Genomic DNA, 143050 nt, shown 5'->3' with positions numbered 1-143050 from the left:
CCCAATTTACAACCATCCAGGTAGTAATCTGTCTTCCTGTTTTTGCTTCCAAAGTGAATAACCTCACACTTATCCAAATTATACTGCATCTGCCATTGATTTGCCCACATCGCCCAACCTGTCCAGATCATGCTGCAGGATCCCTGCATCCTCGTCACAGTTCACGGTCCCACCCAACTTGGTATCATCTGCAAACTTTGAGATGTTACATTTTGTTCCCTCATCCAAATTATTAATATATATTGTGAATAGCTGGGGTCCCAGCACCAATCCCTGTGGTATCCCACTAGTTATTGCCTGCCAATTTGAAAAGGACCAATTAATTCCTACTCTTTGTTTCCTCTCTGCCAACCAGTTTTCTATCCACCTCAATACACTTCTCCCAATCCCATGCGCTTTAATTCTGCACAATAATCTCTTAGGCAGGACTTTGTCAAACGCCTTCTGAAAGTCCAAATATACCACATCGACTGGCTCCCCCATGTCAACTGTACTGGTTACATCTTCAAAGAATTCCAACAGATTTGTCAAGCACGATTTCCCCTTCATAAATCCATGCTGACTCTGACTGATCCTGCCACGACTTTTCCAAATGTTCCGCTATAAAGCCCTTGATAATGGATTCAAGAATTTTCCCCATACCGATGTTAGGCTTACTGGTCCATAATTCCCTGCTTTCTCTCTACAGAAGCAAAGTATGTATTCAATTGCTCAGCCATTTCTTTGCCCCTTATTTTGCATTCCCCTGTTTCTGTCTGTAGGGGGCCTACATTTCTCTTTACCAATCTCTTTCTCTTCACATATAGAAACTCTGAGTGTCAGTCTTTATGTTCCTTGCAAGCTTACTTTCATACTGTACTTTCCCCTTCTGAATCAATCCCGTGTCCTACTTTGCTGAATCTAAACTGCACCCAATCCTCAGACCTATTATTTTTCTTGGCCAATCTGTATGCTTATTCCTTGGATCGCATACTATTTCTAATTTCCTTTGTAAGCCATGGATTGGCCCTCTTACCCATTTTGCTTTTGTGCCAGACAGGAATGAACAGTTGCTGTAGTTCCGCCATACGGTCCTTCAATGTTTGCCGTTGCCTATCCACTGTCATCCCTTTAAGTAACTCTCCATAATCTATCACGGCCAACTCATGCCTCATATCTTCATAGTTCCCTTTATTAAGATTCAGCACCCAAGTCTCCGAATCAACAACTTCACTCTCCATCGTGATAAAAATGATCATGTTATGATCGCTCATAATATTCTTTTTTTTCTAAATAATTTTATTGGAATTTTTTACAGAAAATATAACAAGTATAGCCAAAAGCAGTAATATGCAACTAACAGCCCCATAACACCCACAATTCCCCCCATACCGTAACATCACATGTATCACATTCCCCCCCCCCCCCCCCACAAGAGAACTTAACCATAAATTAAAATTAGATAAATCAAATTTAAATAAAATAAGCCAACATAATCAACGTCCCCCCCCCCCACCCCCCCGGGTTGCTGCTGCTACTGTCCCAGTACCCTATCGTTGAGCCAGAAAGTGGAGAAAGGTTGCCACCATTTAAAGAACCCTTGCACCGATCCTCTCAGGGCGAATTTAACCTTCTCAAGCTTAATGAAGCCCGCCATGTCATTGATCCAGGTCTCCACGCTTGGGGGCCTCCCGTCCTTCCAAGGTAGCAAAATCCTTCGCCGGGCTACTAGGGACGCAAAGGCCAGCACACCGGCCTCTTTCGCCTCCTGCACTCCCGGCTCTACCCCAACCCCAAAGATTGCGAGTCCCCATCCTGGCTTGACCCTGGATCCCACCACCCTTGACACCATCCTCGCCACCCCCCTTCCAGAACTCCTCCATGCCGGGCATGCCCAGAACATATGGCATGGTTCGCTGGACTCCCCGAGCACCTGACACGCCTGTCTTCACCCCCAAAGAACCTACTCATCCTTGTCCCAGTCATGTGGGCCCGGTGCAGCACCTTGAATTGGATGAGGCTAAGCCGCGCACAACGAGGAGGAAGAATTTACCCTCTCCAGGGCATCAGCCCATGTCCCGTCTTCGATCTGTTCCCCCAGTTCCCCCTCCCACTTCGTTTTCAGCTCCTCTACTGACGCTCTTCCACCTCCTGCATAAGCTTGTAGATATCGGATATCTTCCCTCCCCGACCCAGACCCCGAGAGCACCCTGTCACTCACCCCCTTCGCGGGGAACGCAGGGAATCCCTCCACCTGCCGTCTAGCAATGCCTTTACCTGCAGATATCTAAACATGTTTCCCCGGGCGGGAGCCCAATTTCTCCTCCAACTCCCCCAGGCTCGCAAACCTTCCGTCATAAACAGGTCCTTCAGCTGTCTAATGCCCGCTCTATACCATCCCCGAAATCCCCCATCCATGTTCCCCGGGACGAACCTATGGTTCCCCCTCAATGGAGCCTCCATCGAGCCCCCCACTTCTCCCCTATGTCGCCTCCACTGCCCCCAAATCTTGAGGATAGCCGCCACCACCGGGCTCGTGGTATACCTCGTGGGAGGGAGCGGCCACGGCGCCGTTACCAGGGCCCCCAGGCTTGTATCCCCACAGGACGCTCATCTCCATCCGTTCCATGCTGCCCCTCCCTCTCCATCACCCACTTACGCACCATCGACACGTTGGCCCGCCCATTACGCTCATATATTCTAACAGGACTTGATTTTTCCCGATGGGTGGGAGTGTACAGAATAAGAGGTCGCAATCTGAGGATACTGGGAGACCATTTAGACACAGATGAGGAGAAATTTCTTCAACGTGAGAGTGGTGACCTTGTGGAATTTTTTAACACGGGAAATAGTTTGAGGCCAATACATTGTATGTTTTCAAGAAGCAGTTAGATTTAGTGCTGAGGGCGAAGGGGATCAAAGGATATGGAGGGGAAGCGGGATTAAGCTATTGAGTGGGATGATAAACTACGCTCATAATGAATGGCAGAGCAGGCGCAAAGGGCCAAATGATCTGTTTCTGCGCCTATTTTCTATGTAATCCCTTCCCACACTAAGAGCAGGTGAATGGTCTCTCCCCAGTGTGAACTTGCTGGTGTGTCTGCAGACTGGATAACTGTGTGAATCCATTACCACAGAGGGAGCAGGTGAACGGCTTCTCCCCAGTGTGAACTCGCTGATGTTTCCACAGGATGGATGAATCAATGAATCCCTTCCCACACTGAGAGCAGTTGAACGGCCTCACCCCCGAGTGAATTCGCTGATGTTTCCATAGGCTGGATGAATCAATGAATCCCTTTCCACACTGAGAGCAGGTGAATGGCCTCTCCCCAGTGTGACTGTGTCGATGAATCTCCAGCTTAGACGGGACTCTGAATCCCTTCCCACAGTCCCCACATTTCCATGGTTTCTCCATATTTTGGGTCTCCTCGTGTCTCTCCAGATTGGACAATCAGCGGAAGCCTTGTCTATACAGTCTATACACAGAACATGTGCACTGTCTCTCCTCACTGTGAACAGTGTGATGTTTTTTCAGGCTGTGTAACCAATTGAAGCTCTTTCCACAGTCAGTTCACTGGAACTCTCTCACTCGGGTATGTGTTGTGTGGGTCTCGGTGCTTTTCCAGTCACACTGATGTTTCCACAGTCAGTTCACTGGAACACTCTCACTCGGGTGTGTGTTGTGTGGGTCTCGGTGCTTTTCCAGTCACACTGATGTTTCCACAATCAGTTCACTGGAACACTCTCACTCGGGTGTGTGATGTGTGGGTCTCGGTGCTTTTCCAGTCACACTCAGGTTTAAAATCTTTTGAAGCCGACAGATAGGACAAACATTTCTCCTTCTCACCAATGATATTCAGAGCCTGTTGTTTTCAGATCAGAAGGAATCGAGTGAGTTTGTCACATCGAGACGTGATGTTTGAGATTTCTGTCTATAATTCCTCCTCTTCCAATATCCTTTAAAAACAATTTACGAAAGTCTTCATTGTTAGTTCAGGATAGAAATTCAGAACAGACAACTCTAGTTCCTCTCTCATTCTCCAAAAGCTGTAAATCTGTAAATTCCCATACCAGCCTCCCCGGACAGGTGCCGGAATGTGGCGACTAGGGGCTTTTCACAGTAACTTCATTGAAGCCTACTTGTGACAATAAGCGATTTTCATTTCATTTTTTCAAATGTCCATCCCACACAATCTCCCTCCATTCTCACTCTGCTGTATGTACTGTTTACTCTCCCAATTCTCCTGAAGATGCTGATTCATGCTGATTGACAGATTCAAGGTCAGCTCACTGCTTCCTGAACAGGACACAGATTATAATACAAGCAAAAGTAGGCCATTCAGCCCATCGAGTCTGCTCAACGAGACAATAAGACCCTTGGCCGATCTACCTCAGCACCATTTTCCCCACACAATCCCCATATCCGTCAATATCTTGAATATCTGGAAACCTATCAATATTTGTCTTGAACATACTTGGTGACTGAGGCTCCATATTCCTATGGGGTAGGGGACTTAGAAGCTTCACCACATCCTCAAGTGAAGAAATCTCGCTTATTCTCAGCTTTTACGCTATTTTCCTATCTGTTCCCCATAACCCTTAATTCCATTGTCAATAAAATATCTGTCAAACTTGTGCTTCAATATATTCAATGACCCCCAGATACAACTGGTCCCTATGGAAGGGAAATCCAAAGACTAACAACCCTCTGAGGGAAGAGATGACTGGAAATCTATAATGTAGCTAGTTTGATATTATAAGACGAGAAATAATTATATGTTTACTTTATTACAGAACCGTAAATAATATATCAAATCTGTTCCATATAGGAACACGAGACATATCTCTGTCCATTATAATGTCCCTTGAAATATCAGCCAACTCCTGGGGAACTCACCCCTTTAATTGAGAACATTAGGAAAGAGACAATTCTTTTTTAAAATAAATTTAGAGTAAGCAATTTTTTTTTCCAATTAAGGTGCAATTTAGCGTGGTCAAACCACTTACCCTGCACATCTTTGGGTTGTGGAGGTGAAATCACGCAGACACGGGGAGTATATGCAAACTCCACATGGACAATGACCTGGGCAGGAATCGAACCTGGGTCCTCGGTGCCATGAGGCAGCAGTGCTAACCACTGCGCCACCATGCCGCCGACAGGAAAATATTTTCACCAGATAGGCTGGTGAATGGGAGTGAGAAGGGGGTGAAGCTGCAGCGGTTGAACCAGTTTTGGCTGGTTCGACAAGCTGAGCTTCTCGATCGGAATCTGGAAGGTTGGGTTTGGATTCAATTTGTGTGTCTCGGTTGGGCGCTGATGGGAAATGGGAGGGGGCGGGTGGTTGGATGGGTTTGCTAGCTGATGACTATCAAACTGTTTTTGTTTTACTCTGAGGGTATAGGTGTGTGTGGCTGTCACCTTGGTGGACCCTTGGCCCGTACTTTTTGAAGATTTACTGGATAGTCCCTTATGGCTGATTCCGTGATGGGGAGGGGGGGTGGGAGACCTCTGATTCGGGGCTGGTCCCCTGGAACGTAAGGGGTTTGGGTGGACCAGTGAAGAGGTTGAGGCCTTGCTAAATTGCGCTTAGTGTGCAAAATTGCCCTTAGTGTTGGGTGGGGTTATGGGGATAGGGTGGGGGTATGGGCTTGGGTAGGGCGCTCTTTCCAAGAGCCGGTGGAGACTCGATGGGCCGAATGGCCTCCTTCTACACTGTAAATTCTATGATTCTAGACCAGACTGCGGAAGGGTGAGCCAAGTGTTTCACTCGATCTTTGACAAAGGGCTCAAGGCTCTGCAATTCTAATCAATACACTTGTCCCTCTTTCATTCATTAGGATTGGCTTCCTTTTCTTTCCATCTCTGCCACCGCTTTGCATCATCAATAAGACATTGGGACTGAAAGATTAATCCAGTTTGATGGACAAGTTGTCTCCATTCTGAACAATGGGGAACAAGCTCCTCCCACTCATTGAAACATCGGCCCGACAAAGATGAGAAACGCGCATGCGCCCTGATGCATATCCAATAAAGATGGCGGCCGTTAACCTGAGCCGGATATGAGCTGCAGCTCCACTCGGTACAAACTGGGACCCGGAAACTCTTTTCCGAGGCTCGTGCCTCACACAAGGTGCTTAGGCAACGTTTCCGTCCATCCCCGCGATCTTTCGCTCCCTCCATATCGTTAATCGTTTGTTACTAATTTCGGATCTGAAGACACAGTCCTTGTCCATTGCCATTACCCACACTGCGCATGCTTCAATCACAGCGGGCCTCGCCCCTCATTCACTCCGATTGGTTGGAGGACCAGCCGCTCCCAGTCGGTTCTCCAGCCCGCCCCTCCTCTTCCGATTGGTCTGGAGCTGCCGTCAATCACCCGGGCATTTTGACGGCGACAGATGGACGGTCGCGAAGGCTTCATTTCCCGACGGATAAACTTCCTGGAAATGGGCTAGTAGCGCGGCCGCGTCAATTACGTGCGTGATGACGACGGAACACGACGACGACACGAACACGCCCACGTGACGCCGCCCGACGCCGTAAAAAGGCGCGGGCGACCACAGAATCTGTCGGGCAGGATGTCGGAGCCGAGGAGAGCTGCTCCTCGCTTTGTTGATGCTGACGTCGAGGCGCTGCTCGATGCCGTGGAGCAGAGGAGGGGCATCATCCGCCCGCGGAGAGGGCATCGCCAACCTGCCAGCGCGGTATGCCAGGCCTGGCGTGACGTGGCTGCTGCCGTCAGTGCTGTGGGGCAGACCCCTCGCTCAGCAGAGCAATGTAGGAAGAAGCTACACGACCTCACCAGGTCTGCCAGGGTAAGTGCCATGAGGGTGCCCCCTAGTCACAACCATCCCTCCCCCTTAACTTAAGCACCCCCCCCCCCCCCCCCCCCCCCCCCCCCGGGCACGGGAGAGGGGGGGGAGAGGGATTGGGGCAGAGTTATTTGAGGGTGGTTCACAAAGTTGTCGCAGACCCAGCACTCTGGCCCCGAGGAGAGATGCAATCGTCTTATGACAACTTGCCCCCCCCAAACTGTGCCAGTATCTGAACGGACTGCTGATACCTACCGTTTTGTAATGATCTACCTATGTTCCCTCCCCCAACAGGCCAAGGCCGCTCATAACCACCGTGAGCGGCACAAGACTGGAGGGGGTTCGCCCAACCTGCACCCCCTCAGCACCTTTGAACAGAGGGCACTGGACCTTGTTGGGGGGTCTGCCACCCGCGATATCGCGCAATGCGAGGTTGGCGGAACTGCAGCAAGTGAGACAACCCTCCCTGACAAACACTCACCCCTCACCCATCCTCTGTCCCTTCACACACCCTGCCCACTGGGACACCTCCCCCATCCTCTGTCCCTTCACACACCCTGCCCACTGGGACACCTCCCCCATCCTCTGTCCCTTCACACACCCTGCCCACTGGGACACCTCCCCCATCCTCTGTCCCTTCACAAACCCTGCCCACTGGGACACCTCCCCCATCCTCTGTCCCTTCACACACCCTGCCCACTGGGACACCTCCCCCATCCTCTGTCCCTTCACAAACCCTGCCTACTGGGACACCTCCCACATCCTCTGTCCCATCACAAACCCTGCCCACTGGGACCGTCCAGTGGCCTGCCGAGCAAATCGAAATAACCCGTCTCATTCTCTTCCCTAGGACGTGATGCCGAACGACCAGGGCCGTCTGCCTCCAGACGGAGACAGGAATCTGCCGCCACCTCACCCGGGGCCTCACAACAGAGGGTGCCCGATCAGCGGGCAGCCCTATCCGCCCCAACCCAATCTGCGGACCAGGACGCACAGAGGGTTCGAAGTCCACCACCACCACCAGAAATGGCCAGGGACAACCCTCCTGTCGCTGAGCAGCCCCACACCATGGACGAGGCCCTAAACATTGAGAGCGTCGGGCTTGCGGCACTGCTTTCTCCCACCACATCCATCATCCCAGAGACACACACCCCGGCGGGCCTATTTAGTGATGAGTCTCCTGGGGCACAGTCTGGTTGGCACATCACAGCTGAGCAGGTACAGCAGGTGGAGGTCGGAGCAACAGAGGGCCCGGACTCGCGGAGGCCAGACCAGGCCCAGGATGCAGCTGGCTCCCAGACGTTTTCTGAGTTCCTGGAGTTTATCAACCCACCCGCACAGCCGATGCCTCAGGAAACCCAGGGAAACAATGGCGGGAGGAGGGCAGCCTTCCTGGCTCTGCAGACGCTGTTAGAGGAGTCGAACCGCGTCCAAGAGCAGGGAGTGGTGCCGCTCATGGCAGAGACCCAGTCCGACACCGCACGGGTGGCATCCGCGGTGGAGGCAATGGGTCAGGTTATGCAAGACGTTGGAGTTAATGTGCACGCATCATCCTCGGCCCTGGACAGGGTTGCCCTCTCACAGGCAGCAATGTGCCAGAGCCAAAACGACATTGCCGGCGCCCTGCGGGCCATGGCACAGTCCCAGCAGTCGATAGCACAGTCGCAGCAGTCGGTCGCGGAGACCATCAACCGCCTGACACATGTGCTGGATGGCGTCGTGCACACACAGGTTGAGATCGCACAGTCCCTGGCGGGAATGTCTAACTCCCTGGACTCCGTCTCTGCAAACCTTCGGATCCTGGTGGATACCGTTGCAGGCCTCCAGGACTGGCAGCGCTAGGTGTCGGTGGTGCGACGGGGAACCTCCCCGCTCGCACCTCTGTCCCAAAGTGAGGCCCGGGGGCCACCGGGCTCCCCGAGGGAGGAGGAGGTTTCGGGGCCCGTCCCATTAACTCCATCACGGGACGTCCCGGAATTCTCGGCCTCCCCCCGTCCCATCCCTGGTGCATCGGGTGGGCAGCAGGCAGAGCAGGGTGGCACAATGTCACCCGAGACGCCCGCAGAGCAGCCTGGCCCATCAAGGCCGGGTCGCCCCAGGAAATGCATAGCCAAGGAGAAACGAGTCGAGGGGGGCGATTCGCAGCAATCCTCCTCCACTCCTGCTGTATCATCTGGGGATTCACTTAGACGTAGTGGTAGGGCCCGTAAGGCAACTAAGATAGACACTGAGTAAGTTGGCACGGGTGAAGGGCACAGTTTAGTTGTAGGGGCTAGGGCACCTGTAAATAATTGTTAATATTAAACGCACTGTTCCACCTTACTTGTAATACCGTGTGATTGTTCCACAGCCACAGGAATCGTGATGGTGACCGAGTGTCGCTGGGGGTGACGGGTGGTGAAACCTCGGTGCCGGGTGTGCAGTCCCTGCCCCTACCCCCTCCCACAGCTAGCCCACGCGGGCACGTGATGGAGTGTCAGTGACGAACTCAGCGGCCACCAAGGTGGATGGTTCAGCTATTGCCATGGGTCAGACTCTCTCTAACGATTCTGAGCTCACAGCTCTTCGCAGAGCGGGCTGTCATCATTCCACATGGCACTGATTACACCCGCTGACACAGCCATCAATGTTGTGCCATTCCGTCTGTACCCAGTGATAGGCGTCATGTCGAAGTGGAGCAGTGTACACTGAGGGGGGGGGGGGGGGGGTTTGTGGTGGTGGCAGTTGTGTGGTGACCCTCTGCATGACTAGCGATGCAGGTGGTGGTTTGGTGTTCATCGGGGACGTCACATGCGATGCGTGAACCGTGCTGCCACCAGGACGTTGCGTGCCCGCCGTCCTTGCCGGGTCCGTCGTGCCGCCTCCTGGACATCACCAGCACCTGGGTCGTGTCTGCGTTCTGCGCCCGCCACTCCGCCAGCCTCCTCCTCCTCCTCCTCCTCCTCCTCCTCCTCTGTGCTGGCACCACTGCCACTAGCTTCTCCCTCCGCCTCCTGCAACAGGTCATCTCCCCTCTGCATCGCGATGTTGTGCAGCGCACAGCAGACCACTACAATGCGAGCGACCCTGTCGGCCTGGTACTGCAGGGCCCCTCCGGAGCGGTCCAGGCACCTGAATCTCATCTTCAGGAGGCCAAGGCAGCGCTCCACCACACCCCTGGTTGCTGCATGGGCCTCGTTGTATCGTGTTTCCGCATTGGTCTGAGGCCTCCGTATAGGCGTCATCAGCCAAGACCTCAGCGGATAACCCCTGTCACCTAGCAACCAGCCCCTCAGCCGGGGGGGGACGTCCCTTAAACATCGCAGGGATGAACGACTGCGCTAGTATGTAGGAGTCATGCACACTCCCTGGGAACCTTGCACAGACGTTCATGAACCTCATGTGGGGGTCACATACCACCTGGACATTAATGGAGTATGTCCCCCTCCTGTTTGTGAACACTTCCTTGTCCACAGCAGGCGGGCGCATGGGGACGTGAACACAGTTGATTGACCCCTGAACCCTCGGTATCCCGGCCACACTAGCAAATCCACGGGCTCGTGAGTCTTGACTTGCTTGGTCCTCGGGAAAGATGATGTAGCGGTCCGCGATGGCATAGAGGGCGTCGGTCACATCCCGGATGCACCTGTGCACCGATGACTGGGAGATCCCGGAGACGTCCCCGCTCGGAGACTGGAAGGAGCCAGTAGCATAGAAGTTCAGAGCGACCGTCACCTTGATGGCAACCGGGATTGCGTGTCCTCCCCCCGTTCCACGTGGGGCGAGGTGCGACAGGAGTTGGCAGATATGTATCACCGTCTGCCTACTCAGCCGGAGTCTTCTCCTGCAGGTGATGTCCGGCATTGTTAGGAAAGAGATCCGGACACGGTACACCCTCGGCTTTGGTCGTCGCCTCTGGCGCCGTGGCTGCACCCTCACTCTCTCCTCTTCCTCTTCCTCCTCCTCCCCCCCCCCCCCCCCCCCCCCATGCTGCTCGACGACTGGCAACTCCTCGGCCCTTCCCTCTGCTGCTGCAGCTGGCCCTGCAGCCACTGCGGGTTGTGGGTGTGGATGCTGCTGCATCTCCAAATCCAGTAGAGCGGCCCCAACCACTGCGCAGAACATAGCCGTTCTGTTCCCATACATCGTGCTAACCTACAGAAGGGTGGTGGGGGGCAGAGAATCGGGACATGTTAGACGGAGGTTAGTCGACACCTCAGCAGCCGCCAGCCATGGGATACCAGTGTGTCCCGGTGGCCTGGTCGCGCTGCTGACACGCGGTCAGCCTAACCCCTGGTCACTTTCTGCATCCAACGGCCAGTAAACTATGGCCTCCTCACGGGTGCGTCAGTGGCCTGTGGCCGTTAGCCACAGGGCAACCAGCGGCCGTGTCCTCGTCACCGGCACACCATGGCATGCTGGCAGACATTTTGTTACGGGGTTGGACGGCTCACTCTCTACCTAACCCCCCCCCCCTCCGTCGCCCCCCACTGCCTCCCCCGTCGCCCCCCACTGCCTCCCCCGTCTCCCCCACTGCCTCCCCCGTCTCCCCCACTGCCTCCTCACGGGTGCGTCAGTGGCCTGTGTCCGGAAGCCACAGGGGAACCAGCGGCCGTGTCCTCGTCACCGGCACACCATGGCATGCTGGCAGACATTTTGTTACGGGGTTGGACGGCTCACTCTCTACCTAACCCCCCCCCCCCCGTCCGTCGCCCCCCACTGCCTCCCCCGTCGCCCCCCACTGCCTCCCCCATCTCCCCCACTGCCTCCCCCGTCTCCCCCACTGCCTCCCCCGTCTCCCCCACTGCCTCCCCCTTCGCCCCCCACTGCCTCCCCCGTCTCCCCCACTGCCTCCCCCGTCTCCCCCACTGCCTCCCCTGTCTCCCCCACTGCCTCCCCCATCTCCCCCACTGCCTCCCCCTTCGCCCCCCACTGCCTCCCCCGTCGCCCCCCACTGCCTCCCCCGTCTCCCCCACTGCCTCCCCCGTCTCCCCCACTGCCTCCCCCTTCGCCCCCCACTGCCTCCCCCGTCGCCCCCCACTGCCTCCCCCGTCTCCCCCACTGCCTCCCCCGTCTCCCCCACTGCCTCCCCCTTCGCCCCCCACTGCCTCCCCCGTCGCCCCCCACTGCCTCCCCCGTCTCCCCACTGCCTCCCCCGTCTCCCCCACTGCCTCCCCCGTCTCCCCCACTGCCTCCCCTGTCTCCCCCACTGCCTCCCCCGTCTCCCCCACTGCCTCCCCCGTCTCCCCCACTACCTCCTCCGTCTCCCCCACTGCCTCCCCCGTCGCCCCCACTGCCTCCCCCATCGCCCCACACTCCCCCCCGCTCTGGACCCCCTCCCGTTCTCAGGGATGCCTTCCCCGTTGTGGCCAGACTCGAGTGGTGCGCTGAGCGGTGGGCTGAGTGGTGCGCTGAGCGGTGGGCTGAGCGGTGCGCTGAGCGGTGGGCTGAGCGGTGCGCTGAGCGGTGCGCTGAGCGGTGGGCTGAGCGGTGGGCTGAGCGGTGGGCTGAGCGGTGCGCTGAGCGGTGCGCTGAGCGGTGGGCTGAGCGGTGGGCTGAGCGGTGGGCTGACCTCCTCCAAGCAGTCGTCAGCCAGGCCGACTGGTTGACGAATTTAAAAAGCAGGTGTGTTTCACGACGTGCAAACAGGGCGCCATGACGTCGGGACTTCGGCCCATCCGGGCCGGTGAATAGCGGGGGGGGCTATCAGTGGCGATTCTGGTTGTGTCAGGGGCGGGAAGGAGGCGTTTGTCGGGAATGGCGACTCCGACATTTTGCGGCGTTCGGAGAATAGCGGGAGGGCGTCGGAACAGCGTCGCCGTAAAAATTTCCGACGCCCGCTATTCTCCGAACCGTCGTGAGTCCGGAGAATCTCGGCCACAGTGTCTGTTCCAGTAATGAATCAAGCTGCAGTGGCAGTGAACACATCATTGGATCCAATGTAGAATCATAGATCCCAGACACTGCAGAAGGAGGCCATTCGGCCCCTCAAGTCGGCGCCCTCTGAAAGATCACTCTCCCTCGACCAATCCTTCATCCGATCCCCGTAACCCCACCCAGGGACAATTTAGTCCATCTAACATCTTTGGATTGTGGGAGGAAACCAGAACAACTGGAGGAAATCTACGCAGAGACAGGAAGAATGTGTAAACCACACAGACAGTGACCCAGGGTCGGAATTGAACCCAGGTACCTGGCACTATGAGAAAACAGTGCTAACCACTGTGCCGCCCAATACTCTGTCAATGTTACTATTAGACAATAACCTGCGTGTTATTGCAACCCTGGTGTGTGTTTCTCTAACTTATTATTAGACATTATATCTGCAGTGTCAAAATTGGAACACGTTTTGCTTCTCATTGCAACTTGAAAATTCAGTACTTCTGGCTTTGTTGGATGAATATTTCAGGCCGAGGGGAAATCAAATATAATAGCCGGGTAATGTAGGAGATTCGGGGGATAGTCGCCAGAGTCCTTATTGGCCACTGGCTGCTCTCCCTTTTGAGGGGGAGAGTTGTGGGTGGCGATTTAACCTGAGGATCACTACACCTCAGGCGAGGGGTTAAATTGAGAAGACAGGCCCTTCGTGAATAACCTCAGCTGATGCGAGAATTGATCACGCCCTGTTGACCTTGCTCCCCATCAAGAACCAGGTGTCAAGCCAACTGAGCTAAACCGGATGCCGAAATGTTGAACTGAGAGCCAGCCAGGAGTCAAACCTGGATTCTCCTGATTCGTAGTCAGCCGCGTTATCCATTGCGCCACTGGCCCACAGTGGTGCATGGCTTTTGATATTTTTTGTTGATGAAGACCAGTTACGAGATTGAGGTAGTATTCAGCACAGACTAAACCTGAAGCATGTGATGTTTCTGCCCTGTTTCGAACTGGGGACCTTTCAAATGTGAGGCGAATGTGATAGCCACTATACTACAGACACAGCTGCCAGCCAATGGACCAGTGACACATTCATCTGAACTGTCTTGTTGCAGCAGGGGCTCATTTAGCACAGTGGGCTAAATAGCTGGCTTGCAATACAGAACAATGCCAGCAGTGCAGGTTCAATTACCGTACCGGCCTCACCGAACAGGCCCCGGAATGTGGCGACTAGGTGCTTTTCAGAGTAACTTCATTGAAGCCTACTTGTGACAATAAGCGATTATTATTCTCATGGTTCAGCTGAGAGGCGGTGTCACTTCTGACAAAAAGACGTCTGTTTCTTGAAAGCCGATGTCTCAACTTAGAAGACCAGAAGAAATAGAACTTATATTTGTTCAGCAAATATCTAATGGAACCAAGCTTTCTCTTCAATTATTAATGCATCATTCTTATCTTCCTACAGAAAAAATCATCCACCTTTACTCAATATTTGTTTCATTATTCAATGCTTAACATCAGTATTTTCATTTATTATATATGTCTTCATTTTGAATTGAATAAATCTGAAATATACACCATTGAATTGCAAACACAACTGAGCAACAAAAGAAAGTTAACTGGGTAATACAAATCACATGGTGCTTTGCTGCGTTTGACCACAGTTAGCTTTTAAACAAAGTTAAATATAGTTAAATGGAAGTGAATTGAGAATTATGTGTTTCTTATATTTGACCCCTCTGTGTTTTGGTGTGAAACATTCTGCAGCCTAAATACCGTTCATGTATAAGAAAGGAGGGTTGACAGCAAATCTGCACTGAGCCTGGATTTCCTCATCTCCCTGAGCGGCTTTTCCTGTTTCTACATCAAAAAGACTTTTTTTCAACAATATGGTTCAATTAATTCTCTGGATAGCATCTAATTCAGTTATTGATTAGTTTGTGTTATCAGACTTTTAATTTGACTTTTATTCAATTTCAAATCTGTTGGAGCCAGATTCGATCCCAGACCCCCAGAGCATTAACCTGGGTCTCTGGATTACTAGCCCAGTAACAATACCATTACTCCACTGCCCAGCCCACATAGTCTTGGCAGAATATGGGACGGAATTCTCCGACCCCACACCGGTGCGGAGAATAGCGGGACGGCCGTTTTTTCCCGCAACGCCGGTCCGACACGCTCCCGCTATTCTCCCCAACGCGCAAATTTTTCCGACTGCCTTTCCCGCGAATAACCCCGTCAAATTGCCCAAAACCGGCCTCCTGCTATTCTCCGGCGTAGATGGGCCGAAGTCCCGACGTCGGCACGCAAGTTGAGTACGCCGGCTGACACACCTGCTTTTCAAATTCGTCAGCCAGGGAGGAGGTGAGTGGACCGCCGGACTGTGAGCAAACCGGGGCTGGCATCCCGGAGAAATGGCTGCAGGAAGCCACATGTTAGAGGTATAAAAGGGCTTCCTTGACCTTGTTACTAATGACAGTGAATACACTATGAAAATAACTATTTTAAAACTGTGATTACACATGCATACTTACATTACAACAGTGAATACATTTCAAAAGTACTCCATTGGCTTTAAAACACTTTAAGAGGTCCAGTGGTCATGAGAGGTTTTATAGAAATGTACATTTGTTCTAATTGTCCACAAACTCGGATATATTACACTCGGTGTCCTCACCAAAACCATTGATAAAGATTGAGTCTTAATTTTGTGGAATAAGCACATTGTTACATAGAACATAGAACAGTACAGCACAGAACAGGCCCTTCGGCCCTCAATGTTGTGCCGAGCCATGATCACCCCACTCAAACCCACGTATCCACCCTATACCCGTAACCCAACAACCTCCCCCCCCTTAACCTTACTTATTATTAGGACACTACGGGCAATTTAGCATGGCCAATCCACCTAACCCGCACATCTTTGGACTGTGGGAGGAAACCGGAGCACCCGGAGGAAACCCACGCACACAGGGGGAGGACGTGCAGACTCCACACAGACAGTGACCCAGCCGGGAATCGAACTTGGGACTCTGGAGCTGTGAAGCATTTATGCTAACCACCATGCTACCCTGCTGCCCCCATTGTGTTGACACCATTTTGAATACTGTGTGAAACTCCAGACACACCATTTGCACAATTATTTGTTGTAAAACACAGCGAGTTGTTGTGATTTGGAATGCACTGTCTATAAATGGTGCTGGAATCTCATTGGACTGTAACTTCCAAAAGGGAATTTGGTACATTCTGAAAAAAAAAAACAAAATAGTCGAACTATGGGATTAAATGGGTCGCTGTACAGAGAGCTGGCATGGGAAAAATGGGCCAAATAGACTCCTCTGTGCTCTGGGACTCTCATGTACATGTAAAGCGAGTGGTAATGACCTGGAACCTACTGCCTACGAGGGTAAGGAGATGCAGAGACGACGAGAGGATCTCAATAGAAAATTGGACAGGCACTGAGAGAAATGAATTCAGGGATAGAACGGGGCAATGGACAGACTGGCTTGCTCCACAGAGAGCCGACATGGTCTCAAAGGGCTGAATGGCCCCATTCCCCACCCTCCAGATTCTGTGATCTCAGGAGAGAAGTTCAGCTGCTCCAGTCACTCCAACTTACTGGAGTCCCTCATCTCTAGTGCCATTCTTGTAAATGTCCTCTACATCCTCTAAGAACTTCACATATTTCCTAAAGTGTGGGGCCCATATATAGGGTTCCATTCTGGAGGGACAGAATTGAAAAGCACGGAGGAAATGTTCAACTTGTTTAGACCCAGGGTGAGACAACACTGGGAGCACTGACAACATTGGTGATCTCCATTTCGATAAAGGAAATAGAGGCACTGGATAAGGTGCAACAAAGATTCATAATATACAGAACTGAGAGCATTTAACACTCAGGAAAGGCTGGGGCTGTTTTTTTTCTAGATAAGAGAAGACTGATGGGTGACCTGATGGAAGTCTTTGAGATTATGAAAGGATTCAATAATCCAATAGGAATTTCAGTAGAAACCTCTTTATCTAGCGAGTGGTGAGAATGTGGAACTCACTCCCACAGCGAGTGGTTGAGGTGAACAGCAGGAATACATTGAACGTAAAGCTAGAGACATACATGAGGGAAAAAGAATAGAAGGAGATGCTGATGGGGGAGGTGGGGAGATGTAGAGGGGTGGGTGGAGGATCATGTGGAGCATAAATACTGACACAGACGATGGCTAACCTCAGCCAGTTTGGGAATTTAACCTGTGCTGTTGGTGTCACTCAGCACAAACCAGCCATCCAGTCAACTGAGCAAACCGATCCCAGTGTAAATCTGTAATAATTCCTTCAATATTAGTGATTGCCTGTCTCCCACCATACTATTTAATGTAGTTTCCCAGTGCACCTCAGACAACTTGCCCCTCATACCCTGATTGTTTTCTTCTGTGAGAAGAACCAAGATAAATTAAACAAAAGAACCATGTAACCACCATAGCCCATCTTCATGACAACGTGGCATGACTTTTGGGGTTTCCAAACAGAAATGGTAATGAAACATCTTCTAACCTCCAAACCCCCTTTCACTCTTTGTGAAATGTGCAACCAGATATTTGCAAGAAGGCTCAGAGAGAATCAGCCCACTGGGGGAGAAGCCATGAGACCGGCCAGTCCAGCAGAAAGAAACCCTCTGACCATCCCCATTGACCAGCAGAATGAACAAAATGCAGTCCTGGATGAAATTGAGATCAGAAACAATAACAGCAGAATCCAAACCCTGTAATCAGTTGTGAACTTTTGGTGTCTCAGAAAGTGCGAAGGTGAACGGACTCTCCCCAGTATGAACTCCCTGATGTGACTGCAGATGGCATAACCAAGTGAATTGCGCAAATAGACATAAACTGGTGTGAGATAATTGGGATTATGGAGACATGGCTGCAGGATGAGCAGGGATGGGAATTGAATATATTCAGTATTTAGAAAGGACAGACAAAAAGGAAAAGTGGCAGTGCTGGTTAAAGAGGAAATTAATGCAATAGTGAGGAAAGATATTCGCTCCAACAATGTGGAATCTGTCTGGGTAGAGCTCAGAAACACCAAGGGGCAAAAACATCAGTTGGCATCGTATCTCGACCCCCAAACTGCAGTGATGATCGAAATGACATAAAACAGGAAATTAGGCTGATTGTCCAATTTCTATTGGTATGTGCAGAGAAAAAGATTGGTGAAGACAAATGTAGGTTCCTTACAATCAGAAACAGGGGAATGTATAATAGGGAACAAAGAAATGTCTGAGCAAATAAATACATACTTTGGTTCTGTCTTCACAAATGAGGGCACAAATCAGATAGAGAAATGTTGGGGAACGCATGATTTAGTGAGAGGGAGGAACTGAAGGAGATCAATATCAGTAAATATTGTGTTGGGGAAATTGGTGGGATTGAAGGCTGATAAATCCCCAGGGCCTGATAATCTGCATCCCAAAGTACTTAAAGAAGTGGCTCGAGAAATAGTGGATGCATTGGTGGTCATCTTCCAGGATTCTATAGACTCTGGATCAATTCCTGCAGATTGGAGGGTGGCTTATATAATTCCACTCTTTAAAAAGGGATACAGAGAGAAAACTGGGAATTATAGGCCAGTAAGCCTGATATCGGCAGTGGGGGAAATTCTAAAGTGCATTATCATAGATTTTATACCAAAGCACTTAGAAACCAGTGGCAGGATCGGACACAGTCAGCATGGATTTATCAAGGAGAAATCATGCTTGCCAAATCTACTGGAATTCTTCAAGGGTGTAACTGGTAGAGTTGATGAGGGGCAGCCAGTGGATGTGGTATATTTGGACTTTCAGATGGCTTTTGACCAAAGTCCCGCATAAGAGATTAGTGGGTAAAAGTAAAGCACATGGGATTAATGGTAGTGTATTGAGATGGATACAAAAACTGGTTGGCAGACAGGAAACAAAGAGTAGGAATTAATGGTCTTTTCCAAATGGGCAGGCAGTGAATAGTGGGATACTGCAGGGATCGGTGCTAGGATCCCAGATAGTCACAAGACATATTAATGATTTTTTAAAAATTCAAGTCCCAATTTCATTTTTCCAATTGAGGGGCAATTCAGCGTGGCCAATTCACCTACCCTGTACATCTTTGGGGTTGTGGAGATTAGACCCACCGAGACATGGGGAGAACTTGTATCCACACGGACAGTAACCAAGGGCAGGATTGAACCCTGGTCGTCAGCGCCGTGAAGCAGCTGTGCTAACCATTGCACCACCCTATATATTAACGATTTAGATGATAGAACAAAATGCAATTTCTCCAACTTTGCAGATGACACCACTTTGCGCGGGGTGCAGGGGAGATTGGGGGGGGGGGGGTTGGTCAGCTGTGAGGAGGATGCAGAGATCCATGGACAATTTGTGATTTGGACAAGTTGAGTGAGTGGGCAAATTAATGGCAGATGCAGTTTAATTTGGAGAAATGCGAGGTTATCCACTTTGGTACCAAAAACAAGAAGGCAGACTATTATCTGAACGGCCATAGATTAAGAGAGGCGGGGAATGTGCAACAAGACCTGGGTATCCTTGTACACCAGTCACTGAAGGTAAGCACGCAGCTACAGCAGGCGGTAAAGAATATGCTAGCTTTCATTGCGAGCGGATTCGAATACAGGAGCAGGGATATTTTGCTGCAATTGTGCAGGGCCTTGGCGAGGCCATATCTGGAATATTGTGAGCAGTTTTCGTCTCCTTATCTGAGGGAGGTGTTCTTGCTCTCGAGGGAGTGCAGCGAAGGTTTACCAGATGATGTATGAGAGACTGAATAAGTTAGGATTGTATTCGCTGGAGGTCAGAAGAATGGGGAATCTCATAGAAACCTATAATATTCTAAGAGGACTTGACAGGGTAGATGCAGGAAAGATTTTCCCGATGGTGGGAATGTAGAGAACCAGAGGTCGCAGTCGGAGGATACGGGGGAGACCATTTCGGACAGAGATGAAGAGAAATTTCTTCAACCAGAGAGTGGTGAGCCTGTGGAATTTGTTACCACAGGAAATAGTTGAGGCCAATACATTGTACGTTTTCAGGAAGCAGTTAGATATAGCACTTAGGGCGAAGGGGATCAATGGGCAGCATGGTAGCATAGTGCTTAGCACTGTTTTTTCACAGCACCACGGTCCCAGGTTCGATTCCTGGCTGGGTTACTGTCTATACGGAGTCTGCACGTTCTCCCCAGACGCAAAGGGCCAAATGGCCTCTTCCTGCTCCAGTTTTCTATGTAATCCCCTCCCACACTAAGAGCAGGTGAATGGCCTCTCCCCAGTGTGAACTCGCTGGTGTGTCTGCAGACTGGATAACTGTGTGAATCCATTCCCACAAAGGGAGCAGGTGAATGGTTTCTCCCCATTGTGAACTCGCTGATGTCTCTGCAGGGTGGATGAATCAATAAATCCTTTGCCACACTGAGAGCAGGTCAACAGTTTGTCCCCAGTGTGAACTCGCTGGTGGTTCCGCAGGTTGGATGAAGCTCGGGATCTCAGCCCACACTGAGAGCAGGTGAATGGCTTCTTCCCAGTGTGAACTCGCTGGTGTGTCTGCAGGCTGGATGACTGAGTGAATCCCTTCCCACATTGAGAGCAGGTGAACGGGCGCTCAGCAGTGTGAACTCGCTGATGGATCTGCAGGTTGGATAAAGCACGGAATCCCTTCCCACACTGAGAGCAGGTGAATGGCCTCTCCCCAGTGTGGACTCGCTGGTGTGTCTGCAGGTTGGATAAATCACTGAATCCCTTCCCACACTGAGAGCAGGTGAATGGCCTCTCCCCAGTGTGAATTTGCTGATGTCTCTGCAGGGTGAATGAATCAATGAATCCCTTCCCACACTGAGAGCAGGTGAATGGCCTCTCCCCAGTGTGAACTCGCTGATGTCTCCGCAGGGTGGATGAATCAATGAATTCCTTCCCACACTGAGAGCAAGTGAATGGCCTCTCCCCAGTGTGAATTTGCTGGTGTTTCTGCAGGGTGAATGAATCAATGAATCCCTTCCCACATTGAGAGCAGGTGAATGGCCTCTCCCCAGTGTGAAGTCGTTGATGTCTCCACAGGTTGGATAAAGCACAGAATCTCTGCCCACAATGAGAGCAGGTGAATGGCTTCTCCCCAGTATGAACTCGCTGGTGTTTCTGCAGGCTGGATAAATCAATTAATCTCTTCCCACACAGAGAGCAGGTGAACGGCCTCTCCCCAGTGTGAACTCGCTGGTGTACCTGCAGGTGAGATAACCGAGTGAATCCCTTCCCACATTCAGAGCAGGTGAACGGCCTTTCCCCAGTGTGACTGCGTCGATGAGTCTCCAGCTCAGATGGGAATCTGTATCCCTTCCCACAGTCCCCACATTTCCATGGTTTCTCCATGTTTTGGGTCTCCTCGTGTCTCTCCAGATTGGACAATCAGTGGAAGCCTTATCTACACACAGAACGTGTGCACTGTCTCTCCTCACTGTGAATGGTGTGATGTTATTTCAGGCTGTGTAACTGGTTAAAGCTCTTTCCACCGTCAGTTCACTGGAACACTCTCACTGGGGTGTGTGTTGTGTGGGTCTCGGCGCTTTTCCAGTCACATTCACATTTAAAATCATTTGAAGCTGAAAAATCAGACAAACATTTTTCTTCTCGCCGATAATATTCAGAGCCCGATGATATTCAGATCAGAAGGAATCGAATGAGTTTGTCACATCGAGACGTGATGTTTGATATTTCTGTCTATAATTCCTCCACTTCCAATATCCTTTAAAACAATTTACAAAAGTCATCAGTTAGTACAGGATAGGAATTCAGAACAGACAATTCTAGTTCCTAGGGAACATTATTTCCTCTCTCGTTCTCCAAAGTCTGTAAATCTCCATCCCACACAATCTCCCGCCATTCTGACTCTGCTATATCTAATATTCACCCTCCCAATTCTCCTGAAGGTGCTGGTTCATGTTGATTGACAGATCCCAGCTCAGCTCACTGCTACCAGACCAGGACACAGAGATTAGAATAGGAGCAAGAGTAGGCCATTCGGCCCACCGAGTCTGCTCAATCATTCAATGAGATACTTGATCTACCTCAGCTCCATTTTCCCACACGATCCCCATATCCCTCAATATCTTCAATATATAGAAACCTCTCAATATTTGTCTTGAACATATCTGATGACTGAGGCTCCACATTCCTCTGGGGTAGAGAATTCCAAAGCTTCACCACATCCTCGAGTGAAGAAATCCCTATTCATCTCAGCTTTCACTCTATTTTCCTACCTGTTCCCCATAACCCTTAACTCCATTTTCAATAAAATATCTGTTAAACTTGTGCTTCAATATATTCAATGACCCCCAGATACAACTGGTCCCTGTGGAAGAGAAATCCAAAGACTAACAACCCTCTGAGGGAAGAGATGACTGGAAATCTATAACGTAGCTACATTCTTATATTACAAGAGGAGAAATAATAATACGTTAACTTTATTACAGAACGGTAAATAATATATCTAATCTGTACCATATAACAACACTAGACGTATCTCTGTCCATTATTAATTTAATGCCCCCTGAAATGTCAGCCATCTCCTGGGGAACCCACCCCTTTAATTGTGAACATTAGAAAAGAGACAATCCTTTTTTAAAATAAATTTCAAGTGACCAATTTTTTTCCAATTAAGGTGCAATTTAGCTTGGGAAATCCACCTACCCTGCACATCTTTGGGTTGTGGATGTGAGACGCGTGCAGACACGGGGAGAATGTGCAAACTCCACACGGACAGTGACCCAGGAATGGGATCGAACCTGGGACCTTGGTACCATGAGGCAGCAGTGCTAACAACGGTGCGATCAGAGACTATTCTTTTAGTCAGACAAATAAATGCGTCAACCTGTGAAGGAGATGGGTGGGAAGAATTGGAAACACTTTGTGGAGACGTGCACCTACATGAAAATATTTTTTTCCCAATTAATGTGGTTCCAGTTTGGGCTCAAATCATCAATGAGGACTCTGATCTCTGGGAACGAAGGAAACCCTGGCAGGTGGGCGGGGAGGATTCACAAACATCTGCTGGAGGACCCAAACCCCCAATAAAACCCATTGATTTTATTGTCAGTCTGCAGGCTGGAGCTGGAGAACTGAACCCAGGCAGAGGAGAGAGAGGGAGAAAACTGGGAGTGGAGGAAAGAAATGGTGCAGATGGTGAGATGGGTTTGGATTTCAGCCCAGGGAGGAGGAAGAGTGTGTGGGATGGGGATTTACAGCTTTGGGGGAACAAGAGAGGAGAAAATATTCCAGAGAAACTTGAATTGTCTGTTCAGAATTTCTATCCTGGTTTGACAGTGATGGCTTTTGTTCATTTCTAAAAAAATTAGGATTACCCAATTTTCTTTCTCCCAATTGAGGCGTAATTTTAGATAGGCCAATTCACCTACCCTGCACATCATAGAATTTACAGTGCAGAAGGAGGCCATTCGGCCCATCGAGTCTGCACCGGCTCTTGGAAAGAGCACCCTACCCAAGGTCAACGCCTCCATCCTATCCCCATAACCCAGTAACCCCACCCAACACTAAGGGTAATTTTGGACACTAAGGGCAATTTATCATGGCCAATCTACCTAACCTGCACATCTTTGGACTGTGGGAGGAAACCGGAGCACCCGGAGGAAACCCACGCACACACGGGGAGGATGTGCAGACTCCACACAGACAGTGACCCAAGCCGGAATCGAACCTGGGACCCTGGAGCTGTGAAGCGATTGTGCTATCCACAATGCTACCGTGCTGCCCGTTTGGATTTTTGGATTGTCGTGGCCAGACCCACGCAGACACTGGGAGAATGTGCAAACTCCATACAGACAGTGGCCCGGGGCCGGGATCAAACCCGGGTTCTCGGCTAACCACTGAGTCACTGTGCCTGCCCCTAGTGATGACTTTTATAAACTTCTTTTACAGGATATTACAAAGGGAGGATTTACAGATGGAAACTCAAATCAAACTTCACATCAAGATTTAACAGAGTCACTCTATTCATCAGGATCTGAATATCATTGGCCTGTGAATGTGGAAGAAGAAATGTTTGTCTGTTCTGTGCGTAGGAAAACATATTCTTTTGAAAAATATATATTTTGACACACCAGTGAACTGACTGTGGAAAGAGCTTCAACCAGTTACACAGCCTGAAAAACACCACACCATTCACAGCGAGGAGAAACTGTACACATGTTCTGTGTGTGGAAGAAGCTTCAACTGATCGTCCAAAATGGAGAGACACAAGGATGCCGGCACCATTGAGAAACCGTGGAAATGTGGGGAATGTGGGAAGGGATTCAGTTACCCTTCTGAGCTGGAAACTCATCACCGCAGTCACACCGGGGAGAGTCCATTCACCTGTTCCGAGTGTGGAAAGGGATTCACTCGACTAACACATCTGACTGCACACCAACTTGTTCACTCTGACATGAGACCTTTTAAATGTTCCGATTGTGAGAAGAGCTTTAAAAACAAATTTAATCTTCTGACACACCAGCGGGTTCACACTGGGGAGAGGCCGTTCACTTGCTCTGAATGTGGGAAGAGATTCACTCAGTTATCCAGCCTTTTGACACACCAGCGAATGCACAGCGGGGAGAAACCATTCACGTGCACTGAGTGTGGGAAGGGATTTGCTCAGTTATCCAACCTTCTGACGCACCAGAGAATTCACACTGGAGAGAAACCATTCACCTGTCCTGAGTGTGGGGTGACATTCGCTCAGTTATGCAAACTTCTGGATCATCAGAGGGTTCACACTGGGGAGAGACCATTCACCTGCTGTGTGTGTGGGAAGGGATTCACTCAGTCATCCACCCTGCTGAGACGCCAGCGCATTCACACTGGGGTGAGACAGTTCATCTGCCCTGAATGTGGGAAGGGATTCACTCAGTCTGCCCAACTCGCCTCACACCAACGTGTTCATTCTGATACGAGACCTTTTAAATGTTCCGCCTGTGAGAAGAGCTTTAAAGGCAAAATGGATCTGCTGATTCACCAGCGCAGTCACACTGGAGAGAGGCCGTTCACCTGCTCCGTGTGTGGGAAGGGATTCACTCAGCATTCCCTCCGGCTGAAACACCAGCGCATTCACACCAGGGAGACATTATTCATCTTCCCTCTATGCGGGAAAGGATTCACTCGTTCATTCACCCTGCAGAAACACCAGCGAATTCACAAGAGGTTGGATTCTGTTATTACTGCTGTTAATCACATCCACGACTGAGCCGTGTTCATTCTGACAGTTGGAGTTTGTTTCAGTTGATGTTAATCATTCCTGTGACTCAGCCGAAGTTTAATATTCTGGATATAGATTAATAAAATTAGCCTTGTGTTAACGACAGTGTTCCAGTCCTTGATTTCTCTAAGACTACATTTATTGCCCATCATCCATTCCCCTTCAAAAGGTGGTGGTGAGCTGAATATTGTAGTGTATGTAAAATTTAGGAAGGACAGAAATCTCGGAAACGGTGGAAGAGCGGCTCTGTTAATTATTGATGGTGTTGGCACATTAGACAGAGATAATATAAGCTCAGGAAATCAGGATGTAGGAATGGTTTGGTTTGAGATGAAAAATGGTAAAGGCAAGAATTTACTTCTGGGAGTGGTGTGCAGGCCTCCTAATTGTAACGACACAGTAGGACAGAGTGTGACGGAAGAGATAATGGGAGTTTGTCAGAAAAGGTACAATGATAATCAAGGGAGATTTTAGTACACTTATAAACTGGAAAAATCAGATTGTCGAAAGTAGCATAGGTGAGGAGTTCACAATGTTCTTGCAATAGTTTCTACAATCAGCACATTTTGGAGCCAACCAGAGGTCAGGTAACACCAGGCTGGGTATTGTGCAACAAGGATTAATTGATAACCTCATGGTGAAGGCATACCCAGGTAACAGTGATCATAATATGACTGAATTTGACATGCAGTTTGTGGGGAAGAAGATTGAGTCCAAAACGAGTAAGTTCAGCTTAAATAAGAGCAATTATGAGGGCATCAAAGCAGAGCAAGCTAAAATGAACTTTCAAATGAGCTTGGGTGTCAGGTCAATTGAGATTCAGTAGCAGACATTGAACGGGATATTTCAGTATAAACAGAATAGATACATTCTCATGAGAATGGAAAATTCCAAGGGGAGGACCCAACATCTGTATTTAACTAAAAAAGTTAAAGACATATCAATGTTTTTTTACAAAGCATGGAACAGCGCAAAGGCAGATATCAGGTCAGAACATTGGGCAGAATATAAAGGATCAAATATAAACACAAAAATATTAATAAGGAGGAAATAATTAGAGTACCAGAGAAAGCTGGCTAGAAATATAAAGACAGATAGAGTTTCAATAGATATTTGTGATAGTAAATAATTCAATTCTTCTTTCTTCCTTCTTTTTTCAAGTGAGTGTTGATGCTCTCACAAGCAATCTGGGAAATTAACAATGGAAAGTAAGGTTATGACAAATGAGTTGAACAGGTAAAAGGAAATTACTGCGGATGCTGGAATCTGAAACAAAAGGGAAAATGCTGGAAAATCTCAGCAAGTCTGGTAGCATCTGTCGGAAGAGAAAAGAGCTAACGTTTCGAGTCTGATGACTCTTTGTCAAAGCTGACCGAGAGAGTGGGAAATATTTAGACTGTGGCGTGAGAATTGAAGTCATAGCCACAGAAACCCAGGGAAACCAGGTGCTAATGGCCACAGATACCAATGGGAAAGAATGCTAATGGCAGTCCCCAGAGAGGACAAAAGATGTGAAAGGGCAAACAGCAGGGAAACTAACATCAGAGGATGAACTGTAGGTGTGGGGGGAGGGGAAGCAAAGAGGAGAAAGGTGCAGGAAAGAAAGAAATGGTAAAAGACAGTTAAAATGAAATGAAAACAAATGGGTTGAGGTGGGGCTGAATTGAACAGGTATTTGCATCAGCCTTCGCTGTAGAGGAATCAAGTAACATTTCAGAAATATCTGTAAATCAGCAAATGGAAGGGACAGAGGAACTCAGAAAAATTACAATCACCAGGGAAGTGTTAATGAGCAATGTTTGAGTCTGCAGGCTGACAAAACCCCGGATTCGGGTCGACTTCACCCTAAGATCTTGAAAGAAGCAGCTAATGAGAGAGTTGATGCACCCGTTTCATTTTTCAAAATTTGCTCGATATAGGGAGGAATCCATTAAATTGGAAAATAACAAAAGTAAAAGGGGGGGGGGGGCAGATAGCTGGAAACGACAGGCTAGTTAACCAAACATCTGTCATAGGGAACATGTTAGAAAAATTGAAGGTAATCAGGCAGAGTCTACATGGTTTTGTGATTTATCAGTTATTTGATGGAGTCACATGTATTGTGGCTAAAAGGAAACAGGTGAATGCACTGTCCTTAGATTTCCAGAAGGCGTTTGATAAAATTAAATGAAATGAAAATTACTTATTGTCACAAATAGGCTTCAAATGAAGTTACTGTGAAAAGCCCCTAGTCGCTACATTCCGGCACCTGTTCGGGGAGGCTGGTACGGGAATTGAATCGTGATGCTGGCCTGCCTTGGTCTGCTTTCAAAGCCAGTGATTTAGCCCTGTGCTAAACAGCCCCTATTGTAGAAAATAAAAACTCAGGATCTAACACCATAAGATATAGGAGCAGAATTAGGCCACTCATCCCATCGAGTCTGCTCTGCCATTCAATCATGATATTTTCTCATCCCCATTCTTCTGCCTTCTCCCCATAACCACTGATCCCCTTATTAATCAAGAATCCTATCTATCTCTGTCTTAAAGACACTCAGTGATTTGGCCTCCACAGCCTTCTGCGGCAAAGAGTGCCACAGATTCACCACCCTCTGGCTGAAGAAATTCAACCTCATCTCTGTTTTAAAGAATTGTCCCTTTAGTCTGAGATTGTGTCCTCTGGTTCCAGTTTTCCAACAAGTGGAAACATCCTCTCCACATTCACTCTATCCAGGCCTCACAATATCCTGTAAGTTTCAATAAGGTCCCCCCTGATCCTTCAGAACTCCCAACAAGTACAGACCCTAGTGTCCTCAAGTTCTTCATTCCAGGGATCATTCTTGTGAGCCTCAGAAGTACATCCCTGCTCTTGTATTCTGGCCCTCTCGACATGAATGCTAACATTGCATTTGCCTTCCTAACTGCCCGTTGAACCTGCATGTTAACCTTAAGAGAATCTTGAATGGCATTGTCTTTAAGAGAGAGGGAGAGCCCTCGTCCAACCTTTCCAGAGTTGGTTTGGATTGGATTTGTTTATTGTCACGTGTACCGAGGTACAGTGAAAAGTATTTTTCTGCAAGCAGCTCAACAGATCATTCAGTACATAGAAGAAAAGGGAATTAAACAAAATTCAAGAAAATACATGAGAATACATAATAGGGCAACACAAGATATACAATGTAACTACATAAGCATTGGCATCGGTTGAAGCATACAGGGTGTAGTGTTAATGAGGTCAGTCAATAAGAGGGTCATTTAGGAGTCTGGTGACAGTGGGGAAGAAGCTGTTTTTGAGTCTGTTCATGCGTGTTCTCAGACTTCTGTATCTCCTGCTCGATGGAAGAAGTTGGAAAAGTGAGTAAGCCGGGTGGGAGGGATCCTTGATTATGCTGCCCGCTTTCCCCCTGCAGCGGGAGGTGTAGATGGAGTCCATGGATGGGAGGCAGGTTCATGTGATGGACTGGGCGGTATTCACGGCTCTCTGAAGTTCCTTGCGGTCCTGGGCCGAGCAGTTGCCATACCAGGCTGTGATGCAGCCCGATAGGATGCTTTCTATAGTGCAACTGTAAAAGTTGGTAAGGGTTAATGTGGACATGCCGAATTTCCCCCCCCCCCCCCCCCCCCCCCCAGAGCATTGTTCTGGGTTTGGGTCTCTGGTTAATTAGTCCAGCGTAATACCATTACGCCACCACCGCCATTGACTAACATGGATTCTGGAAACTCCTATACAGGGTGAGAAGGGAAAAAGATGTGCACGCAGCAAACTGAAACCAAGAAGAATTTTGGTCCCTTCTGAATGTCTATCTGGGACTGACAGAAATTCCTTTTTCAGGGTGTTTTGGAGAACTGAACTCAGGCAGAGGAGAGAGAGGGAGAAAACTTGGAGTTGAGGAAAGTAACGGAGAAGATAGTGAGATGGGTTTGGATTTCAGCCCAAGGAGGAGGGAGAGTGTGTGCGACGGGGATTTACTACTTTGGGGGAACAAGAGTGGAAAAAATATGCCAGAGAAATTAAAATTGTCTCTTTAGAATTTCTATCCTGGACTGACAGTGATGACTTTTGTAACACCTTCTACAGGATATTAGAAGGTGAGGAGAATTTGCCATCGGAAATCCCAAAACAAAACATCAGATCAACATTCAACAGAATAACTCTATTCTTCGGGACCTGAATATCATCAGCTTCTGAATGTGGAAAGAAGAAGGTTCTCATTTGGAAAAAGATTTAAAATATCAGTTTGACTGGAAGAACACCGAGAAACACGAACACCCGAATGTGTGTTCCTGAAAACTGACTGTAGCGTTTACACAGCTTGAAAAAATGTAACTTAATTGCTCTGGGAAGAAACTGTACACTTGTTCTGTGTGGAGAGACACAAGGACACTGGCACCATGGAGAAACTGTGGAAATGTGGGGAGGTATTCACTTTCCCCTCCCAGCTGGTAACTCATCGACGCACTCACAGTGGGGACAGGCCGTTCAACTGCTCCTTGTGTGGGAAGGGATTCACTCGGTCATCAAACTTAGCAATACACCAGCGGGTTCATACTGGGGAGAGGCCATTCACCTGCTCTGTATGTGGGAAGGGATTCGCTCGGTCAACACACTTAGCATTACACAAGCGGGTTCACACTGGGGAGAGGCCATTCATCTGCTCTGTGTGTGGGAGGGATTCATTAACTCATCCAACCTTGTGTCACACCAGCGAATTCACACTGGGGAGAAACCATTCAGCTGCACTGACTGTGGAATGAGCTTTAGGCTTTCATCCACCCTGCAGAAACACCAGCGAGTTCACACTGGGGAGAAACCATTCAGCTGCACTGACTGTGGAAAGAGCTTCAGGCATTCTAGCAGCTTCATCGTACACCAACGAATTCACAGAGGGGAGCGACCATTCACCTGCTCTTTGTGTGGGAGGGGATTCACTCAGTCATCTAACCTAGCATTACACCAGCGTGTTCACAGTGGGGAGAGGCCGTTCACCTGCTCCGAGTGTGGGAAGGGATTCACTGATTCATGCCAGTTGCTGAGACATGAACAAGTTCACACTGGGGAAAGGCCATTCACCTGCTCCGAGTGTGGGAAGGGATTCACTGATTCATCCCAACTGCTGAGACATGAACGGGTTCACACTGGGGAGAGGCCATTCACCTGCCTTGAGTGTGGGAAGGGGTTCATTGATTCATCCCAATTGCTGAAACACCAGCGACGTCACAAGTGACTCAGGGATTGGATTCTGCTGTTATTGCCGCTGTTACTGACAACCAGGCCCGAATAACATTCGTTCTGACAGATGGGGTTTGTTTCTGCTAATGTTAATCCACTGTTTAGCTGAGCTGGAATTAATTATTCTGGATCTATAGTTGATTGTGTTCTCGGGGCTGCAGAATTCTGGAAACGCTGTCTGTGATCTTTCCCCATAATTCAGAAACTCTCATTGGAAATTAGTTCACAACAATGTTCTGGACTTTTCCTTCAATCACAAAATGACCTTTGGTACAAAATCTACAATTCAGTGTCTGATTTGTTCCACTGATTAACATTTCCGATTAGAAAGTGCTGATCAGCCCTTGCTGCCAATTCTCAGTGATTTGTACATTACACACAGTGAAGCCTCTGTTATCGCCCAGAAAGGGAATGGGAATTGGTGGAGAATTGAGAGTTCAGAATGTTATCCTTCCCATCTTCCATCTTGTCCAGAAATCCCCTCAGACCAGGAATGGAGACAAGTTCAATCCAAGTAATAGATTGTAAGAAATCACAGTTTAATCGACTTATGTAAAATCATCAGAAATTTATGGCATATTCCAGAAATAGCTCTCCCTCTGCATTCTGAAGAAAGCTTCTCTGTCAACTTGCTGACTGACAAACACAGGACAGACCTGTTATCTCAGCCAAGGACAATGTCTTGAGCATAGCCCCTGAAAGAAGACATTTTTAACACTTATACAATTGGACATTATGAGCCAGTCGTTACCCAACTGTGTGCAACAATTAACAATGGCTCTCAAGAACAAGGAGATTTCAAAGTGATTGGCTTCATCCAAACATCGAAATCTGGCTCACACCAGTGAACCGTTCAGAGGGCACTGCAGCCACCAGCCATGGACACCGACACCAGTGAACCGTTCAGAGGGCACTGCAGCCACCAGCCATGGACACCGACACCAGTGAACCATTCAGAGGAGACGGCAGCCACCAGCCATGGACACCAACACTCACTCGGCACCATCCTTCTGTTTGTTCTCCAGGAGCCAGAAACCATCCTCACCTAAAAAAGTGTTCACTATTTCTGTCCATTTAACTCCAGTTTGTTGCTTCCCAATAAACTGTTTTAAAATCACTCCTCAGCTCAATCCTCTTTTCGGGTAATGATTCCTCACTCTGTATCTTTCAAGTGGTGTTAGGAGTGGAATCACATCGCCTCTCGGCCTTTTGGCTAAGGAGAGCGTGAGGTCAGGTGCCACTCGGCCCATCGAGTCTGCTCCGCCATTCAATCATGGCTGATACTTTTCTCATCCCCATTCTCCTGCGTTCTCCCCATAACCCCTGATCCCCTTATTAATCAAGAACCTATCTATCTATGTCTTAAAGACACTCAGTGATTTGGACTCCACAGCCTTGACAGCAATGAGTTCTACAGATTCACCTATCCTCTGACTGAAGAAATTCCTCCTCATCTGTTTTAAAGGATCGTCCTTTAGTCTGATGGTGTCCTCTGCTTCTAGTTTTTCCTACAAGTGGAAACATCCTCTCCACGTCCACTCTATCCAGGCCTCACAGTATCATGTAAGTTACAATAAGATCCCCCCTCATCCTTCTAGTGCCTGGATCTGGGATGTCTCTCTCGTGGGGACCATGAATTGGATTCAATTTGAATTGGTTTTTGGAGCAGGCAAGGAGCTGGATTAGGGGTTTGCCCCTGTCCACACTCTGAGATCTTGCTTTGTAACTCTGATAAAGTAATTTTTAACAAAACAATTTTAAAAAGGAGTGGGATCACAGTGGTCGGGATCATCGACTTGAGAAACAACAGCCTGAATTAAACGTAAATGGAGAATTTGAGTCTGGACGAGTGGAGTTTACAAAACAGATTGTAAATATTTCTGTAGGTGTGTAGATAGGAAGAGATGAGTGAAAGTAAACATACCCCCATGAGAGACAGATGAAGGGGAAATTATTATTGAAATAAGGAAATAACAGACACAAAATATATACTTTTTATCTGTCATCGTCGAAGGAAACAGAAACGTTCTAATTACAAGGGTTCAGTGCAGGGGGCGGACGGCAACCTTAATACACGGAAGAGTCAACTTTTACAAAATTGGTCAACAATACAAATATGTTAATAAAATGCCAGTAATAATGAAAAACCAGTCAGACACATCTTTCAACATCATTTTATAGAATTTTACAGAAAAGTTGTTGATTGAATGATGCTTTCTGACAATTATAATGTGAATAAAAGTTTAAAAAATGAAAAAGACCATTTAATTCCCATTGAAAATGTGTTTGATTGATGAAGAGTGGAAGCTGCATGAATCCTGACTGAGCTGCAGACAGCTTTGCAGATGCAGGTTACAGATTCCCTTATCCAGTCCGAATGAGGAACCTATAGAAATAGTGTCATGTGAGACTACCTTTAAGAAATGGGTGATAACTACTCCAGTGATGTCAGAGAGTGGGTGGAGCTAGGCTGTCTGTCTGCTTTTCACTTTTGTTTTTGAGCTGGCTGCAGGGTGTGTTTTAGTTTTGTTTTCAGTGTTGGAGCTAAAGCCAGACCAAGTAGGCGTTCTGCTGTTCTCTCTGCCATCAAAACACTATCTCTTGATCATTTGGTGAATTCAGAATTATAAATGTTTTCAGTAGTGACTTTAACCTGATCTTTTAAAAGGTTTTTTTTGTAAGTCTTCTGGATGTTAAAAGGACAGCGCAAGCATTACTTAGTGTTGTATTCTTTGGGGGCTGTATTTGAATTAATGGTTGCTAAGATGTTCACTGTATGTTTCAAAAAGGTTAACTTGAGTTCATAGAATAAACATTGTTTTGCTTTAAAAAAATACTTTTCCATTTCTGTTGTACCTGTAGAGTGGGTCGTGTGCTCCCCATACCACAATCTATTAAAAGTTGTGGGTCAGGTGAATTCCATGATACACTTTTGGGGTTCTCTAAACCCTGGCCCATAACAATAGAGAGTGGAGAAATTAATGGGACTAAATGGTGACTACATCCTCTGGTCCAGACACCCTACTTCCTTACTTTCCAAGGACTGAAAAGTAGAAAACATACGAATCCTACACTCACTATTCCAGAAAGTAGAGAGATTAAATGGGAACCCACCGCCCAGTTAGCCAAACATCAAGTGTAGGCGAAATGCTAGAATCTATCTTATTATTCGGGACTTGGTGACTGGGTACTGATAAAATGAGACGGGTCTAAATTTTGTGGTGGTTAGAAAAATGAGAGGTGATCCCATTAGAACATATGATTCATAAAGGTCTGGAGAGGTTAGACGCTGAAAATGTTTTATTTTCCTGACTGGGGAATCTGGAACACTGACTCTCAGAATAAAAGGTTCCCCATTTCAGATTGTGATGAGCAATTTCTTCACCAAGGTTGTGAATTTCTGGAATTCTCTCTCCCAGAGAGCAATGGATGCTCAGTCAGTGAGTGTAGTTAAGACAAATTGATATATTTTTGTGTATAAAGGGAATTGAGAGCTATGGGGAGAGTACAGGGAGGTGGAGTTGGAGTAGACAATCAGTGATGATCGAGGAGGTGGCGGTGTCGTGGTATTGTCACAGGGTCAGTAATCCAGAGACCCAGGGGACTGCTCCTGGGATCTGGGTTTGAATCCCACTATGGCAGATGGTCAAATTTGAATTCAATAAAAATCTTAAATTAAAAATCTTATGATGACCATGAAAACAATTATCAATTGTTGTTCTAACCTATCTAATGCCCTTCAGGGAAGTAAATATGCCACCCTTATCTGGTCTGGCCTACATGTGACTCCAGACCCACAGAAATGACTTCTGAAATGGCAAATCAGTTCAAGGACAATTTAGTAATGGGCAATAAATGCTGGCTCAGCCAGTGATAGACACCTCACCTGGACAAATAAAACAAGAATAGCAGGACAGGCTCGAAGGACCAAATGGCCTATTCCTGCTCATTATGTTCATTAAACCTCAGTCTGGTTCCCCTCAAGCTGCTGAGTGAGTGAATTAAATCTTTCCTCACAAATCACGAAGACGCCAGACTACAAGTCAGGACATAAACATTGTTTATTGGCTACAAATTACCAATTTATGTAGGAACATAGACCCTTTATTGACACAGAATCAGAAGGAGGCCATTCAGCCCATCAGTCTGTACCGACCCTCCAAAAGAGCACCTTACCTGGGACGGCTACCCTGCCTTATCCCTGTAATCCCACCCAACCTTCACATCTTTGGACACTAAGGGACAATTTAGCATAGCCAATCCAGCTAACCTGCACATCTTTGGACACTAAGGAATAATTTAGCATAGCCAATCCAGCTAACCTGCACATCTTTGGACACTAAGGGATAATTTAGCATAGCCAATCCAGCTAACCTGCACATCTTTGGACACTAAGGGATAATTTAGCATAGCCAATCCAGCTAACCTGCACCTCTTTGGACACTAAGGGATAATTTAGCATAGCCAATCCAGCTAACCTGCACCTCTTTGGACACTAAGGGATAATTTAGCATAGCCAATCCAGCTAACCTGCACATCTTTAAACTAAATCCAAATCATGTGCAATCCGAGTTATCCAGCAGTTCAGCACTAATGGGGAGAGATATTTCACAAAACAAGTAACAAAGATCCCACAGAATAATCAGTGATTCACTGTAAATCAGCACTAATGGATGCTGAGTGTTCATTACAGCAGGACCAGAGTCTGAGGTTAGAAATCGGTGAGTTTACTTTCAGAGTAATTCCTTCAATATCTTGCAAGTTAACAGCTTTGAACAGATGTCTATCAAATAGCTCGAACCTGATGATTACAAACATTCAGAGCTTACACAGCTTTATCCTCGAGTTACAGAACAGGCTTTCCCCTGTCAATATACAGCTGCAAGATTGGACTGTGATCTGTTTATTGTTCATGTTCAGTTCAATGCAAATTTAAACCAAGGTTTGCAGAGATGATGATCTATTCACACATGAATGAGAGATGCTGTGGGGCACACACCAAGTCGAATAATGCTGCTTTACATCAGAAATAAACTCCAACTATCAGAATAAACAGTCCTGAATGTGATTAACAGCAGCAATAACAGCAGAATCACACCCCTGTAATCACTGGCGAACTCGCTGGTGTCTCAGCAGGTTGTATGACTGGGTAAATCCCTTCCGGCATGTGGAACAAGTGAATGGCTTCTCTTCGCTGTGAACCTGCTGGTGCCTCAGCAAAGTGGATGACCGAGTGAATCCTTTCCCACACTCAGTGCAGGTGAATAGTCTCTCTCCAGAGTGATTACGCTGGTGTGTGAGCAGAAGTTTTCTGCTTTTAAAGCTCTTCTCACAGTCAGAACATTTAAACAGTCTCTCAGTCATGTGAACATGTTGGTGTGCAGCGAGATGGGATAATCAAGTGAATCCTTTCCCACACATGGCAGGTGAACAGTCTCTCCCCAGTATGGATTCGCTGGTGTAGTTAGGTTGCCTTTTCTCCTGAAACCAGTCCCGCAGTGAGAACACGTGAACGTTCTCTCGTCAGTGAACACGTTGATGACGCCGCAATTCCTCAGAACTTTTATAACACTTCCTGCAGTCTGGGCATTTAAACGGTCTCTCATCACTGTGAGCACGTTGGTGTTTCTGCAGGTTGGATGATCGATTAAATCCCATCCCACATTCAGAGCAGGTGAATGGCCTGTCTCCAGTGTGAATGTGCTCATGTGCCACAAGGTGGAAAGATGTCCTGAACCCCTTCCGGCAGTGAGAGCAGCTGAACGGTGTGGAACCGGTGTGAATGTAATGGTGCTCCCTCAGTATGCGTGGTCTTTTAAAACTCTTTCCACAATCAGTTTAATCAATTAAACTCTCTCTTGTTGGTGTGAACTCACTGGTGTTTCTGCAGAGCAGAGAAATCAGTGCTTCCCTTCCCACACACAGAGCAGGTGACCGGCCTCTCCCCTGTGTGAATGTGCCAATGTATCAGCAGGGCCGATGACTGAGTAAATCCCTTTCCACATTAGGGGCAGGTGAACTGCCTCTCCCTGCTGTGAATGCGCTGGTGTATCAACAGGCCAGCCAACTGAGTGAATCCCTTCCCCCACACTGAGCAGGTGAAAGGTCTCTCTCCAGTGTGTGTGTCGGTGACTTTCCAGGCCAACTGGGTAATTGAATCCTCTCCCACAGTCTCCACATTTATACGGTCTTTCCCCGTTGTGATTGCGCTTGTGTCTCATCGGGCCAGATGAACGGTTGAAACCTTGTCCACACACACAACACAGATGCAGTTTTACCCCACTGTGAACAGTGCTTTTTCCTTCCATGTTCAAAAGCTGATGATATTCAGATATTCAGAAAGTGGCTCGTTGGTTTAGGGATATGATTCCCGCTTCGGGCTTTTCAGTGTTGAAGCTTGCGAGAGGTCCCGGGTTCAAATCCCGGTGGAGCCCTTTAGTGTTGTTTAGGGGCTTGTTTAGCACATTGGGCTAAATAGCTGGCTTTTAAAGCAGACCAAGGCAGGCCAGCAGCACGGTTCAATTCCCGTACCCGCCTCCCCGAACATGCGCCGGAATGTGGCGACTAGGGGCTTTTCACAGTAACTTCATTTGAAGCCTACTTGTGACAATAAGCTATTTTCATTTCATTTTTTTCATCCTGAAGAATCAAGTGACTGGGTCAGATCTTGACGTGGTCTTTGATTTATGATTGTCTGAAATTTCTCATCTTCTAATACCCTGAAAAATTAATTGAAAACAGAAAGAGGGAAACATGAGAAACAAGCCACAAAAACAAGTTGTGAAATTCAGCCGAACACATCTGGTAAATTGTGGGGTTGGAACTAAGGTGAAGTGCTAAGCAAGTTGCTGGAATTGTTCCAAATGTTCACTAACGTCCTTCCAAAGATTTAAAAAAAAATCTATATCAAACCTGCAATAAAATAAAATCCATGACCACTGCCACCGAGAAGGATAAGGGCAGCAGACACTTGGGTAAAAACACCACCTGGAAATTTCCCTCCAAGCCACTCACCACCCTGACAAGGAGATATATTGCCATTCCTCCAGGAAATTCCTGGAATTCTCCCTAACAGCACCGTGAGTGCTCCTACACCACATTTTAAAATTAAAAATAAATAAATTTAGAGTACCCAATTCAGTTTTTCCAATTAAGGGGCAATTTAGCGTGTCCAATCCACCTAGCCTGCACATCTTTGGGTTGTGCAATAGTGCTAACCATTGCACCACCGAAATGCTTCACTCAAGTCACCCCACCTTCTGCGTTTGCATTGGACTCTGTCATTGCTGCTGCTTTGGAATACTTTGGGGCATTTGAAATTCTCCATCAATTACCACTCCATCTTATGGGAATTGAACCCACCCTGTTGGCCTTATTTTGCACCACAAACCAGCTATCTAGCACACTGAGCTGAACCAGCTATATAGCCCCTGTATAATCACCTGAGGAAGGAGCAGTGCTCCGAAAGCTAGTGTTTGAAACCTGTTGGACTTTAACCTGGTGTTGTCAGACTTCTTACTATGCTAATCCCAGTCCCACACCGGCATCTCCACATCATCACTCCATCTTTCTGATGGATAATGAAGGGTCTGTATACATGTGTTTATGTATTACTTGGTTCCTAATTTTATAAATTTCCCATTTCCCCCCAATATCCACATCACAGCAAAAAAGATCACGACTAATTAGTATTTTCGATTAGTATTTCCAGCTTTGACAAAGGGTCATCTGGACTCAAAACGTGAAATGAAAAAAGGAAAACGTTAGCTCTTTCCTCTCCATATGCTGCCAGACCTGCTGATTTTCCAGCACTTTCAGGTTGGTTTTAGTATTTTCGATGGCGAGTTTTTACCCAGCATTCCCCGCGGTAGTGAATGTGTCCTATTCACAACAGAGCAAGGTACTGCACAGGCGCAGCATCGCCCACTATGGGAGCATGCGCAGTGTAAGTAATGGCGATGGGCAGAGTCGCTCTTTTGCCGTCTCTGCAGCGGGAAGGATGTGGAAATTCTGAGGGAGCGATGGGGACGGATCTGGATAGGGAGGGTTTCTGAACACCTGGTGAGGGCCTCAAACCCCGAATGAGACTCTGCAAGTCCCGCGTTTCCAGTTCTGGGCTTTTTTCCCCCAGGCACAGTTTATGGATAACAGTCGCCATTCTGGTTCAGCGCGGAGCGCATGCGCTGTGGCCTTAAGACGCAATAGAGAGTAGGCGGGGCTTCAGGTTTCTGTTCTCACCGGGTCCTAGTGTCCGGGGTAGAATCAATCCAGGACAGCACGTTTTAAAACATATTTCCCACTTTCGGGTTCGGCATGATGTTCGCGGCCTAGACGGGTATTTGGGTCATATAATTTTATTTTTTTTAAATGAATTTAAAGCATCAGTTCTTTTATTCCAATTTAGGGCAGCACGGTAGCATGGTGGTTAGCATAAATGTTTTCACAGCTCCAGGGTCCCAGGTTCGAGTCCCGGCTGGGTCACTGTCTGTGCGGAGTCTGCACGTCCTCCCCGTGTGTGCGTGGGTTTCCTCTGGGTGCTCCGGTTTCCTCCCACAGTCCAAAGATGTGCGGGTTAGGTGGATTGGCCATGCTAAATTGCCCGTAGTGTCCTAAAATGTAAGGTTAAGGGGGGTGGGGGGGTTGTTGGGTTACGGGTATGGGGTGGATGCGTGGGTTTGAGTGGGGTGGTCGTTGCTCGGCACAACATTGAGGGCCAAAGGGCCTGTTCTGTGCTGTACTGTTCCATGTTCTAAGGGGCAATATACCGTGGCCAATTCAGCTCCCCTTTCTTTTGGGTTGTGGGGGGAGACATACGCAGACACGGGGAATATGTGTAAACGTCACATGGACAGTGACCCGGGGCCGGGTTTTTGGCACCGTGAGACAGCAATGCTTCCCAATTTGGGCCTCATATTTATTTTCAGTCAAAGGTTACAGCCCCTAATAATAATCTTTTATTGTCACAAGTATGAAGTTTCTGTGAAAAGCCCCTAGCCCTAGTCGCCACATTCCGGTGTCTGTTTGGGTAAGCTGGTATGAGAATTGAACCCACGCTGTTGGCCTTATTCTGCATCACAAACTAGCTATCTAGCCCACTGAGCTAAATCAGCTATATAGCCCCTGTATAGTTACCTGAAGGAACTGCTTCTCCATTTGGTTTACACTTCAATCCCACACTCCGAATCAGTGCCTGCCCAGTGTGGAGGGACTGAATAAGTCACAGGATCTGCTCCTGGACCTGCTCTTGGGCCTGATTAAAACAGCAATTTACAGAGAGGTAGGGGATAGCTCTGGCTGTCGGTTCCTCTTCTGTGGTCTTGTCAATCCCTGGGTGGTCCTGGAGAGGGGGCGTACGGTGTCTACCGGAACTCGTGAGACCTTCCACACCGGTGGACACCTCAGGGTACAGGATGTCTCATAGACACTGGAAACAACATTCTGGTTTAGTTGAGAAGGACGTTTGATTGGACCACAAGTTTGGGGAAACAAGAGAGAGAAAAAATCATAGAAACTGGAATTGTCGGTTCTAAATTTCTATCCTGCACTAATGGTAATACTGACACTGTCAATGTCTTTTACAAGGTACAAGAGGACGATGATTTGCAGATGGGAAACTCAAACCAAACATCATATCGAGATCTGACAGAGTCACTCAATTCATGAGCACCTGAATACCATCCATCTTTGAATGTGGAAGGAGAAATGTTTGTCTGTTCTGTCCGTGGGAAAAGATTTCAAACATCAGTGTGACTGGAAAAGCACCGAGACACACACACAACCGAGTGAGAGTGATCCAGTGAACTGACTGTGGAAAGAGCTTTAACCAGTTACACAGCCTGAAAAAACATCACCCCATTCGTGTTCTGTGTGTGGACGAGGCTTCCACTGACCATCCAAACTGGACATACACAACAACACCGACACCACGGAGAAACCGTGGAAATGTGAGGACTGTGGGAAGGGATTCAATTACCCATCCCTGCTGGAAATACATCGACGCAGTCACACTGGAGAGAGGCCGTTCACCTGCTCCATGTGTGGAAAGAGATTCATTCAGTCATCCCACCTGCGGACCCACCAGCAAGTTCACATTGATGAGGGGCTGTTTAACCAGTCAGACTGTGATAACAACTCTAAAAGCTCAGAGGACCTGGTCAAGCACCAGGTTGTTCGCACTGAGAGACAGTTCAGCTGCTCTCACTGTGGGAAGCTATTCAAACGATCACAGAATCTCATTGAACACGAGCGCACTCACACTGGGGAGAGACCATTCACCTGCTCTGTGTGTGGGAAAGGATTCACACGATCATCCCACCTCGCTACTCACAGACTGGTTCACAGTGATAACAGACCTTTCAAATGTACTGAATGTGAGAAGAGTTATAAAACCACAAGTGATCTGCTGATACACCAGCGAGTTCACAATGAGGAGAGGCCCTTCAGATGTACAGTGTGTGGGAAGGGATTTACTCAGTTATCTGGCCTCCAGAAACACCAGCGAGTTCACACTGGGGAGAGGTCATTCACCTGCTCCTTATGTGGAAAGGGATTCATTTATTTAACCAGCCTCAGATCACACCAACTTGTTCACTCGGATAAGAAACCTTTCAAATGTTCTGAATGTGAGAAGAGTTTTAAAACCACAAGTGTTTTGCTGAGACACCAGCGGGTTCACACTGGGGAGAGACCGTTCACCTGCTCTGACTGTGGGAAGGGATTCACTCGCTCATCCAACCTGCAGACACACCAGCACACTCACACCGGGGAGAGACCGTTTACCTTCTCTGAGTGTGAGAAGGGATTTACGTGGACAACTCATCTGGCACAGCAACAGGTTCATAAATGTCTGCAGGGTTTGGATTCTGCTGCTGTTAATCACATCCAGGACTGAACCATGGTCATTCTGACTGTTGGAGTTTGTTTTTGCTGATGTTAATAATCTCTGTAACTGGGCTGGAGTTTAATCCTCTGAATATATGTCAAGTGAACTAATATTATTTCAGACACACTATCGAAACCTTCATTTCACTGGGGTAGAGGCGATTAATTGATGTCCTGTTACTGAATGTTGCATTTTTGTGGCCTTTCCTCCTTTCTAACTCCAGACTATTTCAGTTCTTACACCTTCGGTTACTCTCAAAGCCATGTCCCAGCTCCCTATCGCTTCCAGCGTGTCTGTCTTAGCTTTGGCATTCAGGGGAGGTATTGGTAGCAAACCCAGGATCACTTAACACAAAACCCAGTCATTTGTACTGGAGACCTGGTCAAGCAGCAGGTTGTTCGCACTGAGGGACAGTTCAGTTGTTCTCACTCTGGGAAGCTGTTTAAATGATCACAGAATCTAATTGAACATGAACAAACTCGCACTGGGAAGAGTCACATGAAAGTGGTCAGTACAAATGATACAAGGACATCCGAAAAAAGGATCATTACAAACAGTGCAGAAGAACTGCAAACCACCTAGAATCATATCATATCTCTGGGAAAAGACGGCAGTCGACCAGCCCATATGGAGGCAGCACTGAAATTGGTTCAGTTTGTTTCAATTTGTACTGATGTGCTTGTCTCCCCAATCACCGAAGATGGTGATGTTTGTAGAGCCTCCTCCTCCTGTGATTTGTTTAATTATTCACCACCATGTGGATGTTGCAGGACTGCAGCTTTGATCTGAAACACTATGAGTGAGATCGCTTAGTCCTGCCGAGAGCTGCTTCTGCTGTTTAATACGTTTATCGTCTCCTGTTATAGGGTCACCAGATTGGAATCTGTTTCAGGGAAACCTGGTGCTGCTCCTGACATGTTCTCCTCCACTGCATGGTGAATCAGGGTTGGTCCCTTGGCTTGATGGTAATGGTAGAGTGAGGGATATGCCAGCCTGTGAGGTTACAGATTGTGTTTAAATATTGTGCTGCTGATGGCTCACAGCACCTCATGAATGCCCAGTTTTGATCTAGATCTGTCCAATTTTTTTGTGCACTCCCAGAACTGGTTGATCTCCCTAAATGCATGACCTCACACGTTTCTGTGTTAAATTACCTATTGCCCCTGGATTGCCCACTGCACCAATCCATCTCTATTGTTTTGGAGATGATAGCTATCCTCTACAATGTCCAGAATTCGGCCAATCTTTGTGTCATCTGCAAATTTCCTAATCATGCTCCCTTGGTCCAAACTGTTACTATATAGCCCACATAGTAATGGTCCCAACACCGAGCCCTGTGGCAGACCGCTTGAAACAACTTTTCCAATTGCAAGGGCAGCCAATGAACATTACCCTTTGTCCCCGGTTACTGAGCCAACGTTTTATCCAGTTTGCCACATTGCCCTGTGTCCCACGGGCTTTCAGCTTTTGCCACATGCGACTTTGTCAAACGCCTTGCTAAAATCTATGTGCACAACATCTCACTGCACGATCTTTAGCAACATTTATTGTCACTTCCTCAAAGAATTTGATCAAATTTGTGAGGCAAGAACTTCCTTTAACAAATCCATGCTGCCTATCCCTGACCAGTCGATGCCTTTCTATGTGACAGTTAATCCTATCTCTCAGGATTCATTCTACTAATGGTGAGAATCAGCTCACTGGCACAGAGAGTGGGTGAAGTGAATAGTACAGATGTATTGAAGGGGAAACTAGACAAACACAAGAGGGAGAAGTGAATAGAGGATTACAATGAGAGATTTAGATGTGGAAAGATGGGAGCAGCTCGAGTGGAGCAGAAACTCCAGCAGGGACTGGATGGGCTGAATGGTCTGTTGCTGTGCTGTATATCCTGTGGAATCGAGCTCTGAATCCACTGCGTTATTTCTGTTTGAGTCGGGAAGCAGCATGACGTTAAACTGAGGACTATAATCAAAATCTCCCAGGCCACTGCCCTTCCCACCCTGCTGTGTGGAGCGGAATCCTGGGGATGCTATAGGAGCTACAGCTCTGGAACTCTTTCAGCAAAGACTCCTGAGGACCATCATAAAAATTCAATAGCAGGAGAAAAATCTCAAAACAACCAGGTTCCCCATTGTGCTGGGCTCAACAGCATAGAGACCATCCTCCAGAACATTGAACTTGGCAGCCAGGTCATGTCTCCCACATGGATGACTATAAAATCCCCAAGCAGACCTTCAATGGGGATTGTCTCAGGACAAACAACATCACAGTGGTCAGTACAAATGATACAAGGATATCCAAAATAGGATCCTTACAAACGTCTGCACTGCAGACCACCTCTCTGGGAAAAGACTGCAATCGACCAGTCCATGTGGAAGCAAGATTGAATTTGGTTCAGTTTGTTTCAAGGACCATCAACAACAAACTCATAACATCTGACATTCCCAGACAAAGACCAGAAGTGGAACAGCTACAAAGGTTTCCCCTGAGCACCAACAACAACATAAACTGCCAGTTATGTGGACGTCCATGTCGTCCCACATCAGACCCTCAGTCACAATAGGATCCACAGAAACCAATGTAATTAATGTCAGCTTGGACATACTCGAACAATGAGGAGTTGACCCCAACATTATCCCTGTTCTCCGGATGGGATCACTGTACTCTGTATTATTGCAGAGCTGTTAATGAAGTCAGCAAAAGACAATCTGTTGTTGGGAGCTTGATGATAGAAATATAGAAAATTGAAGGAGTGGCCATTTCGCCCTTCGAGCCTGCGCCTCATTCATGATGATCATGGCTGATCTCCCAATTCAGTAACCGATTCCTGCTTTTCCCTCTTTTTAAAAAAAAATAATTTTTATTGAAATTTTTACAAAATATAAACATCTCAACTCTATTAACAAAACAACCGCGGTAACACCCCAAGAACAACACCCACCTAACTTCAAAAACAACTACAAACAAAAGAAAAAAAAACACAAAAGAACACCCAAACAACAAAAGGGAAAGAGATAACACCCGCCACATCCCCCAAACCCATGTACACAGTTCTCCCTCCCACCGATCCAAACCACCCCCCCCCCCCCCCCCCCCCCACCCCCGGGTTGCTGCTGCTGCCGGCCTATTTACCTACCGTTCCGCCGGGAAGTCTAGGAAAGGCTGCCACCGCCTAAAGAACCCTTGTACTGATCCCCTCAGGGCAAATTTCACCTTCTCCAATTTAATGAACCCCGCCATATCATTGATCCAGGCCTCCACGCTTGGGGGCCTCGCATCCTTCCATTGGAGCAAGATCCTCCGCCGGGCGACTAGGGACGCAAAGGCCAGAACACCGGCCTCTTTCGCCTCTGCTTTTCCCTCATATCCTTTGATCCCTTTCGCCCCAAGCTCTATATTATCTGGTATCTGAAACCACAGGATTCAATATTTAGAGTCAACAAGTTGAAGAAGGATGTGTTCATCAGGGCCCAATTATCCAGCTGGATATTCACAGGCGAAAGTCAGTCTGTTATCGAACACATTGAGGGAATTGAACAGAGAAAAATCCCGATTGTAAGAAACCCGCAAATAATTTGTAAATATCTGTCAAATGTTGGCAGGTTCCAACTGTCGATTTCCATCACACTGAAGTCAATGAGAGGCGGGAGGGTGGTTATTCTGGACCTAAAAAACACCAGTTTAGCACAGCTAGAGTATGAAGTATAGTTCTGGTCACCATATTACAGGGACTAGGGAATAGCTCATTCTCAGCCAGTACAAACATGGTGGGCTGAATGGCCTCCTCTGTGCTGGAAACTTTTAGGATTCTGTGATGACAAGTGATCCTTGTGTTTTTATCCAAGATAGACCTCAGCCCAGTCATTCACTCCAAGTGCTGATGTGATGGTTCAAGCCAAGAGGTGTGTTTTGGAATCTTGTATTTTTAGAGACAGCCACTCATTGAAAAGGAAAACAGAGAAAAGAAACTGACTCTCAGCTACCAAGGAATCTAAGACTGAAACTGAGTAGAATTGTATAATAGGACAAAGAGAACCCTCAGCGCTCAGTCACAGATTGTGGGTTCAGTGGTGCAGTACAGGCAGGTTGAGGAGTCTGAAATGAAATAAAAATGAAATGCAAATCGCTTATTGTCACATGTAGGCTTCAAATGAAGATATTGTGAAAAGCCCTTGGTCGCCACATTCCGGCGCCTGTTCGGAGAGGCTTGTATGGGAATTGAACCGTGATGCTGGCCTGCCTTGGTCGGCTTTAAAAGCCAGCTCTTTAGCCCTGTGCTAAACCAACTCCTGGATTCAGAAGCTGAAAATAAGCAAAGATGCATTTTCGGAAGATAACATTGGTGGCGATACACCATCCACACCATAAGATATAGGAGCAGAATTAGGCCATTTAACCCATCGGGTCTGCTCTGCCATTGAATCGTGGCTAATATGTTTCTCATCCCCATTCTCCTCATTAGCCAATCAGAGGGCTAGGTAGTGTTGAGGAAGCAGGGAGGCTGCAGAAGTGTAAAAGTGTGAGATTGTGCACTTTGGAAGGAAGAATAGGGGCATAAACTATTTTCTACAAAGGCTTCGAAATCAGAAGCGCAAAGGGAGTTTGAAGGTCTAGTTCAGGATTCTCTAGGTTAACATGCAGGTTCACTTGGCAGTGAGGAAGGCAAATGCAATGTTAGCACGCATGTCGAGAGAGCTCGAATACAAGAGCAGGGATGTAATGTTGAGGCTGTATATGGCTCTGGTCAGACCCCATTTAGAATATTGTGAGCAGTTCTGGCCCCATATCTAAAGAAGGAAGTGCTGGCCTTCGAATGGGTCCAGAGGAGGTTCACAGGAATGATCCCTGGAATGAAGAACTTGTCACATAAGGAGCAGTTGAGGATTCGGGGTCTGTACTCGATGGAGTTTAGAAGGATGAGTCTTACAGAATACTGAGCAGCCGAGAAAGAGTGTACGTGGAGAGGGTGTTTCCACTAGTAGGAGAAACTAGATCCAGAGATGACTGCCTCAGACTGAAGGGACGATCCTTTAAAAGAGATGAGGAGGAATTTCTTCAGCCAGAGGGGAGTGAATCTGTGGAACTCTTTGCCGCAGAAGGCTGTGGAGGCCAAGTCACTGAGTGACTTTAAGACAGAGATAGATAGGTTCCTGATTAATAAGGGGATCAGGGGTTATGGGGAAAAGGCAGGAGACTGGGGATGAGAAAAAGATCAGCCATGATTGAATAGCAGAGGAGACTGGATAGGCTGAATGGCCTTATTCTTCTCCTTCTATTATGGTCTTAATGTAATAAAACATCCCTCGGTGCTTCCGAAGTATCAGAAAGAAGAAAATGACATTGAGTCACGTCGGCTGTTATTAGGGTAAATGGACAAAATCTTTTTATATATATATAAATTTAGTGTACCCAATTAATTTTTTTCCAAATAAGGAGCAATTCAACGTGGCAAATCCACTGACCCTGCACATCTTTGGGGTGTGGGGGCAAAACCAATGCAAAGACAGAGGGAGTGTACAGACTCCACACGGACAGAGACCCAGAGCCAGGATCGAGCTTGGGACCTTGGCGCTCTGAGGCAGAGTGCTAACCGCTGTGCCACCGTGCTGCCCATAGGGGCTGGTTTAGCTCACTCAGCTAAATCGCTGGCTTTTAAAGCAGGCCAGCAGCACGGTTCGATTCCCGTACCAGCCTCCCCGGACAGGCGCCGGAATGTGGCGACTAGGGGCTTTTCACAGTAACTTCATTGAAGCCTACTCGTGACAATAAGCGATTTTCATTTCATTAAATGGATACAATCTTGAATGGAGAGGGAGATTTTAACAAGTATCTTTAATCAGTGCTGAGAGGTGGAGACGGCAGACAGCTTGAGGGAGGCCTTCAAAGAAACTCTTACAACACCAGGTTAAAGTCCAACAGGTTTGATTCAAATCACTAGCTTTTGCAGCACTGCTCCTTCCTCAGGTGAAAGACAAGGGCAGCAGACTCTTAGGGAGCAGCCTCCCCGGGGAGGTGGCGTTACTGGGATGGGGTGGAAGTGTGGGCTTAAGTAGAGTGCTCTTTCCAAGGGCCAGTACAGACGCAATGGACCAAATGGTCTCCCTTCTGCACTGTAAATTCTATGATTCTCTAACTGGGCAGACAGGAAATGTCACCATCTGAACAAGGAGTCTCCCTGGTCAGCAGAAGGGTTAGGCTAGGTTAGGGAGAAGGTTGATACTGTCATCATTGTGAACAACACAAACTATCTCTTGTAGCTTGTTGAATCAGATTTAACGGGGTCAATTTCTATATGTTTTCTGGACTGGACAATCACATTTAAATCTGGGACTCGGGTGACGATATGAATTTGTGTTAGGTGACAAGATGTAGAACTATGTTTTATCCCAGGAATACCTTACACCCAGAGTGATAGTATTTCAGAACCAGGTGTGAAGCATGATTTCATCCTCAAAAGGACCACAAAAGTTCTATCATGAGATCATCCAAAGGAAGAGTAGCTGATCTCAGTGGGTGTAGTGAGGTTATCGATGGGTTTTGAATGTAAATCCACACAATGAAGATCAGAATCGGGTGAGTTTTTCCTGCTCCACCGTCTGATCCAATAAACACTCGGCACCTGTTCAGTTACCTTGAGTCAAATAGTTCGAATTCTCATTTTGGAAATGGAGTAAGGGGGTTTTCCTTTTTAAATAAATTAACAAAAACATCTTATTTACAGATTCCAATTTAAAAGATTTAATATGTACAGTCTTTAGTATTTGTGCTATCTTATCCACAAAAATAAGTAAACTCAAAAAATACTCAACACAAATACAGACGGTAATGTGATTACGTGACTACATCACTTAATAAAGGTGTCAGAGTGGAAAAGAAGATCCTGGAAACCTAAATTTAACTCCTGAAAATCAGGTTAGCACACAGGGATAAATTGCTGGCTTTTAAAACAGACCACGGCTGGCCAAGCAGCACGGTTCAATTCCCGTACCAGCCTCCCCGGACAGGCGCCGGAATGTGGCGACTAGGGGCTTTTCACAGTAACTTCATTGAAGCCTACTCGTGACAATAAGCGATTTTCATTTCATTAAATGGATACAATCTTGAATGGAGAGGGAGATTTTAACAAGTATCTTTAATCAGTGCTGAGAGGTGGAGACGGCAGACAGCTTGAGGGAGGCCTTCAAAGAAACTCTTACAACACCAGGTTAAAGTCCAACAGGTTTGATTCAAACACGAGCTTTCGGAGCACAGCTCCTTCCTCAGGTGAATGGAATGAGGTGAATTCCTCATTCACCTGAGGAAGGAGCTGCGCTCCGAAAGCTCGTGTTTGAATCAAACCTGTTGGACTTTAACCTGGTGTTGTAAGACTTCTTACTGTGCTCACCCCAGTCCAACGCCGGCATCTCCACATCATAAAAAAACTTAACAGACTACATTTAACACAAAACAGATGTTTGATTTTTATCCAGAATATATAACTTAGCTGAAGTTTATCAACATCAGCAAAACAGACTCCAATGAATATGGTTTAGACATGAATGTCATTCCCAACAAAATCCAATCATTGTTATTTGTGAACTGGCTGGTGTTTCCGCAGGTTCGATTATTGACGGAATCCCCAGAGTGAACTCACCAGTGTGTCAGCCTGGTGGGTAACTAGTCAATCCCTTCCCACACACACAACATAAAAATGGTCACTCCCCAGTCTGAATGCGCTGATGAATTTCCAACTGTACCTTTGCCCACAGTCCCGACATTTCCACGTTTTTCCCCCCGATTGAACACGCTAGTGTTTCTGAGTTTATGAATTAGCAAATCCTATTTTACACACAGAGCAGGTGAATGGTCTCTCCTCAGTGTGAATCCGCTGTTGTTTCTGTTGGTTTAATGACTGAGTGAATTCCTTCCCACACTCGGAGCAGGTAAATAGTCTCGCCCTGGTGTGACTCTGCTGTTGTTTCCGGAGTGTGAATGAATCAGCAAATCCCTATTTAGACCCAGTGCAGGTGGACGGTCTCTCCCCATTGTGAACCCGCTGGTGTTGCCGTAAGTTGGATGAATCAGCAAATCCCATTTTACACACAGTGCAGGTGAATGGTCTCTCCCCAGTGTGAAGTCGCTGGTGTGTCTTCAGGGTGGATGACTGTGTGAATCCCTTCCCACACTGAGAGCAGGTGAACGGTTTCTTCCCAGTGTGAACCCGTTGGTGTGTCAGCAGGTGGGATGAAGTGGTGAATCCCTTCCCACACTTGGAGCAGGTGAACGGTCTCTCCCCATTGTGAACCCGATGGTGTTGCCGTAAGTTGGATGAATCAGCAAATCCCTTTGCACACACAGTTCAGGTGAACGGCCTCTCTCCTGTGTGATGGCGCCGATGAAGTTTCAGGCGAGATGGGTAACTGAATCCCTTCCCACAGTCCTCACATTTCCACGATTTCTCCCCAGTCTAACTACACTTGTGTTTTGACAGGTCAGATGATCTGCTGAATCCTCGTCCACACTCAGAACATGTGTACGGTTTTTCCCCACTGTGAATGATACTTTTTCCTTTCATTTTTAAACTTTGTTGATGTTCCGATGATATACGGGCGATGGTAAATTGTGAGGCTCCGTGCGATCTTGATGTGATGTTGGTTTGAGTTTCCCAATTGTAAATCCTTTGAATCTCCTGTGAAATTGATTGAAAACAGAAAATAGGGAGTGAGAGAGAACGACAAAAACACAAAGGCAGGTTGTGAAATTGAGCTGAATGAATCTGGTCATTTGTGGGGCCGACACTGAGAAAAGCGACCATGAAAACTGCTGGATTGTCACAAAAACCCAACTGGTTCACTGATGTCCTTCAGGGAAGGGAAGCTGCCAAACTGGAGTCCCACTCACTCACTCATCACCCCTATGCTCACTGACCTACATTGGGACTCGGCTAAGCAACATTTTAATGGAACATTCACATCCTTGTTTGCAAATCTTGCTCTTCGCTATTTCCAGCTACACAGGTGTTTAATTCTTGAACCGCAGATCAAACATAAATACTTACATTCAGGTCTCGATGAACTAAGTCACTGCCAGATTTTAACGTGAATCTTGGTTTTCCAGAGGGGGGTGGGGGAGGGGGAGAGCGAGAGAAAGAGAGAGAAGGGATTTTATATGTCGACAGGTGGTTGTCCCTCTCCCCACGGAGTTTTGCATTGTTTTCCAAGGGTCACACCAGCCCCAGAGACATGGAACCCCTCACAGGTAACAGAGCAGAGCACTAAAAGCTCAAAGGTATTGATAAATGCTCAGACATACTTAGCTGTGAAGCAGTTTCACTGTTTTCCATATTAAAATCTCCCACTGTCGCCTGCAGCTGGAAAGATATCAGAAGCTCTAGAGTCGGAGGAAAAATCTCCCAGTTGAGAACGGGGATGATGTCGTCACGCAACTGGAGGTGCCTGATGACATCACAGACAGGAAGACTGAACATCTGGATCTGTGCAAACCAGTGATCACCACACATTATGGAGGATGTGATGGTCCTTGAGAGAGTGCAGGGGAGACTTACCAGATTAGTTCCAGGAATGAGGGATTTTAGTTGCAATGTTAGGTTGGAGAAACTGCAGTTGTTCTTCTTGGAGCAAAGGAGAATGATAGAGGTGTTCAAGTTTCTGATTGGTCTCAGTAAAGTAGCTAAAGTAACGTTGCTCCTACTAGCTGATTGTAAAAAGGATTTCAGGACACAGATTTAAGATTTGGAGCAAGATCTACAGGGCGATATGAGGAAGACATTTTACAGTGAGTGGTAATGTCTTGGAACTCAATTCTTACACTGAAAGTGCGATAATATCCAGGACCTGATGAATCGAGTGATGCTGTCAGAGTTTGATGTCAGGTTTTCTTTATGTTTCCTGCCTGCAAATCCTTTTCTAATACCCTGAAAATGAAAGTAACAAAAGCCATCTGTCAGTCCAAAATCGAAATTCAGGAAAAAAATAAACCTATTGCTGGTTTGAGTTTGCTTTGTGTAAATCCTCCCTTTCTAACCACCTGTAAAAGGAGTTTTCAAAATTCATCCTTGTCAGTCCAGGATAGAAATTCATTACATTCTCCCCTCCTGCTCCCTGGGCCAGGATGACAGCTCATACTCCCTGCTGCACTTTACCCTCATTGTCATCAGCCATACCTCAATTTCAGGATGGCCTTTACTCAAGGTTGTGAGTTTCTGAGGTGGTTCTTGATATGACTGGGCATGGTCGTAGATCTTTAGACACATGGAGGAGGATGTTCCAAGAGGTAGTGAGAACTGAAAAGCAGAATGTCTTTCTCTTCTTTTCCATCTCTGCCTCAACAATAAGACATTGGGACTCAAAGGTTTGATGGTTGTCTTGGGTAGGAAAGGAGAGGTCACCCTGTTGGGAGTTTTCTATAGGCCACCTAATAGTTCTAGGGATGTAGAGGAAAGGATGGCGAAGATGATTCTGGAAAAGAGCGAAAGTAACAGGGTAGTTGTTATGGGAGACTTTAACTTTCCAAATATTGACTGGAAAAGATATAGTTCGAGTACATTAGATGGGTCATTCTTTGTACAATGTGTGCAGGAGGGTTTCCTGACACAATATGTTGACAGGCCAACAAGAGGCGAGGCCACATTGGATTTGGTTTTGGGTAATGAACCAGGCCAGGTGTTAGATCTGGAGGTAGGTGAGCACTTTGGAAACAGTGACCACAATTCGGTGACCTTTACGTTAGTGATGGAAAGGGATAAGTATACCCCGCAGGGCAAGAGTTATAGCTGGGGGAAGGGCAATTATGATGCCATTAGACATGACTTAGGATGTGTTGGTTGGAGAAGTAGGCTGCAAGGGTTGGGCACACTGGATATGTGGAGCTTGTTCAAGGAACAGCTATTGCATGTTCTTGATAAGTACGTACCAGTCAGGCAGGGAGGAAGGGGTCGAGCGAGGGAACCGTGGTTTACCAAAGAAGTGGAATCTCTTGTTAAGAGGAAGAAGGAGGCCTATGTGAAGATGAGGCATGAAGTTTCAGTTGGGGCGCTTGATAGTTACAAGGAAGCGAGGAAGGATCTAAAGAGAGAGCTGAGACGAGCAAGGAGGGGACATGAGAAGTCTTTGGCAGGTAGGATCAAGGAAAACCCAAAAGCTTTCTATAGGTATGTCAGGAATAAAAGAATGACTAGGGTAAGAGTAGGGCCAGTCAAGGACAGTGGTGGGAAGTTGTGTGTGGAGGCTGAGGAGATAAGCGAGATACTAAATGAATACTTTTCGTCAGTATTCACTCAAGAAAAAGATAATATTGTGGAGGAGAATGCTGAGACCCAGGCTATTAGAATAGATGGCATTGAGGTGCGTAGGGAAGAAGTGTTGGCAATTCTGGACAAGGTGAAAATAGATAAGTCCCCGGGGCCGGATGGGATTTATCCTAGGATTCTCTGGGAAGCCAGGGAAGAGATTGCTGAGCCTTTGGCTTTGATTTTTAGGTCATCATTGGCTACAGGAATAGTGCCAGAGGACTGGAGGATAGCAAATGTGGTCCCTTTGTTCAAGAAGGGGAGTAGAGATAACCCCGGTAACTATAGGCCGGTGAGCCTAACGTCTGTGGTGGGTAAAGTCTTGGAGAGGATTATAAAAGATACGATTTATAATCATCTAGATAGGAATAATATGATTAGGGACAGTCAGCATGGTTTTGTGAAGGGTAGGTCATGCCTCACAAACCTTATCGAGTTCTTTGAGAAGGTGACTGAACAGGTAGACGAGGGTAGAGCAGTTGATGTGGTGTATATGGATTTCAGTAAAGCGTTTGATAAGGTTCCCCACGGTCGGCTATTGCAAAAAATACGAAGGCTGGGGATTGAGGGTGATTTAGAGATGTGGATCAGAAATTGGCTAGTTGAAAGAAGACAGAGAGTGGTAGTTGATGGGAAATGTTCAGAATGGAGTTCAGTTACGAGTGGCGTACCACAAGGATCTGTTCTGGGGCCGTTGCTGTTTGTCATTTTTATAAATGACCTAGAGGAGGGCGCAGAAGGATGGGTGAGTAAATTTGCAGACGACACTAAAGTCGGTGGAGTTGTAGACAGTGCGGAAGGATGTTGCAGGTTACAGAGGGACATAGATAAGCTGCAGAGCTGGGCTGAGAGGTGGCAAATGGAGTTTAATGTGGAGAAGTGTGAGGTGATTCACTTTGGAAAGAATAACAGAAATGTGGAATATTTGGCTAATGGTAAAATTCTTGGCAGTGTGGATGAGCAGAGGGATCTCGGTGTCCATGTACATAGATCCCTGAAAGTTGCCACCCAGGTTGGTAGGGTTGTGAAGAAGGCCTATGGTGTGTTGGCCTTTATTGGTAGAGGGATTGAGTTCCGGAGCCATGAGGTCATGTTGCAGTTGTACAAAACTCTAGTACGGCCGCATTTGGAGTATTGCGTACAGTTCTGGTCGCCTCATTATAGGAAGGACGTGGAAGCTTTGGAACGGGTGCAGAGGAGATTTACCAGGATGTTGCCTGGTATGGAGGGAAAATCTTATGAGGAAAGGCTGATGGACTTGAGGTTGTTTTCGTTAGAGAGAAGAAGGTTAAGAGGTGACTTAATAGAGGCATACAAAATGATCAGAGGGTTAGATAGGGTGGACAGCGAGAGCCTTCTCCCGCGGATGGAGGTGGCTAGCACGAGGGGACATAGCCTTAAATTGAGGGGTAATAGATATAGGACAGAGGTCAGAGGTGGGTTTTTTACGCAAAGAGTGGTGAGGCCGTGGAATGCCCTACCTGCAACAGTAGTGAACTCGCCAACATTGAGGGCATTTAAAAATTTATTGGATAAGCATATGGATGATAAGGGCATAGTGTAGGTTAGATGGCCTTTAGATTTTTTTCCATGTCGGTGCAACATCGAGGGCCGAAGGGCCTGTACTGCGCTGTATCGTTCTATGTTCTATGTTCTATGTTGGGTAACAAACTCTTCCCAAACCATTGGATAAAAGCAAATTACTGTGGGTGCTGGAATCTGAAACCAAAAAGAAAATGGTGGAAGATCTCAGCATATCTGGCAGCATCTGTAGGGAGAGAAAAGAGCTGACGTTTTGAGTCCAGATTGTTAGCATGTACTAGATGCTGTTGTATGAAGAGACAAGAGTTCAGCTCCTTTTTCACCAACATACCTTTAATGGTTCAAACTCACTCTGCACAGAACTCTACAGATCATCACAGGCTCCAGAGTCCACCTAAAGCCCCTTTACATATCAGTGTCAATCACTGAACACTTAACATAAATGAGACAATCATTGAACACTTAACATAAATGAGACAGCTAATTGCAATGTCTCTTAACCCATTACTTAAAACAGATGACCACTCAAAACGTTAGCTTGTTTAGAACATACAGTTCAGGAGGATGCCACTCAGCCCATCGAGTCTGCACCGACCCACTTAAACCCTCACTTCTACCCTATTCCCGTAACCCAATAACCCCTCCGAACCTTTTTGGTCACTAAGGGCAATTTATCATGGCCAATCCACCTAACCTGCGCGTCTTTGGACTGTGGGAGGAAACCGGAGCAGCCGGAGGAAACCCACACAGATACGGGGAGAACGTGCAGACTCCAAACAGACAGTGACTCAAGCCGGGAATCAAATCTGGGATCCTGGTGTTGTGAAGCCACAGTGCTATCCACTTGTGCTACGGTGCTGCCCTCTTCTCTCCCTACAGATGCTGCCAGACCTGCTGAGAGTTTCCAGCATTTTCTTTTTGGCTCCTCCCAAAACAGTCTCCTTCTAAAAAACATCCCAAAAGGGGCAGCACGGTAGCATTGTGGATAGCACCCCCTACAAAGATGGTGGCTCCGCGTGCACCCTGGTGCGCTACACCCCGCCGTTCGCCCAGACCGAACATGAGGAGCTGCAACTCCGCTCGGTACAAATTGGGTCCGGTAACCTCTTTTCCCGGATTTGCGGCTCACACAACATGTTCACGGAGCGTTTCCGCCCACCGCGCGGCTTCTTCGCTCCCTCCGCCCCGTCAATCTGAACTGGGAGCCGCTGTCCATCACCATTACCCACACTGCGCATGCTTCAATCACAGCCCGGCCCCGCCCCTCATTCACTCCGATTGGTTCGAGGACCAGCCGCTCTCGGTCGATCCTCCAGTACAGCCTCTACTCTTATTGGTCAATCCACAAAGGGTTTCCAAATCCTCCCATCCCCCGCCTGACGCTGACTCCGCTTCTCCGGGACAAACAAGCGCCGACGTCACCCTTGCTCCAAACTGCACCTGCGCACTAAAATCAAGCAACTGCATTGCCCATGCGCCAGATCACAATGTCGGTAAGTGATTGACGGCAGCTCCGGACCAATGGGAAGAATCTGGAGGACTGAGCAGGAGCGGCTGACCCTCCAACCAATCAGAGTGAATGAGGGGCGGGGCTGAGCCCGGATCTCTCTCATTGGCTGACACTCTGCATCATTTTGAAGCTGATTTGTCTCAAACTCCAAGAGAAAACTGGACCTTTCTGTTTGTGGCTTTAAACAGATGACACCCTGACGGTCTGGAGAAAACGTTTCAACATTTGTCACTGAAATGAGGCAAGTCACCAAGCAGGAGCTTCCAACCCCAGGCCACCACCGTCTGTAAAGACAAGATGTGACGGAGTTGGACTGGGGTGAGCACAGTAAGAAGTCTTACAACACCAGGTTAAAGTCCAACAGGTTTGTTTCAAATCACTAGCTTTTGCAGCAATGCTCCTTCCTCAGGTGAAAGACAAGGGCAGCAGACTCTTAGGGAGCAGTGAACAAGCAATCCAGTTAGCCAGGGACATGATTTTGGGATAATAAAAGCAAAATACTGCAGATGCTGGAAATCTAATAAAATCAGAAAGTACTGAAGGAGATTCAAAACGTTCATTATTTTTCTCTCTCCAGATACTGCCAGACCCGCTGAGTTAATGCCACAAATCATCTTTTTTTATTATAATGGTACCGGAGTTTGAATCCTACCACGGCTGAATTTAATTTCAATAAAAATATTGTGATCATGGATCAATTGTCGTAAAAACACATCTGGTTCTCATGTCCTTTTGGGAAGGAAAACTGCCATCCTTACCCAGTCAGGTCTACACGTGACACAATTCACAAACAATTCAAGGGCTTAAAGGAATATGGGCTGCATGGTAGCAAAGTGGTTAGCGCTGTCACTTCACAACTCCAGGATCCCAGGTTTGATTCCCGACTTGGGTCACTGTCTGTGCGGAGTTTGCACGTTCTCCCCGTGTCTGCGTGGGTTTCCTCTGGGTGCTCTGGTTTCCTCCCACAGTCCAAAGATGTACAGGTTAGGTGCATCGGCCATGATAAATTGCCCTTAGTGTCCAAAAAAAGGGTAGGTGGGGTTACTGGGATGGGGTGGAAGTGTGGGCTTAAGTAGAGTGCTCTTTCCAAGGGCCAGTACAGACGCAATGGACCAAATGGTCTCCCTTCTGCACTGTAAATTCTATGATTCTCTAACTGGGCAGACAGGAAATGTCACCATCTGAACAAGGAGTCTCCCTGTTCAGCGGAAGGGTTAGGCTAGGTTAGGGAGAAGGTTGATACTGTCATCATTGTGAACAACACAAACTATCTCTTGTAGCTTGTTGAATCAGATTTAACGGGGTCAATTTCTATATGTTTTCTGGACTGGACAATCACATTTAAATCTGGGACTCGGGTGACGATATGAATTTGTGTTAGGTGACAAGATGTAGAACTATGTTTTATCCCAGGAATACCTTACACACAGAGTGATAGTATTTCAGAACCAGGTGTGAAGCATGATTTCATCCTCAAAAGGACCACAAAAGTTCTATCATGAGAGCATCCAAAGGAAGAGTAGCTGATCTCAGTGGGTGTAGTGAGGTTATCGATGGGTTTTGAATGTAAATCCACACAATGAAGATCAGAATCGGGTGAGTTTTTCCTGCTCCACCGTCTGATCCAATAAACACTCGGCACCTGTTCAGTTACCTTGAGTCAAATAGTTTGAATTCTCATTTTGGAAATGGAGTAAGGGGGTTTCCTTTTCAAATAAATTAACCAAAACATCTTATTTATAGATTCCAATTTAAAACATTTAATATGTACACAGTCTTTGATATTTATGCTATCTTATCTACTAAAAGAAGCAAACTCAAAAAATACTCAACACAAATACAGACGGTAATGTGATTACGTGACTACATCACTTAATAAAGGAGTTAGTGAGAGTGGAAAAGGAGACCCTGGAAACCAAAAATTAACTCCCTAAAATCATCAAAGCAGCTCTCGAGAAAATCTCAAGAAGAGCCATTGAAAAAATATATTTTGAGCTCTGCAGTTGGATCTTTCAGACGCTGAATTGTAGATTTTACATCAAAGATTGGTTTAGAATTGAAGCAAAAGTTCATAAATTTATTCTAAACAGGTTTCTGCTGAGAGTTCTTGAATTAAGAGCAAAGATCACAGATGGAAATAGACATTGTAGCCCCCACAATAAATGACATTTTCAGCATATTAAGTTCCAGCAGTTATAGGGGTTCACACCAGCAGGAACAAAATATTGTCAGACCGTCAACACTAAACAACAGCAACAACAGCAGAATCCAATCCCTGCAGTCATTGATGAACTTGCTGATGTCTCTGGAGGCATCGTGACTGAGTGAATCCCTTCCCACACACACAGCAGTTGAATGGTCTCTTAGTGTGCGTGCGTTGGTGTGCCAGCAAGTTGAAAGACTTTGCGAATCCCTTCCCACACACTGAGCAGGTAAACGGTTTCTCCCCAGTGTGAACGCGCTGGTGAGCAGTGAGGTTGGACGACCGATTGAATCCCTTCCCACACACTGAGCATGTGAACGGTCTCTCCGCAGTGTGAGTGCGTTGGTGGGCAGTGAGGTTAGATGACTGCCTGAAACTCTTTCCACAGGACGTGCAGCTGAATGGTTTCTCTTCAGTGTGAATTCGCTGGTGTCTCAGAAGGATGGGTAAAACTGTGAATCCCTTCCCACACACAAAGCAAGTAAACGGTCTTTCCCCAGTATGGAGCCGCTGGTGTGCAATGAGGGAGGATGCCTGTCTGAAACTCTTTCCACAGGAAGTACAGCTGAATGGTTTCTCCTTAATGTGAACACGCTGGTGTGACAGTAAGTGGGATGATCCAGTGAATCCCTTCCCACACACAGAGCAGGTGAACGGCCTCTCACCTCTATGAACACGCTGGTGAGACAGCAGGTGAAAAGACTGAGTAAATCCCTTCCCACACTCGGAGCAGACGAACGGCTTCTCCCCAGTGTGAGTGCGTTGATGTACAGTGAGTGCTGAAGAATGCCTGAACCTCTTTCCACAGGAGGTGCAGATGAATAGCTTTTCCTCAGTGTCAATCCGCTGGTGAGACCAAAGGCCAGATGACTGAATGAATCCCTCCCCACACACAGAGCAGGTGAAAAGCCTCTCCCCAGTGTGACTGCGCCGATGGTTTTCCAGCAGGGAAGGATAACTGAATCCCTTCCCACAGTCCTCACATTTCCATGGTTTCTCCATGGTGCCTGTGTCCTTGTGTCTCTCCAAGTTGGATGATCAGTTGAAGTCTTCTCCACATACAGGACACGTGTACAGTTTCTTCTCGCTGTGAAGTTTCTTCAGGCTGTGTAACTGGTTGAAGCTCTTTCCGCAGTCAATTCACTGAACTTTGTGCTTTCTTATCTACAAAAAGAAGTAAACTCAAAAAATATTCAACACAAATACAGACAGTAATGTGATTACGTGACTACATCACTTAATAAAGGAGTCAGTGAGAGTGGAAAAAGAGATCCTGGAAACCAAAAATTAACTCCCGAAAATAAAAGGCATCTCTCGAGAAAATCATAGATTATCATAGAATTTACAGTGCAGAAGGAGGCCACTCAGCCCATCGAGTCTGCACCGGCTCTTGGAAACTGCACACACTCGGGTGTGTGTTGTGTGGGTCCCGATATCTTTCCAGTCACACTGGTATTTAAAGTTGTTTCTCACAGGCAGAAGAGACAAACGTTTCTCCTTCAACATTCAAAGTCTGAGGATTTTCAGGTCCTGATGAATTGAGTGACTGTCAGATGACATTTGGTTTCAGTCTCACATCTGTAAATCCTCCTTTCTAATATCCTGTAAAAGGAATTTACAAACATCATCACTGTCAGTGGAGCATATAAATTCTGAACAGACAATTCTAGTTTCTCGGGAACATTTTTTCCTCTCCATTCCCCGAAGCTGTAAATCCCCGTCCCACACACTCTCCCTCCTCCCTGGGCTGAAATCCAAACCCATCTGCACCATTTCTTTCCTCCACTCCCAGTTTTCTCCCTCCCTCTCCTCTGCCTGGGTTCAGTTATCCAGCTCCTGTCTGCAGACTGACAATAAAACCAATGGGTCTTATTGGGGGGTTTGGGGCCTCCAGCGAGTGTTTGTGAATCCTCCCGCCCACCTGCCCGGGTTCCCTTCCTTGCCAGAGATCAGATTCCTCATTGATTTGAGTGCAAAGTGTCAGCTCTTATTTATTATCCCCCCTCCCCCCTCCTGTGATGTGAACCATCCTCCAGTGTGTGAAGCAGGATGGTGCCCGTTAACCTGGGCCTGTTCCCGGGAGGGAGGGAGAAGCTCCGCAGCTGCAAACCAGGGAGCTGACAATGATGGTGATGGGTTTGCGGATCCACAAAGTGTTTCCAAATCTGTTTCTCCCGCCACAGGTGTAACATGGTGGCACGGTGGTTAGCACGGCTTCCTCACAGCTCCAGCGACCTGGGTTCAATTCCAGGGTAACCGTGTGGAGTTTGCACATTCCCCACATGTGTGCGTGGGTTCCCTCCAGGTGCTCCAGTTTTCTCCCACTGCTCAAAGCTGTGTAGGTTTGGTGGATTGGCTATGCTAAATTGCCCCTCAGTGTCCAAAAAAGGTTAGGTGGAGTTACTGGGTTATGGGGATAGGGTGGAGTCATGAGCTTAAGTAGATTGCTCTTTCCGAGGGCTGGTGCAGGCTCGATGGGCTGAATGGCCTACATCTGCACTGTAAATTCTATGAATCTGCAGGATTCACTCTGATCCAATGGGTCTGTCTGGTGGTATTTCCCTGGTCCTGTCCATGTGTTTGGGTATTTTAGGGAGCCGGTACAACTCCCTTGGTTCCAGCTGTTGTTTTTGGTTAATGTGTCTGGAATATTTGAGTTCTTCCAGTCTGTCTCCAATTCTCCTTCCTGTCTCGGGTAGATTGATCGAGGGAGCTTGGTGTTGTGATTTGTGTTGTTTAGTTGTCTGTCCGTCTCCAGCAGGTATTGTTGTCTCTCGATAATGACTGTGCTGCTACCCTTGTCTTCTGGTCTTATTAACATTTCTGTGTTGGATCTAAGTTCCCAAATTGTCTGTCTTTCTCTCCAGGTAAGATTCTGTTTGTCTCTTGTATTTCATTACTGTGACAGGGCAGAGACCTGATTGAAGGGATTCAAACATAGGAGTTCTGGGAAAGATGGGCAAGGATTTGGGAGGTGACAACATATTCAAAGCGTTTGGAGAGGAGAGGGAGGTTGAAGATGGGGCAGTAATTTGTAAGGATGGCAGGGTCAAGGGTTTGTTTTATTGAGGGGGTGATGATGGCAGATTTGAAGGACAGAGGGACAGTACCTGAAGAGAGAGAAATGTTGACAATATCCGTGGACACAGGGTAGTTGGCTGATCAGTAGCTCAGTGGGAATAGGGTCGATGGAGCAGGAGCTGGGTCTCATGGACAAGAAGAGCTCTGAGAGGGCATGAGGGGAGATGGGAGAGAAACTAGAGAAAGATGTGGGTTCAGGGCTCGGGAGAGGATGAAATTTAGAGACAGTTTGGTCTGGTGGGCACGTGGAAGGGAGGGAAGCAGCAGAGGCAGCTGATCGGATTGACTCAATCTCAGTCACAAAGAAGCTCCACAAGCACCTCACACTTCATGTTGGGGGTGAGGATGGAAGAGACAGGGGAGAGCGAGAGTACTTCAAAAGGAGCTAACTTGTGTCAGAGATATTAAAAAGTTTCAACAGTGCCCATTTAACACAAATTTAATTTTTTTGACTTTTAGCCAGAATATTAGCCCCTGCAAATGAGCAGAAAGAGACCCAAATGAACATGGTTCAGTCCTGAATGTGAGTAACAGCAAAATTCAATTACTGCAGTTATTTGTGGCACTGTTGGTGTCTCAGGAGGTGGGATGAAGTGCCGAATCCCTTCCCACAATTGGAGCAGGTGAACGGTCTCTCCCCAGTGTGAACTCGCTGGTGCTTCTGCAGGGCAGATGACTCAGTGAATCGCTTCCCACACTGGGAGCAGGTGAATGGCCTCTCCCCAGTGTGAATTCGCTGGTGCTTCTGCAGGTTGAAGGACTGAGTGAATCCCTTCCCACACCAGGAGCAGGTGAATGGCCTCTCCCCAGTGTGAATTCGTTGATGTACAGTGAGGTGAGATGATCGCCTGAAACCAGTCCCACAATGAGAGCACCTAAACGGTCTCTCATCAGTGTGAACATGTTGATGATGCATCAGTTCCCCAGAACTCTTATAGCTCTTCCCGCAGTCTGGACATTGAAACGGTCTTTCATCAGTGTGAATTCGCTGGTGACTTAGCAGGTCGGATGACTGGGTGAATCCTTCCCCACACTTGGAGCAGGTGAATGTTCTCTTCGCAGAGTGAATTCGTTGGTGCTTCTCCAGGTCAGATGATCGCAAGAATCTTTTCTCACACTTGGAGCAGCTGAATGGCCTCTCCCCAGTGTGAATTCGCTGGTGCCTCTGCAAGTCAGATGATCGAGTGAATCTCTTCCCACACTCTGAGCAGGTGAATGGCCTCTCCCCAGTGTGACTTTGCTGATGCACAGTGAGGTCAGATGATTGTCTGAACCCAGTCCCGCAGGGAGAGCACCTAAACGGTCTCTCGTCAGTGTGAACACGTTGATGGCGAATCAGTTCCCCAGAACTTTTATAGCACATCCCGCAGTCTGGACAATGAAACGGTCTCTCATCAGTGTGAACTCGCTGGTGACTCAGCAGGTGGGTTGAAAAAGAAAATCCCTTCCCACACTTGGAGCAGGTGAATGGTCTCTCCCCAGTGTGAACTCGCTGGTGTGTGGACAAAGTGGATGACTGAGTGAATCCCTTCCCACACTTGGAGCAGGTGAAGGGTCTCTCCCCAGTGTGACTGCGTCGATGAGTTTCCAGCTTGGAGGGGGAAGTGAATCCTTTCCCACAGTCCGCACATTTCCACGGTTTCTCCTCGGTGTGTCTGCATTTGTGGCTTGCGAGGTCTGATAGAGCGAATCCTCGTCCACACAAACAAATCATGTACGGTTTCTCCCCACTGTGAACAATGCTTTTTCCTTCCATGTTCAAAATCCGCTGATATTCAGGGGATGATGAATTGAGGGCTCTGTCAGATCCTGATGTGATGTTTGGTTTGAGTTTCCGGATTTTGAATCCTCCCCTTCGAACACCCTGTGAAACTGATTTAAAAACAGAAAATAGGGAATGAGAGAGAACCCACAAAAACACAAAGGCAGGTTGTGAAATTTAGCTGAATGAATCGAGTCACTTGTGGGGCCGGCTCTGGGAAAAAGTGACCATGAAAACTGCTGGATTGTTATAAAACCCAACTGGCCTCTTTGGGAGGAGAGAGAAAGAGGCGAAGGTGGATTTTGTATATCTACAAGACATATTAACAGAGTAGTTGGCAAAGCAAATTCGATCTGAGCTTCATCAAGAGTAATATTGATACTGAAACTATGCTTCTGGTGGCACGGTGATTAGCACTGCTACCTCATAGCGCCAGGGACCCGGATTCAATTCTGGCCTTGGTGACTGTGGAGTTTTCACTTTCTCCCCGTGTCTGCGTGGGTTTCCACCCGGTGCTCAGGTTTCCTCCAACAATCCAAAGAAGAGAACGTTAGGTGGATTGGCCTTGATAAATTGCCCGTTAATGTCCAGGGATGTGCAGGTTAGGTGGGGCTATGGGGTTACAGGGACAGGGTAGGGGTGTGGGCCTAGGCAGGGTGCCCTTTCAGGGAATCGGTGTAGACCCGATGGGCCGAATGGCCTCCTTCTGCACTGTTGGAATTCTATCGTTCTAATTCTATTCTATGAATCTTTATACAGCTCTGGTCACCACTCTTCAGGAAGGATGTGAAGGTTCTTGGAGAAGGTACAGAGGGGATTTACCAGAATGGTTCCAGCAAAGGAGGTTGAGGGGAGATCTGATTCAGGGACACAAGATTATGCCAGATTTCCATTGGGTGGACAAAGAAACTCTGTTTCCATTCACTGATCGTACAAGCAATCGGGACACAGATTTAAAGTTTTGGGTAAAACCTGGATTGAACAATATAAGACCCTGAAGGGTTTTGACAGGGTGGATGTGGACAGGATGTTTCCTCTTGTGGGAGAATCTGGGACACGGGGGTCACTGTGGCAAAATAAGGAGTCGCCCATTTAAGATGGAAATTAGGATTTTTTTATTCTCTTGAGGGTTATAAGACTTTGGAACTCGCGTCCTTAAAAGGCAGCGGATGCAGAGTCCTTGAATAGTTTTAAGGCAGAGCGTGATGAGCAAGGGGGTGAAAGGTTATCAGGGGTAGGCAGGAATATGGGGTTGAGGTTAGAATGAGATCAGCCACAATATTTTTGAATGCTGAGCAGTCTCGAGGGGCCGAGTGGCCTGATCCTAGTTTGTATGTAAAAGGTACAGGAGTAATGAGGTGATATGAGATATGTTTTTACACAGCGAGCGGCAATTACCTGAAACGCTGCCTATCAGGGAGTTTGAAAATAGACACAATGAATCATTTGATTTCAAAAGAAAACAGGGATAGAGCAGGAGAATGGGACCGACTGGATTGCTCCAAAGAGCTAGCATGGATTCAATGGGCCAAATGCCATTCTCTGTGCTATCATGTCTAATATAACCCCGGGGGTTCAGATATCACTCAGGTAAATCTGTGCTACACTCCCTCCGAGGCCATTCTATCCTTCCTCAGGTTTGTTGCCCAGAACTGAACACAGTTCTCCAGGTTTGGCCGAACCAGGGTTTGTGAATCTCGGGGATTTTCCAGTCACCCTGAGACCTGAAATCTTCCCTCACAGACAGAACAGACAAACCTTTTACCTTCCACACCCAGATGCTGCTGATATTCAGGTTCTGATGAATCGAGTGACTCTGTCAGATCGCAATGTGACGTTTGGTTTGCGTTTCCCGTCTGTTCAAACTCCACTTCCAGTATCTTGTAAAGTTACAGAAACCTCACTGTCAGTTTAGGATAGAAATTCACAACATTCTCTCCTCACCAACTTTGATCAAATGTATTCCTGGAGATTTGATCACATGACCTGCCCCCCTCCTCCAGCCATTAATCGGTCAACACATCCATCCTTGTGACACACTGCGTTCCTCGGCCAATTGGGAAGCAAAAGGACTCATTACCTTACAGGACAGTGATTGACTGTCAGCCAAACGACCTTTATCCCATTTTCAAAATTTTTATATCCACTGAAGAGAAATGGTCAAAGAAAATTACATAAAAATCTTCTTTACTGTCCTAATGATTTTCCAGACATGAATCTTCTTAAGAAGGAAGGTCACATTTGAATTCATTAAAGTCTACTGAAGACCCTGAAACGATTGTCAATTGCTGTAAAGACCCATCTGATTCACTGATGTCCTTCAGTGAAGGAAATCTTCTATCCTTACCTGGTCTGGCCTACACGTGACTCCAGATCCACAGTCAGCTTGTTGACTCTTAAAGTGCTGTCTGAGATGCACTCAGTTTAAAGGCAATTAGGAAGGGCAATAAATGCTGGCCCAGCCAGCGACACCAACATCCCGTGAATCAGTGTTCTTCAAAGTCGGGGGTGCAACCCACGGGGTGGGGGTCGCGGGCGTATGTCGGAAGGGTCATGTAGCCGTTGATCGCGACGCTCCTGATCGCTCAAATTCCTGTGCAGCAGCCGGCTTTGAATAATGCCGGCTGCAAGGGGCCGCAAACCTGTTAAAAAAAGTTGCTGCACGATGACCGGCGCGCATGCATATTCTGCGAACATGTAAAAAAAAAATCGGCTGCATTGCACATGCGTGCCTGATCATCGTGCGTGCATGCGCAATGCGGCCGATGTTTTTACATGCTCGCAGAATACGCATGCGTGCCGATAAACAGGCATGCATGCGCAGTGTTGCCTCCATTTTTAAAAAACCGTTGCAACTTTTTCTTTTACAAGTTCTGGAGTGGTTTTTATTCATTTCATTTTTTAAAATAAGTTCAGGGGGATTTATTTTGTAAAAATTTACAGAAAAAACATGCAGAACTTTGGACAGATGGAGACTCTATATTTTCCGACACCGGAAGGCTTCACCTTCATCCAACAGGTTCCATTGGAGGAACGTGTACGAGGGCCAAAGGGACCCAAAACTATTTCCTCCATTTTTGTCAGCAGCAAACAAGGTAAGAGAAAATGGTGGGTCGTGCAGGTCGGCTGGCGTGCGTCACGAAGGCCGGCTGGTGTGCAGCGCGAATATCGGTTGGGTTGGGGCCCGAAGGTTGGCCAGTTGGTAAAAATGGATCCGCGGAATAAAAGTTTGAAGAACACTGCCGTGAATGAATGGAAAACAAAATTTCCATCCTTACCTGGTCTAGCCGACACGATTCCAAACCACAGCAATGAGGTTGACTCTTTAAATGCCCTCCGAGATGGTCTAGAAAGCCATTCAGTTCAAGGGAAATTAGGGATGCGCAATAAATGTTGGCCCAGCCAGTGACTCCGAATAAAATAAAATCCTGGAGACTCCAGTCAGTCAATCCTGGAGAGTTGGCATCCGGTCCAGGCTCGCAGCACATGCATCCTGCAGCACCTTGTCCTCTGTAAAGATGGCGGCCGGTAACCCGGGCCTGTTACCAGACTCCTAAATGACACTCTTATGGACTGACCTCATTAACACAACACCATGTATGCTTCATACGATGCCGGTGTTTATGTAGTTACATTGTATACCTTGTGTTGTCCTCTTATAAGACCATAAGACATAGGAGTGGAAGGCCATTCGGCCCATCGAGTCCACTCCACCATTCAATCATGGTTGATTTCAACTCCATTTACCCGCTCTCTCCCCATAGCCCTTAATTCCTCGGGAAATCAAGAATTTATCAATTTCTGTCTTAAAGACACTCAATGTCCCGGCCTCCACCGCCCTCTGTGGCAATGAATTCCACAGACCTACCACTCTCTGGCTGAAGAAATTTCTCCTCATCTCTGTTCTAAAGTGACTCCCTTTTATTCTAAGGCTGTGCCCCCGTGTCCTAGTCTCCCCTGCTAATGGAAACAACTTCCCTACGTCCATCCTATCCAAGCCATTCATTATCTTGTACGTTTCTATTAGATCTCCCCTCAACCTCCTAAACTCCAATGAATATAATCCCACGCTCCTCAGACGTTCATCGTATGTTAGGCCTACCATTCCTGGGATCATCCGTGTGAATCTCCGCTGGACCCGCTCCAGTGCCAGTATGTCCTTCCTGAGGTGTGGGGCCCAAAATTGCTCAGAGTATTCTAAATGGGGCCTAACTAGTGCTTTATAAAGCCTCAGAAGTACATCCCTGCTTTTATATTCCAAGCCTCTTGAGACAAATGACAACATTACATTTGCTTTCTTAATTACGGACTCAACCTGCAAGTTTACCTTTAGAGAATCCTGGACTAGGACTCCCAAGTCCCTTTGCACTTTAGCATTATGAATTTTGTCACCGTTTAGAAAATAGTCCATGCCTCTATTCTTTTTTCCAAAGTGCAAGACCTCGCACTTGCCCACGTTGAATTTCATCAGCCACTTCTTGGACCATTCTCCTAAACTGTCTAAATCTTTCTGCAGCCTCCCCACCTCCTCAATACTACCTGCCCCTCCACCTATCTTTGTATCATCGGCAAACTTGGCCAGAATGCCCCCAGTCCCGTCATCTAGATCGTTAATATATAAAGAGAACAGCTGTGGCCCCAACACTGAACCCTGCGGGACACCACTTGTCACCGGTTGCCATTCCGAAAAAGAACCTTTTATCCCAACTCTCTGCCTTCTGTCTGACAGCCAATCGTCAATCCATGTTAGTACCTTGCCTCGAATACCATGGGCCCTTATTTTACTCAGCAGTCTCCCGTGAGGCACCTTGTCAAAGGCCTTTTGGAAGTCAAGATAGATAACATCCATTGGCTCTCCTTGGTCTAACCTATTTGTTATCTCTTCAAAGAACTCTAACAGGTTTGTCAGGCACGACCTCCCCTTACTAAATCCATGCTGACTTGTCCTAATCCGACCCTGCACTTCCAAGAATTTAGAAATCTCATCCTTAACGATGGATTCTAGAATTTTTCCAACAACCGAGGTTAGGCTAATTGGCCTATAATTTTCCATCTTTTTTCTTGTTCCCTTCTTGAACAGGGGGGTTACAACAGCGATTTTCCAATCCTCGGGGACTTTCCCTGATTCCAGTGACTTTTGAAAGATCATAACTAACGCCTCCACTATTTCTTCAGCTATCTCCTTTAGAACTCTAGGATGTAGCCCATCTGGGCCTGGAGATTTATCAATTTTCAGACCTTTTAGTTTTTCTAGCACCTTCTCCTTTGTGATGGCAACCATATTCAACTCTGCCCCCTGACTTTCCTGAATTGTTGGGATATTACTCATGTCTTCTACTGTGAAGACTGACGCAAAGTACTTATTAAGTTCCTCAGCTACTTCCTTGTCTCCCATCACTAGATTACCAGCGTCATTTTGGAGCGGCCCAATGTCTACTTTTGCCTCCCGTTTGTTTTTAATGTATTTAAAGAAACTTTTACTATCATTCCTAATGTTACTGGCTAGCCTACCTTCATATTTGATCCTCTCCTTCCTTATTTCTCTCTTTGTTATCCTCTGTTTGTTTTTGTAGCCTTCCCAATCTTCTGACTTCCCACTACTCTTTGCCACATTATAGGCTCTCTCTTTTGACTTTGTCTATATATATGTTTAGAGAACATACCTCTTTATTCACCTGAGGAAGGAGCAGTGTCATTGATTTGAAACAAACCTTTAACCTGGTGTTGGAAGATTTCTGTCTGTGGGATGAAGCTGAAGGGTTTGCTCCAGCCCAGGGGGCGGGGCTGGAGGACTGACCGACAGCTGCTGGTCCTCCAGCCAATCAGAGTGAATGGGAGGCGGAGCAAAGCCAGGCCTCTCGCTCCCTACGCATGCGCCCAGCCAACGGGGCCTGTCGGGGAAAAGCCCGAGCAGCGTTCGCCAGTTCAACTGTCGTATCCGAGCTTCGTATTCGGGGATTGGGGCCCACACAGAGTGTTTATGAAACCTCCCGACCCATCCACCGGCTCCATCCCTCCCTCATACCTCAGCGGGCGGGATATGACCAGCGGAGTATTTCAATCATACCGCCTGAATCGTCACCTGTCATCGGCACTGCGCATGCTCCAATCACGTGGGAAAACCGGTGCCCAGCCCCGCCCCTCATTGACTCCGATTGGTTGGAGGACAAGCCACTCCGTTCGATCCTCCAGTCCAGCCCCTCTCTTCCTATTGGACAAGAGCTGCCGTCAACCACTCCCTGGGCATTGTGAGCTGGGGCATGCGCAGTGCCGATGCTGGGCTCGGCTGGGAGGTTTCACTGAAGCTGTTTTGGGCCTTCGCTACTTTAGTTGATGTTCGGTTTTTTTTGTCAGTTTTGAGACCGGCACATTTATGTTCATGTGCAGGATTAAGCCAGCATCTGCCTTAGCATGATGCTGGGTGTGAAAAGAACTAAGCAAAAGAACATAAAGTAAATAATGGATAAAACAAAAGAAGGGAGTGCTGCTAAAACAACGAGTGAAGCACAACCCAAATGGAACAAGAAAGGGAACAGAAACTTATCTAAAACCCGTCAAATTAGAGTGTGAAAATCGGGGTCGATAAATCAATCCAACCCCTGCGGTGCCCACCGAGCACGGAAATCTTCCAGTGTGCCCGTGGACACCGTATGCTCCCTCTCCAGGGACAGCCGGCCACGAACAAGGCCTCGGAAGAGGAGCAGACAGTCGGGCTGGACGACCCCCTTGCTCACCTGCTGCCTGGACCGATAAATGGCTAGTTTGGCCAGGCCCAGGAGCAGGTTCACGAGGACGTCCTCCGCCTTCCCTGCCCCTCGCCGCACCGGATGTCCATAGATCAGGAGCTTGGGGCTGAAGTGCAAACAAAACCTCAACAACAACGTTGTCAAGAAATCAAAGGGGGAGTGCAGCCTGGGACAGACAACATAAACATGCTCCACAGTCTCCACCAGGCCGCAAAAGGAGCAGGTCTCTGGCAGAGCCGCGAAGTGGTGAATCCGATAGTTGTACGGCACTGCCATGTGCAGCACCCTCCACCCCAGGTCCCCAAGTTTTATGGGGATGACGCCTCAAGAGAGGGACCCCCAGCAGGGACCTCCGCCGCCAGACGGCAATGAGGCACGCCAAGGCGTCTCCAGACGGCGGGCAAGAGGAAGGAGGTGGAAGGTGTGCAACAGCAGGCCATACAGGCAACCCCTCCGTGCAGTGCAAAATGCCACGGAGGGTATTTGCATGAGGCAGCAGTGCCGGCGCCCGGCGGGTGCGTAGGGGCCGGGGACCAATGTGAAATTCTGTCCGAGCAGGGGTCCGCTCAGACGGGATGCCACCGCACAACCACACCGTCTTTAGCTCCAGTATGCCCGCGGGGACGAGCACGGCCGTTTTGAGGCCTTGGATGGCATTGGCCATGTACCAGACAGACACTGCCCCGCGCTCGGCTAGCTTGTGGGGTGTCAGCCAGCCTGCCCTCCGCCGCCCAGCGCGTCCCCAATCCTGGTCACCCCGGCATCCACAGCCCTCCCCTCCGCCAGCCACTGGAATGCAAATTGGTGGAGGTGCAGATTCCTGAGCAGCGACTCCCTCGCGAGGGCCAGTGCTCCTGACAGGGGAGAGCTGCGGCGCGTGGCGACCATGTTCCAGACTTTGAGGAGGTCCTGGTACAAGATGAGCAGCGCCAACAAAGAGTTCCGAAGACCCTGCTGGTCAACGAACAGGAGCTGCACGTCATAGTTCAGGCCGTGCACCTGGCAGAAGAAATACGTCGCCAGGGCACACCATCGTGGAGGAGACTCGACGTACAGGTATCGCTGCAGAGTCTGAAGGGGGAAAGTCGCAATCTGGGTGCGAAGGCACACCAGCGCCTGACCGCCCTCCGCAATCGGGAGATTCAACACCTCCGCAGCGACCCCGTGCAATCGTTTGTCCCAGAAGAACCGAAGCAGGGTTCTCTGGATGCGTGGGACAAAATCAGGGGGAGGGGTCAAAGTGACCAGCTGGTACCACAGCATGGAGGCAATCAGCTCGTTTATGACGGGAACTCGACCCCTGCAGGACAGCACTCGGAGCCGTCCTGTCCAGCATCCCCGGCAAGGGGTGACCTTGGTCTCCAGCTCCTGCCAGTTCGCCGGCCAGGCTTCCTCTGCCGGGCAAAGATGGACTATCAAGTACAGGATATTGGTCCGACTCCAGTTGAAGGGCCTGAGCTCCTCTGGGAGGGGGTCCATCTGCCACGGACCGACCAGGAGTCTAGAACATTTAGCCCAGTTGATCCGTGCGGAAGACGCGGCGGAGTAGACAGCTTGGCACTCTTGCATCCTCCGCAGGTCACCATGGTCAGTGAACATGAGAAGCACGTCATCAGCGTAAGCTGAGAGGACCACCTCCATGTCCGGCTCGCGCAGAACCAGCCCCGTTAACCTCCTCTGCAGGAGGCACAGGAAAGAATCCAAGCAGAGAATAAAGTTGGCCAGACAGGGGGCAGCCCTGACGCAGTCCTCTCCCAAAGTGAAGGGGCGCCATCAGGGACCCGTTACCCTTAATCAGACACTCCGAGGCAGCGTACAGTAATCGGATCCGGGCGGCAAAATGCATCCCGAACCCGAAAGCTCGCAGAGTCCCGAGCAAATACTCGTGCCCCACCCTGTCGAACGCCTTCTCCTGGTCAAGAGACAAGAAGGCGCCCGACATACCAGTCCTCTGGGAGAAATGAATAATGTCCCGGACCAGGTGGATGTTATCAAATATTGTGCGGTCCGGGACTGTGTAGGACTGGTCAGGGTGGATCATGTGGTCCAGCACGGGGCTAAGGCATAAAGACAGCACCTTGGCAACGATTTTGTAGTCTGTGCTGAGGAGGGAGGCCGGTCACCAGTTCTTAATTTGGCGGAGATCCCCCTTCTTGGGCAGCAGGGCAATGACGGCCCTGCGCCACGAAAGGGGCATCTCCCGGGTCACATACATTCCCCCAGGACCCCCACGTAGTCGCTCCCCAGGACGTCCCAGAACTCCACGGTCAGCCCGTCCAGCCCTGGGGTTTCCCCCCGTGACAGACTGTCCAGGGTGCTGGTCAGTTCTTGGAGGTTGATGGGATCATCGAGCTTCCCGGCGCCGTCCGGGCCGACCTGCGGCAGGTCCTCCCACAGAACTCTGCAAGTGTCCTCGCTGGACGGATCCGGAGAGAAGAGGTTGGAATAAAAATCCCTAATCAGGGTCCTGACCCCCTCCGGATCCGAGACGAGGGACCCGTCATCGGCCAGCAGCGTAGAAATCTGCCGACGGGCCCAGTGTCCTCTTTCCAGCGAGTAGAAGGGGGAGCCGCGGTCCATATCCATCAGGGCACGGATCCGCAACCTCACCTACGCGCCACGGGACCCGGCAATTTGCAGGTCCAGCAGTGGCCCCTCTTCTCTCTGTACACCAGCCGCAGGGCTGGGTCCTCATCGGGCTGAGCAAGACGTGACTCCAGATCGAGGAGTTCCTCAGCCAATTTGGCGATCGTGGAGTTCCGCCTCGCCATAGACCCCTTCGTGTACCCTGACAGAGGGCGCGGACGTGAGTCTTGCCCACATCCCACCATAGCCTCAAGGAGGGGAAGCCACCCCGCTTCCTTCTCCAGCCAGCCCAGAAATGACGGAATGAGTCCAGGAACTGCTCGTCCTCCAGCAGGAGGTTGTTAAAGTGCCAGTGCGTGGACCGTGTCTGAGCGCGGGACGGAGCGAACCCCGCCCACACCAGGTGGTGATCCGAGCACGGCACCTGCTCCATGGAAGCCGTCGGAACGCTGGGCAAGTACGTCTTGGAAATGTAAAGACGGTCGATTCTGGACGCTCTGAACGGAGGCTGCACATAGGTGTACGCCCGCAATTCAGGATGGAGAGTCTGCCAGACGTCCACCAAATCAAAGGACCTAACCAGGTCCCTCAACTTCACCACCGCCGCCGAGCTGCGCTGGACTCCACCACGGTCCTTGTCCTGGAGGGTGCAATTAAAATCTCCTCCGAGGACAATGCACTCGCCCACCGCAATGGTACCAAGAAGAGTGGACACTTTTCGAAAGAAAGTCGCCTGCTGCGGTCCTTCTGCCGGAGCGTACACGTTTATAAAGTGGATCAGCACTGCCCTGTCACGGACCTTCAGGCGCAGCAGACGGCCTGGCACTGGCTCCTTGACCCCCAAGATCTCCGGCTGAAAATGTGGAGCCAACAAGATAGCCACCCCGCCCGAACGTGGGGCCAGGTGACTCATGAAGACTCCTCCTTGCCACTCCAGGGTCCACTGAGCTTCGTCACCCGGAATGGCGTGGGTTTCCTGCAGGAAGCACACCCCGTACTTTCCATCCAGAAGGATAGAAAAGAACTGGAAACAAAGAACAAAGAAAATTACAGCACAGGAACAGGCCCTTCGGCCCTCCCAGCCTGCACCAATCCAGATCCTTTATCTAAACTTGTCTCCTATTTTTCAAGGTCTACTTCCCTCTGTTCCCGCCCATTCATATACCTGTCTAGATGCTTCTTAAATGATGCTATCGTGCCTGCCTCTACCACCTCCACTGGTAAAGCATTCCAGGCACCCACCACCCTCTGCGTAAAAAACTTTCCACGCACATCTCCCTTAAACTTTCCCCCTCTCACTTTTTGAAATCGTGACCCCTTGTAACTGACACCCCCACTCTTGGGAAAAGCTTGTTGCTGTCCACCCTGTCCAGCCCTCTCATAATTTTGTAGACCTCAATCAGGTCCCCCCTCAACCTCCGTCTTTCCAACGAAAACAATCCTAATCTACTCAACCTTTCTTCATAGCTAGCACCCTCCATACCAGGCAACATCCTGGTGAACCTCCTCTGCACCCTCTCCAAGGCATCCACATCCTTCTGGTAATGTGGCGACCAGAACTGCACGCAGTATTCCAAATGTGGCCGAACCAAAGTCCTATACAACTGTAACATGACCTGCCTACTCTTGTACTCAATACCCCATCCGATGAAGGCAAGCATGCCGTATGCCTTCTTGACCACTCTATCAACCTGCGTTGCCACCTTCAGGGAACAATGGACCTGAACTCCCAGATCTCTCTGCACATCAATTTTCCCCAAGACCCTTCCATTGACCATATAGTCCGCTCTTGAATTTGATCTTCCAAAATGCATCACCTCGCATTTGCCTGGATTGAACTCCATCTGCCATTTCTCTGCCCAACTCTCCAATCTATCTATATTTTGTTGTATTCTCTGACTTTCTCTGACAGTCCTCCTCGCTATCTGCAACCCCCTCAATCTTAGTATAATCTGCAAATTTGGTAATCAGACCACCTATACCTTCCTCCAGGTCATTTATGTAGATCACAAACAACAGTGGTCCGAGCACGGATCCCTGTGGAACACCACTAGTCACCCTTCTCCATTTTGAGACACCCCCTTCCACCACTACTCTCTGTCTCCTGTTGCCAGTTCTTTATCCATCTAGCTAGTACACCCTGAACCGCATACAACTTCACTTTTTCCATCAACCTGCCGTGGGAAACCTTATTAAATGCCTTACTAAAGTCCATGTATACGACATCTACAGCCCTTCCCTCATCAATTAACTTTCTCACTTCCTCAAAGAATTCTATTAGGTTTGTAAGACATGACCTTCCCTGCACAAAACTATGCTGCCTATCACTGATAAGTTTATTTTCTTCCAGATGTGAATAGATCCTATCCCTCAGTATCTTCTCCAACAGTTTGCCTACCACTGACGTCAAGCTCAGGTCTATAATTCCCTGGATGGTTCGACTACACTGGGAGCTGTGTCACCGTTGGTGATCTCCATTTAGAAAAAGGAAATAGAGGCACTAGATAAGGTGCAACAAAGATTAATAATATACAGAACTGAGAGCATTTAACACTCAGGAAAGGCTGGAGCTGCTTTTTTCTGGAAAAGAGAAGACTGTTGGATGACCTGGTGGATGTCTTTGAGATTATGAAGGGATTCAATAATCCAATAGGAATTTCAGTGGAAACCTCTTTCCCCAGCGAGTGGTGAGAATGTGGAACTCGTTACCACAGCGAGTGGTTGAGGTGAACAGCATGAATCCATTGAACGTAAAGCTAGACACATACATGAGGGAGAAAGGCATAGAAGGAGATTCTGATGGATGGAGAGCTAACCGATCCCCATGTAAATCTGTAATAATAGTGGATGCATTGGTGGTCATCTTCCAGGATTCCATAGACTCTGGAACAGTTCCTGGAGATTGGAGGGTGGCTTATGTAACCCCACTATTTGAAATGAGAGAGCAACAGAGAATTATAGGCCAGTAAGCCTGACATCGACAGTGGGGAAAATTCTAGAATCCATTATCAAAGATTTTATAGCAAAGCACTGAGAAAACAGTGGCAGGATCGGGCAGAGTCAGCGTGGATTTATGACGGGGAAATCATGCTTGACTAAATCGACTGGAATTCTTCCAGTGTGTAACTGGTAGAGTTGACGAGGGGAAGCCAGTGGATGTGGTATATTTGGATTTTCAGGTGGCTTTTGACAAAGTAAAATAAGAGATTAGTGTGTAAAATTAAAGCACATGTGATTAGTGGTAGTGTATTGAGATGGATAAAAAGAACTGGTTGGCAGACAGGAAACAAAGAGGAGGAATTAATGGTCTTTTTCAAACTGGCAGGCCGTGCCTAGTGGGGTACCGCAGGGATCGGTGCTTGGGCCCAGATATTCACAAGACAGATGAATGATTTTTAAAAAATTTTAAATACCCAATTCTTTTTTCCAATTAAGGGGCAATTTAGCGTGGCCAATTCACCTACCCTGCACATCTTATTAATAATAACAATAATAATCTTTATTGCCACAAGTAGGCTTGCATTAACACTGCAATGAAGTCACCGTGAAAAGAGTTGGATGATAAGATATGATCATAATGAATTGCAGAGCAGGCTGAAGTTAAAAACATACCACTATTCTTAGAACTCCCCCCCCCATACCAAAAAGTGTCGATATTCTAAATGGTGAACAGGGATTCTCATTCCCTGACTCTGATGCAGACTTAGGTGGGTGATATTCAGGTCAAACTATATTTTCAAGTTATCCCCCGGTATAACCCATACCATCACAGAAGAATTTTACCTATTTACCAGTTTAGTAGCATCCTGGGTCCTGCATTGCTAAGTAAAGTAGGCTTTGTAATAACCACTGTGTCAGGTTAAAACTTTTAAGTTATTTTATTCTTATATTTCTTCTTTTAAAAAGATGCAATCACTGCCTTTACAGAAAAGTAAAAAGATTTTGCTTCTTGATTCTCCTGGTTGGGTGAAGGGACCTTCAGGCCCACCTTGACAATCACTCTTCTTTAGCTTTTGGTCTTCCTCAGATGTATTAGCTGTTCTGCTCGGTTACTGTGCTCCATCTTTCCCATGTACTGAGCTATGAGAGCTGGTTCTGAGCTGACTCTGCCTCCTCTCTAAATTCTGGTCTTCATTAGATATATTAGCTGTTTCAGCTCGGCTGCTTTGCTCTGTCCCTTTCCCATGACCGAGCTATGAGAGCTGACTCTGAGCTGACTCTTGTTTCTTCTCTGCTCCTTTCTCAGCGTTTGAAATGAAATGAAAATTGCTTATTGTCACGAGTCGGCTTCAATGAAGTTACTGTGAAAAGCCCCTAGTCGCCACATTCCGGCACCTGTCCGGGGAGGCTGGTACGGGAATCGAACTGTGCTGCTGGCCTGCTTTAAAAGCCAGCGATTTAGCTGAGTGAGCTAAACCAGCCCCTCGTTTATATATCTTTCTAACAGTTAAAGTTTTAATTACTATATTGTAAAGTAATTTTTATTTCACTTGGATTGTAAAAGGTACCTATAATCTAAAAGTTTCTAACGTGACTAAGTATTCATTTTGAGCATGACCTCATCTCATAGATCTCTAATTACATTGTTTCCTTTATGATGTTCAAAATGCTTTGATTTCAACGTGGTGTGATGTTTGATTCTGCCATTTCTATAGATTTATCAAATTGTGTCCCCAGCTCATAATTTTGACTTTGATTTGGGTCTAATTTATGTTTTTGTAGACACATTGTCTCCAGCTTTCCATATTCACCTAATGTCAGCAAAATGTCACACCTAGAATTGTCACCTAATTCAACTGAACCTCATCCATTCTTTTCCAGCTGCATAACTTCAAGGAGGGTATGAAATATTGTTTTTAGCTTTATACTAAAGATTCAATTGGTGGTGAGTTTAAAAGATTTGCCTCACATTTAAACACTGGTCACCTAATTCAGCTGAACCTCATCCACTCTTTTCCATCTGCTTACCCAACTAAAAAAAGGAGGTTCGAAACATTGCTTTTAGCTGTATACTAAAATTCACTGATTGTGTCTTGAAAGACCTGCTTATTTTGTTTGCTAAGCCTGCTTGACCAAAGCTATCTGCATTTTACAATCCTCTCCTGGCAGCTGCTGTTAACCCTTCGTGGGATTTTTCCCTATCTTCTCTTATGTTTCTTAAATCAGGTATTACCAAACTTCCATGTTCCAAATGACACGTCTTTCTATATTTTCAATTACAAGGCGCAAAGGGCCAAATGGCCTCCTCCTGCTCCTATTGCCAATATTTCTATGTAATCCCTTCCCACACTAAGAGCAGGTGAATGGCCTCTCCTCAGCGTGGACTCGCTGATGTCGCTGCAGACTGAATAACTGTGTAAATCCCTTCCCACACTGAGAGCAAGTGAATGGCCTCTCGCCAGTGTGAACTCGCCGATGTTTCTGCAGGCTGGATAACCGTGTGAATCCATTCCCACAGAGGGAGCAAGTAAATGGCCTCTCCCCAGTGTGAACTCGCCGATGTTTCTGCAGGCTGGATGATTCTGTGAATCCCTTCCCACACACAGAACAGGCGAATGGCCTCTCCCCAGTGTGAACTTTCTGATGTCTCTGCAGACTGGATGACTGAGTGAATCCCTTCCCACACTGAGAGCACGTGAACGGGCGCGCACCAGTGTGAATTCGCTGATGGATCCGTAGGTTGGTTAAGTATTGGAATCCCTTCCCACACTGAGAGCAGATGAATGGTTTCTCCACAGTGTGAACTCGCTGGTGTGACTTGAGGATGGTTAACCGAGTGAATCCCTTCCCACACACAGAGCAGGTGAATGGCCTCTCCCCAGTGTGATTGCGTCGATGAGTCACCAGCTCAGATGGGAATCTGTATCCCTTCCCACAGTCCCCACATTTCCATGGTTTCTCCATGTTTTGGGTCTCCTCATGTCTCTCCAGATTGGACAATCAGTGGAAGCCTTGTCTACACACAGAATATGTGCACTGTCTCTCCTCAGTGTGAATGGTGTGATGTTTGTTTCAGGCTGTGTAACTGGTTTAAGCTCTTTCCACAGTCAGTTCACTGGAACACTCTCACTCGGGTGTGTGTTGTGTGAGTCTCGGTGCTTTTCGTGCTTAAAATCTTTGGAAGCCGACAGATTGGACAAACATTTCTCCTTCTCACCAATGATATTCAGATCAAAAGGAATCGACTGAGTTTGTCACATTGAGACATGACCTTTGAGATTTCTGTCTATAATTCCTCCTCTTCCAATATCCTTTAAAAACAATTTGCAAAAATCATCATTGTTAGTACACGATAAAAACTCAGAAGACAATTCTAGTTTCTATGAAATATTATTTCCTCTATTGTTCTCCAAAAGCTGTAAATCTCCATCACACACAATCTCCCTCCATTCTCACTCTGCTGCATCTAATATTCACCCTCCCAATTCTCCTGAAGGTGCTGATTCATGTTGATTGACAGATCCAAGCTCAGCTCACTGCTTCCTGACCAGGACACAGAGATTATTAGGAGCAAGGCCATTCAATGCTAACCATTCAATGAGATCCTTGGCCGATCTACCTCAGCACCATTCTCCCCACACGGTCCCCATATCCCTCGATATCCTCAATATCTAGAAACCTATCAATATTTGTCTTGAACATCCCTGATGACCGAGGCTCCACATTCCTCTGGGATAGAGAATTCCAAAGCTTCACCACATCCTCGAGTGAAGAGATCCCACCTCATCTCAGCTTTCACTCTATTTTCCTACCTGTTCCCCATAACTCTTAACTCCATTGTCAATAAAATATCTGTCTAACTTGTGCTTCAATATATTCAATGACCCCCAGATACAACTGGTCCCTGTGGAAGAGAAATCCAGAGATTAACAACCCTCTGAGGGAAGAGATGACTGGAAATCTATAACGGAGCTGCAATCTTATATTAAAAGAAGAGAAATCATAATAAATATATTTTATTACAGAACCATAAATAATATATCTAATCTGTACCATGTAACAACACCAGACATATCTCTGTCCACTATTAATTTAATGTCCCCTGAAATGTCAAACATCTCCATGGGAACCCACCCCTTTAATTGTGAACATTAGGAAAGAGACCATCCTTTTCGCCAGACAAATCAATATGTCAAGCTGAGGGAGAGACCTGGACCACAAGGGAGAACAATAAATCAGAGGTCTCTCCGATGGCAAGGAAGGAAACCCTGGCAGGTGGGCGGGGAGGATTCACAAACACCCACTGGGGGCCCCAAACCCCCAATAAGACCCTTTGATTTTATTGTCAGTCTGCAGCCAGGAGCTGGAGAACTGAACTCAGGCAGAGGAGAGGGAGGGAGAAAACTGGGAGTGGAGGGAAGAAATGGTGCAGAAGGGCAGCATGGTGGCACAGTAGTTAGCACTACTGCCTCATGGCGCCGAGGTCCCAGGTTCGATCCCAGCTCTGGGTCACTGTCCGTGTGCAGTTTGCACATTCTCCCCGCGTTTGCGTGGGTTTCTCCCCACAACCCATAGATGTGCAGGGTAGGTGGATTGGCCACGCTAAATTGCCCCTTAATTGGAAAAAATGAATTGGGTACACTAAATTTTTAAAAAGAAAGAGACGGTGCAGATGGGTTTGGATTTCAGCCCAGGGAGGAGGGAGAGTGTGTGGGACTGGGATTTACAGCTATGGGGGAACAAGAGAGGAATAATGTTCCAGAGAAACTAGAATTGTCTGTTCAGAATTTCTATCCTGGACTGACGGTGATGGCTTTTGTAAACTCCTTTTATAGGGGGTTGGAAGGGGAGGCTTTACAGATAGAAACTCAAATCAAACTTCACAACAAGATTTAATAGAGTCAGTCCATTCATCAGGACCTGAATATCATTGGCCTGTGAATGTGGAAGAAGAAACGTTTGTCTGGTCCGTCCATAGGGAAAGATTTTCCAAGATCAGTGTGACTGTAAGAAAACCCGATACACACACACTCGACTCGAGTGAGAGTGTTTCAGTGAACTGACTGTGGAAAGAGCTTTAACCAATTACACAGTCTGAAAAAACACCATTCCATTCAGAGCGGGGAGAGACCGTACACATGCTCTCTGTGGGGACAAGGGCGCCACAACAGCACAGCGGGTAACACTGTTGATTCTCAGCACCAGGGACTCGGGTTCGATTCCCGATTTGGGTCACTGTCTGTGCGGAGTCTGCACGTTCTCCCAGTGTCTGTGTGGGATTCCTCCGGGTGTTCCTGTTTCCTCCCACAAGTCCCAAAAATCGTGCATATTTGGTGATTTGAAATGAAAAAAAAATGAAATGAAAATCGCTTATTGTCACGAGTAGGCTTCAATGAAGTTACTGTGAAAAGCCCCTTGTCACCACATTCCAACATTCTGAATTCTCCCTCCGAGTATCCGAACAGGCGCCGGAGTGCAGTGACTGAGGGATTTTCTCAGTAACCATTGCAGTGTTAATGTAAGCCTTTTTGTGACACTAATAAAGTTTATTATTTATTATTCAATTGATCGTCAAACGTGGAGGGGGACAAGGACACCAGCAGCATGCTGAAACAGGGGCTGGTTTAGCACAGGGCTAAATAGCTGGCTTTGAAAGCAGACCAAGGCAGGCTAGCAGCACGGTTCAATTCCGTACCAGCCTCCCCGAACAGGTGCCAGAATGTGGCGACTAGGGGCTTTTCACAGTAACTTCATTTGAAGCCTATTCGAGACAATAAGCGATTTTCATTTCATTTTTCATGTGGGGACTGTGGGGCAGGATTCAAGTCCCCATGTGAGCTGGGGACTCATCTCCACAGTCACACCAGCGACAGACCATTCACCTGTTCGGAGTGTGGGAAGGGATTCACTCAGTTTTCCGAGTGAGGATTTACCAGGATGTGGGAGCCGAGCTGGTGAGGAAGTGAGTGGCCTTTAATAAGGTTCAGGCTGCTCTGTGTGAGAAAGGAGTTTGATTCGGGGTGGTTTACCCGGCAAAGCTGCGGGTTACAAATGTGTCCAAAGACTTCCATTTGGAGATAGTGGAGGAGGCGAATGCCTTTATTGTAAAGCATGGACTGGGGTCCAGTTATCTGTATTGGACAAGATCTACATTCGTGTGGGGTAGGATGGGTGTTGTGATATCCTGGATATAGTTTTTGACATTTTTTCTGATAGGATCTGTTTTCCTGTGTGGGGATGAAGCGAGATTTTCTTTACAAAGCACAACGTTGATCTATGAGAGGAGGGGGGGGGGGGGGGGCGGTGATGGCTCCCGTTGGAAATTGAGTCTACTGCATTCTGAAATATGTTTTATCCTCGAAGTGGGCAATATCGTTGTTTTTATTTTCTTGTTGTCCTGAGAGAAGCTGCCCTGCCAGCAGTCAGCTGGTGACTGGGAGTGAGATTGCGGGGGGGGGGGGGTGAAGCTGCAGCTGGTGACCCAGTTTCGGCTGGGGGGGGGGGGGGGGGGGGGGGGGGGGGGGGTGCTTTTGGATTCAATTTGTGTGTGTCTAGGTGGGGAGTTGATGAAAAATAGGGGGGGGGGGTTAGTTTGCTGATGATGACTATAAAACTGTTTTTGTTTTACTCTGAAGATGTGTGCGCACGGCGGCCATCTTGGGTGGACCCTTGGCCTGTACTTTTTGAAGATTTGCTGGATAGTCCCTCACAGTGGAAATGGCTGATTCCGTGATGGCGGCTGGTGCAGAGACCCTTGATTCAGCTGCTCACCTAGAACGCAAGGGAATTGGGTGGAACAGTGAAGGGGTCGAGTGTTTTCGCTCACTGAAAGAATCCAAATGCTGGTGTGATGTTCTTGCAGGAGACTCACTCACGGGTTAGAGATCAGACCGGACTGCGGAGGGGGGAGCCAAGTGTTTCACTCGGGCTTTGACGGAAGGGCTCGATGTGCTGCAATTCTAATCAATAAACAGATTCCTCTTTCAGTCACCAGGATCATTGCGGACGCTAATGGGAGATACGTGGTGGTCAGTGGGTCGTTGGCAGGTACATTGGTGGTGTTGGTGAATGGCTAAGCCCCTAACTGGGGCGATGTGGCATTCTTAAAAATATAGTTTGGATCTATCCCAGATCTGGATACACATCAATCAATGCTTGGCGGAGACTTCACTTGTGTACTGGATCTGGAAATGGACTGGTCCAAGCCCATTCAACCGCTATAAATACACAATAACGGAGTGGAATCTGGACGGACCATCTGGCATGACCCAGGCACCGGAAACGACAACAGCGAACCCAGGAAAAAGATAAATAAATCTGTTCCCCATCAGTAAATTGTAAAAGAATTATGGGACATAGATTTAAGATTGTGAGCAAGATCTGCAGGGGAGATTGGAGGTAGACATTTTATACAGTGAGTGATAATGATCTGAACTCAATGCTGACACACAAAGGTCGATAATCTCCAGGTCCTGATAACCCAAATGGTGCTGTCAGAATTTGATGTGAGGATTGGTTGTGAGTTTCCTGTCTGTGAATCCCTTTCTAAGCCCCTGTGAAAGAAGTTTACAAAGGCATCACTGTCAGTCCAGAAATTAAATTCAGGAAAGATAAACATTTCTTCTGGTTTGAGTTTGCTGTGTGTAAATCTTCCCCTACTAATCCCCTGGAAAAGGAGTTTCCAAAAGTAATCACCGTCAGTCCAGGAGAGAAATTCACTACATTCTCCCCTCCTGCTCCGTGTCCAGGATGACCGCTCATGCCCCCGCTGCACACTGACCCTCTTGTCATCAGCAGTCCCCTGATTTGAGGGTGATGTTGACTCAGGGTTGTGAGTTTCTGCCCTGGGTCTTCATGTGGCTGAACAGAGCCGCAGAGCTTTGGACACATGGGGCAGGATGTCCAATGAGATAGTGAAATCCGGAGAGCAGGATTGGCTTCCTTTTCTTTCCATCTCTGCCACCGCCTTGCATCATCAATAAGACATTGGGACTGAAAGACTAATCCAGTTTGATGGACAAGTTGTCTCCATTCTGAACAATGGGGAACAAGCCCCTCCCACTCATTGAAACATCGCCCCGACAAAGATGAGAAATGCGCATGCGCCCTGCACATCCAATAACCCGTTAACCCGAGCCTAAATGAGGAGCTGCAGCTCCGCTCGGTACAAACGGGGTCCCGGAAACTTGCCCGAGGATTGTAGCTTACAACAGTTTTACACGACGTTTCCGCCGGCTCCCACGATCTCTTGCTCCCTCCATATTGTTAATCGCCTCTCACCGATTTCAGATCTGAACAACACGCTCTTCTCCATTGCCATTACCCACACTGCGCATGCTTCAATCACAGTGGGCCCCGCCCCTCATTCATTCCGATTGGTTGGAGGTCTAGCTGCTCCTGGTCTGTCCTCTAATCCCGCCCCTCCTCTTCCAATTGGTCGGGAGCTGCCGTCAATCACCCGGGCACTGTGACGTTTCCAGATGAAGAGAGTGGCCACAGGCTCAGGCTGACTGGCTGATTGTCCAATAATAACAGTGAGAGTCTCAGTGGGACAATCAGACAATAATAGTGGAGATGGGGCCCAGAGGAGAAACAGCAACGGATTCACTCACTTTGAGAGTAACAAACACAGTGTCTGCTCCAACAAGAGTCAGGCTGCAGTGTGTGTGAGTGAACACATCATTGCATCCAATGTAGAATCATAGAATCCCCTCAGTGCAGAAGGAGGCCATTTGACCCATGAAGTCTGTAGCAACCCTCTGAAAGAGCACCCTACCTTGGCGAATTCCCCACCCTATCCCCGTAACACCTCCCGGGGACAATTTAGCACAGCCAATCCACCTAATTTGCACATTTTTGGACTGTGGGAGGATACCACAGCACCCGCAAAGGAAATCTACGCAGATGCAGGAAAACTCGACAGAGACAGTGACCCATGGTCAGAATTAATCATAGAATCTACAGCGCTGAAGCAGACCATTCGGCCCATCAAGTCTGCACCAGCATTACCTGATCTGGCCAACTCACTGAAATGTCGTTAATTTTGAATTGCCTAGTAAACCACTCAGTTTAAGGACAATTAGGAATAGGCAACCAAGCTGGTTTGCCCGTGACACTCACATCCCATAAAGAACAGAGAAAATCAAAGGGCTGTTTCCAGTGCCGGTTTCCAAGGAATCGGTACTGGGCCCTTCACTCCTGGTTTACATCATTGATTTGAAATTAAATGTAGGAACATGAAGAAGAAGTTTACCTGTGACACAAAAATGATTGAACACTTGAGGAATAAGGAAGAAAGCTAGAGGGAAAACAAGGCAAAGGATTACATGATAAATGGCAGGACAGGACTAGGTAGGCCAGAGCTGGATTCCTGTGCACAGGAAGATTGCACCAGAGAGAGCAGAGGGGATTTAAGAACATCAGCCAGAAATTGACAATGTTTGCTCTGAGGAAAGTTTGGATAAACTGGAGCTGTTTTCTTTGGAACAGAAAAGACTGAGGGGAGACCAAAATTAAATTTTGAAAAGCAGCCCAGCTAGCTCAGTCGGTAGAGCATGGGACTCTTAATCCCAGGGCCGTGGGTTCAAGACCCACTTTGGGCGCTTCAGCTTCTTTAATCTGAGAATATTGAGTTGAGCTGAACTGTTTATGGTAGCACTGTTGCGCCAGGGTGCTGGGTTCAATTCCCACTGGGGACACTGTCTGCGCAGTCTACATGTTCTCCCAGTGTCTGTTTGGGTTTCCTCCGACAAGTCCTGAAAGACATGCTTGTTAGGTGAATTGGAAATCTGAATTCTCCCTCTGTGTACCCGAATAGGTGCCAAAGTGTGGTGACTAGGGGATTTTCACAGTAACTTCATTGCAGTGTTAATGTAAGCCTACTTGTGACAATAATTAAGATTATTCTAAATGTATAAAATTCTGGGGGATCATGGTGGCACAGTGGCTGTGTGCCTGCATGCTGGGGACCCAGGTACAATCCTGGCGCCAGGTCACAGTCTGTAAGGAGTTTGCACATTCTCCCATTATCTGTGTGCCCCAACCCTAACCCCCACAACCCAAATATGTGTAGGTCAGGTGGCTTGGCAAAACTAAATTGCCCCTTAATTGGAAAAAGATATAAATGTATGTATTTTTTAAATTCTGAGTGATCTATATAGATTGGATAGGAAGGTCCTATTCCCTTTGGTTGAGGGATACATATAAAAGGGGGCAGAGATTTAGGGAAGGACTAGGTGGTTTAGAGGGTGGTCAGGATCTGTGACATGCTGACAGAAACCCTCAGAACATTTGTAAAGTATTTCGATAGACATTTTAATTGATGTAACTTAAAAAGCTACAGACCACAATCTGGAAATTGAGATTAGGCTGAATACCTACTTTGCAGCCACGGTGAGCTAAATGAAATGCAACAGGAACAACAAACTTCAATAAAAACCCGGATAGTAACTCTCACTACTAACAAGGTCAACAGTTTGCCCAGTTTAGCTGCCAAGTATGCTAATGAATGAATGAAATGAAAATCACTTATTGTCACGAGTAGACTTCAATGAAGTTACTGTGAAAAACCCCTAGTCGCCACATTCCGGCGCCTGTCCGGGGAGGCTGGTACGGGAATCGAACCGTGCTGCTGGCCTGCTTGGTCTGCTTTAAAAGCCAGCAATTAACCCTGTGAGCTAAACCAGCCCCTAATGCGGACATTTCCAAATTTACCTGCATACAAATGAGTACAACAGCAAATTATTTAACTTCCCCAATGTGATCGGTGTAATTAGTCTCAAATTTAACCCGGAATGGTCATTTAAATTTTCCCAGTCACTCTGATCTGAACTCTTTGTCCTCAGACAGAACAGACAAACCATTTTACCTCCCAATGATATTCAGCTCCTGATGAATCGAGTAACTCAGTCAGAGGATGATGTGATGTGATGTTTGGTTTGAAGTTCCCGTTGGCAAATCCTCCTCTTTCTAAATGAGTTTCCAAAGGAATTTCATTCTCTGTCCAGGAAAGAAATTCACAAGATTCTCTCTTCCGGCTTCCGGTTCCTGGATGCCCGCGCATGCGCCCTGCTGCACATTTCCGCTGAGAAAGATGGCGGCCGCGCAGGCGCCCTGCTGCATATCGCCATCGAAACAGATGACAGCCGTTAACAGGGGCCGATCAGAGAGAAAATCACCGATGCGGCTGGCACATTCGGTACAAACAACGAACGTCATCAAAAGTGCCGGAACCAATTTATCACCCTGAGGAATAAAATGGAATAATGGCAGATAAGGCTACCCGGAATGCCCGGCGAGGCCGAATGCGCCCTATCTCCATCTCAGGAGTCAGAATGCTCAGGAGTCAGAACGCGCAGGCGCAAGTTGCCCCGTCCCCGGAAGTGGCCTCTCTGTGTGGAGCATGCGCGTTGCTGCTCCGGGCTGAGCGCAGCCGCAGTGAGAGTGAGTGCGGCTCCCAGAGGCTGAATGAGAGCCGCCGCGAGCGGGGACAATGGTCAGAACCCAAACCCCCCAATAAGACCCATTGGTTTTATTGTCAGTCTGCAGACAGGAGCTGGAGAACTGAACCCAGGCAGAGGAGAGGGAGGGAGAAAATTGGGAGTGGAGGAAAGAGATGGTGAGATGGGTTTGGATTTCAGCCCAGGGAGGACGGAGAGTGTGTGGGACGGGGATTTACAGCTTTGGGGGAACAAGAGAGGGAAAAATGTTCCAGAGAAACTAGAATTGTCTGTTCAGAATTTATATGCTCCACTGACAGTGATGGGTTTTGTAAACTCCTTTTACAGGATATTGGAAGTGGAGGATTGGCCAACAGAAAACTCAAACCAAACATCATATCGAAATCTGACAGCCACTCAATTCATTAAGAGCTCAATATCTTCAATCTTTGAATTTGGAAGGAGAAGGGTTTGTTCTGTTTCAGCAGTGTGACTGCAAAAGCACCGAGACCCACCCCCATTGAGAGTTTTCCAGTCCACTGACTGTGGAGAGAGTTTTAACCAGTTACACAGCCTCAAAAAGAGTATCACATCATTCACTGCAGGGAGAAATTAAACGCTTATTTGTGTGTGGACAAAGCTTCAACCAGGAGAGACATAAAGACCCCTCACCATGGAGAAAGTGTGGAAATGTGCGGACTGGGAAGGGATTCAGTTACCCATCACAACGGGAAGTTCATCGTCGCAGTCACACTGGGGAGAAACCGTTCATCTGCTCCATTTGTGGGTAGGGATTCACCCATTCATACAACCTTCTGACACACCAACGAGTTCACACTGAGGAGAGGCCATTCACCTGCCCTGGTGTGGGAAGGGATTCACTCGGTCATCCCACATTGTGACTCATCAGCTTGTTCACATTGATAAGAGACCATTTATATGTCCTGACTGTGAAAAGAGTTTTAAATGTAAAAAGGATCTGCTGACACGTCAACTTATTCACACTGGAGAGAGACCGTTCTCCTGCTCCCTGTGTGGGAAAGGATTCATTCAGTCATCCCACCTGCAGACACATCAACCTGTTCACTCTGATAACACATTTTTTAATTGTCCTGACTGTGAGAAGAGCTTTAAAAACAAAAAGGATTTACTAACACACCAATATGCTCACACTGGGGAGAGACCATTCACCTGCTCTGTGTGTGGGAAAGGATTCAGCCGTCCATCTGCCCTACTGAACCACCAGAGAATTCACACTGGGGAGAGGCCATTCACCTGCTCTGACTGTGGGAAAGGATTCATTAATTCATCCAACCTTCTGATACACCAGCAACTTCATACAGGGGATAGACCGTTCACCTGCTCTGAATGTGGGAAGGGATTCACACGTTCATACAACCTTCTGACACATCAGCAGGTTCACAGTGAGCAGAGACCGTTCACTTGCTCAGTGTGTGGGAAGGGATTCACTCGTTCATCCAACCTATTGAATCACCAGCGAGTTCACACTGGGGAGAGGCCATTCACCTGCTCTGTGTGTGAGAAGGGATTCAGTCAGTCATCCAACCTGCTGACACACCAGAGAGTTTACAGTGGGGAGAGGCCGTTCACTTGCTCCATATGTGGGAAGGAATTTTCTCATTTATCTTATCTTCTGAAACATCATCGCATTCACACTGGGGAGAGGTCATTCACCTGTAATGTCTGTGGAAAGGGATTTACTCAGTCATCCCACTTGCTGACACACCAGCGAGTTCACAAGTGACTACAAATTTTGGATTCTACCTTTATTGATGCTGTTAATCATGTTCAGCAGTGAATCAGTTTCACTGTGACTGTTTTCATCTGTTGATGAGGTTTAATATTCTGAATAAATGTGAAATAAATCAGCTTGGTTTGAAACGTTGCAGGTTTTTGTCTTTTCCACTTGTGTTTAACATCACCTGTCTGTAGCTCAGAAAGGACAATCTGGGGAGAATCATACGGCAGGAACAGAACTTCAGCCTGGACACAGTCCTTCAGGGTCACACTGAGAGGGGCTGTTTAGCTCACAGGGCTAATCGCTGGCTTTGAAAGCAGACCAAGGCAAGCCAGCAGCACGGTTCAATTCCCGTAACAGCCTCCCCGAACAGGCGCCGGAATGTGGCGACTAGGGGCTTTTCACAGTAACTTCATTTGAAGCCTACTCATGACAATAAGCGATTTACTTTACTTTTACAAACAACACTTTGGTCTATTTCATCTTTCTTCACTGTCAGCAAAGTCCTCGTGTGGGTTAATCCTGAGGTGTGAGTGGAATATATCCCAGCTGTTCTCTTCCATGGTTCAGAGTTCCTGGGCATGGAACAGAAGCTCCTTTACAACTGTGTTTAGAGTCAGGAAGAACAATGGTGAATGATGGAAACGTTCTGTAAAATCAGAGATTGGTGTAAAACTGTGATGTTCCTGATTGAATGTAAAACAGCTGGTTAAAGTTTCCAGACTGCAAATGTGGTTATGTGACAGTCACAATGAAATAATTGAATAGAAACCTACTGAAAATAGATTGTTGAAGTCTGCATTAAAATAGCAGCTGGAGTACTTCACGGGAGCCTGGTAAATGCTGGGACAATTAGACAACAGTTTGATTCCCAGATAAAGAAGGATTGCCCAGCTAAAGAATTCCACAGATTCTCTACCCTCTGATGGAAGAAATGTCTCCTCATCTCGGTTCTAAATTTGAGACCCCTTCCTCTGAGATTATGCCCTCTGGTCCTAGACTCTCCCACAAGAGGAAACAAGATGATTTTTCAGGCTGTGTAACTGGTTGAAGCTCTTTCCACAGTCAGTTCACTGGAACACTTTCACTCAGGTGTGTGTGTGGGTCTCGGGGCTTTTCCAGTCACACTGATGTTTGAAATCTCTTCCCACAGTCAGAACAGACAAGCACATTGACAGTTTGTGATATTTAGATCCTAATGAATTGAGTGACTGTCAGATAGAACATAGAACAGTACAGCACAGAACAGGCCCCTCAGCCCTCGATGTTGTGCCGAGCAATGATCACCCTACTCAAACCCACACATCCACCCCACACCCGTAACCCAACAACCCCCCCCCCTCCCTTAACCTTACTTTTTAGGACACTACGGGCAATTTAGCATGGCCAATCCACCTAACCCGCACATCTTTGGACTGTGGGAGGAAACCGGAGCACCCGGACGAAACCCACGCACACACGGGGAGGACATGCAGACTCCACACAGACAGTGACCCAGCCGAGAATCGAACCTGGGACCCTGGAGCTGTGAAGCATTTATGCTAACCACCATGCTACCGTGCTGCCCAGATCTTGATGTTATATTTGGTTCGAGTTGCTCAGCTGCCAATCCTCCCGTTCTAATGCCTGAAAAAGAAGTTTACAACAATGATCACTGTAAGAATAGGATAGAAATTCACAACAGATCATTCTAGTTTCTATCAAACCTTCTTTCCTCTCTTGCTTTCCCCAAGCATGTGGTCCAGCCAAAATAGAAGACCAAAATCAGCTAGAAGCCCCGACAAAAGTGTAGGGAACCTTCCTAACTGAACCAGAATATTGTTCCCAGTGTCTCTGAAACACTCTGTCCACTGAGGTATCCACTGGTTGTGGAAGGCATCAAGCATTCCGGTGGATATCGCATGCTCCCTCTGCAGGGCCACTGGGAATAGACAAGACCACGGAACAGAAGTCGGCAGCCAGAGTAAACCCCCCCCCCCCCCCTCCCCCCACCCCCCACCGCTCCAAGGTCCTCATCCAGCTACAATGTACTGTTTTAATAAGACCCAAGAGTAGATTCAGTTTGTCACGTTCAGCACAAGGATACTAGATGTGATAGACTGTAAGATCCACAAACTCTGTCAAGGTGGCTGCAACTTAACAGTTTATTATGGACATTAAACTGTGGGTAATATTCGATTCTGTGACCAATATTTATTTAAACATGGACCTGAATAAGGAAACGTTGCAGCCACCTGTGAAGTTTAAATGTCTCCTTGTGTCCGGATGAACCAGCATTTGAGGAATATGAAATCTCAGGACTGTTGATCTCCAAGTGCCATATTGAACACAGGAGAATGAGCTCGAATTGGGACAGAGATACGCATGAGTGAGCATCGTAAACTGCTATTGTATCGGGGTGTTCTGGGTCTCAGAGTTTTAACCCTACAGTTAATTGTCAGGGATGAAGTATAATAAACACTAACCAAAGCAAATGTGTGTGTGAGAAGCATCTGAAGCACCAGGAACCAGCTGAACCAGCAGAGCTGAATGTCTCCCAGTGCAGCCACAGGACTGAACTTATTCCAGCTTCCAAGCCCACCTGAGAACCAACCTCCTGGCTATTCATCTACAAGAAGCTTCAGAGCCTCATGAGAATTATTTGTTTCTAAAAATGCTTCACTCCAACTAAAGGATCAGCTAAACAAGAAGACAACAGGCCTGCAGCGATGTAAAGATTGCAGTCTACATTCATTTTCATCATTATAGCTTCAACTTGACCTTTACCTAATTCCTGTGTATGTGTCAGTGAGTATGAAAGAGACGAGAGACTGAGATGTTCAAATATCCAGGGAAAGGGTGTGATAATAAATAACCTTCCATCCGTTAAAAATCACCATTAAGCTTGCGGCTGGAATGTATTTTAAATAAAGAAAAAACACTGAGGGTAAGAAAATATCACGCAAACATCCTGATAATGAACTGAAAATGACCACGAAATGTAATCAACCTTTGAAAACCCCCCTTCAGGTAGCTATATAGAAGCTGCAGCCTCTCACACTGAATGTCTACGTAATCCAGAGGCACCTCCAGCCTGCAAACATCAGCTTCAGCCAGGGGGTGGGTGAAACATTTAAACAACCTGTTACAATTTTATCGTGGGGCACTAGGACCCGGCTGGGAACAGAAACCTTCAGGTCCCGCCCACCAGGTGTTGCGTCACCAAGACGCCAGCGCATGCGCTCTGCTTCCCCAAGCTGGTGGCTGTGACGCAGGGCCTGGTCCCGGGACAGAGAGCTGACCGGCGGTGATGTGACCTGAGGATCACCACACCTCAGGCAAGGGGCCAGGTTGGGAAGGCGGTGCCTTCAGGAATAACTGGGAAGGTGATGTTTGGTCAGTTGCTGCAGTCTGTGTAGTGAAGGTGCTGTCACAGTGGTGTGAGGTAAGGAAGTACAGGATTATCACCCAGCAATTATGAATTAAGGGGAATGTAAATCCAGCTCAGGCTGCTTTCAGATTGGAAAGGGAGCTAAAGTGAGTCCTTAGAGCTGGTGAATGTTCTGGTTTTGGCAGTTTCTCTATAAAGTCATTCCCTCCCTCCCTATACCACCTCTATCTTTAGAGTCGTAGAATTTTACAGCACGGAAAGAGGGCCTTTGGCCCATTCATTATAATCTTTATTAGTCTCACAAGGAGGCTTACATTAACACTGCAATGAAGTTACTGTGAAAATCCCCTAGTCGCCACATTCCGGCACCTGTTTAGGTAGACAGAGGGAGAATTCAGAATGTCCAATTCACCTAACAAACACGTCTTTGTTTGGGACTTGTTGGAGGAAACCGGAACACCCGGAGGAAACCCACATAGACACAGGGAGAACATACAGACTCTGCACAGACAGTGACCCAAGCTGGGAATTGAACCGGGGTCCCTGACGCTGTGAAGCAACAGTGCTAGCCATTGTGCTACCATGGCGCCCAGCATGGCAGCCGGTCCTCAAAGACCCTAATGGGAGCCTTACCTCCACACCTTCTGACAGGCCAATGACTCAGATGTTCTTTCTCTGACCCTCGGTTCTCCAAATCCTCCAGTACCTCCGCCAGCCACTCGGCTGGTTTTCAAAGGATTGAATTTCGACGGAGGCATCTTGCTGAACGTTCAGGATTCTCTCCTCTGGTTCATCGAGACTTTTTTTTCTATTTTAAAAATAAATTTAGAGTGCCCAATTCATTTTGTCCAATTAAGGGGCAATTTAGCATGGCCAATCCACCTAACCTGCATGTCCTCGGACTGTGGGAGGAAACCGGAGGAAACCCGCGCAGACATGGGGACCTGTGTAGACTCCGCACAGACAGTGACCCAAGCCGGGAATCAAACCTGGGACCCTAGAATTGTGAAGCAACAGTGCTAACCACTGTGCTACTCAACTGCGATACACCAGAATGAGAATGGAGGGAGAGTGTGTGGGATGGAGATTTACAGCTTTCAGGGAATAAGGGAGAGGAAAAAATGTCACATAGAAACTAGAATTGTCTGTTCTGAGTTTCTATCCTGTACTGACAGTGATGAATTTTGTAAATTGTTTTTACAGGATATTAGATGAGGAAGAATTACAGACAGAAATCTCAATCGTCACGTCTCAATCTGACAGTTACTCGATTCCTTGGAACCTGAATATCTCCAACCTTTGAATCTAGAAGGTGAAACCTTTTTCCGAACTGTCAGCTAAAGATTTCAACCATCAGTGTGACTGGAAAAGCACCAAGACCCACACAACAGACACCCGAGTGAAAGTGTTCCTGTGAACTGACTGTGGAAAGAGCTTTAACCAGTTACACAGCCTGAAAAACATAACAACATTCACAGCTGGGAGAGACCATACTCGTGTTGTATCTGCGGACAAGGCTTCAACTGATTGTACAACCTGGAGACACACAACATGGAGAAACCATGGAAATGTGAGGACTGTGGGAAGGGATTTAGATTCCCATCTAAGCTGGAGATTCATCGACGCAGTCACACTGGGGACAGGCCGTTCACCTGCTCCAAGTGCGGGAAGGGATTCACTCAGTTATTCAATCTGCAGACACACCAGCGAGTTCACACAGGGGAGAGGCCATTCACCTGCTCTCAGTGTGAGAAGCGATTCAGTGATTCAACCACCTTGCAGATACATCAGCGAGTTCACACTGGGGAGAAACCATTCACCTGCTCTCAGTGTTTGAAGGGATTCACTCGGCTATCCACCCTGCAGTCACACCAGCGAGTTCACACTGGGGAGAGGCCATTCACCTGCTCTCAGTGTGGGAAAGGATTTGCACACTTATCCACCCTGCGGGGACACAAACGTGTTCACACTGGGGAAAGGCCATTCACCTGCTTTCAGTGTGGGAAGGGATTTATTGATTCATCCACCCTGCGGAAACATCAGCGAATTCACACTGGGGAGAGGCCATTCACCTGCTCTCCGTGTGGGAAGGGATTCACTCGGTTATTCCATCTGCGGATTCACCAGCGAATTCACACTGGGGAGAGGCCACTCACCTGCTCTCAGTGTGGCAGAGGATTTACTCAGTTATCCAACCTGCAGACACACCAGCGAGTTCACACTGGGGAGACGCCATTCACCTGCTCTCGTTGTGGGAAAGTATTTACTCAATTATCCAACCTGAGGAGACATCAGCGAGTTCATACAGGGGAGACGCCGTCCACTTCTCAACATGAGACGGGATTACATGTTTCATTGGACCTTCTGTGACACCAACAATTTCACAAATGATTACAGGGGTTGGATTCTGCTGTTATTGTTTCTACTCTACACCCAGGGCTGCATTTTGTTCATTCTGACAGGTGGTCAGTGGGGATGGTCGGAGGGTTTCTTTCTGCTGGACTGGCCAGTCTCACCACTTTGCCTCCAGTGGGCTGATGCTCTTTGAGCCTTGTTGCTAATACCTGGCTTCAAATTGCACAAGGATCACAAGGGTGGAAGGGTGTTTGCAAGTGTGAAGATATGTTCTTTCCATTTCTGTTTCAAACCCTCCAAAGCGTGCCACGTTGCCATGGAGATGGGCCCTGGTGGTTGCATGGTTCTTTTGTTTATCTGGGTGTTCCCAGTGGCGTGCAGAGGGGGGGGGCCGACGGTGCGCTGGCCCCGGGCATCGATTGGATGGGGGCAGCAGCGTGAAGAGAACGGAGCACGCACCGCGGTCGGCCAGAGTGCGCCTGCGCGCCTGGTGAACAAAAAGGGCGCGAAATCTCCCGAATCAACGGCAATCAATGCCACCATGGGTGAGTTTTATTTATTCTTTATCTTTATCTTTTGATCCATTTTTAAACTCTTCTCTGCACCCTCTCTATAGTTGTCAATTTACTAAACTGTCGTGCCCAGAATTTGACATTTGGGCCAGGGGCACCCATTTGGGACAGAACCAGTATTTTATGAAGATTCATCATGGCCTCTTAACTTTTGCCCTCTTACCCTTTATACTTAAAGCCCAGGGTCCTATAAATGGGAGATTCTCAGAGACAGGGGCAGCACGGTAGCATGGCGGTTAGCATAAATGCTTCACAGCTCCAGGGTCCCAGGTTCGGTTCCCGGCTGGGTCACTGTCTGTGCGGAGTCTGCACGTCCTCCCCGTGTGTGCGTGGGTTTCCTCCGGGTGCTCCGGTTTCCTCCCACAGTCCAAAGATGTGCGGGTTAGGTGGATTGGCCATGCTAAATTGCCCGTAGTGTCCTAAAAAAGTAAGGTTAAGGGGGGGGGGGGGCTGTTGGGTTACGGGTATAGGGTGGATACGTGGGTTTGAGTAGGGTGATCATTGCTCGGCACAACATCGAGGGCTGAAGGGCCTGTTCTGTGCTGTACTGGTCTATGTTCTATGTTCTACTTGACTGCAAGCTGCTGGAGCTCGGATCTTGAACAGAGCTTTATATCTGGATTTGGGGACCCTTTCTGCACTGGCATAGTGCACAATCAGGCCCCACATGACCAGGGTTTTGTGAAGAAGAAGGGATCTGGAAATGTGTCGACTGTGAAAATTATATTTGTGGAAATTGGGTGAAGTAATGCCGTTGTTTGATGAGACTTGGTACTAAAGCTTTAGAGAAATGAAGATGGAATTTGATTTGAAGAAGTTCAACGTTTTGAAGGATATTGTGGCTGAAATGAATGTGATACGTGCTGAATGGGCTGACTGAGAAATGTGTGAGATATGTCTTTGTATCTGCTATGTGTAATTTATCGGTCATATTATTGCAATTTTCCTGTTAATTCATGTTTAATTTACGTTGATTTTGGTGTGATTGCTAATATAAAAGTGAAGTTTTGTATATTGGTCTTAGTTGGGTTGTTTGTAGTTTGTTTCCACAAGGGTCATAACAGTATTTCCATGACGTTGCTGCTCTTATCCTTCTCCATGGGGGTTGCAGAGGAGGGAGGCACAACTTTCGAGACATAACATCTCACCCATTGCTGCAAAGCAAAATGACTGAAGAAGAGAACAATATCCCTAGAATCCCAGCGCTAAGGGGAAATTGACTAACTCTTACAGCGCAATTTAACCTCAGGCAGCCGTCCTATACCTTAGAGATGACCTAGAGGCAGCTTGGGGCCTGTCGTGAAGGTGAGTGAGTGCCTTTAAATTTGCTTACTTTTCACCGGGAGCAGGGTTTGAGGGAATATCAGGTAAGCTCTTCGTTTCTTTTTCTTCTTGTTTTTTTTAAATCTAGAGGTGATGTCAGGGAAGGCAGTACAATGCTTCTCCTGCAGAATGTTTGAGGTGAGGGACGCCGTCAGTGTCCCTGCTGATTTCATCTGTGGGAAGTGCACCCAACTCCAGCTCCTCAAAAACCGTGTTAGGGACCTGGAGCTTGAACTGGATGAACTTCGGATCATTCGGGAGGCAGAGGGGGTCATAGATAGGAGCTTCAGGGAAGTAGTTACACCAAAGACTGGAGATAGATGGGTAACTGTAAGAGGGACTGGGAAGAAGCAGTCTGTGCAGGTACCCTAAGCCATGGGGTACGGGCCTCTGGCACGGAGTCTGTCCCTGTTGCTCAGAAGGGAAGGGGGGAAAGGAGTAGAACATTAGTAATTGGGGACTCAATAGTCAGGGGCACAGATAGGAGATTTTGTGGGAGCGAGAGAGACTCACGTTTGGTATGTTGCCTCCCAGGTGCAAGGGTACGTGATGTCTCGGATCGTGTTTTCCGGGTCCTTAAGGGGGAGGGGGAGCAGCCCCAAGTCGTAGTCCACATTGGCACTAACGACATAGGTAGGAAAGGGGACAAGCATGTCAGGCAGGCCTTTAGGGAGCTAGGATGGAAGCTCAGAGCGAGAACAAACAGAGTTGTTATCTCTGGGTTGTTGCCCGTGCCACGTGATAGTGAGATGAGGAATAGGGAGAGAGAGCAATTAAACACGTGGCTACAGGGATGATGCAGGCGGGAGGGATTCAGATTTCTGGATAACTGGGGCTCTTTCTGGGGAAGGTGGGACCTCTATAGACAGGATGGTCTACATCTGAACCTGAGGGGCACCAATATCCTGGGGGGAGATTTGTTAGTGCTCTTTGGGGGGGTTTAAACTAATTCAGCAGGGGCATGGGAACCTGGATTGTAGTTTTGGGGTACGGGAGATTGAGAGTATAGAGGTCAGGAGCACAGATTTGACTTCGCAGGAGGGTGCCAGTGTTCAGGTAGGTGGTTTGAAGTGTGTCTATTTCAATGCCAGGAGTATACAAAATAAGGTTGGGGAACTGGCAGCATGGGTTGGTACCTGGGACTTTGATGTTGTGGCCATTTCAGAGACATGGATAGAGCAGTGACAGGAATGGTTGTTGCAGGTTCCGGGGTTTAGGTGTTTTAGTAAGGTCAGAGAAGGGGGCAAAAGAGGGGGAGGTGTGGCGCTGCTTGTCAAGGACAGTATTACAGTGGCGGAAAGGATGCTAGATGGGGACTCTTCTTCCGAGGTAATATGGGCTGAGGTTAGAAACAGGAAAGGAGAGGTCACCCTGTTGGGAGTTTTCTATAGGCCACCTAATAGTTCTAGGGATGTAGAGGAAAGGATGGCGAAGATGATTCTGGAAAAGAGCGAAAGTAACAGGGTAGTTGTTATGGGAGACTTTAACTTTCCAAATATTGACTGGAAATGATATAGTTCGAGTACATTAGATGGGTCGTTCTTTGTACAATGTGTGCAGGAGGGTTTCCTGACACAATATGTTGACAGGCCAACAAGAGGCGAGGCCACATTGGATTTGGTTTTGGGTAATGAACCAGGCCAGGTGTTAGATCTGGAGGTAGGTGAGCACTTTGGAAACAGTGACCACAATTCAGTGACCTTTACGTTAGTGATGGAAAGGGATAAGTATACCCCGCAGGGCAAGAGTTATAGCTGGGGGAAGGGCAATTATGATGCCATTAGACATGACTTAGGATGTGTAGGTTGGAGAAGTAGGCTGCAAGGGTTGGGCACACTGGATATGTGGAGCTTGTTCAAGGAACAGCTATTGCATGTTCTTGATAAGTACGTACCAGTCAGGCAGGGAGGAAGGGGTTGAGCGAGGGAACCGTAGTTTACCAAAGAAGTGGAATCTCTTGTTAAGAGGAAGAAGGAGGCCTATGTGAAGATGAGGCGTGAAGTTTCAGTTGGGGCGCTTGATAGTTACAAGGAAGCGAGGAAGGATCTAAAGAGAGAGCTAAGACGAGCAAGGAGGGGACATGAGAAGTCTTTGGCAGGTAGGATCAAGGAAAACCCAAAAGCTTTCTATAGGTATGTCATGAATAAAAGAATGACTAGGGTAAGAGTAGGGCCAGTCAAGGACAGTGGTGGGAAGTTGTGTGTGGAGGCTGAGGAGATAAGCGAGATACTAAATGAATACTTTTCGTCAGTATTCACTCAGGAAAAAGATAATATTGTGGAGGAGAATGCTGAGACTCAGGCTATTAGAATAGATGGCATTGAGGTGCGTAGGGAAGAAGTGTTGGCAATTCTGGACAAGGTGAAAATAGATAAGTCCCCGGGGCCTGATGGGATTTATCCTAGGATTCTCTGGGAAGCCAGGGAAGAGATTGCTGAGCCTTTGGCTTTGATTTTTAGGTCATCATTGGCTACAGGAATAGTGCCAGAGGACTGGAGGATAGCAAATGTGGTCCCTTTGTTCAAGAAGGGGAGTAGAGATAACCCCGGTAACTATAGGCCAGTGAGCTTAACGTCTGTGGTGGGTAAAGTCTTGGAGCGGATTATAAAAGATACAATTTATAATCATCTAGATAGGAATAATATGATTAGGGATGGTCAGCATGGTTTTGTGAAGGGTAGGTCATGCCTCACAAACCTTATCGAGTTCTTTGAGAAGGTGACTGAACAGGTAGACGAGGGTAGAGCAGTTGATGTGGTGTATTGGATTTCAGTAAAGCGTTTAATAAGGTTCCCCACGGTCGGCTATTGCAGAAAATACAGAGGCTGGGGATTGAGGGTGATTTAGAGATGTGGATCAGAAATTGGCTAGTTGAAAGAAGACAGAGAGTGGTAATTGATGGGAAATGTTCAGAATGGAGTTCAGTTACGAGTGGCGTACCACAAGGATCTGTTCTGGGGCCGTTGCTGTTTGTCATTTTTATAAATGACCTAGAGGAGGGCGCAGAAGGATGGGTGAGTAAATTTGCAGACGACACTAAAGTCGGTGGAGTTGTAGACAGTGCGGAAGGATGTTGCAGGTTACAGAGGGACATAGATAAGCTGCAGAGCTGGGCTGAGAGGTGGCAAATGGAGTTTAATGTGGAGAAGTGTGAGGTGATTCACTTTGGAAAGAATAACAGGAATGCGGAATATTTGGCTAATGGTAAAATTCTTGGTAGTGTGGATGAGCAAAGGGCTCTCGGTGTCCATGTACATAGATCCCTGAAAGTTGCCACCCAGGTTGATAGGGTTGTGAAGAAGGCCTATGGTGTGTTGGCCTTTATTGGTAGAGGGATTGAGTTCCGGAGCCATGAGGTCATGTTGCAGTTGTACAAAACTCTAGTACGGCCGCATTTGGAGTATTGCGCACAGTTCTGGTCGCCTCATTATAGGAAGGACATGGAAGCTTTGGAACGGGTGCAGAGGAGATTTACCAGGATGTTGCCTGGTATGGAGGGAAAATCTTATGAGGAAAGGCTGATGGACTTGAGGTTGTTTTCGTTAGAGAGAAGAAGGTTAAGAGGTGACTTAATAGAGGCATACAAAATGATCAGAGCGTTAGATAGGGTGGACAGCGAGAGCCTTCTCCCGCGGATGGAGGTGGCTAGCACGAGGGGACATAGCCTTAAATTGAGGGGTAATAGATATAGGACAGAGGTCAGAGGTGGGTTTTTTACGCAAAGAGTGGTGAGGCCGTGGAATGCCCTACCTGCAACAGTAGTGAACTCGCCAACATTGAGGGCATTTAAAAGTTTATTGGATGAGGGCATAGTGTAGGTTAGATGGCCTTTAGTTTTTTTCCATGTCGGTGCAACATCGAGGGCCGAAGGGCCTGTACTGCGCTGTATCGTTCTATGTTCTAAAGATAAAGAGGTTAGTGAATAGCTCTAGAACGGGTGCAACTACGTTTTCTATAGGTTTTTTGGTGATATTTAATGAAATATTTACGTGGGGCTTTGGGGCATACAATCAAGATTTGCCCCGGGCATCACCAGACCTCTGCACGCCACTGGGTGTTCCTCACAGAAGGAAACTATCAGGTTATGAGGGGCAAGTTGTCTGAGGTGGACTGGGAAACTGATTGGTACAGGGAATACCTAATTTATCAGGGGTTGGTTAGCTCAGTTGGCTGGACAACTGGTTGGTGATGCAGAGCAAGGCCAACAGTGAGGATTCAACTCTCGTACTGGCTGGGTTTATTCATGAAGGCCCCGCCTTCTCAACCAGGCCCGTCGCTTGAGGTGTGCTGACCCTTGGGTTAAATTACCTCCAGTCAGCTCTCTGTCGAAGGGGAGAGCAGCCTGTGGTCCTCTGGGATTTTTGCAAGTTGTATTTCACATATATACAAATATATTTCAAAATATAGATTCCTTTAAGGATCAAACACCCAACAGGAAAAGTAATGTAACCGTGGCGAACAAGAAAAGTTAAAGATTCCATGAGAGCCATTAGAATTCAGCAAAGGAGGACCAAGAAACTGATGAGAGCAAACTGGTGAGAAACATAAAAACCGACTGGAAAAGCTTCTACATGAATGTGAAAAGGAAAAGATTAGCAAAGACCAATGTGGGTCCATTCCAGGCAGAGACAGGAGAGTTTATAATGGGGAGTAAGGAAATGGCAGAGAAAATAAACAATGTGTGAATGTCTTCACAGAGAAAGATACAGAAATTGTCCCCAAAACACCAGAGAACCAAGGGACTGGCAGAGATTAGTAGTGGTGAAAAAATAGCACTGGAAAAATTAATGGGGTTGGAAGTGAATAAATCCCCAAAAGCTGATGATCTACATCCCAGAGTGTTGAATGAGGTGGCTGTCGAGATCTCTGTTCCTCATTCTAAATTCTTCTGACTCTATCTGGAATGGACAAACCTTTGAGCCGAACATAAGAACTAGGAGCAGGAGTAGGCCATCTGGCCCCTCGAGACTGCTCCGCCATTCAATGAGATCATGGCTGATCTTTTATGGACTGAGCTCAACTTTCCGGCCCGAACACCATAACCCTTAATCCCTTTATCCTTCAAAAAACTATCTATCTTTACCTTAAAAACATTTAATGAAGGAGCCTCTACTGCTTCACTGGGCAAGGAATTCTATAGATTCACAACTCTTTGGGTGAAGAGGTTTCTCCTAAACTCAGTCCTAAATCTACTTCCCCTTATTTTGAGGCTATGTCCCCTAGTTCTGCTTTCACCCGCCAGTGGAAACAACCTGCCCGCATCTATCCTATCTATTCCCTTCATAATTTTAAATGTTTCTATAAGATCCCCCCTCATCCTTCTAAATTCCAACGAGTACAGTCCCAGTCTACTCAACCTCTCCTCATAATCCAACCCCTTCAGCTCTGGGATTAACGTAATGGATCTCCTCTGCACACCCTCCAGCACCAGTATGTCCTTTTTACGTAGCCAGAGAAACTTTTACTCTCCATTTTCATGTATTTTGCTAGTTCACATTCTATTCTATTCTCCCTTTTTTTTCCTCGGTGTCTTGGTTGAAGAACTGAAGTAAATGAACCTCGGGAATGAATCATCACTTTGGACAGGTTCTGAGACAATTAAGTTTCAATTTATAAGGCAGAGTAACTATAATCGTGGAGTGTATTTCTAGATTGTGAAAAAGGGCAAAGTTCTAGTTTATAGTTTAATGTGTAGGGTTCTGACTGAAAGTAGCTTCTAGTTTGTTTGTTTGTTGTATTAAAACTCATAAAACCTGAAGTCCTGTCGTGTGATCCTTCAATTTGTTGACTGGGAGTTTGATTTTTTCTAAGACGTTGCTGACCTTTATGGGAGAGGGTGACCGGTACTGATAGTGACGTGACCCCAGGGTTCAGTGCCCCCGTGTCCAAAGCGGGGAGTCACGGGGACAGGGTACAGAGGAGCTGAAGGGAACTATTTGGGTCCAGAACATTGTGAACATCCTGTTACTCTGATTGTCTTTGATCCTCAAGTAATTTTCCGTCAGTTTTTTTAACCATGTTCTATTTCATCAATAAACTTTTAAACTGAAAATATTTGAATTTGTTGGACTTTTCCTGATTAAATTTGTTCACTTTCGGGAAAGTGGTTGACAGGCTCTTTAACAGAAAGTGAGTCCGTCTAAGGAAATTGGCAAAGGAGCCAGAGGGGTAGAGGAGATTTGAATTTTCTTTTGACACAGTGTTTGAAAATGGGGTTCAGGGAATCAATCGTGATTGACTAATTTAGCAAGATGTTTGAGGAAGTAACAGGTAGAACCTGTAGATGTGCTTTATCTGGATTTCCAGAAGGTATGCTGTACCTGTCCTGGGACTGTTTGATGGGGACAGTGCAGAGGACCATTTACATTGTACCCAACCTTGTGCTATACCGATCATGGGAGTGTTTGATGGGGACATCATCGAGGGAGATTTACTCTTTAACACCATTTTGTATCAGCCTTGGGAGTGTTTCATGGGGCAACGTAGAGGGAGCTGTGCTGGAACTGATTGGAGAATGGTTCAAGCTGGCACTTGGTACTCAGATTCTCCAGTACAGACACCCTTCACTTTAAAAATAACATTTCATTCAGAGATAAGAGAAACCATCACCGGTCCCCCCACTGTCCCCCCTCACCCCCCCCCCCCTCTCCCCCCCCCCCCCCCCCCCCCACCCCCCTTGCAGGCCCAGAGGGACAGTGAGAATCCTGAACATTGTTGTAGTCTGCTTGATATTTCATGTGTCTTTTTCTGTTCCATAGAATCTCTACAATGCAGAAGGAGGCCATTCAGCCCATCGGGTCTGCACTGACCCTCCAATATGGCACCCCACTCAGGACCACTCCTCCACCCTATCCCCAGAACCCCACCTAACCTTTGGACACTCAGGGGAAGTCTCTTATTATGGACAATCCACCTAACCTGTGCATCTTTGGACTGAGGGAGGAAATTGGAGCACCCGGAAGGAACCCACGCAGACACGGGAAGGAAGTGCAAACCCTACAGAGTCACCCGAGGCCGGAATCAACCCCCCTCCCTCTGATCTCCAGTCAGCCTCTGTTTGAATGAACAGAATCCCAGTTTCTCTAATCTGTCCTGGTAACTAAATCCTCTCTTCCCTGGGATCATCTCAGTGAATCTCTTCTATACCCTCTCCATGGCCTTGACATGTTTCCTGGTGTAATATCCCCAAAACCTGATCTAATATTCCAACTGCAGCCTAACCAATGATTTGTCCAGGTTTACATGACCTCTGTCCTTTTGTACTCTACACCCAGAATTATAAAACCTTGGATCCCATGTGTATTTGAAACACTTTATCAACTTGTCCTCCCACATTTAAACATTTGTGTATCTGAACTCTTTTTAGGGTTTTGGAGACATTAACATAACGTGGCTGAAATACATTGACATCTAATGTCTGATATAATGTGTGTTATGGGAGAGAGAAGTTTCGTCTGAGTTAGAAACTCAAACAGGTGCTTCATTGCAGACGGGTCACCATGGAAACGCTGATAAGACATTCCTTCACTGCAGACAGGTCACCGTGGAAACGCTGATCAGACATTCCTAACCTGCAGACAGGTCACCATGGAAACGCTGATTAGACATTCCTTCACTGCAGACAGGTCACCATGGAAACGTTGATAAGACATTCCATTCCACAGAATCCACTCATGGGAAACTGTAATCGGATTGGGGAGGGGACAGAGTTTGTCTGTTATTAACCTCAACATAAACTTAAACCAGAGTGAATAATGGAACAGATTAAATTCTAATGTGTGATGTTTATAGCTACAGTAATGGAATTATCAGAAATAATAGAATTAACAGGCAGGGTAGTTTAGGGAAAATGAAGAAATAACTGAAGAAACGTAACTGCTGGGAACCAAGAATGTGTCCTTGTAAATCACAGATTAGAGATATTCCTGCTGTCTTTCCTCCATGAACTGTGTTCTGTACTGGCCACCAAACCTCAGGAAAGATATACTGCACTTGGAAACGGTCCAGTACAGATTGACCATGATGAAGTGAGGCTGGAGAACTGAGTGAATCTCTTCCCACACACGGAGAACATTAATGGTCACTCCTCAGTGTAAACATGTTGATGAATCTCCAGCTCTGATTAAATCTATTCCACAGTACCCAGATTTCCAAGGTTTCTTCCAGTGTGACTACATATTGTTCGAAAGGTCAGACCATCGGCTAAAACGTCATCCACATTCCAAACACGGGAACTGTTTCTCCCACATTGAACAGGGTCTTTGAACAAAGAACAATACAACACAGGAACAGGCCCTTCGGCCCTCCAAACCTGTACCGGTCATGATACCAATCGTTGGCAAAACGTTCAGCACTTCCTTGTGCCGTATCCCTAACCCCATCCTATCCATGTGTTTGTCAAGATGCCTTTTGAACGCCGTTAATGTATCTGCTTCTACAACCTCGCCTGGGAATGCGTTCCAGGCACTCACCACCCTCTGCGTAAACAAACCTGCCTCGTACATCTCCTCTAAACTTTGCCCAGAGACCTTAAACCTATGCCCCCTGGTGACTGACCCCTCCACCCTGGGAAAGAGTGCCTGCCCATCCACTCTATCCATGCCCCTCATAATCTTGTCGACCTATTTCAGGTCACCCCTCAACCTCCGTCTTTCTAATGAAAACAGTCCGAGTCTATTCAGCCTCTCCACATAGCTAACGCCCTCCAGACGAGGCAACATCCTGGTAAACCTCATCTGCACCTCTCCAAAGCCTCCACATTCTTCTGGTACTCTGGCAACCAGAATTGTGGACAATACTCCAAGTGTGGCCTTAACAAGGTTCTATGCAACTGCAGCATGACTTGCCAGTTTTTATACTTGATGCCCTGTCCAATGAAGGCAAGCAATCCGTCTGCTTTCTTGAGTAACTTGTCCATTTGTGCTGCCAACTTCAAAGATCTGTGCACATGCACACACAGCTCTCTCTGACTTTCTATATTCCTCGGAGTTTTGACATTTGACAGGGGCCTCACGGTAGCATGGTGGTTAGCATCAATGCTTCACAGCTCCAGGGTCCCAGGTTCGATTCCCGGCTGGGTCACTGTCTGTGTGGAGTCTGCACTTCCTCCCCGTGTGTGCGTGGGTTTCCTCCGGGTGCTCCGGTTTCCTCCCACAGTCCAAAGATGTGCGGGTTAGGTGGATTGGCCATGCTAAATTGCCCGTAGTGTAAGGTTAATGGGGGGATTGTTGGGTTACGGGTATACGGGTTACGTGGGTTTAAGTAGGGTGATCATTGCTCGGCACAACATCGAGGGCCGAAGGGCCTGTTCTGTGCTGTACTGTTCTATGTTCTATTTACAGTATATTTCCCTTCATAATATTATAATATTCTCTTTAACCAGTAATGCTACTCCCCCACCCCTTTAACATCCCTCTCTATCTTTCCTGAAGCATCTGTATCCTCCAACATTCAGCTGCCAATCCGGCCCTTCATTTAAACATGTCTCTGTGATAGCCACAACATCGTAATTCCAAGTTCTAATAAGTGCTCAAAGTTCATCTGCCTCCCCGCTATACTTCTGGCGTTGAAACAAATACTCTTCAAACCACTGTGTTTGAGCTGACAGGGTGATGTGGTTCTCTTATTTTTGTTCTCCAATTCCCCTTCAGTTATTAGACCTTCTGCGCACTGGTTCCCACCCCCATACTAGTTTAAATCCTCCCGAATGGCTCGAGCAAACCTCGCAGCCAGGATATTGGTGCCACTCCAGTTTAGATGCAACACGTCCTTTTTGTACAGGTTCTACCTGTCCCGGAAGATATCCCTGTGGCTGTTCACCCTCCCCCTTCAGGATGTCCTGTGTTCGTTCAGAGACATCCTGGACCCTGGCACCAGGGAGGCAACATACAATTCTGGAGTCTCTTTCCTGTCCACAGAAGCACCTATTTGTGCCCCTTCCTATTGAGTCCCCTATAACTATCGCTCTCCTGCACTTTGCCCTCCCCTGCTAAGCAGCAGAGCCAGTTGTGGTGCCACTGTTCAGGCTGCTGTTGTTGGTTTCCCCACTGGGCTATCCCTCCAAACAGTATCCAAAACGGTATACCTGTTAGAGAGGGGGACAGCCATAGGGGATTCCTGCACTGCCTGCCTGCCCTTCCTAGCAGTCACCCATCTGTCTGATAATAACTGGAACCAGTTACAAAGCTTGACATCACACCATTCACAGCAGAGAGACACCATGCACGTGTCCTGTGTGGATGAGGCTTCAACTGCTCATCCAACATGGAGAGACACAGGACACAGGCATCATGGAGAACATGTGGAAATATGAGGACTGTGCGAAACAGTTCAAATGTTCATCTCAGGCACCAATATCCTGAGAGTAGGGCTGATCAGGGATAGTGGACGGAACTCATTCTACGAGTGTGAGGAGATGGGAGAGGCCCTAAATGAATATGTTGCTTCAGTATTCACGAGAGAGAGGGACCTTGTTGCTCATGAGAGCAGTGTGAACCAGGTTGATAGACTCGAACAGGTTGACATTAAGGAGGATGTGCTGGAAATTTTGAAAAGCATCAAGATAGATAAGTCCCCTGGGCCTGACGGGATATACCCAAGGTTACTACAGGAAGTGAGGGAGGAGATTGCTGCGCCATTGGCGATGATCGTTGTGTCCTTGCTCTCCACTGGAGTAGTACCAGATGTTTGGAGGGAGGCAAATATTGTTTCCTTGTTCAAGAAAGGGAATAGGGAAATCCCTGGGAATTACAGACCCATCAGTCTTACGCCTGTGGTGAGCAAATTATTGGAAAGGATTGTGATAGATAGGATTTATGATTACTTAGAAAACAATAGTTTGATTAAAGATAGTCAGTCATGCCTCACAAGCCTCATTGAATTCTTTGAGGATGTGACGAGACACATTGATGAAGGTTGGGCAGTGGATGTGATGTATATGGATTTCAGTAAGACATTTGATAAGGTTCCCCACGGTAGGCTCATTCAGAAAGTTAGGGGGCATGAGATACAGGGAAATCTGGCTGTCTGGATACAGAATTGGCTGGCCAATAGAATACAGCGGGTAGTGGATGGAAAGTATTCTGCCTGGTGGTCGATGACCAGTGGTGTCTTGCAGGGGTCTGTTCTTGGACCTCTGCCCTTTATTGTTTTTAATAAATGACTTGGATGAGGAAGTGGAAGGTGGGTTAGTACGTTTGCCGATGACACAAAGGTTGGGGGAGTTGTAGATAGTGTTGGGGGCTGATGCAGGTTACAACAGGACATTGACAGGATGCAGAGCTGGGCTGAGAAGTGGCAGATGGAGTTCAACCTAGATAAATGTGAAATGATTCATTTTGGAAGGTCGAATTTGAATGCTGAATACAGGGTTAAAAGGCAGGATTCTTGGAAGTGTGGAGGAACAGAGGGATCTTGGGGTCCACATACACAGATCCCTCAAAGTTGCCACCCAGGTTGATAGGGTTGTTAAGAAGGCATATAGTGTGTTGGCTTTCATTAACAGGGGGATTGAGTTTAAGAGCCACGATGTTTTGCTGCAGCTTTATTAAACCCTTGTTAGACACACTTGGAATATTGTGTCAGTTCTGGTAGCCTCATTATAGGAAGGATGTGGATACTTTGGAGAGGGTAGAGAGGAGATTTACCAGGATGCTGCCTGAACTGGAGGGCATGTCTTATGAAGAAAGGTTGAGGGAGCGAGGGCTTTTCTCACTGGAGTGAAGAAGGAAGAGAGGTGACTTGAGAGAGGTGTACAAGGTGATGAGAGGCATGGATAGAGTGGATAGCCAGAGACCTTTCCCCAGGGTGAAAATGGCTATCAAGCGGTGACATAATTTTAAGGTGATTGGAGGAAGGTATGGGGGTGATGTCAGAGGTAGGTTCTTTACACCGAGAGTTGTGGTTGCGTGGAATGCACTGCCAGCAGAGGTGGTGGAGTCAGAGTCATTCGGGACTTTGGGCATATGGACATCAGTAAATTAAAGGGGTGTAGGTTAGGTTGATCTTAGATTAGGAGAAATGGTTGGCACAATATCGTGGATGAAGGGCCTGTCCTGTGCTGTACCGTTCTATGTTCTAAACTCTTCCCAGTCATTATGGTCAATGCGTATTATATAAGTGGGGAGTGAACAGGAGTGGAGTAAATTCAGAGACAGGCAAAGCACCACTCACTTATTAGCCTTGACCAGAACACCAGGGGTGGTATTCTCCCCTACCCGGCAAGGCAGGGGGTCCCGGCGTACCGGAGTGGCCCCAACCACTCCGGCGTCAGGCCTCCCCAAAAGGTGCGGAATTCTCCACATCTTTAGGGGCTCAGCCCGCACCGGAGTGGCTCCTGCTCCGCCGGCAGGCACAAGCGGCTTTTGGCTCCCCGCCGGCCGCCGCGAACGGCCTTTCCGCCCTGACAGCCGGAGCGAACGGCTGGCCAAAAGGCCTTCGCCGGCCGGCATCAGGCCGCGTGTGCGCCGGAGCATCAGCGACTGCTGATGTCATCCTGGCGCATTTGCGGTAGGGGGGTGTCTTCCGCCTCCACCATGGTGGAGGCTGTGGCGGCGGCGGAAGAAAAAGAGTTCCCCCACAGCACTGGCCCGCCCGCCAATCGGTGGGCCCCGATCGCGGGCGAGGCCACCATGGGGGCACCCCCTGGGGTTCGACCGCCCCGCGTCCCCCTCCCCAGGCCCCCGTGCCCGCTTGCGCCACCTGCTACCGCCAGCATCAGAGGTGGTTCAAACTACGTCAGCGGGAGAGGCCTGTCAGCCCATCGCTGGCTGGAGAATCGCCGTGGGGGGCCCGCCGACTGGTGCGGTGTGATTCCCCCCCCCCCCCCCCGATTCCCAGGTGGCGGAGAGTTCCGCCCCAGCTTTTTCAGCATTGTTTCTCCAGAGTTATTAAAGCTCTCGAAGGAAGGAAGCACAGGTCCAGGTGCTGACGGAGATCCGGTGCATCCTCAGTCACCAATAGTAATTATTTTTATCAATTGATAACCAAGTTATTTTGTATTTAAAGTTTGGGGTGTCAATGGTGCGGCTATTACCCAACAATCACTGCGGCTGTGGTTGTGCTCCACAGGAGCCCAGTGCGCAGACGCAATGCTGGGCTGTCTCTGGAGCATGCGCAGTGTCACTTTGCATGGAGGTATGCGAGTGCGGGAGCGGCTGTTTGGGGCAGTGAGAGTCGGTGAGGCGGAGGGAGGAATGGAGCCGGGAGTCGGGGTGGGGAGGGAGTGAAGGCTTCATAAACACCCCCTGCTGCTCACAAGGCCGGAATAAGTCCCTGCAAGTCCCGTGTTTGCAGCTGCGGAGCTTTTATCGAATGTCAGGCCCAGTTCCACGGCCGCCATCTTTGATTAGCGGAGCTCAGGAGCCCCCCTGATGATGTAACCAATGCGGTGCTTCAGGATCCTGGTGAGACTTATTATTGGCCAGTCAGCCTGAGCCTGTGGCCGTTCTCACCATCTGGAACCGTCACAATGACCGGGTGATTGACGGCAGCTCTGGACTAATGGGAAGAGGAGGGGCGGGACTGGAGGATTGACCTGGAGCTGCTGGTCCTCCAACCAATCGGAGTGAATGAGGGGCGGTACAGACTCACTGAACCGAATGGCCTCCTTCTGCACTGAGGGGATTCTGTGATTCTACATTGGATCCAATGATGTGTTCACTCACACACTGCAGCCTGACTCTTGTTGGAGCAGACACGGTGTTTGTTACTCTCAAAGTGAGTAAATCCTTTGCTGTTTCTCCTCTGGACCCCATCTCCACTATTATTGTCTGATTGTCCCACTGAGACTCTCACTGTTATTATTGGACAATCAGCCAGTCAGCCTGAGCCTGCGCTGCTCTCACCATCTGTAACCGTCACAATGCCTGGGTGATTGACGGCACCTCTCGACCAATAGGAAGAGATGGGACAGGTCAGGAGGACCGAGTGAGGGCAGCTGGTCCTCCAACCAGTCGGAGTGAATGATGGGCGGGACCCGCTGTGATTGAAGCATGCGCAGTCTGGGTAATGGCGATGTTGAAGGGCGTCTTCATAGAATCATAGAATTTACAGTGCTGAAGGAGGCCATTCGGCCCATCGAGTCTGCACCAGCCCTTAGAAAGAGAACCCGACTCAAGGCCACGCCTCCACCCTAACCCCGTAACCCAGTAGCCTGGACACTAAGGGCAATTGATTATGACCAATCCACCTAAACTGCACATCTTTGGACTATGGGAGGGAACCGGAGCACCCGGATGAAATCCACGGAGACCCGGGGAGGACGTACAGACACCGCACAGACAGTGACCCAAGCCGGGAATCGAACTTGGAGCTGTGAAGCAACTGTGCTGTGGTGCTGCCCTAACTTTTAATACTAAGAATCAAAGAAAAATTAACTATATTATATTGGAGAAAGAAGGTTGGAAAGATCTCAATACAAACACAAAAATACAATTCAAATTCTTACTTTTCTTTTACCCCAGCAATATTCTGACAGAAACATAGGCCGGAATTCTCCGTTCACACCGCTACAGTGAATGAAGTTTTGGCTGTGTGTGAAATTCTCCGTTCTGCATCAATTCCAAAATCGGTGAGAGGCGTTTAACAATATGCAGGGAGCGAGAGATCGCGGGGGTGGGCGGAAACGTTGTGTAAAGCTGTTGTAAGCTGCAAACCTCAGAAAAGAGTTTCTGGGACCCAGTTTGTACTGAGCGGAGCTGCAGTTCATGTTCGGCTCGGGTTAACGGCCGCCATCTTTATTGGATGTGCATCAGGGCGCATGCACGTTTGTCATCTTTGTCGGGGCGTTGTTTCAATGAGTGGGAGGAGCTTGTTCCCCATTGTTCAGAATGGAGTCAACTTGTCTATCAAACTGGATTAGTCTTTGAGTCCCAATGTCTTATTGACGATGCAAAGCGATGGCAGAGATGGAAAGAATAGGAAGCCAATCCTGCTCTCCGGATTTCACTGTCTCATTGGATATCCTGTCCCATGTGTCCAAAGCTCTGTGGCTCTGTTCAGTCACATGAAGACCCAGGGTAGAAATTCACAACCCCAAGTAGATGTCACCGTCAAATCGAGGGACTGCTGATGACGAGGGTCAGTGTGCACCAGGGAGGGGCATGAGCGGTCATCTTGGACCTGGGAGCAGGCGGAGAGAATGTTGTGAATTTCTATCCTGGACTGACAGTGATTCATTTTAGAAACTCCTTTTACAGGGGATTAGTAGGGGAGGATTTACACACAGCAAACTCAAACCAGGAGAAACGTTTATCTTTCCTGAATTTCATTTCTGGACTGACAGTGATGCCTTTGTAAACCTCTTTCACAGGGGCTGAGAAAGGGATTCGCAGACAGGAAACTCACAACCAATCCTCACATCAAATTCGGGTTATCAGGATCTGGAGATTATCAACCTTTGTGTGTAAGCATTGCGTTCCATATTGTTATCACTCACTGTGTAAAATGTCTACCTCCTATCTCCCCTGTAGATCTTGTTCACAATCTTAAATCTGTGTCCCGTAATCCTTTTACAATCTACTGATGGGAATAGTTTTTAAAAATCTTTTGCTGGGTTTGCCGTTGTTGTTTCTGGTGCCTGGGTCGATGCCGGGTGGTCCGTCTGGTTTCATTCCTTTTTCATGTTTTTGTTGTGGTTGAATCAGCTTGGACCAGTCCATTTAGCATCCAGAACACAATTGAAGTCTCCTCCAAGAATCAATTAATCTGTATCCAGGTCTGGGATGGATTCCAACAATTTTTTTACAAATGTTTCTATGAGATCCCCTCATTAAAAAAAAGAGAAGCAGAATTAGGCCATTCAGCCCATCGAGTTTTGGAGTTTGCTCTGCCATTCGATCATGGCTGATATGTTTCTCATCCCCATTCATCGTGTATTGTAGCTCTCTTGAAATGAGTGCGAACATTGCATTTGCCTTTCTAACTGCTAACTTTCCTTTATGTGTTTTGGGATGTGGCTGTCGCTGGCTGAGCCGGCATTTGTTGCCCATCCCTAATTGCCCTGGAACTGAGTGGCTTGCTGGGCCATTTCAGAGGGGGACAGTTTGGGAGGATGTAAGGCTGAAGTGATTAAATGACAAAGGGGATAATGGTGCAAGACAAATCTGGGTGACAATGAGATAAGTAAATAAACTAATAGGACAAGAGAATAAAAGACAGGTCCAGGTGAGGTATAAATGGCAACAGCAGAACCATTACCAGCACCAACTGTCTAAAAATATCGGAGTGATGATTATAATCTGAAATTACTGAAATGAATGTTGCGTCTGGAAGGTCAGAAATTGACTGATCCAGGATGAGGTTTGTTCCTCGAGTTTCCTTTGAGCTTTATTGGAGCAGTGCAGGAGGCCGAGCGCAGAGTGGGACTGGGACAGGGAATTGAAATAGTAAATGATCAGAAGCTCAGGATTATGTTTGCAGACTGAATGGTGATGTTCCACAGTCACCCAATCCAGATTTAATCTCCTCAGTGTAGGGAAGGCCAAATCATGAGCAGTGAATACACATCACTGGATAGCAAGAAGTACAAGTAAATCATTGTCACCTGGAAAGTGTGTTTCGCATCCTGGAATATGGGCAGGATGGTGATGAACTGGTGATTGTTGCGTCTGTTGTGTCTGCATGGAAATGGTTTACAGTGATGTTCATAATAACACAAGAAATGGAAGCGGGTGGAGACCATATGGATACTTTCCTGTATCTTCTCCAGTCCTTCCAGATCCATTTTATGATATGGATACATTAGCTCAACAATCCTGTGAACCAATTTAGTCTGGCCCAGTGTCACCGAGCTGAAATCCAGTCTTTCTCTGACACATTATTCTTAATGCCACAGCTGACAGGTTAAGAGTGAAAAAGTCAACTATTTAGCAGTAAGGGGAAGAGGCAAGTTTGTAGATGCTCTGCAGTGTTACAGACTCGTTGGAACTGCTTATTCTGTCCCACCTTACATTCAGCTGACAGTAAAATGACTAAAATACTGGAACAGACAGGCATTTGAGGACAACGGTGAGTTTGCTGCTCAGATTAGTTAAAGTCTCCATATTGTAAAATGGATCTCGAAGGACTGAAGAAGATGCAGGAAAAGATATTGAATTATGCCTGAACTGGCAGGTTATACCCAGCAAGAAAGATTGGACGGGGCATCACCTTTTCTCTGGAAAAGGGAACGAAGGATGACCTGATCCTGTAAGATTATGATGTGGACCTTCATTCACCTGAGGAAGGAGCAGTGCACTGAAAGCTAATGTTTGAAACAAACCTGTTGGACTTTAACCTGTTGTTGTAAGACGTCTTACTGTAAGATTATGAAAAGGTTTGATATGATAGACAAGAGGAAGATGTTTCCACTGGATGAGAATAAATATGACTTTGTCATTAATTAATCTAATGTGCAGTTCAGGAGCAGTTCAGAGGGAGATCACTCACACACTTCACGTGTGCAAAGGGATTTCCTCAGTTTTCCCACTGGTTAACACTCCAACTTTAAAAGCCCGGACAATTTGATCCAATTTCAGCACATTGTTATTGGCGAGGAGTAGTTTAACTGTTCTGTCCAGGAAGACAAAAATCACTATTCACCCTAACCTGTTGAGGCCCCCAATGAATTCACATTGGATTGGATTGGATTTGTTTATTGTCACGTGTACCGAGGTACAGTGAAAAGTATTTTTCTGCAAGCAGCTCAGCAGATCATTCAGTACATGGAAGAAAAGGGAATTAAACAGAATTCAAGAAAATACATGAGAATACATAATAGGGCAACACAAGATATACAATGTAACTACATGAGCATTGGCATCGGGTGAAGCATACAGGGTGTAGTGTTAATGAGCTCAGTCAATAAAGGGTCATTTAGGAGTCTGGTGACAGTGGGGAAGAAGCTGTTTTTGAGTCTGTTCGTGCGTGTTCTCAGACATCTCACTGTCCGGCCCCACAAATGACCAGATTCATTCAGCTCAATTTCGCAACCTGTTTTTGTGGGTTCTCTCTCACTCCCTATTTTCTGTTTTCAATCAGTTTCACAGGGTGTTCAAAGGGGAGTCTTCAAAGTCCGGAAACTGAAATCAAGCGTCACATCAGGATCTCAACTTATCATATCCTGAATATCAAGGGATTTTGAACATGGAAGGAAAAAGCATCGTTCACAGTGGGGAGAAACCGTACACGTGTTGTGTGTGTGGACGAGGATTCGCTCGATCATCAAGCCTCACAAGACACAAATGTAGTCACACTGAGGAGAAACCGTGGAAATGTGCGGACTGTGGGAAAGGATTCACTTATCCATCCCATCTGGAAATTCATCGACGCCGTCACACTGGGGAGAGACCATTCACCTGCTCCAAGTGTGGGAAGGGATTCACTCAGTCATCCTCACTGTCCACACACCAGAGACTTCACACCGGGGAGAGACCATTCACCTGCTCAGAGTGTGGGAAGGGATTTACTATTTCAGCCCATTTGCTGAGTCACCAGCGAGTTCACACAGATGAGAGACCGTTTCAATGTCCAGACTGCGGGAAGTGCTATAAAAGTTCTGGGAATCTGATGTGCCATCAACGTGTTCACACTGACGAGAGACCGTTTAGGTGTTCTCACTGCGGGACTGGGTTCAGACAATCATCTCACCTCACTGCACATCAGCGAATTCACACTGGGGTGAGGCCATTCGCCTGCTCCGAGTGTGGGAAGGGATTCACTCAGTCATCTGATCTGCAGAAGCACCAGCGAATTCACACTGGGGAGAGACCATTCACCTGCTCCAAATGTGGGAAGGGATTTACTACATCATCCATCTTGCTGGCACACCAGCGAGTTCACACAAACAAGAAAACTTTTAAATGTCCAGACTGTGTGAAGTGCTGTAAAAGTTCTGAGAAACTGATGCTCCATCAACGTGTTCACACTGACGAGAGACCGTTCAGGTGCTCTCACTGTGGGACTGGGTTCAGGCGAACATCTCAACTCGCTGCACACCAGCGAGTTCACACTGACAAGAGACCTTTTAAATGTCCAGACTGTGGAAAGTGCTTTAAAAGATCTGGGGAACTGACCCGTCACCAACGTGTTCACACTGAGGAGAAACCATTCAGGTGCTCTCGCTGTGGGATTGGGTTTGTGCGATCATCTCAACTCACTGTACATCAGCGAATTCACACTGGGGAGAGGCCATTCCCCTGCTCCGAGTGTGGGAAGGGATTCACCACTTCATCCCACCTACTGAGACACCAATGTGGCCACAAGTAACCACAGTGATTGGATTTTGCGATGTTCAGTTGGGTCTTTTTCTGCTGATAAATTCAAGCCCATTTACAGGGGCTAATATACTGGCTAAAAGTCAAATAAATTAGATTTGTGTGAAATATGCAGTGTGCTGAACCTTTTTAATATCTCTGACACAAGTCAGTCCCTTTTGAAGTTCTCTCGCTCTCCCTTGTCTCTTCCATCCTCACCTCCAACAAGAAGTGTGAGGAGCTTGTGGAGCTTCTTTGTGACTGAGATTGAGTAAATCTGATCAGCTGCCTCTGCTGCTTCCCTCCCTTCCATGAGCCTCTAATTTTCCTCATTGAGTGGTGAACCCTGAGGGTGAGGAGTCTGAATGGTGAGGAATTTGTTAACTGTGTCCAAGATGGTTTTTTTGGAACAATATGTGGATAGTCCGACTAGATAGGGGTCTATATTGGACCTAATACTAGGGAACGAGCCCGGCCATGTCATCAAAGTTGTAGTAGGCGAACATGTGGCGAACAGTGACCACAATTCCGTAAGCTTTGGCATATTCATGGAAAAGGACGAGTGTTGTCCTCGGGTTAAGGTGCTAAATTGGGATAAGCCTAACTACAACCAGATTCGGCCGGATTTAGAGGCTGTTGTTTGGGAGAGGCTGTTTGAGGGGAAATCCACATTTGACATGTGGGAGTCTCTTAAGGAGCAGTTGATGGGAGTGCAGAACAGGCATGTGCCGGTAAAAAGGAAGGACAGGAAAGGCAGGATTCGGGAACCATGGATGACCAGGGAAATTGAGAATCTGGTCAAAATGAAAAAGATGCATATGTGACGTAAAGGCAACTAAAAACAGATGAAGCACTTGAGGAATAGAAGGAAAGTAGAAAAGAGCTCAAGCTGGGAGTTAGGTGGGCAAAAAGGGGTCACGTAGTGTCCTTGGCAGATAGGATTAAGGAGAATCCCAAGGCATTTTATACGTATATTAGGAACAAGAGGGTAGTTGGAGAAAGAGTTGGTCCACTCCAGGACAAAGGAGGGAAATTATGTGTTGAACCAGAGGAAGTAGTTGAAGTCCTTAATGAGTATTTTGCATCGGTATTCACAATGGAGAGGAACACGTTGATTGGTGGTGTCTCAGAGGGATGTGCAAACACTATAGAACAAGTCATTATTTCGAGGGAGGAAGTGTTTGTTAAAAAGCATTAAGGTAGACAAATCCCCATGGCCAGGTGGCATCTATCCCAGATTACTGAGGGAGACAAGAGATGAAATCGCTGGGCCTTTTATATAAATCTTTGTCTCCTTATTGGCCACAGGTGAGATCCCAGATGATTGGAGGATAGCCAATGTTGTGCCGTTATTTAAGAAGGGTTGCAAGGATTATGCGGGTAATTATAGCCAGTGAGGTTGACTTCAGTGACAGTGAAATTGTTGGAAAAGATTCTCAGAGATAGGATCTGTGCACATTTGGAAGTGAATGGTCTTATTAGTGACAGACAGCATGGTTTTGTGCAAGGGGGGTCATGTCTCACTTGATTGAATTTTTTGAGGAGGTGACAAAATGATTGACGAGGGAAGGGCTGTGGATGTCCACATGGACTTTAGTAAAGCATTTGATAAGGCCCCTCATGGCAGGCTGGTGCAAAAGATTAGATCAAATGGGGTCAGGGGTGAACTAGCTGGATGGATCCAGAACTGGCTTGGCCATAGAAGACAGAGGGTAGCAGTGAAAGGGTGTTTTTCCAAATGGAGGTCTGTCACGAGTGGTGTTCTGCAGGGATCAGTTCTGGGACCTCTGCTCTTTGTAATATATATAAATGATTTGGAAAAAAACATAGCGGGTCTGATTAGCAAGTTTGCGGATGGTACTAAGATTGCAGGAGTTGTGGATAGTGATGAACATTGTCAGAGAATACAACAGGATATAGATGGGCTGCAAAATTGGCCGTGGAAATGGCAGATGGAATTTAACCCAGACAAATGCGAGGTGATGCATTTTGGTCGATCCAATTCAGGTGGGAGCTATAAAATAAATGGCAGAACCATCACGGGCATAGATACACAGAGAGAGCTGGGTGTATAGGACCACAGATCCTTAAAAGTGACAGCACAGGTGGAAAAGGTGGTAAAGAAAGCATATGGCATGCTTGCCTTCATAGGATGGGTATAGAATATAAAAGCTTGGAAATTATGTTACAGTTATATAGAACTGTCATCCACACACCGAGCACGTGTGTGGTTTCTCCCCGCTGTAAATGGTGTGATGGTTTTTCAGGCTGTGTAACTGGTTAAAGCTCTGTCCACAGTTAGTTCACTGGAACACTCTGACTCGAGGAGTCTGTGTCTCGGTGCTTTTCCAGTCACACTGATGTCTGAAATCTTTTCCCACAAACAGTACAAAGAAACATTTCTCCTTCCACATTCAAAGGCCGATGATATTCAGATTCTAAAAAATTGAGTGACTGTCAGATTTCGATATTTGGTTTCAGTTTTCTGTCGGCCAATGCTCCACTTCCAATATCCTGTAAAAGGAGTTTATAAAAGCCATCACTGTCAGTCCAGGATAGAAATTCTGAACAGGCAATTCTAGTTTCTCTGGAACATTTTTTACTCTCTTGTTCTCCCAAAGCTGTAAATCCCCGTCCCACACACTCTCCCTCCTCCCTGGGCTGAAATCCAAACCCATCTCACCATCTGCACCATTTCTTTCCTCCACTCCCAGTTTTCTCCCTCCCTCTCCTCTGCCTGGGTTCAGTTCTCCAGCTCCTGTCTGCAGACTGACAATAAAATCAATGGGTCTTATTGGGGGGGTCCAGCTTCATACCCGCACTGCGCATGCTCCAATCCAAAATGGCTGGGGAGTAATGGGTGGCAGCTCCGGACCAATAGGAAGCTGGTAATCAAGGTCTGGATTTTCCGTGGCAACCAGCCACCATCTTGGGAGAGGAAGGCGAATGTTTCATTCAGAGATTGAGTGCTGGGGGTGGCCATCTTGGTATGGGTAGAGGGAGTGGGCAGGACTTCCTCCCGGGTCACCCGGCGACCGCCGCCATCTTGTGGCGGGATTTTCTATCCGGGTCTTTAGTGAAGGACAATGAGCTGGAGCTGAGGTTGCAAAGTGTTCAGAGGAAGGTCTGAAATCAGATTTACAGCCAGATATCTGTAAGAACCACAAAGTTCACATTCATTATGTTTGTCAAATGAAACCACAATGCTGCAAACACTCAGTTCTGAAGAAGAATCAGATTGCATTGGAAATGTTAACTCTCTTTCTCTCTCTTCACAGAAGCTGCCAAACCTGCTGAGGATTTCCACAACTTTCTGTTTTCACTTCACATTTCCACAACTTTCTGTTTTCACTTCACATTTCCAGCTTCTGCAGTGTTTTACTCAAACTATTATTATGCTTTTCAAATTTTGTCACATAACCAGTTAAGAGTAAAATAATTGTCGCTATTTAAATGTCTAAATCAGTGAGATTTATTTGTTTAACTGAGACTGTGCTGTTCAGGAGCAATGTCAGAAATCACCACAAAATATAGTGAAATCTGCAATTCTGTCAATAGAAGAAATTTTAAGAGCTGAGATTGCGAGAAATTTGTGAGGCGAGAGTATTAATGGTTATAGAATCAATGGAGCTGGATAGCTTTACCAGAGTTCAGGCATCTGCAAACTGGAGCTCGGTGACTGAGGTTGGACTGATTCTGGTTTTATTTTAGAGGTGGTGTAGGTTTCCTGTCCTGTAGCAGCATGGTGGTACAGCGGTTAGCACTGCTGCCTCACTGCGCCAGGGATTTGGGTTTGATTTTAACCTCGGGTGACTGTATGGAGATGGTACAATTACCCGCCGTGTCTGTGTGGGTTTCCTCTGGGTGCTCCGGTTTCTGCCCACAGTCGAATGATGTGCAGATTAGGGGGATTGGCCAAGCTAAATTATCCCTTAGGATGGTGTAGCAGGAATAGGGCAGGGGATTGGTAAGGGGGTCTTCCGAAGAGTTGGTGCAGACACGATGGGCCAAATAGCCTCCTTTTGCACTGTAGGGATTTTATGAAGAATCGGAGTGGCACCATTCAAATGACTGGATGGGATTCTCAGTGAACCAACAGCATTTGCTCAGAGAGAGGAAGGTTTATGTTACAGCTGATTAGAAGCAGCACAGATAGTCTGCAGTCACACACAGCCTGCAGGCACACACAGCCTGCAGACACACACAGTCTGCAGACACACACACACAGGCTGCAGTCACACATAGCCTGCAGACACACACAGCCTGCAGGCACACACAGCCTGCAGTCACACACAGCCTGCAGTCACACACAGCCTGCAGCCACACACAGCCTGCAGCCACACACAGCCTGCAGTCACACACAGTCTGCAGGCACACACAGCCTGCAGGCACACACAGCCTGCAGGCACACACAGGCTGCAGTCACACACAGTCTGCAGGCACACACAGGCTGCAGTCACACACAGTCTGCAGACCCACACAGCCTGCAGGCACACACAGCCTGCAGGCACACACAGGCTGCAGACCCACACAGGCTGCAGACCCACACAGCCTGCAGACACACAGCCTGCAGGCACACACAGGCTGCAGACCCACACAGCCTGCAGGCACACACAGGCTGCAGACACACACAGTCTGCAGACACACACAGCCTGCAGACACACACAGCCTGCAGTCACACACAGTCTGCAGACACACACAGCCTGCAGTCACACACAGCCTGCAGTCACACACAGGCTGCAGTCACACACAGCCTGCAGACACACACAGTCTGCAGAGACACACAGTCTGCAGAGACACACACCTTTGAATACACAACCACATTCTGAAACACAGAGAGCGACAGTCACACACACTAACACAGGAATACCTCCTGTCCCATAAGGTGGACAGTCCCATCCAACCTGACCAATCCTGGGGTTAAAGTACCAGTGTCTGGAAAGATCACAACGTTACGGAAATTATAATAATCTATTAGTGTCACAACATGGCTTACATTAACACTGCAATGAGGTTACTGTGAAAATCTCCCAGTCGCTGCACTCCAGCACCTGTTCAGGTACACAGAGGGAGAATTCAGAATGTCCAATTCACCCAACAGCACGTCTTTCGGGACATGTGGGAGGAAAGGGCAGCAGGGTAGCATGGTGGTTAGCATAAATGCTTCACAGCTCCAGGGTCCCAGGTTCGATTCCCGGCTGAGTCACTGTCTGTGTGGAGTCTGCACGGCCTCCCCCTGTGTGCGTGGGTTTCCTCCGGGTGCTCCGGTTTCCTCCCACAGTCCAAAGATGTGCGGGTTAGGTGGATTGGCCATGCTAAATTGCCCGTAGTGTCCTACAAAAAGTAAGGTTAAGGGGGGGTTGTTGGGTTACGGGTATAGGGTGGATACGTGGGTTTGAGTAGGGTGATCATGGCTCGGCACAACATTGAGGGCCGAAGGGCCTGTTCTGTGCTGTACTGTTCTATGTTCTATGAAACCGGAGCACCCGGAGGGACCCACACAAACACGTGGAAAACGTGCAAACTCGCACGGACAGTGACAAAAGCAGGAATCAAACCCGGGTCCCTGGTGCTGTGAAGCAACAGTGCTAACCACTGTGCTACCGTGCCGCACTCAATTACAAGTAAAAATTCAAGTAAACAGGTTACAAAGGGAAATAATATAATAGAAATGTTTGTACTGAGCAAGAGAAAACTCTAAAGCTACAAAAGGAAGCATCTTATTGAGCCTCGAGGTGGGGAATGTAGACAGAGGGAGGCAACGCGAGAAGATCTGAATAACTTTAATAAACATTTTTCAACAGTAATGACACTTGCACACATTAAAACTAAGGACCTACAATAGAAACAGGTTCTCAGAGGTCACACTGAGGATAAAATTAGACATGAAGAGATATCACACAAGACTACTAAAGAGCATGATATCATTTATCAGCTGAATTAATGGGTTAATATGTTATGTTTTAATAAACAAGTAACCAGAATTTATTGAGATGTTATCGTCAGGTTAATACAACATTACTAAAGCTGGGACCTGTAAGAGAGGGAGACGGCTTTTGCACTATGTTTATAGTTTCATGTACATTGTTTATTTTGTTGTTGTTTTTTTCAAAAATAATAATTTTTATTGAAATATTTAACAAAAAATATAACAAACAGTAACAAGCAACAATAAAACAACATATTAAGTATAACCCCCTCCAAGACAGTAGCAACGCATATATCGCACCCCCCCCCCACCCTCCCCAAACCCAGTAAATAACAAGATAACTTAAAAATAAATTAAAATTAAATAAACATAGTCAACGACCCCCCCCCCCCCCCCCCCCCCCCGGTTGCTACTGCTGCTGACCCAGTTCCCTATCGCTGAGCCAGAAAGTCTAGGAAAGGCTGCCACCGCCTAAAGAACCTTGTACCGATCCTCTCAGGACGAATTTGACCTTCTCCAGCTTAATAAAACCCGCCATGTCATTGATCCCGGTCTCCACGCTTGGGGTCTCGCATCCTTCCACTGTAGCAAGATCCTCCGCCGGGCTACTAGGGACGCAAAGGCCAAAACACCGGTCTCTCTCGCCTCCTGCACTCCCGGCTCCACCGCAACCCCAAAAATCGCAAGTCCCCAGCCTGGCTTGATCCTGGATCCTACCACCCTCGACACTGTCCTCGCCACCCCCTTCCAGAACTCCTCCAGTGCCGGGCATGCCCAGAACATATGGGTATGATTCGCTGGATTCTCCGAACATCTGACACACCTGTCTTCGCCCCCAAAGAACCTACTCATCCTAGACCCGGACATGTGGGCCCGGTGCAGCACCTTGAATTGGATGAGGCAAAGCTGCGCACATGAGGAGGAAGAGTTAACCCTCTCCAGGGCATCCGTCCATGTCCCATCCTCGATCTGTTCCCCCAGTTCTCCCTCCCACTTAGCCTTTAGCTCCTCTACTGACGCCTCCTCCACCTCCTGCAATACCTTGTAGATATCAGATATCTTCCCATCCCCGACCCAGATCCCCAAAAGCACCCTGTCCCATACCCCCCTCGCGGGAAGCAAAGGGAATCCCTCCACCTACCGCCTAGCAAACGCCTTTACCTGCAGGTACCTAAACATGTTCCCTGAGGGGAGCTCAAATTTCTCCTCCAACTCTCCCAGGCTCGCAAACCTCCCATCAATAAATAGGTCCCTCAGCTTTCCGATGCCCGCTCTGTGCCAACCCTGGAACCCCCCCATCAATGTTCCCTGGGATGAACCGATGGTTCCCCCTTAGCGGAGCCTCCATCGAGCCCCCCACCTCCCCCCATGTCGCCTCCACTGCCCCCAAATCTTGAGGGTAGCCGCCACAACCGGACTCGTATATCTCGTAGGAGGGAGCGGCAACGGCGCCGTTACCAGGGCCCCCAGGCTTGTGCCTCCACAGGACGCCATCTCCAACCTTTTCCGTGCTGCCCCCTCCCCCTCCATCACCCACTTGCGCACCATCGACACATTGGCCGCCCAATAATACCCAGAGAGATTGGGTAACGCCAGCCCCCCACCATCTCTACCCCGCTCCAAGAAGACCCTCTTCACCCTCGGGGTCCCATGCGCCCAAACAAAACTCATGATGCTGCTAGTCACCCTTCTAAAAAAGGCCCTAGGGATAAAGATGGGCAAACACTGAAAAAGGAACAAGAACCTCGGGAGAACCGTCATTTTGACGGACTGCACTCTACCCGCCAGCGATAGCGGCACCATGTCCCACCTTTTAAATTCCTCCTCCATCTACTCCACAAGCCTGGTAAAATTAAGCTTGTGGAGAGTCCCCCAATTCCTGGCCAACTGCACCGCCACGTATCTGAAACTCTTCACTGCCCTCTTAAATGGGAGTCTCCCAATTCCCTCTTCCTGATCACCCGGGTGCACTACAAATACCTCGCTCTTGCCCAGATTCAACCCGGGAAGCCCCCAAACTCAGCCAACAGCTCCATCACCCCCGGCATTCCCCCTTCTGGATCCGCCACATACAACAGCAGGTCGTCCGCATACAGCGATACTCAATGTTCCTCCCCACCCTGCACCAGGCCCCTCCACCTCCCCGACTCCCTCAGCGCCAAAGCCAAAGGTTCAATTGCCAGTGCAAAAAGCAAGGGGGACAGGGGGCACCCCTGCCTGGTCCCACGGTAGAGCCTGAAGTACTCTGATCTCCTTCCATTAGTAACTACACTCGCCATCGGGGCCTCATAAAGCAACCTCACCCATTTGATGAACCCCTCCCCAAATCCAAACCGCTCCAACCTCCCGCAGGTACCCCCACTCAACTCTATCAAACGCCTTCTCTGCATCTAGCGCCACCACTATCTCCGCCTTCCCCTCCACCGCCGGCATCATAATAACATTTAACAACCTCCGCACATTCGTGTTAAGCTGTCTTCCCTTGACAAATCCTGTCTGATCCTCATGTATCACCCCTGGCACACAGTCCTCTATCCTGGTGGCCAGGATCTTCGCCAGCAACTTCGCATCCACATTGAGGAGCGAGATGTTTATTTTGTTGTTATAATACCAAAAATACCTCAATAAAATGTTTATTAAAAAAAAACACAACATGACTGAAGTCAGAAAGGACCAATATAAAATCTCGGTGTTCCTGACCAGGTCTACCTTTGAGCAGATTGATCAGATTAGAATAACGTGCTCCCAGATCTTTCTGATGAGACCTCCTATCAGTATCCAGTAATCTCATGGTTCCTGTCTGGAATGGCTTATGTGATAGAAATAAAAACATTGAACCAATGTCTCATTGTTGCTTGTTTAAAGCAATAAATCATTGTGTAAAAACAACAAAGTATATTTAGCCATTAAGACAGCAAATCTGCAACAATTTGAAATGAATTCCAGGATCTCTGATCAAAACGATATCCATTATCGGGAAACGTGTTTGCAGACAGGAAGTAGGTGAATATCCTCTCTCCACTTTGTAATTGACAAATTTACAGTTGTGATGATGATCAAATCCTTTTACACACACACACACATACACACCCTCTGTGCAGTGTGAACTCACTGAGCAGTCAGAAGTTTAAATGACTGAGTGAATCCCTTCCCACACATGGAGCAGGTGAACAGTCTCAGCTCAGTGGGAACTCGCTGGTGTGTCCACAGATTAGATGATTAATGAATCCACTCTCACGTCAGATCACTGCCCAGCCTTTCCCCCAGTGTGAACAATTTGGTGATTCATCAGGTCAATTGAAACATTTCCACACACGGGGCAAGTGAAAGACTGTCCAACAGGAGACTGTGTAACTGACTGAATCCCTACACACATACATCTTTTCCCCAGTATGAACTCACTGATGTCTCAGAAGGGCGTATGTCTGATAGACTCTCTACTCACATGTGGCATCAGACAGCTCCTCCCAGGTGTGAGTGCGCTGGTGTGTCAGCAAGTTGGATGACTGAGTGAATCCTTTCCCACACTGAGAGCAGGTAAATGGTCTCTCTCCAGTGTGAACTCGCTGGTGTGTGAGCAGATGGGATGACTGAGTGAAACGCTTCCCACACAAGGGGCAGCTGAACGGCCTTTCCCCAGTGTGAAGTCGCTGGTGTGTCAGCAGGTAGGATGAGGTAGTGAATCCTTTGCCACACACAGAGCAGGTGAATGGCCTCTTCCCAGTGTGAATACGCTGATGTACAGTGAGGTCAGATGATCGCCTGAACCCAGTTCCACAGTCAGAGCACCTGAATGGTCTCTCATCAGTGTGAACACGTTGATGGGACATCAGTTCCTCAGAACTTTTATAGCACTTCCCACAGTCTGGACATTTAAAAGGTCTGTCCTCACTGTGAACTCGCTGGTGTCTCAGCAGGTTGGATGAATGAGCAAATTCCTTCCCACACTCAGAGCAGGTGAATGGCCTCTCCCCAGTGTGAACTCGCTGGTGGGTCTGCAGATGGGATGAACAAGTGAATCTCTTCCCACACCAGGAGCAGCTGAACGGTCTCTCCCCAGTGTGAGTGCGCTGGTGGGTCTGCAGTTGTGATGAGGTACTGAATCCCTTCCCACACTCACTGCAGGGGAACAGCCTCTCCCCAGTGTGAATTCGCTGGTGTTCCAGAAGACTATATCTCTGAGTGAATCTCTTCCCACAGTCTGAGCAGGTGAACGGCCTCTTCCCAATGTGAATGTGCTGGTGTCTCTGGAGGTTGTGTGAGTGACTAAATCGCTTCCCACACTTGGAGCAGGTGAATGGTCTCTCCCCAGTGTGAACCCGCTGGTGTCTCAGTAAGTAGGCTGTACAAATGAATCCCTTTCCACACTTGGAGCAGATGAATGGTTTATCTCCAGTATGAATGCGTTGGTGTGTCAGCAAGTTGGATGACTGAGTGAATCTTTTCCCACATTTGGAGCAGATGAATGGTCTCTCTCCAGTGTGAACTCGCTGGTGTGTCTGCAGGTGGGATGACTGAGTGAATCCCTTCCCACATTCAGAGCAGGTGAATGGCCTCTCCCCACTGTGAATGCACTGGTGTGTCAGCAGGTAGGATGAGGTAATAAATCCTTTCCCACACTCAGAGCAGGTGAACGGCCTCTCTCTGGCGTGACTGCAATGATGTACAGTCAGATCAGATGATCGTCTGAACCCAGTCCCACAGCCAGAGCACTTGAACGGTGTCATGTCAGTGTGAACATGTTGATGGGACATCAGTTCCCCAGAACCTCGACAGTGTTTCCCGCAGTCTGGGTATTTAAAAGGTCTCTCGTGGGTGTGAGCTCACTGGTGTCTCAGCGGGTTGGCTGAGTGAGTTAATCCCTTCCCACACTCGGAGCAGCTGAACGGTCTCTTCCCAGTGTGGACTCATTGGTGTCAATAGGTGGGATGAGGTAGTGAATGTCTTCCCACATTCAGAGCAAGTGAGCGATCTCTCCCCTGTGTGAGTGTCACTGTGAATTTCCACTTCAATGGGTAATTGTATCCCTTCCCACAGTCCGCACGTTTCTACGTTCTCTCTCTGCTGTAACTGCGTTTGTCTCAACAGGACAGCTGATCGGCTGAAATCTCAGCCACACAGAACCTGAGCACAGTTTCCACTGTGAACGGTGTTGTTTCCCGTCCATGTTCAAAATCCGTCAGCATTTGGATGATGATGAATTGGGCGACTATGTAAGATTCTGATGTGATGCTGAGTTTCAGTTTTCCAATGTTCAACCTCCTGTAAAATTGACAGAAAACAGAAAAGTTTGAGAATGAAATTGAGCTGAATAAATTTGGTCATTTGTGGGGCCAGCACTCGGAAAAAGTGACCATGAAAACTGCTGGATTGTCATAAAAACCCAACTGGTTCAGTAATGTCCTTCAGGGAAGGAATCCTGCCAACTGGTCTGGGCCAACACAAGATTCAGACTTCTATAGGAGGAGGGAGAATGGAAGAGAGAGTGAAAGAGAGAGTGGGAGAGGTAGGGAATGAAGGAAAGGGTTTTTATACATCTACAGCTTGACCAGACGTTTACAAATCTCTCAAGCCTTCAGCTTCCATCACCAGAAAGGACCAGGGCAGCATGTGTATGACAACGCATTCACCTACAAATTCCTCTCCCAGTCACACACCGTACTGACATACTGTACTGGATAAGCAAACATTTACTGCATTTAAACATTGCAAAAAATGATCCTATTGTCTTTGCTTCTCTCCTACAAACTCCATTTCCTCAGCACCGGCTCCACCCATCTCCCCGATAACAGCCTGAGACTGAACCATGGTTCATACATATCCCAAAATATTTTGTGATAATCCCATATCTACATCATCACCAACACCGCCTATTTCCACCTCAGTAACATCACCAGACTCTGCTCATCTGCTGCTGAAACCTTCACCCATTCCTTTGTTCCCTGTGGACTGAACTGTTCTAATGCTGGTCTGCCTGGTTGGTCTCCCACATTAAACCTCCCTATGAACCTGAGATCATAAACTTTATTGCTTAATCACACCAAGTTTCATTCATGCTCACAGACCTCCAAAGGCTCCCAGTAAAGAAGCAGATACATTTAGAAATTCTCATCCTTGTTTTCAAATTTCTCCATGCTCTTGCACCGCGCCCCCCTCCCCCCTAGTCTAATCTCCTCCATGCCCTTCTCTATCTCTGTCATCTCCTCCATGCTGTGGTCTCTCTCTGTCTGTAATCCCCTCCATGCTCTTATCTGTCCCAGTCTCTGCAATCATTGCCCCCATTAAAGATGGTGATCTTTAACACGGGCCGGTGAGGACGTGTTCGGTTCAAATGGGAGTCCAGGACGCCCTTTTCCCCAGATTGTGCTGCACAACATGTTGACAAAAACACTGCACACACCCGGCAGATGGACCGCTGCCGGCTTTCCGCAATTTTCCGCTTATCGATCGCCCACACTGCGCCTGCGTCAGTCACTGCCTAGCCCCGTCCCCTCATTCACTCCGATTGGCTGGGGGACCAGCCGCTCCCGCTCGGTCCTCCTGCCTCGCCCCTTCTTCCTATTGGCGCGGAGGTGTCGTCAATCACTCGCCAGGCATTGTGACGTAGGCAACGGGCTGGGACAGAAGCTTGTTTGTCAGATCCGCAGACGGTGAGGCGGAGCCTGCGGAGGGTCCGTGAGTCCCGGGATGCGGCTCTGACCCCGGAAGAAGAAGCTGCCGGTTCCGGGTTTGTATCTCCGCGGCGGAGGCAGCAGCTGAACCGCGTCTGCAGTGAGAGGCCCGGATTCAGGGCGCATGCGCGGTGCTCCCTGTCAGCAGGAGGTGAGAATGTGAATTTCTCTCCTGGACTGACGGATGCATTCTGCAAACTCCTTTTACAGGGGGTTGGGATGGCTGGATTTACACAGAAAACTCAAATTAAAGATCACATCAAGATCTAACAGAGTCACCCTGAACATTATCAGAATGTGAGTATAATTGAGCTCCAGGACAGTCCTGCTCGCTGCATGTGAAAATGAAATGAAATTCGCTTATTGTCACGAGTAGGCTTCAATGACGTTACTGTGAAAGTAAGAAGTCTTACAACACCAGGTTAAAGTCCAACAGGTTTGTTTCAAACACGAGCTTTCGGAGCACGGCTCCTTCTTCAGGTGAATCACCTGAAGAAGGAGCCGTGCTCCGAAAGCTTGTGTTTGAAACAAACCTGTTGGACTTTAACCTGGTGTTGTAAGACTTCTTACTGTGCTCACCCCAGTCCAACGCCGGCATCTCCACATCATGGTTACTGTGAAAGTTACTGTCGCCTCATTCCGGCCCGTTTGGGGAGGCTGTTACGGCAATTGAACCGTGCTGCTGCCCTGCCTTCAAAAGCCAGGGATTTAGCCCAGTGTGCTAAACCAGCCCATAATGAAGTTACTGTGAAAAGCCCCTAGTCGCCACATTCCAGTGCCTGTTCGGGGAGGCCAGTACGGGAATTGAACCCACGCTGCTGGCCTGCCTGGGTCTGCTTTACAAGCCAGCTATTTAGCCACTGTGTCAAACCAGCCTGTGTAGTGGGTGTTACAGTCAGATCAGCCAGGTACTTATTCAATGGTGGAGCAGGCTCGAGGGTGTCTCCGAACACAGACATAAAAGTCCACTTTTCTCTTGGAGTTTGAGAAAAATCAGTTTTCAAAATGATGCAGTGTTTCAGCCAATGAGGGAGATCCGGGCTCAGCCCCACCCCTCATTCACTCCGATTGGTTGGAGGACCAGCTGCTCCTGCTCAGTCCTGCAGCCCCACTGCTGCTTCCTGTAGGTTCAGAGATGCCGTCAATCACAACTCGGGCATTGTGAGCTGGAACACGCGCAGTGCAGGTTCTTGCTCTGGACTCAGGTGGGTAAGAGGAGACCCCAAACTCCCAATAAGACCCATTGATTTTATTGTCTGTCTGCAGACAGGAGCTGGAGAACTGAACCCAGGCAGAGGGAGAAAACTGGGATTAGAGGAAAGAAATGGTGCAGATGGGTTTGGATTTCAGCCCAGGGAGGAGAGAGAGGGTGTGTGGGATAGAAATTTACATCTTTCACTTTGGTAATATTCATTTATAGGATATTCGAAGTGGATGATTTACAGATGGGAAATTCAAATTAAGCATCACAACAAAATTCAACAGAATCACTCGATTCAAGACCTCAATCCCATTTGCCTTTGAATGTGGAAGGAGAAATGTTTGTCTTCAATCTGTGGGAAAAGATTTCAAACATCAGTGTGACTGGAAAATCACTGAGACACACATTCACAGCGAGGAGAAATCATTCAGGTGTTCTATGTGTGGACAAGACTTCAACTTATCTTCCAACCTGGAGAGACACAAGGACACCGGCACCATGGAGAAACCGTGGAAATGTGGGGACTGTGGGAAAGGATTCAATTACCCATCCCATCTCGAAACTCATCGACGCAGTCACACAGGGGAGAGGCCGTTCATCTGCTCCGTGTGTGGAAAAGATTTCATTCAGTCACAACACCTACAGTCACACCAATGTGCTCACTCCAATAAGAGACCTTTAGAATGTTCTGACTGTGGGAAGAGCTTTAAAAGCAGAAAGAACCTGATGCAACACCAACACACTCACACTGGAGAGAGGCCGTTCACCTGCTCCGTGTGTGGGAAAGGATTCACTCAGTCATCCACCCTGATGAGGCACCAGCAGACTCACACTGGGAAAAGGCCATTCACCTGTTCAGTGTGCGGCAGGAGATTCATTCAGTCATCCACCCTGCTGAGGCACCAGCGGGTTCACACGGGGGAGAGGCCATTCACCTGCTCTGTGTGTGGGAAGGGATTGACTCGGTTAAGCACCCTCACTGCACATCAACGTGTTCACATTGCTAAATGATCTCTTGTTATGAATGTGAGAAGTACAAGTGAGGCTCAGACACACCAACGCACTCATGTTGGGGAGAGGCTGGTCATCTGCTCTGTGTGTGAAAAGGGTTCACTCAGTTACAGCACCTATTGTGAGACCAGTGAGTTTACATGTGATTGCAGGGGTGGGATTCTGCTGTTCATCACTTTCACTGTTTGTTTCTGCTGATGTTAAACGTCAGCCCCGTCTTGGAGGTTATTGAAATTTTAGATGAAGATATTCTCCCCGTGTCTGCATGGGTCTCACACCCACAACCCAAAGATGTGCAGGGCAGGTGGATTGGTAACGCTAAATTGCCCCTTAATTGGAACAAAAAGTATTGGGCACTTTAAATCTATTTCTTTTTAATTCTAGATGAATGTCAATTTGGTCAGTTGTTGAGCAAATACACAGTGTTATGTTCCATTTTTCTCCAATGTAAGTGGAGATTAATTGATGTCCTGTTGCCGACTGCTTTATTTTTGAGGCCTTTTCTCTTTACTAATCATTAGTTATCTGATTATCATCTGATTATTTCAGATCTCACGGCATCAGTTACTCGCGTGGACAATTCCCAGCTCTCCATATCTTGCAGACTGATAATCATAATAAGTTTTATTATTGTCACAAGTAGGCTTACATTAACACTGCAATGAAGTTACTGTGAAAATCCCCGAGTCCCCACACTCCGGCACCTGTTCGATTACACACAGAGAGAATTCAGAATGTCCAATTCACCTAACAGCATGTATTACGGGACTTGTGGGAGGAAACCGGAGTACCCAGAGGAAGCCCACGCAGACACGGGGAGAACGTGCAGACTCGGAACAGACAGTGACCAAAGCAGGGAATAAAACCTGGGATGCTACCGCTGTGAAGCAGCAGTGCTAGCCACTGTGGTACCATTCCACCCATGAGACTCTGTTACACTGTCAGTGTGCTCCTGTCCTGCTCTGTATTTAACAGGAGTCTGCAGACTGAGACTCTGTTACACTGTCAGTGTGCTCTGTATTTAACAGGAGTCTGCAGACTGAGACTCTGTTACACTGTCAGTGTGCTCTGTATTTAACAGGAGTCTGCAGACTGAGACTCTGTTACACTGTCAGTGTGCTCGTGTACTGCTCTGTATTTAACAGGAGTCTGCAGACTGATGAGACTCTGTTACACTGTCAGTGTGCTGCTGTACTGCTCTGTATTTAACAGGAGTCTGCAGACTGATGAGACTGTGTCACACTGTCAGTGTGTTCCTGTACTGCTCTGTATTTAACAGGAATCTGCAGACTGATGAGACTGTGTTACACTGTCAGTGTGTTCCTGTACTGCTCTGTATTTAACAGGAATCTGCAGACTGATGAGACTGTGTCACACTGTCAGTGTGCTCCTGTACTGATCTGTATTTAACAGGAATCTGCAGACTGATGAGACTCTGTTACACTGTCAGTGTGCTGCTGTACTGCTCTGTATTTAACAGGAGTCTGCAGACTGATGAGACCGTGTTACGCTGTCAGTGTGCTCCTGTACTGATCTGTATTTAACAGGAGTCTGCAGGCTGATGAGACTGTGTTACACTGTCAGTGTGCTCCTGTACTGATCTGTATTTTGCCTGTAATAGAAAATGACTGAATCTTGAAATGAAAATCGCTTATTGACACGAGTAGGCTTCAATGAAGTTACTGTGAAAAGCCCCTAGTCGCCACATTCCGGCGCCTGTCTGGGGAGGCTGGTACGGGAATTGAACCGTGCTGCTGGCCTGCTTGGTCTGCTTTAAAAACCAGCGATTTAGCCCAGTGAGCAATCTTTGTTCCAGTGGAACCTTTGCTGTTCTGAAATGTGGGTGAATATTACTGAGCTTCACATCCTTGCTCGTATTGCTGCAGTTGTGTAGAAAGGGGATGTGTAAAGAGCTGGTCTCTGTGTGGAGATGTGAACCTAGGAAATGGTATCTGTGTGTGTGACAGAGGCACAGCCTTGTGCTCACACTCAGAACAAAGATATCCTTGTGGTGAGAGTTTGAAAGGGTCAGATCACAAATGTAGTGGAAAAGTTTAATATAAATATCTCCAGTGTGGCTGCAGCTTGTTAAATCAGAGCTGAGGAAAAGGGAGCTCTGAATCCTTGTATTATCTCTGTTCCCCAGAACAAGTAACTGTACTGTGTCTCTATTATTGCAGAGCTGTTAATAAAGTCAGTAAAAGACAATCTGTTGTTGGGAGTTTGATTCTCTGGTGTCTGAAAGCAAAAGATTCAATGTTTAGAGTCAACAAGATGAACACGGAAACACAGTAGGGCCCAAAACTCCAGCTGTATATTCACAGAGAAAGTCTGTTATCAAACACCTCGAATGGACAAAACAGAGAAAGATCCCAACTGTAAGAAACTCTCGAACCATTTGCAAATATCTTTCAAATGCTGACAGGTTCTAACTGTCAGATTCCGTTCAATTGAAATTATTGAAAGATGAGAGACTGTGTTGGAAGCAGAGCTGGGCCCACTTGTACTGAGACCCCAAAGCCAGAGATCACTGACTCTGACACACCAAATCCAGGGACCACTTACTCTGACACACCAAATCCAGGAACCACTTACTCTGGCACACCGAATCCGGGGACCACTTGCACCGAGACACCAAATCCAGGTACTACTTACACCTAGACACCAAATCCAGGGACCATTTACATCGAGATACCAAATCCAGGGACCACTTACACTGAGGCACCAAATCCAGGGACCACTTACACCGAGACACCAAATCCAGGTAACATTTACATTTTGAAGTTGATGAAATGAAATGAAAATGAAAATTGCCTATTGTCATAAGTAGGCTTCAATGAAGTTACTGTGAAAAGCCCCTAGTCGCTACATTCCGGCGCCTGTCCCGGGAATCGAACCGTGCTGCTGGCCTGGCTTTAAAAGCCAGCGATTTAGCCTGGTGAGCTAAACCAGCCCCAGTTTGATTGATGGGGTTCAGATCGTTTGCAATAAATCCCCAACTTTCAATTAAATCCGGTTCTAAAAGATTTAACTATCTGACAGAATTAACACTTTAAATGGTAAATTCGAAAGATTTATGAACCATTAAAAGGTAGAAAGGTAACGAGTTCGGGGTGGCACAGTGGTTAGCACTGTTGCCTCATGGCACCGAGGACCCGGGTTCGATCCCGGCCCCGGGTCACTGTCCATGTGGAGTTTGCACGTTCTCCCCGTGTCGGCATGGGGTCTCCACCACAACCCAAAGGTGGGCCGAGTCGGTGAATTGGCCACGGTAAATTGCCCCTTAGTTGGAAAAAATAATTGGGTACTCTAAATTTTGAAAAAAGAGTAACAAGTCAGAAAGATAAAAAACTAAGTTTAATGAACAGTAATTGACAGAGATATTTATCATTAACAATTAAACAGAGTTCATCCAACTTTCCTCAGTTTATCAGGTGAAAGATATGAAGTAATAATCCCAAAATGTGGTAACCTGTTCACAAAATGGCTAATCGAAACATTTAGCTTTATCTCCTCAGCTCAGCTTTTCGAATCTCTAATTGGCCAAAGTGTCGAACAATAACTGGTTAACCTCACTGTCTGCTGATTTATAATCAACCCGACATCTACTCGTGTTTCCTGATGTCTGAGTACAAAGGTCGACTGAAAACTGAGACGGTTTGAGTCAGGCCCCATTCACGCCCCAACTTGATGGAACTTGTCACGGCCAAGAGACTGGCTTGAAAAACATTATTTTACACTTCTCATGATAGTGTGCTGAAAATCATATAATAATGTGTAATTATAAAATCTAAAACATTACAAACTTTGTGTTACAGGCTATCACCAGCCTTATATCTATTGATCAATGGCTTATTCTTTAACTGTCTCAGAATTGAACTAATCTGGCTGGTTTCCAATACAGCAGAAACTGGTTTTGTTTTCAAACGGTCTTTGAGATTCGTTCACAATGTCATCTTATTTCCGTGTTAGTAGAAAATGGCATTTTAACCTTTCATTTTTTGGGGGAAATGTTTTTTATTGAGTTTTCATATTTAATATGAAATATATTCATATTTAAATACTAGTGTTTTGTGTTTAAACAAAGGAGATTACAAGGGGATGAGAGAAGAACTAGCTAAGGTAGACTGGGAGCTAAGACTTTATGGTGGAACAGTTGAGGAACAGTGGAGAACCTTCCAAGCAATTTTTCACAGTGCTCAGCAAAGATTTATACCAACAAAAAGGAAGGACGGAAGAAAGAGGGAAAATCGACCGTGGATATCTAAGGAAATAAGGGAGAGTATCAAATTGAAGGAAAAAGCATATAAAGTGGCAAAGATTGCTGGGAGATTAGAGGACTGGGAAATCTTTAGGGGGCAACAGAAAGCTACTAAAAAAGCTATAAAGAAGAGTAAGATAGAGTATGAGAGTAAACTTGCTCAGAATATAAAAACAGACAGTAAAAGTTTTTACAAATATATAAGACAAAAAAGAGTGGCTAAGGTAAATATTGGTCCTTTAGAGGATGAGAAGGGAGTTTTAATAATGGGAAATGAGGAAATGGCTGAGGAACTGAACAGGTTTTTTGGGTCGGTCTTCACAGTGGAAGACACAAATAACATGCCAACGACTGATAGAAATGAGGCTATGACAGGTGAGGACCTTGAGAGGATTGTTATCACTAAGGAGGGAGTGATGGGCAAGCTAATGGGGCTAAAGGTAGACAAGTCTCCTGGCCCTGATGGAATGCATCCCAGAGTGCTAAAAGAGATGGCTAGGGAAATTGCAGATGCACTAGTGATAATTTACCGAAATTCACTAGACTCTGGGGTGGTCCCGGTGGATTGGAAATTAGCAAACGTGACGCCACTGTTTAAAAAAGGAGGTAGGCAGAAAGCAGGAAATTATAGGCCAGTGAGTTTAACATCGGTAATAGGGAAGATGCTGGAATCTATCATCAAGGAAGAAATTGCGAGGCATCTGGATAGAAATTGTCCCATTGGGCAGACGCAGCATGGGTTCGTAAAAGGCAGGTCGTGCCTAACTAATTTAGTGGAATTTTTTGAGGACATTACCAGTGCAGTAGATAATGGGGAGCCGATGGATGTGGTATATCTGGATTTCCAGAAAGCCTTTGACAAGGTGCCACACAAAAGGTTGCTGCATAAGATAAAGATGCATGGCATTAAGGGTAAAGTAGTAGCATGGATAGAGGATTGGTTAATTAATAGAAAGCAAAGAGTTGGGATAAATGGGTGTTTCTCTGGTTGGCAATCAGTAGCTAGTGGTGTCCCTCAGGGATCCGTGTTGGGCCCACAATTGTTCACAATTTACATTGATGATTTGGAGTTGGGGACCAAGGGCAATGTGTCCAAGTTTGCAGATGACACTAAGATGAGTGGTAAAGCGAAAAGTGCAGAGGATACTGGAAGTCTGCAGAGGGATTTGGATAGGTTAAGTGAATGGGCTCGGGTCTGGCAGATGGAATACAATGTTGACAAATGTGAGGTTATCCATTTTAGTAGGAATAACAGCAAACGGGATTATTATTTAAACGATAAAATATTAAAGCATGCCGCTGTTCAGAGAGACTTGGGTGTGCTAGTGCATGAGTCACAGAAGGTTGGTTTACAAGTGCAACAGGTGATTAAGAAGGCAAATGGAATTTTGTCCTTCATTGCTAGAGGGATGGAGTTTAAGACTAGGGAGGTTATGTTGCAATTGTATAAGGTGTTAGTGCGGCCACACCTGGAGTATTGTGTTCAGTTTTGGTCTCCTTACTTGAGAAAGGACGTACTGGCGCTGGAGGGTGTGCAGAGGAGATTCACTAGGTTAATCCCAGAGCTGAAGGGGTTGGATTATGAGGAGAGGTTGAGTAGATTGGGACTGTACTCGTTGGAATTTAGAAGGATGAGGGGGGATCTTATAGAAACATTTAAAATTATAAAGGGAATAGATAGGATAGATGCGGGCAGGTTGTTTCCACTGGCGGGTGACAGCAGAACTAGGGGGCATAGCCTCAAAATAAGGGGAAGTAGATTTAGAACTGAGTTTAGGAGGAACTTCTTCACCCAAAGGGTTGTGAATCTATGGAATTCCTTGCCCAGTGAAGCAGTTGAGGCTCCTTCATTACATGTTTTTAAGGTAAAGATAGATAGTTTTTTGAAGAATAAAGGGATTAAGGGTTATGGTGTTCGGGCCGGAAAGTGGAGCTGAGTCCACAAAAGATCAGCCATGATCTAATTGAATGGCGGAGCAGGCTCGAGGGGCCAGATGGCCTACTCCTGCTCCTAGTTCTTATGTTCTAATATCCAACAAATTTGAAATTATTAGAAAAAAAACACGCAAAAATTAACATGTATATTTACAGGTAAGCAGCTTCATAATAACAACTGTGGCCGCCCCCTTTAACCGGCATACATATTTTACATTCCCCAATATGGCCGAGGCACATGTTTCTAGGCATTTATTTAGAGTTTGGTTTTGGGCCTTGGCTTGCTATCAGATTGTCGCTTGCGGCTTTGTCCTTCCTTTTTTTTTGGAATAATTTTTATTCAAGTTTTCAACAACAAATTTGATCACAACAGAGAAAAACAGTAACCCCTCCCCTCCAATACAAAAACAATAAATTAACAAGAAAAATAAATAAGCGTAAAACCATGAGAACAAACCCCCATAACGAACCCGTAGCCCCCCCCCCCCGGCTACCTTCCCCCGATTCCCGTCCATTTTCCCCTGATTCTTGGCCACCCGACTATTCTTCCTCTTGTTCGTTGGCCACAAACATGTCCCGCAACAATTGCATGAATGGCTCCCACGTTCTGTGGAAGCCGTCGTCTGACCCTCGGATGGCGAATTTGATTTTCTCCATTTGGAGAGATTCCGAGAGGTCGGACAGCCAGTCTGCAGCTCTGGGCGGTGCTGCTGACTGCCAGCCAAACAGGATTCTACGGCGGGCGATCAGGGAGGCAAAGGCAAGAGCGTCCGCCCTCCTCCCCAGGAATAGATCTGGCTGGTCTGAAACCCCGAAGACCGCCACTATCGGGCATGGCTCCAACCTCACCCCAACCACTTTGGACATAGCCTCGAATTTTAACCTTTCATGACAATGAATCTAAATTGAATTAACCTGAAAATAGTTGGGTTACATTAAAACGATTGGTTTCAAAACTACCAACACAGAGGAGTGAAGTGATTAGAGTTCTGTGACCAGGCTGCCTGTTCAAATGGCAATGGGGAGCCATGTAGAGTTGGCAAGAGACTCCGTGAAAGATCAATTTAGGATTGAACTGAAAGTTCATAATTTTGTGAACGAGTTCTTGTGGAGACTTTTAAAAACATCATTGATGGGATGTGGGTGTCGTTGGCTCGGTCAGCATTTATTGTCCATCCCTAATTGCCCTTGAAAAGATGGTGGTGAGCTGCCTTCCTGAGCCGCTGCAGTCCAACCATGTTAGGAAGGGAATTCCAAGATTTTAATCCAGCTGCAGTGAAGGAATGTCGATATAATTCCAGGTGGAGATGGTGAGTGACTTGGAGGTGAACTTCCAGGTGGTGGCGTTCTTGAATCAAAGGGAAACATCACAGCCGGTGCTTTCAAAAAGGGACATCACAGCCCCAAAGATCAGTGACATGTCTGAAGGTATTTAAATACCAGCCATTTATAGGATTTGTTAACATCAACAGGAGCAAACCAAATATTATCAGACTAACAATCCTAAACGTGATTAACTGCAGTGAAACTATTGAATCCAAACCCTGCAGTTACTTATGAATTCGCTGGTGTGTCAGCAGGTTAGATGGCTGAGTGAATCCCTTCCCACACACGGAGCAGGTGAACGGCCTTTCCCCAGTGTGAGTACGTTGGTGTATCACTAGGTTAAAGGACTTGGTGAATCCCTTCCCACACACTGAGCAGGTGAATGGCCTCTCCCCTGTGTGAGTTCGCTGGTGTATCAGCAGGTTCGATGGGTGAGTGTATTCCTTACCACACACAGAGCAGATGAATGGTTTCTTCCCAGAGTGAACCCGTTGATGTGCAATGAGATTGGGTGAAGACCTGAACCTCTTTCCACAAGTATTGCAGCTGAACGGCCTCTCCTCGCTGTGCGTTTGCTGGTGTTCCAGCAGATGGGAGGACCGAGTGAATCCCTTTCCACATACAGAGCAGCTGAATGGTCTCTCCCCAGTGTGAACTCGCTGGTGTGCAGTGAGGTTGGACGAAGACCTGAACCTCTTTTCACAGGCGGTGCAGCTGAACGGTTTCTCTTCTGTGTGGGTTTGTTGGTGTGACTGGAAGCAGGATAACTGAGTAAATCCCTTTCCACACACAGAGCAAGTAAATGGTTTCTCTCTAGTGTGAATGCGTCGATGGTTTTCCAGCAAAGATGGATAATTGAATCCTTTACCACAATCCTCACATTTCCATGGTTTCTCCATGGTGCCGGTGTCCTTGTGTCTCTCCAGGTTGAATTATAAGTTGAAGCCTCGTCCACAGACAGAGCACATGTACAGCTTCTCCTCACTGTGGATGGTGTGATGCTTTTTCACGCTGTATGTTTGGTTAAAGTTCTTTCTGCAGTCAGTTCACTGGAACATTCTCACTCAGGTGTGTGTGTGTCTCGATGCTTTTCCAGTCACTAATGTTTGAAATCTTTTCCCACAGACTGGACAAACATTTTACCTTTCACTGATGATGTTCAGGTTGTAATGAATTGAGTGACTCTTTGAGAGGTCGATGAGATGTTTAGTTTGAGTTTCCTGTTGGCCAATCCTCCACTTCCAATATTCTGTAAAAGGAGTTTACAAAAGTCATCACTGTCCGCCCAGGATAGAAATTCTGAACAGACAATTCTAGTTTCTCTGGAACATTTTTCCCTCTCTTGTTCCCCCAAAGCTGTAAATCCCCGTCCCACACACTCTCCCTCCTCCCAGGGCTGAAATCCAAACCCATCTCACCATCTGCACCATTTCTTTCCTCCACTCCCAGTTTTCTCCCTCCCTCTCCTCTGCCTGGGTTCAGTTCTCCAGCTCCTGTCTGCAGACTGACTATAAAACCAATGGGTCTTATTGGGGGTTTGGGGCCTCCAGCGGGTGTTTGTGAATCCTCCCCGCCCACCTGCCAGGGTTTCCTTCCTTGCCAGAGATCAGAGTCCTCATTGATTTTAGCCCCGCAGCTGCAAAGCAGGGAGCTGACAATGATGGTGAAGGGTTTGCGGACCCACAAAGTGTTTCCAGATCCTCCCACCCACCGTCTGACGCTGACTCCGCTTCTCCGGGACAAACAAGCGCTGAAATCCATGTCCAGCAGCCACACTGCGCATGCTCCGCATCACAATGCCCGGGGTGATTGACGGCAGCTGCGGACCAATAGGAAGAGGGGACAGCGATGGAGGTCCTAGCACGAGTGGCTGATCCTCCAACCAATCATCGTGAATGAGGGGCAGGGCTGATCCAGGATCTCCCTCATTGGTTGAGACGCTGCACTTTGAGTTCTTCCCATTGGTCACGTGGGAGCGGGTTCCAAAACCTCATTTCCTGTCTGAGTGGTGTTGACCAATGGGAAGATTTGGAGGACCATATGGACTCTGGTCCTCCAAGCTATCAGACTGCAGGCTTTGTGGGAATGAAGTTTGAGCTTCACACAGATTAAAACGTCTTCCTGTGTCAAACCTCTTGAGTTAAACACTTTCTTTCTACTTCTTTTCACTTCAATGGACTTTTTAAGATTCCGTTGATCCTTCTACAAAACTGTTACAACTAGCAATAACAAACATTAACTCTGTTTCGCTCACCACAGATGTGGCACGGCGGTTAGCACTACTGCATCATAGCGCCAGTGACCTATAAGATCATAAGACATAGGAGCAGAATTAGGCCTCTCGGCCCATCAAATCTGCTCCTCCATTCAATCATGGCTGATGTTTTCTTATCCCCATTCTCCTGCCTTCTCCCCATAACCCCTGATCTGGGTTCAATTCCGGCCTTAGGTGACTGTGTGGGGTTTGCACAGTCTGTGTGTTCCCTCCGGGTGCTCCAGTTTTCTCCACCGTCCAAAGATATGCAGATTAGGTGGATTGGCTGCGCTAAATTGCCCCCTGGTGTCTAAAAAAAGGTTGCTGGGTTACGGGGATAAGGTGGAGGCATGGACTGAAGTAGGGTGCACCTTCCGATGGCCGGTGCAGACTCGATGGCCCAAATGGCCTCCTTCTGCACTGTAAATTCTATGATTCTGTCGGATTTTCTCTCTCACAATCTGAACCGATGGGTTTGTCTGGTGGTATTTCCCTGGTACTGTCCATGTGTTTGGGTAGTTTAGGGAGCAGTTGAACTTCCTTGGTTCTCGCTGTTGTTTTTGGTTAATATGTCTGGAGTCTTTGAGTTCTTCCAGTCCGTCTCCAATTCTCCTTCTTGTCTCGGGTATATGGGTGTCGGTAGCTTGGTGTTGTGATTTGTGTTGTTCTGTTGTCTGTCTGTCTCCAGCAGGTATTGTTGTCTCTCGATAATGACTGTGCTGCTACCCTTGTCTTCTGGTCTTATGAACATATTTCATTACTGTGACAGGGCAGAGACCTGTTTGAAGATTAAAACATGGGAGTTCTGGGAAAGATGGGCATGGATTTGGGAGGTGACATCATGTTCAAAGAGTTTGGACTGGAGTGGGAGGTTGAAGATGGGGCAGTAATTTGTAAGGATGGCAGGGTCAAGGGTTTGTTTTATTGAGGCGTGGGTGATGATGGCAGATTTGAAGGAGAGGGACAGTACCTGAAGAAAGAGAAATTTTGACAATATCCGTGGACACAGGGTAGTTGGCTGATCAGTAGCTCAGTGGGAATAGGGTCGATGGAGCAGGAGCTGGGTCTCATGGACAAGATGAGCTCTGAGAGGGCATATGGGAAGATGGGAAAGAAACTGGTAAAGATGTGGGTTCAGAGCTTGGGAAAGGATGAAATTTAGAGACAGTGGGCTCGTGGAAGGGAGGGAAGCAGCAGAGGCAGCTGATCGGATTTACTCAATCTCAGTCACAAAGTAACTCCACAAACTCCTCACACTTCTTGTTAGAGGTGAGGATGGAAGAGACAGGGGAGAGCGAGAGAACTTCAAAAGGAACTAACTTGTGTCAGAGATATTAAAAAGTTTCAACACACTGCATATTTAACACAAATCTAATTTATTTGACTTTTACACAAAATATTAGCTCCTGTAAATGGGCTGGAGTTTGGATTGGATTGGATTTGTTTATTGTCACGTGTACCGAGGTACAGTGAAAAGTATTTTTCTGCAAGCAGCTCAACAGATTATTCAGTACATGGAAGAAAAGGGAATTAAACAAAAATTCAAGAAAATACATGTTTGTTATAAGCAGAAAGAGACCCAAATGAACATGGTTCAGTCCTGAATGTGAGTAACAGCAAAATCCATTCACTGTGGTTACTTGTGGCCTCGTTGGTGTCTCAGTAGGTGGTATGAAGTGGTGAATCCCTTCCCACACACCGAGCAGGTGAATGGTCTTTCCCCAGTGTGAATTCGCTGATGGTTCTGAAGGGCAGATAACTGAGTGAATCTCTTCCTACAATTGAAACAGGTGAATGGCCTCTCCCCAGTGTGAATTCGCTGATGAACAGTGAGCTGAGAGGAGTGTCTGAACCCAGTCCCGCAATTAGAGCACCTAAACGGTCTCTCGTCAGTGTGAACACGTTGATGGCTCATTAGTTCTCCAGAACTTTTATAGCACTTCCTGCAGTCTGGACATTGAAACGGTCTCTCATCAGTGTGAACTTGTTGGTCTCTCAGCAGGTTGGCTGAAATAGTAAATCCCTTCCCACACACCGAGCAGGTGAATGGTCTCTCCCTGGAGTGAACTCGCTGATGTGTGGACAAAGCGGATGACTGAGTGAATCCCTTCCCACACGTGGAGCAGGTGAATGGTCTCACTCCCATGTGAAGTCGCTGGTGTCTCAGCAGGTTCGATGAATGAGCAAATCCCTTCTCACACTTGGAGCAGGTGAATGGTCTCTCCCCAGTGTGACTGCGTCGATGTGTTTCCAGCTTGGATGGGGAAGTGAATCCTTTCGCACAGTCCGCACATTTCCAAGGTTTCTCCTCCGTGTGACTGCTTTTGTGGCTTGTGAGGCCTGATGATTGACTGAATCCTCGTCCACACACATATGTGTACGGTTTCTCCCCACTGTGAACAATGCTTTTGCCTTCCATTTTCAAAGTACGCTGATATTCAGGATACAATAAATTGAGGACTCTGTCGGATCCTGATGTGATGCTTGTTTTGAGTTTCCAGACTTTGAAGCCTCCCCTTCGAACACCCTGTGAAACTGATTGAAAACAGAAAATAGGGAGTGAGAGAGAACCCACAAAAACACAAAGGCAGCTTGTGAAATTGAGCTGAATGAATCTGGTCATTTGTGGGGCCGGCTCTGGTAAAAAGTGACCATGAAAACTGCTGGATTGTCATAAAAACCCACCTGGTCTCTTTGGGAGGAGAGAGAAAGAGGTGAAGAGGGATTTTGTATATCTCCAAGACATATTAAGAGAGTAGTTGGCAAAGCAACTTCGATGTTGAGCTTCATCAACAGTAATACTGACACAGAAACTATGCTTCTGGTGGCACTGTGGTTAGCACTGCTACCTCACAGTGCCAGGGACCCGAGTTCAATTCTGGCCTTGGTGACTGTCTGTGTGGAGTTTGCACTTTCTCCCCGTGTCTACGTGGGTTTCTACCAACAGGTTTCCTCCAACAGTCCAAAGAAGGGAAAGTTAGGTGGATTGGCCTTGATAAATTGCCCCTTAGTGTCCAGGGATATGCAGGTTAGGTGGGGCTATGGGGTTACAGGGGCAGGGTAGAGGTGTGGGCCTAGACAGGTGCCCTTTCAGAGAATCAGTGCAGACTTGATGGGCCAAATGGCCTCCTTCTGCACTGTAGGAATTCTATGGTTCTAATTCTATTCTATGAATCTTTATAAAGCTCCGGTCACCACTCTTCAGGAAGGATGGGAAGGTTCTCGGAGAAGGTGCAGAGGAGATTTGCCAGAATGGTTCCAGCAAAGGAGGTTGAGGGGAGATTTGGTTCAGGTCCACAAGATTATGCCAGGTTTCAATCAGGTGGACAAAGAAAATTTGTTTCCATTCACGGATTGTACAAGTCAGGGAAATTCAGGATGGGCAATAAATGTTGGCCCAGCCAGTGACTCCCACAAATGAATAAAATCAAATCTTGGAGACTCCAGTCAATCCTGGAGAGCTGGTATCCGGTCCAGGCTCGCAGCACATGAGCCCTGCAGCACATTGTCCTCTGTAAAGATGACGGGCGGTAACGCGAGCCTGTCACCGCTCAGCTCTCACTCTGTTCGGTGCTGTTTAAGACGGGACCGTTAACATTTTACTCAGGAGTTGAAGCCTCCACGGGGTATTTATGAAGCCTCTCGGCTCGCTCCGCAGCTACTATTGCTCCCCGGCCACCCATCGGCTCCAATCCTGAAAGTCGCTCGATTGTTTCTTTCCCGCTCCTTGCGACAGCCTGAACTGC

General features: G+C 47.3%; 9 protein-coding genes, 1 long non-coding RNA gene and 1 other non-coding gene across 14 annotated transcripts in view; 5 read left to right on the top strand and 6 right to left on the bottom strand.

Moving 5' to 3' along the window:
• Nucleotides 1–20025: 20025 nt before the first annotated feature.
• Nucleotides 20026–21045, bottom strand: LOC119960827 (zinc finger protein 235-like; the record flags this gene model as incomplete). Its single annotated transcript, XM_038788417.1, has 1 exon — nucleotides 20026–21045. A coding segment is annotated over one exon (1020 nt), but the record flags the coding sequence as incomplete, so codon positions are not given.
• Nucleotides 21046–28631: 7586 nt separating this feature from the next.
• LOC119960870 (zinc finger protein 239-like) lies at nucleotides 28632–31380 on the top strand. Its single transcript, XM_038788461.1, has one exon. It carries the CDS (start codon nucleotides 29305–29307, stop codon nucleotides 30118–30120), a length of 816 nt encoding a protein of 271 aa, XP_038644389.1. The 5' UTR covers nucleotides 28632–29304; the 3' UTR covers nucleotides 30121–31380.
• Nucleotides 31381–38052: 6672 nt separating this feature from the next.
• LOC119960869 (zinc finger protein 239-like) lies at nucleotides 38053–41134 on the top strand. Of its 2 annotated transcripts, none has more exons than XM_038788460.1 (2): nucleotides 38053–38070; nucleotides 39708–41134. In XM_038788460.1, exon 2 carries the CDS (start codon nucleotides 40159–40161, stop codon nucleotides 41014–41016), a length of 858 nt encoding a protein of 285 aa, XP_038644388.1. In that variant the 5' UTR covers nucleotides 38053–38070; nucleotides 39708–40158; the 3' UTR covers nucleotides 41017–41134. The 2 variants fall into 2 exon arrangements, with proteins under 2 accessions (XP_038644388.1, XP_038644387.1); XM_038788459.1 differs by lacking the exon at nucleotides 38053–38070 and adding an exon at nucleotides 38080–38186.
• Nucleotides 41135–49557: 8423 nt separating this feature from the next.
• Nucleotides 49558–51369, bottom strand: LOC119960871. Its single transcript, XR_005459540.1, has 3 exons — nucleotides 51173–51369; nucleotides 50818–50923; nucleotides 49558–49678 (listed from the first exon to the last, which is right to left on the bottom strand). It is a non-coding gene; the product is annotated as an uncharacterized LOC119960871 (long non-coding RNA).
• Nucleotides 51370–57125: 5756 nt separating this feature from the next.
• Nucleotides 57126–85956, bottom strand: LOC119960868 (zinc finger protein 229-like). Its single transcript, XM_038788458.1, has 4 exons — nucleotides 85535–85956; nucleotides 77792–77978; nucleotides 68463–68465; nucleotides 57126–58700 (listed from the first exon to the last, which is right to left on the bottom strand). Exon 4 carries the CDS (start codon nucleotides 58552–58554, stop codon nucleotides 57631–57633), a length of 924 nt encoding a protein of 307 aa, XP_038644386.1. The 5' UTR covers nucleotides 58555–58700; nucleotides 68463–68465; nucleotides 77792–77978; nucleotides 85535–85956; the 3' UTR covers nucleotides 57126–57630.
• On the bottom strand, nucleotides 58712–68432 carry LOC119960867 (zinc finger protein 229-like). Its single transcript, XM_038788456.1, has 3 exons — nucleotides 68421–68432; nucleotides 61182–62497; nucleotides 58712–59154 (listed from the first exon to the last, which is right to left on the bottom strand). The coding sequence occupies exon 2, from the start codon at nucleotides 62387–62389 to the stop codon at nucleotides 61187–61189; it is 1203 nt and encodes a 400-aa protein (XP_038644384.1). The 5' UTR covers nucleotides 62390–62497; nucleotides 68421–68432; the 3' UTR covers nucleotides 58712–59154; nucleotides 61182–61186.
• On the top strand, nucleotides 84197–84269 carry trnak-cuu. The gene has a single exon. It is a non-coding gene; the product is annotated as a tRNA-Lys (tRNA).
• A 1005-nt stretch (nucleotides 85957–86961) lies between the features above and the next one.
• LOC119960880 (oocyte zinc finger protein XlCOF15-like) lies at nucleotides 86962–87663 on the top strand (the record flags this gene model as incomplete). The annotated part of the gene is made up of 1 exon (XM_038788470.1): nucleotides 86962–87663. A coding segment is annotated over one exon (702 nt), but the record flags the coding sequence as incomplete, so codon positions are not given.
• Nucleotides 87664–91081: 3418 nt separating this feature from the next.
• On the top strand, nucleotides 91082–114845 carry LOC119960879 (zinc finger protein 850-like). The gene is made up of 3 exons (XM_038788468.1): nucleotides 91082–91288; nucleotides 92438–93552; nucleotides 113634–114845. Exons 2-3 carry the CDS (start codon nucleotides 92786–92788, stop codon nucleotides 114727–114729), a joined length of 1863 nt encoding a protein of 620 aa, XP_038644396.1. The 5' UTR covers nucleotides 91082–91288; nucleotides 92438–92785; the 3' UTR covers nucleotides 114730–114845.
• An 8384-nt stretch (nucleotides 114846–123229) lies between these two features.
• LOC119960872 (zinc finger protein 229-like) lies at nucleotides 123230–127122 on the bottom strand. Its single transcript, XM_038788462.1, has 2 exons — nucleotides 127046–127122; nucleotides 123230–125907 (listed from the first exon to the last, which is right to left on the bottom strand). Exon 2 carries the CDS (start codon nucleotides 125397–125399, stop codon nucleotides 124083–124085), a length of 1317 nt encoding a protein of 438 aa, XP_038644390.1. The 5' UTR covers nucleotides 125400–125907; nucleotides 127046–127122; the 3' UTR covers nucleotides 123230–124082.
• Nucleotides 127123–136485: 9363 nt separating this feature from the next.
• The window catches only part of LOC119960873 (zinc finger protein 235-like), an 8540-nt gene continuing 1975 nt past the window's right edge, over nucleotides 136486–143050 (bottom strand). Inside the window, exons 1-2 of one of the 3 annotated variants that reach the window (XR_005459541.1) lie at nucleotides 138629–138859; nucleotides 136486–138299 (exon numbers count right to left, since the gene is read on the bottom strand). Coding sequence is in view for 2 of the 3 variants with exons in the window: in XM_038788463.1 (XP_038644391.1) it covers nucleotides 137275–137949 (675 nt within the window). In the remaining variant the exon portion in view is untranslated. Of the gene's footprint in view, nucleotides 138300–138628; nucleotides 138860–143050 lie in introns of those variants that run through there. The other 2 variants (XM_038788463.1, XM_038788465.1) reach the window with 2 other exon arrangements.

This window comes from Scyliorhinus canicula, unplaced genomic scaffold (genome assembly GCF_902713615.1).
Source record: "Scyliorhinus canicula unplaced genomic scaffold, sScyCan1.1, whole genome shotgun sequence".
NCBI classification, from domain to species: Eukaryota; Metazoa; Chordata; class Chondrichthyes; order Carcharhiniformes; family Scyliorhinidae; genus Scyliorhinus; species Scyliorhinus canicula.
Note: the sequence above shows the minus strand (reverse complement) of the source record. Positions and strands in the feature narration are given on the sequence as shown.

Bases quoted from the DNA above. Each gene is read 5' to 3' on its own strand.
- LOC119960870 (XM_038788461.1), top strand. From the start codon at position 29,305: ATGTGGGGAGGTATTCACTTTCCCCTCCCAGCTGGTAACTCATCGACG.
- LOC119960869 (XM_038788460.1), top strand. From the start codon at position 40,159: ATGTGTGGAAAGAGATTCATTCAGTCATCCCACCTGCGGACCCACCAG.
- LOC119960868 (XM_038788458.1), bottom strand. From the start codon at position 58,554: ATGGAGAAACCATGGAAATGTGAGGACTGTGGGAAGGGATTCAGTTAT.
- LOC119960867 (XM_038788456.1), bottom strand. From the start codon at position 62,389: ATGGAAGGAAAAAGCATTGTTCACAGTGGGGAGAAACCGTACATGATT.
- LOC119960879 (XM_038788468.1), top strand. From the start codon at position 92,786: ATGGAGAAACCATGGAAATGTGAGGACTGTGGGAAGGGATTTAGATTC. The intron at 93,553-113,633 runs GTCCACTTCTCA...CATCGTTCACAG, and splicing joins GTTCATACAGGGGAGACGCC to TGGGGAGAAACCGTACACGT.
- LOC119960872 (XM_038788462.1), bottom strand. From the start codon at position 125,399: ATGTCCCATCAACATGTTCACACTGACATGACACCGTTCAAGTGCTCT.